At 46.8% G+C, this 136,786-nt stretch overlaps 1 protein-coding gene and 1 non-coding gene across 4 annotated transcripts; one reads left to right on the forward strand and one right to left on the reverse strand.

The window, feature by feature from the left end:
* Positions 1-19,784: 19,784 nt before the first annotated feature.
* Positions 19,785-115,985, reverse strand: TET3 (tet methylcytosine dioxygenase 3). 3 transcript variants are annotated; one of them, XM_069494553.1, is made up of 12 exons: positions 115,431-115,985; positions 112,719-113,450; positions 98,769-98,825; positions 59,309-61,490; positions 42,387-42,477; positions 35,853-35,946; positions 32,391-32,599; positions 31,038-31,188; positions 28,245-28,334; positions 27,609-27,746; positions 22,273-22,609; positions 19,785-21,602 (listed from the first exon to the last, which is right to left on the reverse strand). In XM_069494553.1, the coding sequence occupies exons 2-12, from the start codon at positions 113,019-113,021 to the stop codon at positions 19,816-19,818; spliced, it is 5,439 nt and encodes a 1,812-aa protein (XP_069350654.1). In that variant the 5' UTR covers positions 113,022-113,450; positions 115,431-115,985; the 3' UTR covers positions 19,785-19,815. The 3 variants fall into 3 exon arrangements, with proteins under 3 accessions (XP_069350654.1, XP_069350653.1, XP_069350655.1); XM_069494552.1 differs by lacking the exon at positions 115,431-115,985 and having other exon boundaries at positions 112,719-113,487; XM_069494554.1 differs by lacking the exons at positions 112,719-113,450; positions 115,431-115,985 and adding an exon at positions 99,125-99,148.
* LOC138400376 (U6 spliceosomal RNA) lies at positions 88,630-88,737 on the forward strand. The gene has a single exon (XR_011236272.1). It is a non-coding gene; the product is annotated as a U6 spliceosomal RNA (small nuclear RNA).
* Positions 115,986-136,786: the final 20,801 nt, after the last annotated feature.

A 136,786-nucleotide genomic window follows, 5' to 3' on the forward strand; every position in this document is an offset into this window, starting at 1 on the left:
CTGGCTTCCTAATGTGCTAGGATTACAGGCATGAGCCACTGAGCCTGGCCTCAGAACCCTTCCAAAATGAGTGTCTTGTGACCCACAATCAGAAAGACAAGGGACAGTTAATGTTCTGCCTTGGGCCGGTGAAAGGAGTGCTGGAGAAGGTCAGAGAGAGATTCTGTTTTCTGAAGCCTGCTTCTGAGGCCTAAAACACCCCAGCATTATAACAAAAGACTGTAACAAGGGCTATGGGAGTTATGAGCCAGGAACTATGGATGAAAACCTATATATGTGTGTGCATATATATAATATCACAATGTATGACATAAATTTTTTCAGAGACTAGAAAATGAAAAAAACCTGCCAAGTCCTTTTGTAAAGCAAATACAAAATTATTATCTAAATCTGATGCAGCTAACACAAAAATGAAAACTATAAATCAATCTCACTGAAGAATTAAACAAAATACTGCACACTTAATTCAACAGTCCCTTAAGAAGATGAATCATCATGATTAAGTGGGTTGTGCAAAGCAAAAAAGAGCAGAGATAGTTCATATTTGGAAATCCATGAGTATAATTCACCGTATTTCCTCCATGTATGCTGAAAAGGCCTTTCCACAAAATTTAACACCCATTCTTGATTAAAAAACACTCTGTGGTGGCTCAAGCCTGTAATCCCAGCACTTTGGGAGGCTAGGACGGGAGGAACACTTGAAGCCAGGAGTTCAAGACCAGCCTGAGCAATATCAAGATACTATCTCTACAAAAAAAAAAAAAACTTAAAAATTAGCCCAGTGTGGTGGTGCACACCTGTAGCCCCAAATACTCAGGAGGCTGAAGTCGAGGACCTCCAGAGCCCAAGAGTTCGAGGCTGCAGTGAGCTATGATGAGGCCACTGCACTTCAGCCTGGGAGACAGAACAAGACACTGTCTCAGAACAAAACAAAACTAGTAATTGCTGGATATTTGCTAACATGATAATATGTATATATACATTCTGGAGCCAGCATCTTATTAATAGTTAATGAGGATCAGGAACAAGGCAGGAATGCCCATTACCTCCACTACTATTTAGCACTGTACTGGAATTATTAGCCAATGCAATTAGATGAGAAAATAATTAGAGCATAAGAATTGAAAAAGAAGAGGTAGAACTATCTCTCTTTGCAACTGTCATAGTATATCTCAAGAGTCTATTTTAAAGCTAACTCAAACAATAAAAGAATTCAGTAAAGTAGTAATATATAAAATTAACATAAAAATCAATGGCCTTCATATATAAAATTAAAACCAGTTAGAAGAAATAAGAAAGCAAAAAACCCATTTACAATGCAAACTAAAGAGATAAATACTTAATTGGATGTTCAGTGCTGCTTTTAAAAAAGTTAAATACTTAAGAATAAATTTAACAGGAAATGTGCAAATCCCATATGGGGAAAACTTTAACACATCCTAAAATATACACAAGTAGACTTGAGAAAATGGAAAATGTAATCTTATCCTTGGATAGAATGACTCAACAGCATAAAAATGTCAGTTCTACCTAATTTATAAATTTAATGTGATTCAAATAAAACTATCAGCAGTGTTTTCTTTTTTCATGGCACTATACAAGTTCATTCTAAAAGTTAATATAGAAATATAAACATGCAAGAATAGCTAGGAAACTCCTGAAAAAGAAGAGCAACAAGTAGGCATTAGCCCTACTAGATGTGAAAATATACTATTAATATTAAATATAATCAATATGCAATATAAATATTAATATTAAGGTATACTGTAGTCTGAGGTTGCTGTGAGCTAGGCTGACGCCACGGCACTCACTCTAGTCTGGGCAACAGAGTGAGACTCTGTCTGAAATAATAATAATAATAATAGTTCCACATACAATGGCATAAAAAGAATATAATACTTAGGAATAAATTTAATGAAAGAAGTGCAAGACTTGTACCTTGAAAACTACAAAATGTTGTTGAAAGAAATTGAAGAAGACCTAAATAAATGAAAGACATTTCATGTTCATGGATTAGAATATTAGCAAGATGGTATTACTCCCCAAATTGACCTAAAGATGCAACACAATCTCTATCAGAATTCCATCTGCCCTTTTTGCACAAATTGACAAGCTGATCCTAAAATTCATATAGAAACGTGAGGGACCCAGACTAGCCAAAATAATCTTGAAAAAGAAGAAAGTTGGAGGATTCACATTTCTCAATTTCAAAAATTGAGGAAGCTACAGTAATCAAGACAGTGTGGTAATGGTATAAGGATAGAAATATAGACCAATGTAATAGACTTGAAAGTCAGAAATAAACCCTTACATTTATGGTTAATTGGTTTTCAACAAGGGTGCCAAGACAATTCAACGGAGAAAAAATAGTCTTTTCAACAAATGGTGCTGGGACAATTGGATAACCACACACACAAAAATAAAGTTGGACCCCTTCCTCACCCTATATACAAAAATTAACTCGAAGTATATCATAGACTTAAATATAAGAGCTAAAAATATAAAATTCTTAAAAGAAAATATAGGAGTAAATTTTCATGACTTTGGCTTAGACAAAGCCTTCTTAGATATGTCACCAAAAGCATAAGTGACAAAAAAAAATTGGATTTCATCAAAATGAATAACGTCTGTGCTTCAAAGGACATCATCAAGAAAAGTGAAAAAGACAACCCAGAGAATGGGAGAAAACATTTGCATCTCATGTATCTGATAAGGGACTTGGATCCATTTGTCACATCATATACAAGAAAATATGCAAATGATCAGAGATCTAAATGTTAAAAATGTAATTGCAGAAGTACTAGACGAAAGCATATATAAAGAATTTATACAACTCAACAATAAAAAGACAACCGAATTTAAAAATGGGGAAAAGATTTGAACACATATTTCTCAAAGATATACAAATAACCAAAAAATCCAAGAAAAATATCTCAACAAGATTAGCTATTAGGGAAAGGAATATCAAAACTATAATAAGATAGAACTTTATACCCATTAGGATGGGATGGTTATTATTAAAAAAAACAAGGACAGGCCGGGCGCGGTGGCTCACGCCTGTAATCCTAGCACTCTGGGAGGCCGAGGTGGGCGGATCGTTTGAGCTCAGGAGTTCGAGACCAGCCTGAGCAAGAGCGAGACCCCATCTCTACTAAAAATAGAAAGAAATTATATGGACAGCTAAAAATATATATAGAAAAAATTAGCCGGGCATGGTGGCTCATGCCTGTAGTCCCAGCTACTCGGGAGGCTGAGACAGGAGGATCCCTTGAGCTCAGGAGTTTGAGGTTGCTGTGAGCTAGGCTGACGCCACGGCACTCACTCTAGCCTGGGCAACAGAGTGAGACTCTGTCTCAAAAAAAAAAAAAAAAAAAAAACAAGGACAATTGGTAAAGATGTAGAGAAATCAGAACCCTTTGTACATTGCTGGTGGAAATGTAAAATGGTGCAGCTTCTTTGGAAAACAACCTGGCACATTCTCAAGTGGTGAAACATAGAGTCACCATATGATCCAGCTACTCCACTCTGAGATATTTAGCCAAGAGAAGTGAAAACGTCTATGCAAAAAATTGTACATGAATGCTCATATAAGCTTTGTTTATAATCACCAAAAAGTGGAAACAATCCAAATGTTCATAAAATGATGAATGGGTAAACAAAGTGTGGTATATCCATATAATGGAACATTATCAGGCTACAAAAAGGAATAAAGTACTGATACATGCTATGATGTGGATGAATCTTGAAAATATAATATTATGCTAGAGAAAGAAGCCAGATATAAATGGCTTCATACTATATGATTCCATTTATATGAAACATCCAGAAAAGGAAAAGCTATAGAAATAGAAAGTGACTGATAGGTATAGGGATAGGAAGTGACTGCTAATTGGTAGGGGGTTTCTTTGTGGGGGGTGAGGAAAATATTCTGGAATTAGTGGTGATCCATGCACAACTGTGTGAATATGCTAAAAGCCACTGAATTGTATACTTTAAAAGGGTGAACTTTAAGGTATGTGAATTATATCTCAGAAAAGCTATTTTTAAAAATCTATAAAAGGGGAGGGGAAGAGAGTAAAAAAGGACTCTATAAATTGATAACGAACTATTTCCAGGCTATATCATTAAGTTAAAAATGCAAAGTCAATCAACAGGAAGCAGCCCAAATGCCCGTGAACTGGCAGAGGGGCTAGCAAATGGCCATCAAGCTATACAATGGGCCAGAACTCAGCAAAAAAGAGAAATACATTTAACAACAATGGCTGAATCTCAAAAGTGGTATGCTAAGTATAAGAACAGGAATGACACAAAAGGCTAGATACTGTATGATTCCACTTCATTTTATTTATTTATTTATTTATTTTGAGGCATAGTCTCACTCTGTTGCCTGGGCAAGAGTGCCGTGGCGGCAGCCTGGCTCATAGCTACCTCCAACTCCTGGGCTCAAGCGATCCTCCTGCCTCAGCCTCCCGAGTAGCTGGGACTACAGGCATGCATCACCATGCCTGGCTAATTTTTCTAAATATATTTTTAGCTGTCCATATAATTTCTTTCTATTTTTAGTAGAGACAGGGTCTGGCTCTTGTTCAGGCTGGTCTTGAATTCCTGAGGTCAAACAATCCTCCCACCTCGGCCTCCCAGAGTGCTTAGGATTACAGGCATGAGCCTGTTTGTAAATTCTTAATAATTGTTTTTGTACAATTCAGAACTTTTATAATCATCAGTTACTGAGGCATATTACTCATGTTAACAAATATAAGTTATTTCAACCAACTGCTATAATTTCAACATATATAACATAGAGAGAGAGCTCTGCTATATTTGAAAGTGAATATAAAAAATCAAAATTACAGTACCAAAAAAAAAGGATTAATACTTTTTAATTACCTTAACATATATCTTTTTAAAAGGGTGGAGAAATCTGTACCTACATGTTGGTCTGCCATAGTAATAAATAATAGAATACAATTTCTTTTTTCAAGACTTACTTTCTGCAATTCATCAATGATTGTCAAAACTGATTTTCTTTGCACATTCATATTTGATGGACTGCACAGGCAGGTGTGTCTATCTGCAGCAAACCTATCTTCATTCATAGCTTATTGAAGAAGAAATATATAAATGGGAAGAGTGGCAAACAAAGGGACCACTTGTGCTACCATTGTTATTTCCAATGTATTGTTCAAAGCAGGAGGGACAGCACGGCTGCTGCTGGAGACCTGAACAGCACGTTATGCTGTGTGAAGTAAGCGAGTCACAAAAAGGCAAACACTGCATGATTCCACTTACATATGGTACCCAGAGTAGTCAGATTCATAGAGACAGACAATAGAACGGTGGTTGCCAGGGGCCGGGGAAGAGGAATGGGGAATTGTTGTCTAATGGGTACAGAGTTTCAGTTTGGAATGGAGAACAAGTTCTGGAGATGGTGGCGGCGATAACTGCACAACAGTGTGAATATAACTAATGCCACTGAATTGAACATTTAACTTGAATATGGCTAAAATGGTAAATTTTGTTGTGTATATTTTGCCACAATAAAAAATAAATTTAAAAACCAGTGACATGAACAAAGCTAAAGGCAAAATCCATTTTAAGCCAAATAACTTTTAAAGCATGCAGCTGGGTCTATGTGTGACAGAGGGTGAGTCCGGATTAATTTGGCTGTGGAATTTAACGTTTTTGAAAGGGTAAGTAATAAAAAGGTGTGCGAATTTAAAGGTTAGATATTGTTAAAACTAAACAGTAACCACGGCAATTGTCAGCTTGTCCTGGAGGTGGCCTCTGAGCACCCTGCTGAAAGCCGACACCCGCTTCAGGAGCCCAGACATTTTCCGACTGGACTTAACGTTTCAGGGCTAAAATGACGCTGTTAAAATACAAATCCCATCAGGGCATTCCTCTACCGACCGCACTCCCTCCTCTTCTCCTCGCCTTCCCGGCCCCATCTTCACCCAGTGCCCCGCTCCTGTCCCCGTGTCCCCTGGGGCTCACCTGGGCGGCTCAGGCTTTGCGCTTTGGTCCACACCAAACACTCTTCCCTAGACACCCACGGAAACCCTCTCTTGCTTCCCTTTTTCAAAACATACTTTAATGCAATTAGAAAGTGTTGATCCCAGTGATAAAAAGAAATGAACCATCCAACTATGACGGACACGGGGGAACCTTAGATGCACATTGATAAGTGAAAGAAGCCACTCTGAAGAGGCTACACGCTGTATGATTCCAACTACACGACACTCTGGAAAAGGCAAGACTATGGAGACAGTAAAAAAGGCCAGTGGTGGCGAGGGGCTGGGGACTGGGTTGCAGCCTTCATAGGTGGAGCACGGGGGATCTTAAGAGAAGTAAAACTGTTCTGCGTGACACGGTCACGGTGAAATGGAGGTCATTGACACATGTATCAGAGCCCATAAAATGTACGACACCAAGTGAACCCGAATGTAAATGATGGGCTGTGACTAATAATTTATCGATATTGGCTCATCAATCGTAACAGATATACACACTAACGCGAGATGTTAAACATGAGGGGACACTAGGGTGGGGGAGAGATGGTGTGTGGAAACTCTGTACTTCCTGCTCAATTTTTCTATAACCTAAAACTGCTCTAAAACTAAAGTCTATTGATTTAAAAACCAAAAAGGCGTTAATTCATTTTCCGTTTTGTTGTGCCATGGTATTTATTTATTTATTGCTGTGGCAGTGGCATTGTTGAGAATGGCCAGCGCAGGGGGAGGTCGAAAGCAGCCCGACCTCCGTCTCCGCTGCGGTGCCGCGCTCGGAACCGCCAGGTGGCCGGTCCGCGCCCAGACGCGCCCGCACGCTCAGCCCCGGCCGCTCCCCTCCCACCCTTGCCTTTCCCATAGTTTATTCTCGGTTAATGGTGAGCCTTTTCTTCCAGTTGTTCAGACCAAGATCTTGGCGTCATCCTTGATTCTTCCTTTTCTCTTGCGACCCACATTCGATTCAAAAACAAGTCCCGATTTATCTGCCTACCTTCAAAATGCACGCACAATCTGACCACTAAACCACCGCTACTGCTCCCAACCGCAGAGTACCCGCCTGTCCCGGCCCCGCGGAGGTGTTGCCTGCCCGTTCCCTGGCTGCTCACCTCCCTCCTGGCTTCTCCTCCCCATGGCCCCTCAGAGTCTGAGCTCCAGAGAGCCCCTCGCCAGCCCCCTTCTCCCTCCCTGGAGCACCCCGCGCACAGCGCACAGCCTGGGCTTTGATCGCCACCGACTGTCCCTGTGCCGGTCCTGGGCCCCAGACCTGGAATCTGTCTCCTGCTAGGTGCTTTATATTCCGAATGAAGGGATCCTCACAAGGTCTTCCCCTCCTCCCATGCTTCCCGGATTAAAGAATGATGCCACCATCCGCCATCCTGGTGCCCAACTCAGAAACCCGGGAGTCACCCTAACTCCTCCCTCTGTGCCCTCCATATCCAATCACTAAGTCCTGTCCCTTCCACCTCCATGTGATCTCTCCAGTCACTCTCCCACCCACCCTGCCACCTCCACCCAGGTGTCTGTCTCAGCCCTGTGGCCTCCAGCCTGGCCCCACCAATCCACCCTTCTCACTTGCCAAAGCTAACTCGGCTCTCCCTTGTGCACACCTGCTCGGGGGTTCCTGCTGCCGTATTCTCAGTATGGTTCACAAGCCCCTTCTCTGCCCGGCTCTGCCCACTCTCCTGTCTTTTCTTGCCTGGCGTCCTCTTCTCCAGCACCGAGCTTTTCTTGCATGGTCTGTACTGTCTCTTCTGGGCTTTTGCACATGCTACCCATTCTGCCCGGGGTGACCTCCTCTCGCTTCTGCTGGCTGTCCTCTTCGGCCACCCATGGTAGTCAAGGGCAGCAGATGTGACACTTAACAATAGCTATCATATTGAGCCCTGCAAGTCAGACACTGTACCAGGTGCTTTATAAATGTCAGCTCATCGAATTTTTACAACAATCCTAACAGTTAGGTATAATTACTCCCATTTCACAAATGTGAAAACTGAGGCTAAGAGAAGCCAGATGAAATACATTGACAGAGGTCACACAGCTTGTGGGGCAGAGCTGGGACATGGCTCCAGGTAAGCTGAGCTCTCTCCCCTGAGTTAGGAGACCTCAGCCTCGGCCTCAGGTTGTCTCCCCCAGGAGATCTTTCTGATCTTGCCTGGGCCTGGACTCCTCCCTGGGATCCCACCGCCCCACCACCTGTGGACTCACCTCATGGACTTTACCTGTTCCCACTCTGTCCCCAAAGGCAGCACAGCACCCAGCACAGCACCTGCTGAGAGCAGGGTGCTTGGGGCCAGTTGTAGAGTGTGTGGGTCTCAGGCCTCTGGACCGAGGGGCTGCAGCTTCTGCTCAGGTTCCAAATGAGAACGTGGCTGGAGTCAAGATGCCTTTGCAGAAATGCTTCCTCAGCTGATTAGCTGCAAGAAGTTCATTTCTGGGACTCTCACTTATTGATGGAATGGGCTACAGCCTACAATGCTTGGCAGGCTTCAGTTCTCATCTGGTCTCATTCAGAATATTTTTCTTCCCATAGATCTTTGATTACTGATTCTGAAACATTTATTCTGTGTCCCTTACTGGAACTCCGATATTCTCAAGAGGCATTTCCGTGCTGTTTTCTCATGATCTTTAATGTCATCGTGCACCTCCCTATATTTTCTTTCATGTTCTATAGCTGTTTCCTCATCTTCTACTTTGCTTATGCTGTGCTTTCGGCCAGATAGATAGATAGATAGATACTATTTGGTCTGTTATCTAGTAATCTTGCTTTTGGTGAGTAGGTAAACTGTTCTTTTTCACCTTTTTGAAAGTAGACTGCAGTCATAGTCTAACCTCTTGTACTTCTTGCAAAGCACTCATTGCTAGTCTTTGAATTCTTAATGTTTATTGTTCTTTAGTAAAACTTTTCATTTGGTTTTAGATAACTTGGTTTCCTGTTTATTCATATTTCCTTGAGTAGGGTCTTTCTGATCTTTTTGTTCTTGACAATTTTCTTTATTTGGAGTAGTTTTATAGTTTATGAAAACATTTTAACGGGTTTTAAAAGGAGTGAGTTCATGGTGTTATTACTGGCACTACCATCAGCCTGAAGCCCTTCATATTTGAGAGGCCACTTGGGGAGGTGCACCAAGGAAATAATTAAACACATCATGTGGCCTGCGGTGGCACTAAAGATGCAACCTGGGGCCCTGGGACAAAGTCAAAATATTGTACCTTATCCTGAGAGCTGTGTCAAATGGGGAGTATTGAGGAGTATCAATAATATCATCCAGTTGGTTTTTTTTTTTTTTTTTTTTCCGAGACAGAGTCTCACTCTGTTGCCTGGGCTAGAGTGCCGTGGCATCAGCCTAGCTCACAGCAACCTCAAACTCCTGGGCTCAAACAATCCTCCTGCCTCAGCCTCCCGAGCAGCTGGGGCTACAGGCATGTGCCATCATGCCCAGCTAAATTTTTTTCTATATATATTTTTAGCTGTCCATATAATTTCTTTCTATTTTTAGTAGAGATGGGGTCTCGCTCTTGCTCAGGCTGGTCTCAAACTCCTGAGCTCAAACAATCCGCCCGCCTCGGCTTCCCAGAGTGCTAGGATTACAGGCATGAGCTACCGCGCCCAGCCTCATCCAGTTGGTTTTTAAGAAGATTATCTGGGTAAGGAGATTGGCTTTGGTCAGCCGGGCAGGGTGATCAAATAGGGGCCAGAATCCAAGCCTTTCAAATAAAGATACCTGTTGGAAATGCTCTAAAGAACACAAGTCTCCCCGCAGAGCCAGCTCGCTGCAACCTGTGTCCTTTGCTCCCATAGTCTTTCAGGCTAAGCTCTACCCTAAGCTCTGCTTGTGGGTAGATTCTCATCAGTGAGGACAATGTTTGTCCCTTAAGTACATGGGTTTTAATGTATGGAAGAAACGGGTATATTTGGAGAGGGCACAGACATTGGCATCAGATGCACTTCGGTTTGAATCTAGGTTCTGCCACTTCCTAGCTGATGGTCTTGAGCAAGCCATTTAATTTTTCTGAAGGGTCTTACTTTTAGATCAAGATATGAGAGGCCTCTGCCCTGGGCCCCTGGCTTAGAGGGCTCTGCTGTGGTCCTCCTCCAGCATGCCCTTGTTCATGGGGGGAGGAGTCTATGTCATTGATCAAGCTTCACATGGTAGTCTATATGAATGTTGCCCCCCAGTGTTGTGCAGTGCACAGCCTGCACAACTGTACAGTGTAGATTGCTAATAACAGTGGCAAAGAGAAGCAGGATTGAGGATGGTAAGGGGCTAGAATCCAGACTTGGCAGGTGTCAGGATGTGACAAGGAGAATAATAGGAAATTTTGTGGAGGGTTGAGAGGTCAGTGTTAGTTGTGTTAAGACTTTGGCCCTGCCAAATAGCCACCAAGAGCTACCCAGCAGCCCAAACTCATGAGAGAGGTCAGGGCTAGACATGGTTTTGGAAATCATTGGCATTTAGGGTCATAGTTGAGGCCTGGTGGCTCAACAAGGAGGCCTCTGAGGGAAAGCCTATAGGCTGTAGAGAAGGCTGGGTTTATTTTCTTGGGGGCATTTGTGTTTAAAGGACACAAGGGCACAAAGGGGCCCACGAAAGGGGGCAGAAGGCGTCAGGGTTCTGGAACAATGGAATGTTACTGGCTGTGCAGCCCAGGAGCAGAGGGTTTCCAAGGCTTTAGGGAGATCAGTGAGGACAAGGATTCTTGTCCTAGAAGACAGCTCCTTCTGGAGAAACAAGGGACAAGCGAGTAAGTGGTGTGGACGTTAAAGCCAGGAGGCTGTCCACACCTGCAGGAATGTCGTGGGGATGGGGAGTGGGAAAGCTGTGAGCACGAGGGAGAGCAGGCTCGGGCGAGGTGGACCCGAGAGCAGATGAGGGGGACCAGACGCAGAAAGGAGTGATGGGTGAAGCGTGTCCCACAGGAGAAGCACATCCAGAGTGAAGTCGGTGCGGGTGGGGAGTACAAAGAAGTAAAACTTAGTGTGCAGAGAAAAGGGTGAACATACAAGAAGATAGTTTGAAGTGCAGGGAGAGTAACTGGGCAAGCTCAACAGGACTGAGGCTGGGCTTCTCAGGCAGAGGAGGGAAGCCGGGCTCTGCCAAGACTTCTGGAGGTGGAAGTGGGGCCAGGGCTGGAGGTATCTAGATTTTGGCAAAGTTTTGTCTTTCAGGTCTCTGTGGCATCCTTGAGGCTCTGACAAGAACATGCACTGGATGATGTGTTGATATGTTTTCAGGGCTTCATTTCCTCCCACAGGATGGTGAGCGCCTATTATTTTCAGAGTATGATGGGGTATAAAAGGTGACTAACAGCTCTCCAAGCTCAACAAGCCTACAAGAGCATCAGTGGGAGAACGAGGAACAAGGTTGTGGACCAAGTTGTGTAGCTGGGTAGGGCAAACGGATACTTCAACAAAATTGAGATTCAGAATAGGCAGGGAGGATGGGTTAAACAGTCCAATTAAGATAGCTACATGTCAAGTGCTGTGTGAAGTATTAAAAAAAAAATGTATAAAGACTGGAGTTGGCGGACCTGATTTGGCAGTTCATATAAGACATCACCGTGTGGTCTAAGACTAGTCAGAGACTCTTTAGTGACCTGAAGTTTTGTCTGTGTCCAGAGTAATGATAGCTTTTATTACCCGCCATGTCCTGAATGCCTGACACTTTCACTTCTATAGTATTTTTTGATCCTCCCATCAATCTTACGTGGTATCATTAGCCTGTTCTATAGACAAAATGACATGAGGAGATGGCCCATCTTAATCACACAACTGGGAAGTGAGGGAACCATGTTCTTTTCAGGCCACACAGCCTCAGTAAAATTCAACTACTTGAAAAGCTAATAAACCTTGGTGTGCATTTATTAAAATGGCGTGTCCAGATCGTGGGGCTCCTGGGTGTCTCCGTGTTTGGCTTGTATCAGCCAGATCCCACCCAGAACAAGCTGTTTATTTCTAGAGATCCCAATATGGATAATGACGCTCTCGTTGTGAACAGAGGCATGGTGGGGGTGGGGGTGGGGGTCGGTAGGGGCTGAACCTGTCACAGGAAGGTTCAGGGAGTTAAGGGTGTAGTCATGTGCTGGAGGGGGATTTACTGGGATGTTTCTTAGACTAGAAAGAAATTCAGTGGGTGGGACTTACATGGAGGCAGATTTAGATTAGTTCAATTTGTAATTGGAAAAAGTTGGCATCTTAAAGAGTTTGATAAATGCTTGTGTAGCTACACAATTAAATTTGAGGCAACTATTTAAAAAGATGTAGGTCTGTATTACTGATAAAGATCTTTTAAGTGGAAAAAGATCACAACATATCATTGTATTCTGTTTTAAAAATGTATAGACACATATGGCCATGTTTACACCCTCAGAAAATGTTTGCAACCAGTGTGTGGTTCTCTCATGGTGCGATTTCAGATAATTTTTAAAAACTTGTCTTCTAATTTTTCTATATATAACATGGAATTTGTATCAGAGATGAAAGTGTATTTATAGCTAACCGCTAATGTAATCAGCGCTGGCTGAAACAGGAATGTCCCCAGCCCTCCCCTAAGGCCCTGCAGATGGGGTCAGCACGACAGAGGCTGGAGAAGGGACAGAACTAAAACACAGTGTGACCCCACGTTTGTGAAATGTGTAAACATGTCTGAGGATCCCTGGACGGCCAGAAGTGCCAAGGCATTTCCAGAGGGCCCCTTTGCAAGCAAAGCAAAATGGTGGTGAAAACCTCCAAGCCTGTCACCTGGCACGAGTTAAGGTCATGGAGTTTTCAGTCAGATGCGCTCAGAGATGAGCTTTCCTGTCTGGAGCGACCTAATGGGATGTTGGGATATTGCTAAATCTTTCTCTTCCAAAAACACTGCATCAATTTCAGTCAGACGTTTCAAGCAGGAGGAAGGAGGAAGACAGAGCGGACGGCTCCCCGCCCATTTGCCCTTCTCTCTCCTTCAATTCATATTCCCTTTTCAAGAACAGCCACCACCAGAATTGTCAATCTGAGTGAGAGAAGGTAGCTTGAGGCACAGGACCTTATGGGAAACCTTTCCCGCAGGACAGAAGAATCTAGGGTTCCGTATCTGCCCCTCCCTACTAGACTCAGTGTTTAAGCTATCAGAACTAAGCAGGATTCGGTGACCTTTTAGCAAACATCAGAAATTAATTTTAGGCTGGGCGCGGTGGCTCACGCCTGTGATCCTAGAACTCTGGGAGGCCGAGGCGGGTGGATCGCTCGAGGTCAGGAGTTCGAGACCAGCCTGAGCAAGAGCGAGACCCCGTCTCTACTAAAAATAGAAAGACATTATATGGACAACTAAAAATCTATATAGAAAAAATTAGCCGGGCATAGTGGCGCTTTAGAGATGGGGTCTCGCTCTTGCTCAGGCTGGTCTCGAACTCCTGAGCTCAAACGATCCGCCCACCTCAGCCTCCCAGAGTACTAGGATTACAGGCGTGAGCCACCGCACCCGGCCGAAAGAAATTAATTTTAATGGGAGGGGAGTATCTCCAAGTGGAATGAAAAAAGGGACAAAAAGATGAGAAAGAAAACAACTGGAGAAACACAGATGACAAAAAGGCCATCTCTATTTTCCCCCTTTATACCTAGTTTTACCAGCCAGTAGTCTTCGAACACTCTGTTATCCAGGAAGCAGAAGAGACAAGGGCAGGTTCTGCCACTGCCATCAGCGAGGGCTTCATTCCCCCATCTACACCGGAGGTGAGAGGTGAGATTACAGGGTACCTGATGTGACACGCTCCAGTCCTGGTTCAAGCGGGGGGAGGAAAAAAAAGGACCCACACTGAATTTGAGTGCAAAAAATAAATATAAAATTTATTAAAACACCCACAATATTTTAAAGATACCAGGAGTAATACAGTTCACAAACCCAGTTGTTTGTGTAAATTATAATAAGATACAAATCAAAAAAGGATACATACTTGCAATTTCTAGGCACCCTAAATTAAATTTACTGAAACACTGGGGGAGAAGGGATGGTAAAGAGGGGTAAGCTCAGGAGGCAAACCAATAAAGTGGAAGGAAAAAATATTAACAAAAAGGTAAAAATTATACAAAATAAAATTATCAGCATAAATTTACTGTACTAAGAATATCTACAGTTTAATAATACACATCCTATTGCCTTGAGACATTGCAAAAATCTACCATTCATCCATCAACCCCAGATAAAACTTCATTTCAAGTAGCCACAGTTTACAAAGTCAAGACGGAATATTCAAGTATGGTTGTTAAGTTCACCTCCATTGGAAGCCAAGTAACCAAACAGGAATTCAAAGAGATAAGAAATAAAACACATCAAAAAGCTACAAGGGTTCTAGATTAAGTCTAATGTATTAATATGCCACTATACGACCTGCCCTTGTTTCTCTAATTGGAATACATGAAAAAGAAATGACATCACTCCTGTTTTTCTCCCCCTTTTTCCCCCTCAAAGAAAAAAAGAAAATATTAGAACCAAGAAAATTTGGACTGTTCAAATGACCCAATTAGTATTTTAAGCTTAAATCCCCACGTGAAGAGTGATGAGTTACCCCTGAATGACAGGTAGTGAAAATGGGAAGAGGGAGCAAACAATACCACTACAAAAAGCATCCCTGATATCAGAATAGAAGCAAAAGAGGAAGTAGGCCAAATTGCTTGCGGATTCTTAGGCAAAAAGCAACTTTAGACCTTGCATTTCTGTGCTGCGGTCTCTGCTCAGGGGAGAAGCCTATTGCTCTGCTCTCGCCAGCAGCTCTGCAGGAGGAAGGGCTGGGGACCCCCGAGGAGGGCCCCCACGCTTGCGGGAAAGGCTCTCTATGCACGCGTGGCGTGGGGCTGTATAACCCATGCTGGGGGTACGCACCTCAAAATCGTTATTTTGGTCCAGGGTAGACTGAAGTTGGCCATGTCCTATAGCAGATGCAGCTGGCTAATGAAACTAGGTTCTGAGGGAGTCACTTTAAATGACAGCAACGATGACTGACAAAGCTCAACGAGATGGGCGTAGGAAATTCACATTTTATCCAAAAGCAAGACTTAAAAAAGAAAACGAGAGAGTCAACCACGCTCCTTCCTTTAGGCGTTCTGCCATTTTAACTGCTGAAGAATGAAAAACAAAACCACCCCAGATGCTTCAAGGTCAAGTACGTTCATCAAATGGACAACCTACAGGTCTCAGACCCTCATGGAATCTATTTTACTGAAGTTGTCACAATGTCCTGTTTTTGAGGTATTTAAAAAAAATTATTGTGACAGTGGATGACACAAAATGGAGCTTCCTGTTAAGTTTTTAAAATAACTTCTGTGGACCCAAGAACTTTAGATTAGCACCAACTAAAAAGCAGCCTCAGTGGCATCGAGTGCGCAAAGAAAGCACCTTCCTTGCGTCTGAACACCAGGGGTTACCAACGAGAGGCAGAAGCCACGCTGGGTCACGGGCTGTGAGGAGCAAAGAAATGAGGCCCCTGGCCACCGTGGTCCTGGCTGGTGCCAGGCGAGGAAGGACACCCCCCTGGTCTCCTCTGGCGCGTCCTTGGGACTCCCAGAGACGTCTGCTTAGCACCCTAGGCCTCGGGGGGAAAGTGTGTGTCCCTGGCTATGAGAATGCCTGCCATGCTAGAAGAGGCAGGAGCACCCAACTCTCCCTCCTCAAAACAAAAAAACGAAACCCTCAAATCCCTCCACCGTTTCTTTCTCATCAGGCCTGAGGAGACAGGTATGACGCCAAAGCACCACAGCAAGAGAGCGAGCTGCCTTCTCAACTTGCCTTGCTTTGCTTGGCCACCGAGGGAAGAACAGTAACACAGAACAAAAAAACTGCTCAGAGCAGATTATAGCACGGTCAACAGGTCTAAAAAGACAGCACCAAAGGGGAGGGGGAGGGGAAAGCCAAGAGAGACTGGAGCCCACCTTGTTTTTGGTTGGTTGTGGTTTCAGAACGTGGATAGCACCTCAGCGAGACAGGACCAGGGACAGTCATATTAAAACACCATAGCACCATTTTATTTAGACGATTTCAATTCATAAAAATGCTTCCTAGTCCATAAAACACACTTCAGTAACAAAAGGAAAGAGATACTGGTTGAGGCACGTCAGGGATAGCGTATAGTTTTCCACCAGCTTTGCCTTGGTTTGAGATCTCGCGGTGTTTACACTTCAAGGAAGTCTGGCTGGATTTCTCTCAACGAAATCAGGTTACCAGCTACTCATCAACCATCCTCTCACACCTACTGCTGTTTGATACAAAGCAATTAAGCTCTGCTACTTCTTTCCTTGCTTGAGCGCTTTAAAAATTCCTTGCTCTGCAAACTACTGTTTCCAAAAGAGGCTGGTGGAAGGACCAAGAAGGGGCAGGGTATAATCTCTTTCCACACACACCATTGTCATCTTGGTGAGAAGGCAAAGCAGTACCCATGAAGCCAAGGTGTGGGAAACTTAGGCCCTGCTAAAAACCAGACCCAACAACAAAAACACAAGAACCCCAAAATCCATGCAACACCTTTAGTCAAGACTTCTGATGGTTAGATAACGGTTTCTTGAGCTAGCACCAGTTATTTTGTGAGAACCTGCTGCAAAGTGATTTTTATTTTAAAAATCTCTTAGCACAGAGCTTTGCAAGTACATCCCTTGCATGAAACAGGCAGGGAAAACAAAAAGCAAAAGAGGAACCAAATGTTTGCACTGTGTGTGGATGGTGTCCGTGGACAGGGCACACTGGGGAGATGACTCTTAAAACTCCATCGTTTTCCGTTGCTATAATATTACTCCTAAAACTTGGTCATGCTGTTAGGTTCTTTAGTTGCAATGGCTTTATTTTTCTTCCATGATAAAAATGTCTGTTAATCATCTTTAGGACTTAAAAAATGATAGTGCCAGTAAAAAATAAAAATTTGATTTTTCTCTTTAAGAAACCTTCAGCAGCAAGGGGGAATAAAGAGCTGTGCATAGTTACTTTTTAAATATAAGTCTAAAGCATGCTAATTTTAACGACTGAGATTTGAGGTAGGTTATACATGTAGTGTGTAAAAATCAGCATGGGCTTGAGCATGGCAACAGCACCACCTAACTCTTGGAACGCCATTCTGAGGGGTGTGGGGACATCCAATGGAGACTGCCTCTTGACTCGCCTCTCGGCAGCCTGCTTGCTAATCTAGAAATTTATGAACCAAGGCTGCTTGGGCCGGGGGGACACACATCACATGCTTTTAGCTTGTATTGGTTTCTCCTTTCATCTAATGGCTTTGCTACCAAAGGGTGATGAGGGGAAGAGTATATTTAACATACATCAGGAAGATTCACACATGCCAAGTATCAGAATCACCTGGGTTACACTCGGGACCTTCCAAACCAACAGCCAACCTGGGGCTTCCACGGGTCATACAGCCGGTCACATTCTCCAAATGTTTTGTAAAATATTGTATTTCTTGCTTAAGATCATTTAAAATGAAGTTTTCAAGGCACCCCCGCATCTACCTAAGCACGGAATCAAATGAGACCTGCATAAAAGTACTGATGCGATAAGCAAAATAGCATTTAAAGGACCCAATTTTCCTCAAAACTAGAAAATTAGCATGCTCATTAAAGACTCTGCTTCCTTTAGCTTGTCAAACTGAAGGTCAGAGGTTTTCCTATAAATCTGAGTTCTGAATAATTCTAAATCCTGATAAGCTCTTGGGTATTTATTTCAAAAGCAATAATATTTCATTTTTGTCCTGTAAAATAAATGCAACTTTACAGAATATGGTAAAAGTGGAGGATAGACAAAGCACGTTAAATATTCAGCTACTATTTACAATTTCTCCCACAATTACATGTTAAAACATACTTTTTTTCAAGTTGCTGTTTAAATCTAGGCAAAAGTGCTTAAAAACATCTTTCACTATTTACAGTTAAAACCAGACCACATAAATGCTCAGGACATCTCACAGCGACTCCCCGCCAGCGCTTCCAAACAGTTACAGTAGACACCCCGCGGGCCGGTTCTCAGCTCATACAAGGCACCTGGAAGCTCAGGAGCTTGCCTTTAGCACTGCCATCTGATTGTTAGACTCGACTTACGAAGACCCACCTCTGGATAAGACTGCTCAACAATTATCTGATGGAATCTTAGGGCTTGGTGGTCCTTCACTGTGTGGCCACATTCCCCTGTGTCCTGACGAAGCCCCCCGTTCACCACACACGACCACTCGGGTAGCTTGGTATCATTTCTGCTAACACCACAGGAAAAACCAACACTCCAAGAAGCTGGATTTCTGTAGATGAGTGTTGCTTCCACCTGTCTGGCCCAACCTCTCTCAACAATGTCACAAAAATTAAGCACCACATTCTCATTTCAAAGAACTGAATGAATGCACCAGAATTTTAGAACGAGTATGTTAAAGTGGGTGGAGAAGGGAGGAAGGAAAAAAGAAAATGATCAAATGGAGAAATAGAGAAATGGCACCAATTAGGGAGGAAAATCATAGCAACCTGCTGAAAAAGTTTGACTCTTGCACTTTAAAATTGTTAAGTGTAGGCCCCCTGCCCTCACATGATAGCATGGAGGGGTGGGCTCAGGTGTGAGGCATGCACCATTGTCCAATGTGGAAATCCAGGAATAAGGACAGATGTGTTAACTGCTGTTACACTGGTCTGCTGAGCTCCTGCAGGACGCGACCTGCCCAAGAGTCAAGAAAGTCCCAGCACAACACTACAGCACCAGGCTCCGCACAGCGCCATGCACAGAGCACCCATGCACAGAGCACCACTGGCTTTTCACAGCTTGGGTTCAACTTCCTGTTTTTAAAGATACAGTAGCCCTTTTTCAGTATCAGCATAGACTTTGGGGCATTTTAAAAAAAAAACTGCCACTAAGACAAATTCCTTCAGCCCAGGTTTCATTGACTTGGCAACGTGGTGGATGCGGCTTCTAAGAGCCTGGCAACTCCAGCTCCATCATGAGGTGCTGCCTAGAGAACCGTAACATCATGTGACTTGGTAAATAACGGACAGAGAGGATTCAGTGTGGAGACTAGCAAGCTTGAAGCTGTCTACTTCCAACCTGGTTTCTTGGGAAATCTACACCAGCATCTCCGGGGCCTGGTCTGGGGTACATCTGCCCCCTGACTCCAAGCCGGTGACTGGGAGAGGGACCCCAGATTTTTTTTTTTATTTTTTATTTTTTTTACAGATTCTCCCATCCTACTGGAGAGGACAGAGGCCGTCCTGAGGGCTCCCCTCCCCGAAGGGAAGGCGTATCTGTCGGGAGGGTTGGACTGGGTGGCTACAGTCTGCACTTGGCTCGTGAGGGGCAGATGGCTAAGACGACCTCGTCAGCGCCCGAGGCTGGGCAGGGATGAGCACTGATGGCCTTTCCTGCCGCTCCTTTACCATTACTATTGTCGCTTTAAAAAAATCCAATAAATACACATTTTAAATGGAATTTAAAACTACTCCTTTGTGAAAGGACACTATAAACTTTCTTTCCATTATTGTGATATACAAGGATAGAGTTTTAAAAACAAAGAGAAAATAAAAGCCCCCCAAACAAGGGGGAAAAAAACAACTTGGAGATATAAATATTAAGATCACGGAAAAATCACCCGACAGCCGTAGTTTCTTCTTCAAAGTGCTGGGGAAGTGGGGGGGAAGGGAGGGGCGGGTCAGTTCTGAGGTTTAGACCATAAATACATATATATGATATGCGTATCTATATATGTATATATAGATAAAAAGACTTCTGCACCCCCAACCCGCCCCCAGGTGTGAGGGCAAAAGCACCACAGAGGCAGCTCGGGCCGGGCCCGACGCTGAGGTACGCTGGCTCCCTGGCACCTAGATCCAGCGGTTGTAGGGGCCAGTGACCTTCGTGTAGGCGTAGGAGGACACGGTGACCGCCGAGTCTGTGGGCACGGCCAGCACCTGCCGGGTGGGGACAAACCCCCTCTTCTCCTTCTGCTGGGGCTCGGGGACCACGGCGCCGCCCCACTTGCGCTTCTTCCCGTAGAGCTTGGTCTCCTGCTGGCCCAGGCCCAGCCGCGCGGCCGCCTCCTGCCGCACCCGCGCCTTCTCTTCCAGCTGCTTCACCTTGGCTTCCCAGAGGGCCAGCCCGTGATTGGGCTGGTTGAGGTTCTTGTGCTGGTAGAAGACCAGCGAGATGCGGGTGGGGTGGCAGCGGTTGGGTTTCTTGAGCGGCGTGGTGGCATGCAGCTCCCGCCGGGCACACTCGATGAGGATGGAGCCGTGAGCAGGGGCCACAGCCACGCCGCCGATGTTCTCGTCCAGGAAGTTGTGTTCACTGTCCGACCACAGCTCCTCCTCCTCTTCCTCAGCACCAGCCCCACCTCCCTTCTCCTCCTTCACTGCACCCTTGCTGGGGGGCTCCTCATTCAGGCCCTCCTCCAGGCCAAAGGGATCCCACAGCTTTTCCTCGGACTTCAGGGCCCCAAACAGCTTCTCGTTGGAGCCCAGGGGCATGCCGAAGGACTGCCAGGCTTTGTCCAGCTGGCTCGCCCCTGGGGTTGGAATCCTTCCCTCCTCTCCTTTCATGGGGTTCCACAGCTTGTCTTGGAACCCAGGGCTGCTTTTCAGAGCAGAGTTGAAATCCCCTGCCCCCAACCCCCACGGCTTCTCAGTCAGGCCGGGCCCAGCCAAGGCCGAGGTGTTGTTCCCGAACTTGCAGGGGCTCCACGGTTTGCCTCGCAGCCGTCCTCCAGGATGGGGAGATGACTGCTGCCCCTCACCAGGGAACAGCCCCCACTGGCCATCTGAGAAGTGGGAAGGGGTCAGGCAGCCGGCCCCAAAGGAACTGAGCTTGTCAGGGACGATGGCAGGGCTCTCCCCAGAAGGGAACACACCCCAGCTGCCACTCACACTGTTAGTCCTTTTGGGGGACAGGCTTGGGCCTCCTGTGTACTGTCCCCATAGGTGACCGGGCCCCCCATTCTGAGAAGCTTCGGGCAGAGGTGTTTTGCCCATCTTACCAGGGTCTCTGGACACAGATTCGGCCTGGGTCAGTGGGTCTACTGGCTCTTGCTTGATGGACCTGTTGTAGCAGTTGGAGCTCTGAGCGAAGGGAGAGGGGTCCCTGGACACTGGGTGGATCTGGGGGGCCTTGGGAAGCAGATACTCCTTGGGGCCTGGGTAAGCAGGCTGCTGGTGGTGAGGAGTCGGGTGGTGGGTGTCTGCGGGAACAGCCTGGCTGGGCAGCTCGGCAAACTCAGCACCACCGTAGGCCGGGCTCAGGCTGTTGTGCAGAGTGTGGAGGTCTGGCTTCTTCTCAAAACTGCCATTGCTGCCACTGTGCCCCCAGGCACCAGGACCTAGGAACTGAGAGGGGAAGACGGGGTTGCTGGAGGGGAAGCCGTAGTAGCCAAACGAAGGGAGAGCGTACTTGGAGTGGAACCCGTTGACGGGGGCCAGGCTGGGCTGTGCATAGTAGGAGTGGTACGAGTACACGCTGTTCATGCTGTAGGGGTCGGAGGGCCGGCAGTTGCCCAGCACCGAGTAGCTCTCCACCACCGTGTTGCTGCTGTACTTGAAGGAGCTGAAGTGGTTCTGTGGCTCCATCTTGAGGGAAGGCTTCAGGCTTTGCTGGGGCAATCCACCCTTCAGAGACAGGCCTGGGGAAAAGAGAAGGCAAGATGGAGAAGGAGCAGCGAACCCCACAGCCTGGAAAGGCCCTGGCAGAGGACTGGGCTCAGAACTTCCTCTTTTCCTGAGGTTTCCTCTTTCGGGATAGGCAGGACAGGTGCAGTGCTGAGGTGTGCCCAAGCCCTGGCCTGGACTCGCTCCCCGGGTGCCGACGGCACAGGCCCGGCCCCACTTACGGGGCCCACAGCTCTCCTCATCCCCACCTTCCCCTGTGCCAGAGGTTCTCAGGGAAGGACCCCCCACAGCCGCCCAACCTGCCTTGTGCCTGGTCAGGATCACTGCAGGGATGGGCCAGGGGAATGGAAAATCAGACGCCTGACACAGCCGTCCCCAGTACACACCCACGTGCCCTGAGGTGATGCTACCTGCCTCCAGACTCCCGGAGAGGAGCGAACTAAACGGAGACCCAGCTCAGCTCCTTGCAGATAACAAGCCCTCTTTGTACCTGCTTCCCCATGCACCTGCCACCAGGTGTGGTGTCCTGGGGCTGCTGCAGATACCTTTCTGACTGACACAGTTAAGCAGAGGCCCTAATTCCTGGCATGATGCGGGAAGGGCAGGTTGGGTGGGGAGTGAGGGTCCCCTCGAGGACAGTGCCAGGGTTGCCCCTGGGGGGGCGGGTGCCCTCCCCCCACACACCTGGATCGGTTGGGACACCCGCCAGCTCCAAGGCCTCCTGCTTGATCTTGTCCGGAGTGCTCAGCTTCTCCTTCTGAAGCTTCTTCTTCTCAGCCGCTGCCTTCCTGGCTTCCAGCTGCCGCTGGCGGCAGGACTTGGCAGGCTCAGGCAGGCGCCGGACCTCGCGGGGGAAGGAGGTGAGCACCTGGATGGCTCCACTGCCCACCTTGGCGTTCTGGTTCTCCTCGCTGCCAAACTCGTCCGTGTTGGCCATCTTGTACAGGGGGAGGACGTGCAGCTGCTCATCCTCGGGAATCTTGCCCACACAGCGATTGTCCTCCTTGGTCAGGGTGCAGACCTGCCCCAAGCAGGGGGGAGAGGACACAGGGATTGGGGGACCGAGCCTGGGAGGAGGGCTGTGAGCACCCCAAATATATAACCTCGTCTTTCCCCACACAGTTCCAATGCCAGCCAGCCAGCCAGCCCTGACACTCTCCACTACTCCTAGAGCTTCTGTAAGCATACGCATCTTGGCTCACAGAGGAGCAGTACCACCAACTCTGAGAGTGCGCTACAGCTTTCAATGCACATTCTCACACGGTCCTCAGAAGGCCGAGAGGACCCCGAGGCCTGCTCCATCCTCTGCCATGGCACTGTTACCATTCACCACGACACCCAGTGGGGCCTCCATCCTCCCTGTCCTCAACACTCTGCCTCCTTTTGTTCTTAAAATATTTTTTCCTTTTATTAGAAACTCTATGTGATGGTTGTAGAAAATTTAGGCAAGCAAAAAGGAAATAAGAATTACCTCTATAATCCCACCACCTAGAAATTATCGCTATAAATACTAGGGCCACACATGCACACACAATTACTTTCTGGTAAACAGCATATTATGCATATGGTCATTTAGTAAATTCATTTTTTCTTAACGTAGTACGAATATTTTCTTGTAAATATTCTCCCCAATATGATTTAAAAGCTCTGCATATTCTTCTACTATATCAGTGTGTTTACTTAATCCATTTATTATCAAATATTTCAACTTATTTCCAATTTTTCCCTACCATAATACTTACTGAAATATCCTTTTAGCTAAATTTTTCTAAGATACTTAATTCCTTAGCATAAATTCTGTCAAGTAGAACTGCCACATGTTGCCCTCCAAAATGATTTAGCTTTTCACTCATACCAACAGAATGTGAGTTTCAACTTTCCTATATTTTTTGCCTATAGTTTTCCTGTAATTTCTTTTAAAATTTTTGGCTCATTATTAAAATCCATCTTGTTGGTATACATTTCTCAACCAGGTGTGCTTTTTTTCAAGTTTACTAGCCACTCTTGCATTGACTATTTTCCTTTTTTTTTTCCTATTTTTTGCAACAGGGTCTCACTCTGTCACCCACACCAGAGTGCAGCGGCATCATTATAGCTCCTGCAACCTCCAATTCCTGGCCTCAAGTGATCCTCCTGAAGTGCTAGAATTACAGGTGTGAGCCACTGTGCCCAGCCTTATTTTCTATTAATATATTCTTGATCCTCTGGCATATGGAGTCTTGACTGCCCCTCCCCAGGCTAGTTGATTCACAGAGAAAACGGTTTCCTGCAACTAAGCCTCTGTCTGATTCACTGCCCACACCCCCAGCCATCTCCTTACCACACACACACCCCAAACCAATATTCCTCCTTCCCTAAATCACCCCAGGGCCAGGTGCTGAGCAACCAGGAACCACCCACTGCCTCGCCCATCCTTCCTGCAAACTCAATAAAGACTCTGGGCCATGCTATCCTCTCTTCTTCTTGAGCCTCCTGACCCACCCACATACCTCCCACGTGGACCCCCAGTGTAGCACCCTGTGCCTCCTGTTTCTAGAGATCTGTGAGCATAAACTTCTTCCTTCATGATAATCATTTCTGGGTCTGCATGTCTTACCATACCTGATTAAAACAAATCCTTGGTACACTTTATCACAACTTTCTGCCTTCCTTCTTTTGTGAGTTTTATGCCTTTTGCCCATTTTTATACAAGACTTTTTTTTTTATCACTTATTTAAAGTAATCTTTGCATATTGTTACTATTCCTTTTTTTTTTTTTTTTTTTTTGAGACAGAGTCTTGCTTTGTTGCCCGGGCTAGAGTGAGTGCCGTGGCGTCAGCCTAGCTCACAGCAATCTCAAACTCCTGGGCTTAAGCGATCCTCCTGTCTCAGCCTCCCGAGTAGCTGGGACTACAGGCATGCGCCACCATGCCCAGCTAATTTTTTCTGTATATATTTTAGTTGTCCATATAATTTCTTTCTATTTTTAGTAGAGACGGGGTCTCGCTCTTGCTCAGGCTGGTCTCGAACTCCTGACCTCGAGCGATCCACCCGCCTCGGCCTCCCAGAGTGCTAGGATTACAGGCGTGAGCCACCGCGCCCGGCCTGTTACTATTCCTTTATCACTTGTTACAAATATCGCAGCAGTTGAAGCTCTGTACATTACTAGCCATTGTTAGCACCTTGATGACCATCTAGACATCTGAACGTATGTGTGTGCACATGTACGGCTATATAAAATTTCACACAAATGGGATCACATCCTATATACATGCTATTCTATGATCTGCTTTTCTTAACTCTTGCATACTTTCTGGGTTGGACTGGCCATCAACCCTGCTTCCTGCCATTCTCTAAGACCTAATGCTATAAACAACAGACTAAAAGTAAAATGTAAAGGATCAGAGATGGCAGAAATTGTATTTCTATCCCAAAAGATACCTAACAAATGTCAAAAGATATGGCCATCCAGCCTAATAAAAGAACAATTACCAAAAGACACCAATAAGATACTCACAAAGATGAAATTAAAACAGGCAAGAAAAATAGGAAAAGATGTTCAATTTCTTTTTGCCACTCAGGCAGGGCAAAGACTAAAAAGATTGACAAAATCCAGTATTTCCAAGTAAGCAGGAAATTTAGCACACTAAGCCTGTAAATGTAAGTGTAACCTGAAAGAGGCAGCTACACAAAGATGTAATCAGGGTGGCCCCTCCTCATGGTTTATAGACGGGAAACGTCTAAAAGCACTTACTGTCCATCAATACGGGACTGGTTAAATAAATGATGGCAGAGCCATATATATATATATTATATATATACAGTCTCAGAAAATTAAGTCTCTATCCACTGACACAGAAAGCCTCAGTTACCCTTGAGTTAAGAAAAGCAGGTCAGAGAACAGCATGTATACATGATGTGATCCCATTTGTGAAAAATTTCATATACTCAGACATGTGCACACACACATTTGGGTGTCTGAATGGATGGTCATCAAACTGCTGACAACGGTGGTGTTACCTCTACAAGATTCCAGGAAATCTTTTTAAATTTTATTTTATTTGAGACAGGGTCTCACTCTGTTCCTCAGGCTAGAGTGCTGTGGCATCATCATAGCTCACTGCAACTCCAACTCCTAGGCTCAAGTGATCCTCCTGTGTTAGCCTTCCAAGTAGCTGGGACTACAGGCGTGTGGCACCATACCCAGGTGTTTTTTTATTTTTTGTAGAGACAGAGTCTAGTTATGTTGCTCAGGTTAGTCTCACACTCCTAGACTCATACAATCCTCCTGTCTCGGCCTACCAGAGTGCTGGGAATATAGGCATGAATTACTGCCCTCGGCCTCTTTTTCATATTATTAAAAATTTTTTTTACAATGAGTAATGTTTAATTACAAAAAACAATACTTTTCAATTTCGGAAAAAAATTTTTTTCACCCTAAACTCTAGAACTCTGGAATCCACATAGCCTCACTGAGCCCCCTCATTCCCTGCCTCTCCAGCCCTGGAGGGCCTGCCCTTCCTGTATGTTTCAGCTAGAAGCCCTTATAACAGAGTGTAGGCAGGAGCCCACCCCGTCCTGCTTCTCAGCCTTGGGCATGGAGAGGGAAGACAGGTGAAGAAATGAAATCCTAGGGTGGGGCCAGCAATCCACAGGGTCAGGAGCTACAAGCAGAACTGGAAGCTCCCTTTCCAGATGAATGTGCTGCTGTCCTTGCCTCTTCCTCAGCCCCCAGGAGCCCGGTCTACCCAGAACCTAGCTAAAGAGCAGAGCACCATACCTTCAACAACATTCCCCCCTGAGCCCAGACCTCCTCTCTGCTCCATCCACGCCCACGCCCCTGGTGATGGCACCGGCCTCATGCTCTACTTGTACACTCCATGCTTTCCAGACCCTCCCTCACCCCTGCCTACTCCACATCTACACCCGCACCTCCAGCAGGCATCAACCCAAACCTGGCCCTTCCCTGTTATTCTACATCTCAGGAAATGCTCCCAACACTCGCTCAGTTGCTCAAGCAAAACACCTTGCAGTGGTCCCCCAGTCTTCTCTCTCACATCCTGTGTTCGGTCCGTGAGCAAGTCCTCTGACCCATCCATTCTACATCATGCAACATCTGACCCACTATACGCCCCGACTCTGCCTGAGCCCTGTCACTTCTGGCCTCGATGCCCACCCACTTCTTCCTATTCTCTCCCCTCTGCCCCACACCCACAGTCACCATCACATACTTCCTTCTCCACCTGCAGCAGTAAAAGCACACTCTTAACTCTGCAATGAGATCTTACCATTGCCCAGCCGAAAAGCCCTCCAGCGGCTTCCCACCGCACTCAGCAAAACCCACAGTGCCCCCCACCATGGGAGCTCTCCATGATCTGGCCCCTGCCCACCTCTCTGCTCTCGTTCCTCCACTTCCCCTTGCTTACTCTATCCCGCCTCACTGGCTTCCCGGCTGCTCCCGCTCCGGAGCCCCTGCCTGTGTCTCTGCCTGGAGCACCCTCCCCCACACTCTCTCACTCTGTGCATTTCTCTGCTCAAATGTCCCCTTCTCAGAGAGGCCTTCATCCCTCACCCTACTTCATTTCTTTCTCATGGCCTTCACTGCCATAGGACATTGCATCAGATACTTGGGCCAGGACTTTGTCCGTTTTGCTCCCCAGCACCAAGAGCAATGCCTGGGCACAGCTGGTACTCAATAAACATTTGTCCAGTGAATGAATTAAAGGTTTGTTTGTATTTAAATCCAAGTGTCCACTGGGACCTGGAACCACATTTTAGATGACAGGTGACTCCAGGTGCCCAAGGGGATGCATCCTGTGGCACCCACCTAAGACATGGACACAAAGCCAGCCTTGTCCGTTCACTGTGGTGAGGGATTTCTCTAGAATCAAGTAGGAGCAGGCAGTCTGCAGGGCACCTCCCAGAGTTCTGGGAGTCCTGTCTCCATGTCCGTCCCTACTCTGAGCCTGCCTTTCTGTGCAGGCGGGCTCCCTTGCAGGATGTCCTGCAGGTGGGCTGTGACAGGACCCAGGCTTCCTTACCACGGTGCACCCATTGTAGAGGTTATGCTGGTCCTTGTGGGCGTGGGCACAGAAGTCCATGCAGGCCGTGACCCCCGCGAAGGGCCGCCCTTCCTTCAGCCCCAGACGGCAGTCGATCGCTACTTCCTCATTGGTTACCTGTGGGGATGGCCAAGGAGAGCTGTTGCTGTGATCTGCAGTGAGTGGCCCTGATTCTGTACCTGGGGAGGCAGGTCTTGGAGGGAGGGAGGTTAAGGACCACAGCTGCCTTGCACTTGGACTGCAGGAGGGAGGTTTCTTGGCTAAGAGCTCCCAGCTCCAAAAAAGTTACTTTTAGACCCTTGTGGAAATTGTTCCCTTCTGGGTTGTCTTCCTCATCTGGAAGATGCAGGGGTTGTCAGGGGAGAGAAACTTAGCCTGACCCTTGGGAAACCAGACCTAAGAAGGTGGAGATTAGCAGAGGAAGCACAGAGAAGACCAGGGACAGAGGAGAGATGGCGTGAGATGCAGTCAGCTTGGTGTAAAAGGGGGTCTTATCAAAGAACTACATCATTGCTTTACTTCTGGGCTGGGCTCTTCCCCTCAGCGCACAAAGGAGCCCACTCTCCAGCTTCCCCACCCAGGGAGCCCGAGTGGAGAAAGGCCCGGGCCCAGTACCTGGTTCTGATAGGCCTGAGGAGCCAGCTGCTTGTACAGGGGAGCAACTTCGGTGGCCAGGTCCTGAAAACTCTTCCGGAGCACTTCTTCCTGCGGAGAGAAGAACAGTCAGTCACATACATCCAGAGTGGCCCTGCCTGGCAAACTCTGCACCCCGGAAATGAACCACCGTTCCAGAACCGTCGCAGAGGTTTCACCAGGAAGGCGGGAAGTGAAGTGTCATCCAGTGTCTTTATGCCATTCTCTCTGGGAGGGGTACGGGTACCATGTCCATTTGGGGACTGTGAAGCTCCCAGGAAAAGACACTGCCCGAAGGCCCAGCCATCTTGACTGCTAAGCTATCGCTTCTGCCAGCCCCTGGCCCAGCTCACCCCAGAACACATAAAACAGGTTCTTGCTTTTGAGTGCTGAACACCCTAGGTCAGAGACATAATACTGTGGGCATGAAGAATCCATGAGCATATGGATCCTTCCTCTATGATAGATACAGGAAAAGAGGCAAGACAGGGTCTGTGCTGGAAATTCCACAGCCAGTGTGGCCCTGAGCCAGGTACGAAAACAAACCTCAAGGCTCTCGCTGCCAGACTGGTACCACACAGTGTTAGTCACAAGCTATGTGTAGCTTTTGAAATACGGATTTTAATTAAAATTCAATCAAATTATAACTTCATTCTCTCATTTGTGTTAGCCACAATTCAAATGCTCAAAAGCTGCATGTGGCTTCTGTACAGACAGCAAGGAACGTTTCCATCTCACAGAAAGTTCCACTGGGCAGCACTGGTCCAGGCAAAGCAGCAGCCACCTGGTCACATCTGGCAGAGAGTTTCAGGCACCCACAGCCTCTCTCTGGCCTCCGAGGGTTGCAAGCAGGGCTTGTAGGGGCTCCCAGGAGGCCTTGAGCACAGGCACAAAGTATATGGAGAAGAAAGCAGGAGGACAGAACAGAGAAAAAGAACCAAGTACACAGAATTAGAAATGGAAGATGGAGAGGATGGCTGAGCTGTCCACCCAGCGGGGAGGCCAGGACTGCCAGCCACTCCTGACCAAACCAGCCAGGCCAGCAGGGCCAGGCCACCTGCCTGGCTGTTGTCTGGATGCTGCCATCAGCACAAGGGCCCGAAGCTGGCGCAGCATAGGGGTGAGGCTCGTGAGCTCCAGAGAAACACAGGCTTAGATTTAAATTCTGCCTTCACCTTTTTTTATTTATTTTTTGAGACAGAGTCTCGTCCTGTAGCCCAGGCTAGAGTGCCTTGGCATCAGCCTAGCTCACAGCAACCTCAAACTCCTGGGCTCAAGAGATCCTCCTGCCTCAGCCTTCCCAGTAGCTGGGACTACAGAGGTGGGCCATCACGCCCTGGCTAATTTTTTCTATCCGCCTTCAACTTTAACAAGCCATATGGCCTTGAGCAAGCCTCGCCTCATCTGTAAAGTGAGGCCAGAGATGCCTAGATCACGTGCGATACCTGTGAGGTGCTCAGCACAGGACCTAGCATATAGTAAGCACACTGGCTGATAGAACAGGGAAAGTATTTGTGAGAAGTTAAACCAATGTCTTTTCATTCCGGGGAGCTCTTAGGTCTTGGTGGTCCTGCGGCTCCTCCATTCATTGAAACAACTGCATTTGCGGCTTTGGGGTAGTGGTGGTAGACTCTACTGTAAATAAAAGTCTAGCATGAAATTAGACTATTTTAAGCTCACACATAGTCTAACTGCCAGGTTTGGGGGAATAAAGAGTTCTAAATTTCGTAATGCTTCCTTTTACTTATTACGAAGAGCAAAGTTTGGAAGTTGGAGCATAGAAGGTGACATGGGCTTTGGTGTGGAGAAGATGTTCCCAAGGGATGTCCCTGCCCCAGGGGCGAGGGGGAAGCTCTTCCAGGACTAGGAGCTTGGAGAGATTTGGAAGGTTGAGACCGGGATCAAGATGTCTGCCTGGATCCTAGCAAAGGGACTCAGTACCCCACCTCCTCCACTAAGGCGGGGAGAGAGGTGGAATGATGGAGAGCCCAACAGGCTCAGACGTTCTTTATGCTAGAACTCTGAGTGGAGACCACCTCTCGGGGGAGCCTTTGCAGCGTGAGCGAGGAGGACAAACAGCAGGGGGCAAGTGGCCTGAGCTGAGGCTCCGGCTCCCACAGCCCAAGCAGGGCCTTGTCCTGTCATCACGGGGAAGTGGGGAGGCTCTGTGGGCAGGGGTCCAGGTGAGGAGCCCGAGGGAGGGGGCCTCATGCCCAGTGGCCGTACTGTGTGGATGCCAGCCCAGAGCCCAAGGACCAGGCCGGGCCCACAGCATGGAGACGACTGCCCAGAGACATCCGCCCAGCAGCCAGGCAGAGTGAGAGGCACCTTGGGAAATCCAGCAAAACCCCAGAAGGTGGCCCACGGACTGGAGGCCCCTCTTCTTGCTGCACCTATCACCCCAGAAAGATGTCCTGGGAAGAATGAAGGGAAGAAACGACCCTTTGAGAGGGTCAAATTCTGAAGAGGAATTTGAGTATGTATCTTATTTAGAAATTTACCCTAAATAGATTGTTTAAACTGGAAGAATCTTAGGCACCATAACTGGTAAGCCTAATTTTTCATGCTTCATGCCTGTCCACACACCCCACGTTCCTCGTTTCATAGCAAGATACGGTCAGTTTAAAAAATGAAGTAAAGCAAGTTCCACTTTCCATGAATCTGAGTCCTGGTGAGCCGGTCCTGCCTCCCAACGAACTACTGAGGACCTACTGAGGACGACAGGCAGCAAAGATGGGGAGGGAGGGTCCCTGCGCTCCCTGCAGCTCTGCTCACCTCTTTGGGATTGTCCCCTGCTAGGCGGAACTTGCGAGGTGTCTTGCTTCGAGCGTATTTACAGCCATTGAAGTACATGCTCCAGGAACAACCAAAGGAGAAGGAGGCACCGCAGGTGTTGGGGTCTTTGCCTTGGCAAGCGCAGGTCCGGCTGCAACATACATCACAGGTTAGGCATGCAGATGCACCATCCCTTTGTTCTGGAATCTTCCTCCTCCCTCAAGGGGTGGGCCAGCTGAGACCTGGCATCCACTAGCCTCCCAGTGACTGGGACACACCTTTCCCTGCCCCCAACCCCTCTCTCAGATTTCCTTAAGGAGAAAAGTCAGCTCCAAGCCACCTGCTCTGTCCCCACCCTGAGCCTGAAGGTCTAACCCAGAGTCTGCTGTTGGGAGAAGCAAAGGGGTTGTTTGAGATGAGAGGGAAGAATCTGGTATAAACCCATTAAGGATCAAGGTTTATACTTTTCCTTAGGTCTAGTATCTTGACCAGCTCTGACACAGACAGGGAAATAATGTAAAGCCCAGGGGTTGAACATGCCTATTTCCTATAGCCTAGATGTTGACAGGCCTTTAAACAAATAAATACTGATATGAAAATTCAATGCCTAATAAAATTTGCAAACAGCCCTAATGCCCCTAACCGGGGAATGGATAAATCCCCGCAGTGGAATACTACTTAGTGATAAAAAGGAATGAGCTACTGACACAGGGGTCAACACAGATGAACCTCAAAAATGTTATGTTGGGTGGAGGAAAGGCTACACACTGCATGATCCCATTTATGTGACAATCGTGCAAACGCAAACCTACAGGGACAGGAAACAAGATTGGTGATTGCCAAGGGCTAAGGAAAGGGCTTGCCTGTAAAGGGCAAGGGGGAATTTGGGGGGATGATGGAACTGTTCCATATCTTGATTGTGATGGTGGTGGCTACGTGAGTGTACACATTTATCAAAACTCTCCACACTGTGTACCTACAGGATGAATTTTATTATAAATAAATATACTTTAACTTAAAAAAACAGGAAAACCTCAATAAGGGCAGGTTTTGTAAATACCATCAACACCTTATATTTGTGGGGCACACAGAGTTCCTCACACTTGTTGATGTCATTAGCATCTGGACACTGATCTGGGGTTTAACAGTGAAGCCAAGCCAAGTGAACAGCCTCTGGAGCCAGGGCCAGGACCCGGGTCAAGACCTGTGTGCAAGCCTTCTTCAGCCACAGTGCTAACTCTGCAGGACAAACAGCGTCCAGGAGAGCGCGAGAGCTCTCCCCAGAGCTGCCCTGGGTCCCGTTCATCCCTGACCCCGCCGCCCCCCACACACATACTGTGCCCCACCACGTACTCATCGTTGAGGCCGCATCTCCGGCTGGTGGGGTTCCCATATTTCCGGAGGGTGTCAGTGAGCTCCTGGTAGAGGGTGTCTCCGAGGCTACGGGGGATGCCCTCCCAGGCCAGGATGAGGATGACGATCACAGCGTTCTGGCAGTGGTGGCCCGCCCGGTGCCGCACCAGGCAGAGCAGCTTCTCTTCCAGTGTGTGCCTGCGGATCACCTGCAGGGACAAGGGGCCGTCCCGTTAGCCACAGGAGCCAAGTACCCACACTACTCTATGCGGGTGCCACACGCCCCTCCCTCTGCTGCGTGGACCTGGGGGTACAGGTCTTTAGGGCCGCGTCCTGGGGGTGTCACCTTGTGGCGACAGCAACCGCACAGGCTAAGAGACTACTGTAATTAGGGAATGAAAAACACAAAAGTTGTTTGAAAGAGCGAAATAAAAAATAATTACAAAGTCCAAGTTATTGATGACTGACATAGGCTTTAGCAGGAAAAAGACTTAGACAAAATTTTAAGTCAAAATACGGTCAGAGATTTTTATGTTGTCCTAAACGTTTGCAGAGAAGATGGTGAATACCTGTGTGTTTTTAGTTAAAAAGGGGGTCGGCCCCGTGGAAAAGAGTTTGGTGGTTTCTCAAAAAGCTAAACACAGAATTACCATATGATCCAGCAATTCCACATTCAGGAACATACCCTGGGGAACTGAGAGCAAGGACTGAGACAGATCCTTGTAGATCCGGGTTCATGGCAGGCTCATTCACAAGACCCAAAAGGCGGAAACAACCCAAGCGTCTCTCAACCCATGAAAGGGTAAAAGAGAGTATGTCTTAGTGTACTAGGATATTATTCAGCTTTAAAATGCAATGAAATCCTGACATGTTACAACATGAATAAACCTTGAAAACATGCTAAGTGAAATAAGCTAGACATAAAATGACAAATATTATATGACTCACCTATATGAGGTACCCAGAACAGTTGAATTTATAGAGACAGAAAGATTAGAGCTTATCAGGGGCTGCAGGAGGGGACGATGGGGAGTTATTAACAGGCACAGAGTTAGAGACGATGAAAAAGGTTGGAAATAGACTGTGCTGATGGCCGCACAACAATGAATGCACTTAAATGCCACTGACCTATATACTTAAAAAAATAGTTCAAATGCTAGATTTTATGTTTACATATTTTACCAGTTTTAAAATGTAATATATCAAAGCCATTGAATTGTACACTTCAAACGGGTGACATATATGTGAATTATATCTCAATAAAGCTGTTAATTTTTTAAAAAAAAAGCAAGGGCCCTGGCCACGAACTGCTGTATAGCTCCAGATCTGGCCATTCCCCGGTCCAGATCCTCATTCGACTCCCAAAACGCTGTCCTGGCTCACAGCAAGGATGTGTCAGGGCAAAGGGTCCTGGGGAGCGGGGTGGCTGAAACTTCCCAAAGGATCCCAAGTTAATTCTGGGACCAGGTAAGATGTGCGGGCCTGTGGCAGGGGAGCAGGAGGGCAGACTGGGGAGGGCTCAAGAGTCGAGCTAAGGGGCAAGGCCTTGAGGCGGGGGCTCCATAGAGGACTGTGAGCTGGGGGCTTCATGCTTCAGAAAGGGGTGGCAGAGAGTCAGGAGAAGGACGAGACAGGGAGACTAGCTGGGGTGCCACTGAAAGGAATGGACTCCTGAGACATTTAGGAGAAAAGCGGCTTTAGGGCCACCTGACTACAAGGGCTGTGGACAGACGCCCAGAGCACCGACGTACCAAGGACCCAGTTCCTCCCCCTCCATCGTGCTGCTGTCCTCTCCCTGCCCCACAAACTGGCCGCTGGTGCCAGGCAAACGTGCTCTTCCCAGCCCTCAGCAGAGCCACACAAGCCCTGGCTGGGGGCTAACACTTTACCACCTGTATCCAGGTCTGGAAAAGCATATTTTTTTCTTAAATGCCATCCACACAACCAGCTGTTCTTTCTTTAAGAAGCCAATTTTTTTGAAGCTGGCAAAGTTCCTAACTCTGCCTGTGCCCTAAGAATTTTCATTTTCATGCCCAAGACTTTGGAATTCAACAACTGCATAAATTAGCAGGAGAAGGGGGCAGCTGGCACTCTGTGGCTGATGCCATCTCTCTGGAGGGTCCTCTGGGGAGGTAACACCCCACCACGATCAGCCGGGTCAGACCTCCCCCTGCAGTGACCATCTCTCACCAGGGTGGGGCAACCTGCTTCTTCACACCTGTGAATGCACTAAGCAGTTCCAGATTCTTTGCTTGTGTATAATTCTGCAACGTTCACTGAAAATTGCTAAAAATAGATACGTGGTAGCTCAAGTTCAGACACCTTTTATTTTCATTAAACACAAAAAGATGCAAAGGCATGGGATATATACCAGATAAAAAAAGGCACAAGCACAGATGGACATATGCTGACAAAGGTCTTTTTACGAGCCTCCCTCATGCTAAGTCAGCCGTGTGTGTGCCCACCCAGCCATTCCACCCTTGCCCAGGTGACCCTCCTCACCAGCAATGCTTCTACTCTCTCCCCGGTCCATATAACATGGCCCAGTACTCATGGCCCCAGGGACATACCTCTTCTTGGGGAAACTGAGCCTGAACATTCCTCCCACCCTGAACTACAGCTCAAGACTGCCTCTCCCCTGCCATTTAATGGTAACCTAAATTATTCTAGTCTCCACAACTTTATTTCCCATGTCTCTAAGGCACAAACACCTTGAATGCAGGGACCGAGCCTTCCCTGAGCGTGTGCTCTCCCTATCAAGCACCAGCACAGTGCTGAGCCCCCAGCTGCTGATGACCCTCACTGTCACACCTGAGCACTATTCTGCAGAAGCACATGCTCTGCTATTTAAAGATCTCTCTGTGGCCTGGAAGGGCAAAGCCGGAGGGACTTTGTTTTGGTGACTTGGGGTCTGAGACATTGATGCTCTCCCTGCTCAGGCTGCCTGGTAGAAAACAGGGGCTTAGAGGCCAGGCAAGAGCAAGGCTGGTCCACATCCATGCCCAGAAGCCCAGCCTCTTCCCTATGGCTGGGTGTCAGCATGCCAGCCTTCAGTTTCGGCCCCGGCCTACAGGCACGAGGCAGGAGACAGGAGCACTGGCAGCTCTAAGGCCCAGGGAAGGGGAAGGGGAGTCAAACGGTCCACAGCGGGGCCCAGCATCAGGTAATGACAGCATCTCCAGCTTCCCCTTTTCCTACTCCTGCAGGCATGAACCATGGGGACAGTATGAGCTGGGTGTGATGACTAATGCAGTTCTGAGGCCAGCCCAGGACCCAGGGATTGGCATTTAAATAACATGAGGACAAACAGCTGAGGCTGGGGGAAAATGACTGTAACCAAGTCCCAGATACCAGCTTCAAAGTTCACCTGGACAGTAAACATGTCACCTCCAACATCCCCACCCCACCCCACCCCCAGTCCTGCTACACAAGGAGGTGAGGAGAGTGAGGCTTGACACTCACCCACTTTGCAATGGGGCAGCCGCGGGAGCTCTTCCCCTCCTTCCCGGTGTAGATGACCTTCTCAATCCGGATGGCTTTCCCCTTCTCTCCATACCTGCAAGGGGAGACAGAAGCCACCGTTAGCACAGGGGAACAGCATAAGAGAGAGCAGCTTCTGGGAAGAAGGCAGCCCCGGTGTGCTTCAGTTTGGGTTTCTAGTTACGGTGGGGGTAATAGACAAGAAAGAGAAAGGTTTAAATGTTTATTCTGTGCTTACAGGTTCGGCACCAGGCCCTGGTTCACCTGATCCTTCTCTGCTCCTGTCCATCTGGCCCATCTCTGTCCCAGGCAAAGAAGCAGTTAAGCAGAATGTCCCTGATTATTACCTCTGAGCTTCCAGGAAGGGAACTGAAACCAAAGGCCAATCACAGGCATTTGTATCTAAGCCCCGTTGGCTGAAGCACTCTGAGAGTTAGTTGTTTATAAATATAGTACATAAAAGAAAATAAATCAGGGAAACCCATGATGCTCTCTTTGAATAACTCCCAGTGACATCTGACCATGATGAGGTCATATAGCTAAAGCTGCGGGGAAGTGCCTCTACCAAGCACAAACGCCAGCTCCAAGCTTCGCCTGGACAGTAAACATGCCTGGTTCCTGCACACACCCGCTGCCCTGGCCCACACACATGTGCACACACAGTCAGGGCTTCAGAGCCTCAGATCTCTGAGACCATCTAATCAACCACAATATGCTCAGAGGGGATGAAACTATGGCCCCAGAGTTGAACTGACTTGCCCACGGCCACACAGCTATGTGGGGGCAATGGTGATTAAAGCACAGTCTTGGAGGTCAGGCAGACTGGGTTTGAGTGCCAGCCCAGCCATTTTCTTGCTAAGTAACTATGGCCACATTACTGAATTTTTCTAAACCTCAGTTTTCTCATCTGTAAAATGGAGATAAAAATGGGCCTGGGTGTGGTGGCTCACATCTGTAATCCCAGCTCTTTGGGAGGCCGAAGCAGGAGGATTGTTTGAAGCCAAGAGTTTGAGACCAGCCTGGGCAACATAGCAAGACCTCATCTCTACAAAAAATTTAAAAATTAGCCTGGTGTGGTGGCGCACACCTGTAGTCTTAATTATTTGGTTGGCTGAGGCAGAAGGATGACTTGAGCCCAGGAGAGTTTCAGGTTACAGTGAGCTATGATTGGGCCACTATACCCCAGCCTGGGTGACAGAGTGAGACCCTGTCTCTAAAAAAAGAAAAAAAAAAAATGTTTCCTACCTCTTAGGCTTGGTAAAAATCAAATGATAATCCACTGAGAGTACATTATTTGAAGTGCTTCAAAGTACTTGGCGTGAGGCAAGAGCCTAATAATTATTGTTCATAATGAAAAAGCTATATTACTGAATCATCTCATTTTTAATAGTTTTTTAGCTTCAGGTACAACATTGTATCATTTGCAGATAATGGTCATTTGCCACTGTCTCCTTTCTCCTCTTTATACCTCTGTTCCAGTCTCTTGTCTCTACTGGCCACGCACGTCTAAAGTGCAAGCATGCACCTTTGCTTACTTCCCGACTTTACTGAAAATGTCTCCAACAATTCACTACCAAGCACAAAGTTGGCTCTGGGGAAGAGACAGATTTCCTTACTTAGCAGGGTGCTACTGAGGGTCTCCTGTTCTAAGAATTCTTAATCAAGAATTGATCATTCTTATCAATACATGATTGGTTTTTCTTCTTTGACCAATAAACGTGGTGTGCGATTTTAACAGATTGTCTAAATCAAACTATCCTTGTATGTTCGTAATGAATCCGATTTGATCCCACTCCACTTCTAGAATTCTCTACCTCAGAAATAACTGTACAAATGCACCAAGATTTAGAAACAAGATATTCACTGTCGCATTGACAGAAAAATTATAAACTTATATGTCCAGTATGGGACTGGCTATCAACTATAAGATAATAAATTTTATAGTAAAATCAACTTCCATATAATGGCAAACTATGTCACTGCAAAAAAAATGATTAGATAGAATTATATGTACTGACATGGGAAGAAATTAAGTGGGAGAAAAACCACGCTGGACACAGTGGATATATTGTGATCGATCCCATTTGGTTCAAAATTTCTCTATATATGTATGTGTATCTTTGTAAATGTTTAGAACAGATTGAAAGGTAAGCAAACTTTAGAGCTTTATTCACACTTTACTTAGACTTAAAAAAAAATCCTTTTTGTTTCATTTCTGTAATTGACAAAAAGAACCAAGATTTTTAAAAAATGCTAAGTTTCTTGGAGTTCCAGGTTCTTTATTTCACTCAAGATCTTGGCAAAGTGATGAGAAGTGTTTCTAGTAATTACAACATGAAAATTCTAAGACTCTGTCAGTCCCTAATAGAAAGTATTTGGAGACAGGACTCTGTGGAGTTTCTACAGCACCGTCTGGATAAAGAGGAAGAGGTCAGGTAGTGCTGCTTTTGTTTAGTTCCTGGACAACTTTCATTTCAACAAGCACTTATTAGGAAGCCACCCACAAGTGCAGGGCCTGGGCCCTTGGTGTGTCCCGGGGATCCCTGTCGGGAAGAACAGCCCAAGGTGACCACACCACTCTGAGACAGAAGGACTCTCATGTTCCTTGCAGGAGGGTGAGCTGAGGACACGGACACTGGCTTTCCAACCAGGTCCTTCCCCACCATCTTGCCCTTGTGAGAAATGCATCCTGCAGTGAACTCCACATAAGAGAGCAAATAAAAGAGCAAAACACAGTCCGATCAGCTAGATGTAAAAAACAAACAAACAAACAAACAAAAAAACCTGACTCTCTGTTTAAAGATAACCAACCAACTCTCCCATTAGCTTTTTCTTCTTAAATGTCTTACTTTCTGGCCTATCATGAAGAGGCTCTAATAGTGTGTGTGTGTGTGTGTGTGTGTGTATAATATATATATATCTTTTTAGAGACAGGGTCTTGCTATGTTGCCCAGACTAGACTCGAACTCCTGGGCTCAAGTGATCTTCTTACCTCAGACTCCCAAACAGCTGGGACTACAAGTATGTGCCACCATTCCTGGCTCCTTCTAGGATAGAGGCTAACTTCTAGACTGTAAACTAAGTCAAAAGGCTAAAACCTTATTCTAAAAGGTAACTGATAATCTTAGCCAGTGGTTTTCCAAGGGTGGTGCCAGGGCCAGCAGCATCACCACCGCCTGGTGATTTGGCAGGAAGGGAACAAAGACTCTTGGGTCCCAACACAGACCTGCCATGTGAGAAGCTAGGGTGGGGCCCAAGCCACGTGTTCTTCCACAAGCTCTCAGGACATTCTGAGGCCTGTTGAACTTTGGCAACCCCTGCTATAAAGCTGTGCTCCTTCTTCAGGGTCATCTCTGTCACATAGTAATGAGACCAGCTTGCGCAAAGCTCATTGGTAGCACAATGTTGCTTCCTCGTCTCTAGAACAAGCATTTACTGCACTCCTAGGCTGCAGAGAATCCCCTTCCCAGATAGAACATGTGAGGCTCTGTGTGGTGCACCATTCTCAGGTACAGGTTTTGACAACTGACTCCAATTATCTATGACAATTAGTGTCTGGGTACCCAGGAGGTATGAATCCTAAACTGGGATATTTTATGATTTGCTTTCAACCTCCCTCTCCTTTCTCCAAATCTTAACCAGAGAAGCTAAAAGCACCGATGTCTCCTTAATTTCAATTTATTTCCCCCCCTGCCTTTGGCCAACTCCTGAAAACAGAGTGGTCCTGCAGAGAAAGGGCTGAGAGGAGAGGTTGAGGGAAAGAGACAGCCTGGATCATTCACAAACTATACCCCCCACCAGGGGATTTTCACTGATCATCATGCCCCTCCTTGTTCCAGAAAGGATTTTAAAAAGATGTCTATAAGATAAAAATAACAGGTCGTAAAATCAAAGTAAATGGGGGTGGGGGAGAGAAGATATGTTGGAACACAAAATGCAATCAGAGGGGTCTTGTGTGTGTTTTTGAGAGATAGCCTGGAACATCTGTCATATCAGAAATCAAAAAAGCTATTACAGGCCTGTTAGCGTCATGTCAAAAAAAACTCAGGAGTGAACCTGAATAGGCTCCATGGATCAAAGATGAGAAATTACCTTCCTCCTAATGGTGGTACACAAATCTGGCTCTAAGTTTACTAGCAGCCAACATAAAGATGGAAATGCAATCTGTTTCATGATTTACAAGGTCCTTAAGATAAAAATAAACCAGTTGCTAAGGAAAAACACAAGTATTCCTGGTCTTGAGAGGAATTCCTCCCTTGGATCAGTTTACAGTTGGCTGTTATTTTTTAAAGCAATGAGGGGGGGAAAAAGACAAATCTTAACTTTATAACTACCTCTTAATCCTTATTTCAAAATGTACTCTTCTATAACTAAGAGTTAAGAGAGTTGTCTGGAAAAAAATCTTATAAAATTGTTGCCCCCTAAAACCCCCCAAATCAAAAAACCTGCCCCAGATCAAACTTGTACATTTGACTCCCTGTAGCAAACGATTTTGCTTATAAAAATCACTGCCCAAAATGCTGCCCGGCCCAACCTGGGAACCAAAACACACATGATGTGGACACATGCAGGCAAACATAGACAATATGCACACAGTTTTAAATGTGTTTCACTCTCATGGACTCAGAAGTACCCTTTAAATCAGGCTTGAGTTTACTGATTGGGTCTTTGACCAAATACTTTTCTGAGGGGCTACCCTGAATATAAATGTTTCCACATGGGATAAGAAATTATGAGTGATTATTACAGATCACTGTCCTCCATACATCTCACCTTTTACTCATTCAGAGGAGCTGGTACAGCCATTCATTTAAAAATCATGTTCCCTGCTACACTGACAACTGGTTTGGTTTAGCTCCCCTGGTCAGACAAAATCTGGTTCCCAAATTTGTGGGATTTTTATAAGCCACTCTGCTCCCCACATATCTGCATGTATACATATGGGGAAACGTATGCTTATTGTCTACACAATCTTAGGCTTATATTATTAAAATACTAATGCTTGCTATAAAAAAGACAATCAGTGCATATGTATATGAGATAGACAATGACTGTCCACTCTTTCTGTAGTACTTATAACAAGCATTTTGCATTTTCCATACATCAATTCAGCTTATCCTCACAACACTCCTACAGCATATGTTGTACTTTTACCATAATCTCAATTTTGCTGATAAGAAAACTGAGTCACAGTGGAGTAGAGCAATTTACCAAAGGACTCAGCAGTAAGTGGCAAGGCCAAGATTGGACCTTACTTTAGCTCCAGAGTCCATGTTCTCAGCCACGGAGCTATTAACCTCTTCATACACTAGAACTCAGAGTATTTTACTATGTGCTGTGGGTGTGTACATAGTTTTGGGGGGCTTTTTGTTTTTGTTTTTTTTTTTTGTGGACAGGATCTCACTCTGTTGCCCAGGCTAGAGTACAGTGGTGTCATCATAGCTCACTGCAACCTCAAACTCTTGGGGCTCAAGTGAATCCTCCTGCCTCAGTCTCCTGAAGAGCTGGGACTCCCTACAGGCACATGCCACCATGCCTGGCTAATTTTTCTTTTTTCTTTTTTTTTTTTAATTTTTATAGAGATGGCATCTCCCTATGTTGCTCAGGTTGGTCTTAAACTCCTGGCCTCAAGCAATCCTCCTGCCTCAGCCTTCCAAAGTGCTGAGATTATAGGCATGAGGCATCATGCCCAGCCTGGTTTTAAAGTCTCCATCTGTATGAACTGCTTAAGAAAAACAGAACTATTACATAAAAACCCTATAGTCTTAAATTTGAACTTTGAGTGTCAATATAAGCACATGATCTATTTAATCACTAAACAATCACAAAAATAAAAAGTCCACAGACTCAACATAGTTCTACTGAAATGGCCTAAAAACAATGAACCCATTACAGTAATGAGTAACCCTACTCAGAGTCTGTTTTCCAAACACTTTCTCCTCCAATAAAAGGAATTAGGACTTCTTGGATAAACGCACATCGTGAGCCCAGAATATGTGGTCATATGAGAAATCAAGAAAGCTATGAAAGACTCTAGGATCATATCAAAAGGATTCAGACCACCTAGACAGGCTTCTCGTAGTGGAGGTACAAAAATACCACCTATGAAGTAGTTTTGGAAAAAAGAAAAAACCTAACTCCAATCAGGCCTTTAGATCTAACAACCAATTTATAGGCCATACAGAGGGTATGTTAAACAATACCACAATACCAGGGAAAGCCATCAGCAAAATTCAGACTGTGGAAAACTAACTCTATAGGATACAGCCATAGAACCACATTTCTTCAATAAAAACATTTCAAGAAGGTGGGGGCATATGTTGGATGGACCTATAGATTGAAAGAAAGCCAAAAGCAACAGAAGTGAGAATCCCACATTCAACCTTGCATGATCTGGATATCAGGGTGTCCTTTCTGTGTGCTGTCTAGTACAAGGCAATGAAAAATGAGGTGCTTAAAAATTCATATGCCATTAACAACATGCCCATTTCTCCTTGGACATCTGTCATCACTTACCGCTCCTCCATGAGTTCCCGTATAGAGGCTACCGTGGGGCCTGATCCCAGGTGAGTATAATATGGGCCTTCATCTTTCTCCACTATTTGTTCTGCAGAAACACAGAGTAAACATTATTTGGAGATATCAATTAGTCAACATTAATCTAGAAAGGCAAACCACCAACAGAAAAATTAATAGGCAGTCACAAAATAGGAAACCCCCATGGCTTATAAGCATGTGAAAATGTGTTCAACCTTATTAAGAATCAGGAAATACAGATTAAAAATCACAATGAAACACCATTATACACAGATCAAATTGGCAAAAATTTTAAAATCTGATAAAACCAAGTGTTGTCAAGACTGTGACCTAACCACTTTGGAATTTAGCTTATCATTACTCTGTAAAGCTAAACAGTTGCACCCAGCAATTCCATTTTTAGACATATACTCTAGACCAGGTGTCAGCAAGCTGCTCCATTCCTAGGTAAATAACCCCAAAAGATCTGAAAACAGAGACTCAAATGTATACTTTGCCAGTGTTCATAGCAGCATTTATTCACCACAAACAAAAGGTGAAAACAACACAAGTGTCCATCAACAGATGAATGGATAAATAAAATGTGGTATTCTCCATATGATGGAAAATTATTTGGCCATTAAAAAGAATGAAGTTCAGATACTTGCTAATACATGGATCAACCTTGAAAACATTATGCTACGTGAAACAAGTCAGACACAAAAGGACAAATACTGTATGATTCCACTGATTATGAAGTATCTAGAAGAGATTAATTCACAGAGACAGAAAGTAGATTAGAGGTTATCAGGGGCTGGGAGGAGTAGGAAATGCGGAGTTATTGCTTAACAGGTACAGAGTTTCTGTTTAGGGTCATGAAAGTTTTGGAAATAGTGGTAACAATTGCACAATATTGTGAATGTAATTAATGCCACATAACTGTAAATATTATTTAAATGGCAAATTTTATGTTATATATATTTAACTACAATTTTTTTAAAAAAGGAAATAAGTACTGATACATGCTACAATGTGGATGAACCTTGAAAACACTGTTAAGTGAAAGACATCAGATACAAAAAGGTCATGTTATGTCTCCATTCATATGTAATATCCAGAATAGGTAAATCTATAAAAATAGAAAGCATCGATGGTGGGAGACTGACATCACCAGGCTCCACCCCCAAACCTGACCATTGTTAAAAAATAATAATAATGAAAATAAATAAAAAGCTGATTGGTGGTTGCCAGAGGCTGGGGAGAGGGGAGGGGGAGGACGGAATGGGGAGTAATTGCTTATGAGTAAGCAGGGTTTTACTTAGAGTGATGAAAATGTTTTAGAACTAGAGAGATGGTTGTACAACATTGTGAATATACTAAATGCTACTGAATTGTTCACTTTAAAAGAACTGTTATGTAAAGTTCATATCAATTTTTTAAAAAGGAACAAGCCATTCATGTAATAAGATGGATGAATTTTAAATGAATTTTTCTAAGTGAAAGAAATCAGACCCCAAAGGGTATGTAATAGTAACTTTGGAAAATAATGTTTTGGCTGGATACTATCGGGCTAAAAGCAAAAAGAACTATACACACACAGTAGTATATCTACTGTACTACAGTTGGTAAGTTTGTTTCATGGCTAGGAGACATGACAATTAAATGTAATGTAGAATCCTACATTGGGTGCTATAACCAGCAGTCCCCAACCTTTTTAGTACCAGGGACCAGTTTCACGGAAGAAAATTTTTCCATGACCGGGAAGAGGGAGGTGGGGCAGAGCTCAGGCGGTGATGTGAGCAATGGTGGAGCAGAGCTCAGTGGCCCCGTCCCTAACAGGCCACAGACCAGCACCGGTCTGAGGCCTAGGGGGTGCGGACGGCAGCTATAACAAAAGGAGGATCATCACTGGAAAAACAGATGAAATCCAAAGTCTGTAATTAATAGCATTTTACCAACATTAATTTCTTAGTTTTAAATATGTCACAATTATGTAAGACATTTACATTAGGAGAAGGTATATAAAGGCTATACAGGAACTCTACACCAACTCTGCAACTCTCCTAAAAATGTAAAATTACTTCAAAATAAAAAATATTAAAAAAGTAAAAAACAAACACACACAAAAATCAAACAAACAAAAAACCAGGCAGCGAGTCATAATTTGTTGATCCTGTCCTAAAAATCTTGGTCACACACATACAAAAGTCAAGAGTCATTACCTCTGGGAGATGGGAGAGGAATGTGATTAGGAAGGGGTTACAGGGGACTCCTGGGCAGCTGGAAATGGCCTATTTCTTGATCCAGGTGACGGTTACAAAGGTGTGCATTTAATAAAATTTCATCAACTTGTACATGTTTTGGTACTTTCTTATGTATAGAAATCACAAATTTTAATATGTAAAAAAATTAATTTCATACCTATTATATGCAAATCATTATGCTCAGCTTTATGGGGGATACAAGACAGGATAATACCAGATTGTTGCCTTTAAATATTAATAGTATATGATCTAGCTGGGTAGACAAGTCCCACATGTTAAGAAGATATCTGATGACATTTCACATCACTGGGAAAAATTAAATCTTTAGTGCATGGTGTTAAGACAACTAGGGAAAAACCTTTGATCCATACTTAATATTTTACCCCCAAAATACATTCCAAATGGTTGAAAGATTTAAATACAAAAATTATACAAGTTATACAAAAATTATACAAATTAAATTATACAAGGAGAAAATGGAAGAGTTTTTAAAAATAATCATGGAGTAGGGAAGGTCTTCTCTAAGTATAACATGGAAATCAGAAGCTGCCTTCCACCCCAAAATAAAGAAAACTCTGGCCAGATATGGCAGCTCACGCCTATATTTCTAACACTTTGGAAGGCTAAGGCAAGAGGATTGTTTGAGCCCAGGAGTTTGAGACCAGCCTGGGCAATATGGTGAGACCCTATCTCTACAAAAAATTTAAAAAACTTAGCAGGGCTAGTGGTACACACCTGTAGTCTCAGCTACTCAGGAGGCTGAGGTGGGAGGATTGCCTGAGCACAGGATTTCAAGGCTGCAGTGAGCTATGACTGAGCCACTACACTCCAGCCTGGGTGACACAGTGAGACCATGTCTCTAAAAACAACAAAACAAAAAACAAAACCCTGATAAATTTAACTAAAGAAAACTTTGCAGTAGTAACTATCAAAAGTCAAGCTGAAAGACAAACACCACACTGGGGAGAGACATCTGGAACTCATAAGAGTCAAAAAAGGTATTAATACATTAAGAGTTACTATAGCTAAATAAGGTCAATAACACAAAAGAAAAATGAAAAAAGGATAAATCATTCTTAGAGAAATGCAAATGGCTCAAACATACATAAGGCTACAGTAATATGCCATTTTCCCCTTGTAAGAGGAGTTACCAGCAAAAAGTCTGATAACTCATCGTGTTGGTGAGGGGACAGGAAAAAGGGCTGTATAGAAAGCAATTTAGCAACATATTAAAATTACAAGTGCATAATTTGCTTCACTAGCAATTCCACAGAATTTCAAATTTTTCAAAGAATTTATTTCTAGGAATTTGGTTATATTTGCATACATATATAATATATAAAGAATACTCATTGCATCACTGTAATGAGAAAATATCAGAAATAACCTAAAGACCAGTTAAAAACATTATGGCACATTCATCTATATTATTAAGCAGCTGCCAAAATGAATTAAGCAGCTCCAGGTTTACTGACAGAAAATGACCTCTAAAATATTTTAAGTGGGGGAAACCCCCCATGCATAATATGCTATAGTTAGTGTACAGAACCATACACATTTGTATATACACACGCAAAAAAGGTGTCTATATACATCATTACCAACATAAAAATAGCAGAATAAGAGCAAGTTTAAACTGAGTTCAGTTGTGTTCTGGTTTAAAAAAAAAAAAAAAAAATGGCTAGCAATGGTGTTTGCAGTCCAGCAGAGGCATTGATCACAGCTGTTTACCACTCAGAGCTTCCATTCAGGGAGACTCCTCATCCTCCCTCCTGTCCTGGGTCAGCTTGCCTGAATTGTTACCGTGGTCTCCTGACGCTTGGTTTCCACCTTCCTAAGTCATCCTATCCAATGCCACCAGTACACTTCCCAAACCGAAATCCACTCACACCACTTCCCATTGATGATTCCACACCAGACAGAAGACAGAATCCAAATTCCAGAGCGGAGTCCACAGGCCCCCACCATGCCACCTCTGCACACCTCCCTGCCCGGCATCCTGCTCCAGCCACCACAGGCTGCTGCCGCCTAACCTCTCAGTACCCGTGTCTTTAAACACATTTTCTCTTTGACAACAGTGCATTCCTGTATTTCTCCCTTTGGAAAAACTCATCTCTTAAGGCCTAATTTAATGTCACCTTTTCTTTGAAGCCCTATTGGACATTCTCAGGCCCGTTTTCCCTCTGGACTCCTACAGCACACTGTACACAATAGCAACATAAAGGCATGTATCATAATAATTATTAATGTGACACAGAAGAACAAACACAGATCTTGCAGACAGAGACCCAGGCAACTACGCCTAGTTACCTTTGCAACCTCTCTAATTCTAACGCCTTTTTGTGTAAAATACGTAAAAAGAGCTTAAGGTCATATTTGGCACATAATAAGAACTCTATAGGCAGCTATTGTCCAGGCTCTGCCAAACACATTGCATGACTGTGGGCAAGTTACACAACCTTTATGAACCTTAACATAGTTAAAATAATGTTTATATATAATAGAATTGTTGAGGATTAGAGGAGATGTACCAGTGCTTAAACATTTCATGAATTAATGAATATTTTCAACCAAAGAGTTAAAAACTACTTGCTCCAAATATACATTATTTTGAACCATGAAAGAGACGATTACAGAAGGATATGTGTGAAGATGGGGGCGAGGAGGAAGCCGAGGGGGGGCAAGTGCAGTGGGGAGGGAGAGAATATGAGAATGTGGGTGTTGGAGGTAGGGTCTGAAGGCTCCTTATAGGTACACTAGGAGACCACGTGGCACACAGAAAATAGAACATAAGAATACGCCAGAAGTTCTGGGCTCTGTTCCAGTTTCTATTGTCTGGAGAAAATTTAAAGTAACAAATTGACTGCAGGGTCTTACAATGGAACTGGAACATAATGTAGCTCTCAGTGACCACCTTCTGTCCCAAATCAGAAAAACTCAAAACTGTACATGGCAGAGAAAGGGAAGAGAAAAGAGATTTTCAAGAAGATGCAAACTGAGTCTTAGCAACCCCATCCTGGCAGCTGGGAAAGAAGATATGAAGATCAAAACCAAGCCAACCTGGAAACTGGCTGGTCGGGTTTCTCAAGCAAGGCCACTAAAACACAAACAGCAGACACAGCTCTAAGCGCCAAACAAAACCAAAGCCACTATAAGCAGTTTACAAGGCAGCCCAAAGAGTTTCTTAAAAGCATTGTTTCTTTTCATTATAATACATCCCTTTCCCTGAGTATATGTCTACATGGGGGAGAAGATACTCAATGGGAAGAAATTTGACTTACAAAGTATGCTTAGTTATAAAACTACTATATAAGTACAAATTTAATTATTCTCATATAAATGTTTACATATATGATATATATTCTTATATGTTATACATAAATATACACACAATCATTCCCAGTTTCCTGTTATGTAAATGTCTCATTTTCATACAGTTTTTGCTTTATGTATTCAATGTTATTATATATAGCACTTAAAGGTTCCTGAGCTAGGAACTAAAACAGTAAGCCCAAGAGAAAGGACACACAAGTACAAAAATCAAAGTAGTAAAAACCTGTATTGTTACATTTTAATTATAAGTATCACTGTGTACTTGGGTTCTTCTGTTCACTGACAGAACATAAAAGCAATGACATTCTGGTAGCTGTAAGAACCCCTAGCTATCTGATTTTGATTTCTAAATACCATTACCCACTAAAAGGAACCAGGTGGTCTTGGAGTGAAATGATTAATTCAAGTTCTAAGGCAGGAAAAGTACAATGGGTGCCCTGGACATCTTGTACAAAAAGCAAAGGATGATTAGGGGTTGGGTTTGTCCAAAGAGCAAAGAAGCTAGTCCAAAGGGGCTTCCCACTAGCCAAATGTGGGACAATCTGAGCAAAAAGAATGACTGTAACTAAAACAAATTAAGTATAAAAATGTTCATGAGTCCATAAAGATATTTTAAAAAGAGAAAGAAGGGGAGGGAAAAAAGACAAACTCTCCTTTACCACCACTGGAGGTGACTGTTTCATTTGTTGTACTATGCAGGATTTTATTAGGTAGCATTAAAAGAAAAATCCTGTCACTTAAACCATGACAATGCTACACATATCACTTACATTTTTCATCTTATTGAAAAAACTTTCAGACTTGTTTAGACAGACTTATCATATATACATAAAAAGAAAACTATAAGTTGAACACAGTAGATGGGTTGTTGCTTTATAAGAATACCATTACCCTTGAACAACACAGGGGTTAGGAGTGCCAGTCGAAAATGTGCATATCACTTTTGACTTCCCCAAAGCTTAACTCCTAATATCCTGTTGATGGGATGCCTGATCAATAACCTAATCAATCAACACATGAATAGACTAATATCTACATATAGTTTATGCATTCACGATACATCTTTTTCTTAATTTTTGATATTTTTAGGCTATGTCATTCATCTTTGAGTTTTCTTAAATTGTTGCCAATCTCAAAAAAATGTTCCAATATATTTACCAAAAAAAATCTGCATGTAAATGGACCCACACAGTTGAAACTCCTGTTGCTCAAGGGCCAATGGTATATGGAATGTGTTCACTTCACCAACCACAAACTTTGGCTTTGCTAAAGTCAAATGCATGCCCAAAAGCTTAGTCTCCATGTTTTGCATACACAATAATTTTTTGTCTCAGTGCTGACTCATACTGTACTCCCCCCCACCCCCAACACGGGGTCTCGCTCTGTTACCCAGGTTAGAGTGCGGTGGTCTGATTACAGAGTTCTTTGTAGCCTCGAAGTCTTGGGCTCAACGAACGCTCCCCCCCAAGCTAGTACTACAGGCATATTTTTAAAATATGAAATATGAAAAGCTATGACAAAATTTATGTGTGTACAGGTGTCATAACAGCTGCCTGGCCACCAACTAGTTTAAGACACCACTGATTATAAGCCATACCCTGACTTCAGAGATCTGAAAAAAAATTTTTTTTTCTTTTTTTTCGAGACAGAGTCTCACCCGGGCTAGAATGCCATGGCATCAGCCTAGGTCACAGCAACCTCAAACTCCTGGGCTCAAGCGATCCTCCTGTCTTAGCCTCCCAACTACAGGCATGCACCACCATGCCTGGCTAATCTTTTCTATATATTTTTAGTTGTCCAGCTAATTTCTTTCTATTTTTAGTAGAGACGGGGTCTCGCTCTTGCTCAGGCCAGTCTGGAACTCCTGAGCTCAAACGATCCACCTGTCTTGGCCTCCCAGAGTGCTAGGATTACAGGCGTGAGCCACCGTGCCCAGCCTTGAAAGTTTTTTTTTTTTTTTTTTTAAACTACACAGACTGCCGGGGTGATCATTATTTGTCAAATTTTACTCATTTTTCCTGGGACACGATAATTTCTTTTTTCATTTCAGAAAAGTTTTCTGTCTTTGTTACCTTTGTTCAGTTAGTTCCATGCTCTTTGGTGGGAACACCAATGAATATTCCCAACAGAACAAATCCATGTATAGGATCCCTACTGTCTCTCTCCTGTGTCCCTCTCCGCCCCACCCCTGCCCATGCTCCACTCTGATTATGGTCATTTCTACATTTTTTTCCTGCTTCAGAGTGATCTTTTGAGCCTGTCCCTCTTTCCTCACTGATTTGCTTTTTCTGTAACTCTGATTCTGCTTTTTCCAGCTTCTAATGCACTTTTAAGTGCTTTGTGATGGCACAGTTCTTCTGGAATTTAATCTGGGAACTCTTGTGACTTCCTTATAACTTCAGCACCTCATCTTTCACTTCTGATGTCACAGTGAACATTTTCTTCAACTTCCCAGAAGGTATAAATCGTTTTTTAAACAATTCTTGTATTCTCTCGAGTAAATTTTCCTAGTAAATGTTATATTAATCCCTCCACTTCGTCCATAGAATTTAATGTGCACCATGTTGGATTTTTTGTTTGTTTGTTAATCATTCTTTTGATGCGGGAAGTTTATCTCTGGTTTCTCCCACTTGACATAACTGACATTTAGGACTGGATACTTCTGTTGTGGGGCTGTTGCATGTGTTGTAGGAGGATTAAGCAGCATCTCTGGCCTCTAGATGCCAGTAGTACCACACCTGTTATGACAGCCAAAAGTGTCCTCAGACATTGCCAAATATCCCCCAGGAGGAAAGGGACCAAATACCCTCCAGTCGAAAGCCACTGGTCTAGACTCACTTGCTCAAAAATAGAGGAGAATCTCCTTACTCCTGTTTACCTGGACACTGCTTAAATTCTACCCTTAGAAATTAAGCTAGAGAATTGGATGTTGCAAAGGTTTCAATTATTAGTTTAAAAAGTTCAGCAGTGTGTGAGGGGATAGGAGGAATCAGGGCTGGTTGTGGACAGTTGCAACTGGGAAATTTCATCTCCAAAAGCACTCTGTTTGTTGGGGCCAACATTTCTAAATTTGTGTGTTTGTGTGTTGAGAGTTGGGTTGTGCTCTGTCCTGATGGGGACAGACACTCTAGGATTTTGGTTCATTCCCTCAAAAGGGAGTTAGCTGGTCACTCTGATAAGACATCCAGTTAAAATAAAGCCCCACAGTTGGCAGGATTTTTGTTTGGTGGTTCAGCAAATATTTTTTCTCTGCACAATGGCCTTTGTTTGGTGCTGTTGGCCCTCAGCTACAAAGCTGGCTCCTAGGATATGGTTTCCCATCTCTCCAGCCAACCATCCCCATGAGAAGCTGGGGCGAAGGGGGACAGTGAGCTGCTTACACTCCCCACGCAAGGCTCCAGGGTGGTCTCCAGTCTATTTCTCCAAGTTGCGGGGTCCCTCTGGGCCTCCATTACTGTTTTTCTCAACACTGGGAGTTGTATTCCCTGGTGTGATCCTTTACTTTAATACAGCTTGATCTTAAGCTGGCAGACAGCCTTGGAATTCATGGTTTAAGATGGGGGCTAATCCCAAATTTCAGTTGATGAAACTTTCCCTTCTAGCTTGGTTTCTTTTGGTTCCTTTCACCAGGTTTCAGGAAAGGAGTATTTTGCTACATTGCTATTAAGTCACCATTTTTCCTTTTAGTCCCCAGGGTAACATGTCTTCCTTCTCCATAAAGAGAAAGTGGCATAGCAGGGAAACGGCTCAACTCCTCTTAAAGAAAAACCTGTTTTATGTCTCGCTTTGATCAGTGAGAGAAGCGGTGAAGTTTTTTTTCTAAAATACAAAGTAGAAAGCTCTAGGGGAGAACTCAGGAGAGCAAAATTCAATTTTTGAGAACGTGCTAGTTATATGGCTCTAGGTATTTTTCTTAACCCTGTGCACTTAATTTTATACTCATTAAAATACAAAAATATGCCCTGTTCCACTTCTATACTATGCTGGGGAGAGAGAATGAAATGTATCCTTTCTGTAATCAGAAAGAATACTCATTGCTACCTAACAGAAAGAGGGATCCTCAATTTCTTTTCTTTTCCTTTGAGACAGGGTCTCGCTCTGTCGCCCTGGGTAGAGGGCAGTGGCGTCATCATAGCTCACTGCAACCTCCATCTCCTGGGCTCCAGCCGGGATCCTTAATTTCTAAATGAACCCTCCACCTTTCCCTCTCTCTCCACACACAGACTAGGGTGTCCACACTTTCCCAGTGGGGAAGCGCGTGGCCGGGAATATACATGGAAGCACAACTGAGGCATTTCTTCTTTCTTGACACTGGTACAGAGAGACGGTTGATAACTGGCGCACAATTAATACACAGATGTCAAACCACACACGGTGTATCTGTCTTCTCTTCCCAAACAATCCTACACAGTGCCTCAGTGTTTAGTCCCTTTCCTGTTGTTATAACACCACCTGCAACTGGGTAATTTATAAAGGAAAGGAATTTATTTCTTTTACAGAGTTACAGAGACTGAGAAAGCCAAGGTTATGGGGCACATCTGGCAAGGGTCTTCTTGTTGGTGAGGACTCTGCAGAGTCCCTAAGTTGTACAGGGCATGACATGGTGAGGGGGCTGAGTGTGCTAGCTCAGATCTCTCTTCCTCTTCATATGAAGCTACCAGTTCTACTCCCGTGATAACCCATTAATCCACTCATGAGGGTGGAGCCATCATCGCCTAAGCACCTCTTAAAGGTCCCACACCTCTCAGTACTGCCACGTTGGGAATTAAGTTTGCACATGAGTTTCAGAAGGGACAAACATTCAAACTACAGCACTCATTTTCCTGATGTAATTTTAGTGGACGTAAAGCCGAGCAGTGTCAGACTGTATAGCTAATTAGATCCCACTTCCATGACAGTCAATAATTGACTGCTAGCACGATGCCTCCTGATAGTCACAAATCCACAGCAGTGGGCAGTAGATGGTTAGGCCCTTCCCCGGATCAGGTGTGCCAGATGAATTTTTTAACACTAAAATCTCAGGTCAGCTGCCTGTGAGCCCACGGGCAGCATGCTGGGCCTGCTGGTGATGGACATAAATACAACAGGCACCTTCACGGTCGACAAAGATTAAAGGTAAGGAGATCGTGCCTAAACCCATCCGACATCTTCATGGAGTTTGAATGTAGCGGTAGAATAAAGCTGACCAGCTAACCAAAAAGTATGTAGGGTACTTGCTATATGCTCAGCACCAGTCTAGATGCTTTAGAAATACAACATGCAGTCCCTGTTCTTAAGGAATCTGGGATTTAATTGCAAAGACTAGTGCACATAGAATAATTAAAGGGGAAAAAAACAGAATCCAGCTTTAAATCTTGACCCTTCTTCAGCACTGATGCTGTTAGGTCTCCCAACCCTGAGACTACTGGTTCTTTAACCTACCCCACCCTCAATTTCTTCCACATCTCCTTCATAGCTTCCTGGTGGAGCTCCTCTCCCATAAGCGTCGGCATCCTCCCTCGTGAGGCTGCTTCTCCACCTACATATTCAGCCTGGTGAAATGACGATGATTGAAAATCTCAACCTACCATCGGTTTGCCAAAGAACCTCCAATTCACAGATTTAACCAGACAGACGCCACCAGGTCCCACAGATGTCTCAAGGTCTAGATGTCCAGACTTGTTCCTCTCCTGGCATTTCTAATCCTGGTGAATGGCAGCACCACCCACCCAGCTGCCCAACCTGGAAGTCAGGACTTGCCTGTGACTGCTCCTTCTCCCTCACTCCTACATCCAGCTGGTCACTGAAGCAGGCAATTCTCTTTCCTATTCTTTCTCTTACCCACACCCCCTCTCCTTCCTACTCGAGGTCACTCTTAATTCAAGCACTTATTATTTCTTGCCTGAACTACACACCTGAGCCCGCAAACTGGTTTCTCTGGCTTTGGTATCATCCCCTCTTCCCCTGAAACTCTCCTCTCCAGCCACTCCCGATCTTTCACCTTACACAGCAGTCACATGTTAATCTATTAAACTTCTATTTATGCTTTAAAACTCAATCAGATGTCACCTCCTCCAGAAAGTTCTGACATCCTCCTACTCGGGGTCAGATTCCCCCACCTTTACATTGGTATCCAAATATTTTATTGTCTCCAAAATTTAAAAAATATGAAGGTTCTCTTTATTCAAACTGAATGAGGGGTGGAGTGTGATTTCTCATAAAAATAGCAACTGCAGGAAATAGACTTTCACATGATTATAAACGGAGATAAGTTTGCAACCCCATTCAGGACACTGGTCCCCATACAAGTTACCTGGTGGACACTGCTATCAGCCACATTCACTGGACAATGCCACTCCCTCGCCAAGACTTTCACCGTGCTGCACGCAAAGGAGGTATTTTCCTTGTGGCCACTTCTTTAGGGTAAGATCATCGACTGGTGAAAAACACAGCATTTCTATGGAGGCACCCTAATCTCTTGCCTTTGCTGTGATTTAGTCTCTGAAGCTTCCCGTGGGCTACTCCCCAGAGACATCAGGACAGCACTTAAAGACTAACACAGACTGCTTCCTCATCTGCAAAATGACTACATCTCAAAGGATGCTTCTTTTCCCACTAAAAAGTCATTTGGATTCTTTCTCTGTCCTAAACTGGCTCCCCTTGGGAATTTCCCCATTACCGAAAATAGACAAAATACACAAGGGCCCTAGCCAACAGCCGCTGCAGCTCATTGTCCTGTCTCTGACGACACTGTTATAGGACGGTTAGGTGCCATCTCCAAAGTGTGCTTCAAAATATTAGAAATATATCCACACCCACACATCCCCTGCAATAATTCAATAGATTAACAGAAATTCAACTTGTGTTAAAGTTTCTCAAACTGTAATATCATGCTGCCTTTTGGAGGAAGGCATTTCCTTTCTTCTACACTTACTTCCTTGAATCTTCAAGGGGTGCCCTTCATTCTAGTATTTCAAGATGCAGAGAACAAATCCATATGAATCCCAGCCAGACCTTCAGAAACCCATAATTTTTATATAAAGGTAAAACAATGCTCTCAGTGTTTGGGTTTTGGTTACCTAGTGATGCCTACATTGGCCAAAATTGCTCATTTGGCAAAAATTACCAAATAACTTGAATAGATTCCCTTTGCTATAAGAATGTTTTATGCTTTTATAAAGTTGTTCCTATAGTTTATTATCAGCTGCACTTAATGGAGTCTCCAAATTTCACTGTCACTTCTATGGAAAATTCTTCTTTATAGTAATCTGCAATCTGCCCCTCTCTACGCACCACTGGTGAGGGATGAGTTTCTGGAATATGGGATTGTCCCATCCGGCAATAATCCCACACTGAGCACCTTTATTTCTAAGCCTTGTTCTGAGGCCAAATCCACAAAGACAAATTCTACTATGCCAGCTGATGAAGACAATTCTGGAAAACAGGATGGCTTTTACTAACACGAACCCCAGGCCCTCCAGAAACTGCTGCAGAACAGATCCCTCGTTCTTTGGCTCTCTTCATCCTACTACCATTGTTTTAGTAAAGACTTGTTTCCCAACTAACCCGTTTCTATCACAATATGGCATGGTGGTTAAGAGTCAGACTGCCTAGGTTCAAATCTCACTCTCACTGTTTGTATGGCCTTGGTAAATTACCCAATCCAACTTCTGTTTCCTCACCATTAAAGTGGAGCCACTGACAGTGCTCGCCGAGCTGTTAAGAGGATTAAATGAGGTGGTGACTAAAGTACTTGGCACAATGCCCTGAACAGAGCAAGTGTTTCATAAATACCATTATTATTATTGTTCTCAACAGCTTCCTAACTGGTCTCCTGCCACAAGGTTATCACCTTCCATCATCCCTCTTCCATGCTACTTCTGGAGTGTATTTTCAAAAATCATTCTTGATTATAAAGTACATATTTCATTGTACAAAATTCAGAAAACATATAAAGGAAAAGTCCCCCATAGCCTGACTATAGAGACAACCACTGTTGGTATATTTCCTTCCAGTCTTTTTCTAATTTTTTAAACCTGAGATGATCATTTATATATACTATTTGTTTCTGCAGGTTTCACCTAAGTATTTTTCTATAATTTAACATCTAACAACACAATGTAGGTTTGGTTCTCCTTGTTTGAAATCAGAGACAAATATTTAATTCATTTATTTCTTTGAAGACGGTGTCTTGCTCTGTTGCCTGGGCTGGAGCGCAGTGGTGTGATCATAGCTCACAGCAACCTCAAACTCCTGGGCTCAAGTGATCCTCCTGCCTCAGCCTTCCAAGTAGCTGAGACTATAGGCGTGGGCCACCATGCCCACTTTTGGGTTTTGTAGAAATAGGGTCTCACTATGTTGCCCAGGCTGGCCTCAAGCAATCCTCCTGCCTCAGCCTCCCAAAGTGTTAAGGATTATAGGCATGAGCCTCCACACCCACCCCAAATATTTTATTTACATTAAATACAAATAAAATATAAACTGGAGCAATGAATGACTGGCAGCAACGGAAAACTCTGCTCCCCTTATCTCCTGCCCCGCCTCCTGTCTATCAAGGCAACAGCTGCCAACGTTACCATTGCTGGGTTTCTCTGATGCACAGTCTACTGCCTGCACTTTTGCTCACTGGCTTCAAGCTGAGATGTGTCCTCCCTGGTGGGGCTCCTCAGGTCCAAGGAATGCAGGAGAACCGTGCGGTTTCAGGCCCACCCCTGGGACACAAGCCTTCCATCCTGCAAACTTGCTCCTTGCTGCTGTGTTTACGTATTTCTTGGAGTGGCTGCTTTCTCGCCTCTCCCCATCTGTGTTTGCTGCATTTCCCAAAACACAGCAAACGCCTGTAATCCTAGCACTCTGGGAGGCCGAGGCGGGAGGATTGCTTGAGCTCTGGAGTTCCAGACCAGCCTGAGCAAGAGCGAGACCCCGTCTCTACTAAAATAGAAAGAAATTAGCTGGACAACTAAAAATACACAAAAAAAAATTAGCCGGGTGTGGTGGCGCATGCCTATAGTCCCAGCTACTTGGAAGGCTGAGGCAGAAGGATTGCTTGAGCCCAGGAGTTTGAGGTTGCTGTGAGCTAGGCTGATGCACAGCAAAGAACAAGAGTTTCCTAAATAAAACTTTACTCCCCTATGATGACAACCTAACCTGGTGTTGCCAAAGGGCATGCTTACAATTTAGCCACTTCACTTCCACACGACAGCACAGGCCTCAGAAGTGGAAGCACTCAGCAGACACTTGTGCCATGAACCTCTTAATTTTTATCCTTATTGATAGTTACACTGGCTAGGTAATCAATAAATGACTAACAAAGGAACAGTCAACATTTTTCCCTTTACAAAGCGTATGTTTTTCCTCCTTTTTTCTTGCCTTACTGGACTTGATAGGCTTGATACCAGCTAACACTCTCATAGTCCTTATTATGTGCCCAACATGGTTCCAAGTGCTTTACAGATATTAACTAATTTAATCCTCACAGCAGCCCTGGTCAGGTAGGTACTATTATCATTTGCATTTCACGCATGAGGAAATGGAGACATTCACAGGTTCCAACAAGTGCCCAAGTGCTCCCAGCTAGTAAGCAATAGAGTTGGAATGCAAATAGGAAAACTAGTGTGATCAAATGTAATACCCACATAACTGAATTCAATAATTGAAATAACGATCAACTATAACTTAAGCACCAAGTAAGACTATTTCCTACTTTGGAGAAGGAGAAACAACAAACAAGGCAATAAACACAGGTGGGTGGGACAAGCACACACACACACAGAGAAGAAGGCAAAGGCAGGGGGGCCCAATTCCTACTATCAGAACAAGTGTGCCCCATGTATGGGAGGATTAGGGGCCCTCAAGGGCATACCATCATTGGTCATATCTAAGAATGAACAGGGTGAGTGGGAGCCACAATCACAGAGCATGTCTTTGAGCGTTCAGTAGGACCGTCCGCACCTGCTCACCTCCAGATAGAAGCACAGGGGCCAATTTTTCCTTATTCCCCAAGTGACTCCTTGTCACCAACCCCTCTGCCTTTGGGTTTGGGATGGCTGTAGTGGGCAGAACAGCCCAGCTCCTTCCCACTGACTGGGATACAACATCCCAGCAAATCACACGATTTACGTGATTTTACATATTTTAACAAGTAGAGAAGACTTGTTAAGGAAATGGACCTTTTCCCAAGATCCATTTATGTATCATAAAATCACAAAAGTTCAATATGTTCATCACCAGCATCCATGTGCTTCCCCATCAGCATCTGAAATGCACCTGTCTTTCAGAATGCCCCATAGCCCCACAAACAGCAGGGCGCAGGGGCTGAGGGTGGGCCTGGGGTCACCGCTATATCAGCGACCTCCTCCGAGACAGGACACGCATGGAGTCCCCTGCCCTGCTCTCCTTCCAGAAGGCAAGGGTTAGACACTGACTGGGCTCCTCAGCACTCCTACCCACAACACAGCTCCCACCACTACCTGCCACTAACTATGTCACTATTACACTAACCTGTAATTCTGACCCCCATCCAGTCTCTCAGCCACTTCAAACTCAGGTCATCCAAAAGGAACTCACCATCTCTCCTCCAAGTCTGTGTTCTCAGGGGACACCATCACCCAAGCAGAGACCCAAGCGGTTCCCATTCCCTCCTCCACAGGCCCTCCCCCTAAGAGAACTTCCAACTTTCACTCTTCTAAGCCAGGCCCTTGTCACTTCTTGCCTGGCTCACAACACCTTTCAGACAGTTCCCCCACCAATTTTTCCTCCCTACCACAAGCCAGAAGAGTCTTTCAAAAGCACAAGGTGAGAGGGCATCACTTACTTTAAAACCCCCAGGAGCTCACTATTACACTTGTGGGCTCCAGTCAAACTCCTGACCTTGGCTGCCTGGGCCATCTGGTCCCTGCCTACCCCGTGACCTCAAGCCACCTTTTCTTCATCCCCACACATACCCATCTGCTTTTGCTCTTGCCAGACCAAGAACTGTCCAAATAAGTCCCACCCTCCCCCAGCCACAAAGCTGATGCCTGTGCTATTCCCTCTTTCTAGAATGTGCCCTTTCTACCTGAGGGTCTTACGGGACTCAGCACAAGCACCACCTCCTACAGGAGGTCCTCCACGATGCCTTCAACTCGAATGCACCAGTCCCCACCTCTACTGAGGTGCCACACACCACACGGTATCACATCAGTTTCCTTCAATGTCTTTTCCACTAGCCTATGAACTCATTTCTGTGTTCCTAGGACCCAGTGTGGTGGCTGACACACAGTAAATGGCTACCAAATGAAACAGCCTAGAAATCTAAGCCCACCAGGTCACAGCCCTTTGCCTTCCCTGACACCCAGGTGGACTTACCAACGCAATCGCAGGTGGGGAACTCGGCCTGGGCTCTCTTGGCAGGTGTGTCCAGCAGACTCTTGGTGGGTGTGTCCAGGTACTTAAGAGGTGACTCCAAGAAGCCACTGAGAGTGGGTGTGAGTGGGTTCTCGGCCTTGGTGGGTGTGGTCTCCTGGCCTCCCTCCTCTGAGTGGAAGCAGGTAGTTGAGAGCACAGTCACAGCCCCTGAAGACTCGATCTTGATTTGCTTGGGGGAGCGGGTAGCAAAAGGGCTCTCGGGAGCTGGGAGGCATGTTGGCTGGTTCTCAGGGTCCTGAATGGGTACAGAAGGGGGGCCAGGAAGCCCAAAGCTATCCCCGAATTCAGCCTCAAACTGCCGGATGAGCTCTTCCAGCTTGTCATCGGCAGGGGGGAGAGGACCAGTGGAGCCTGGCTGCAGGGTTGCCATGGGGCTGGGAGACCTCATTTCCTGAGTAGGGGGCAGCAGGCTGTCCCCGGAGGGACTAGGTGCAAATAGCGCAAGAGAAGGTTCTGGGGGCAGGGGGACAGCAGAGCCCTGTGAGGCGGGGAGAGGGGCAGGTGGAGGTGCCTGCACTTCCTCAGAGGCTGTGGACCTTAGCCCTTCCAGGTCGATCTGCCGGAGAGGCAGGAAGAGGGGCTGCGCTTCTCGTGGCCTAGACTTCTTGATCTGAATGGGCTTTCGGACACTGGGCTTCATCCCAGGGGCAGCTTTCTCCATTCCCATAGGCCCCCCAGTTGGTGCCAGGGGCTTCTTCTTCTTTTCCTTGGGTGGTCTGTCTGGAGGCCGTGGGGCAGCCGAGCTTGGGGGGGCCCACCAGCCAGGAGCGGGAGGCTCCAAGGGTCGGGGGAAGGAGGTGTCATGGGCCCGCTCTAGGAAGAGACTGCGCTTATGGTGGAGGTGCTGCTGCAGGGCGGTCTGGGCCTTCTGGTGGGTGTCAGGCTCTGGGGCCTCCCTCTGGAGAACAGGGGATGGAGCTGGGGCTGGGGCTGGGGCAGGGGCTGGAGCTGGGGCTGGGGCTGGGGCTGGGGCTGGGGTTGGGGCTGGGGAGGAAGAGGGCACCTCAACCTTGACCTTGGGCTTGGTGGGCAGGGCCTCAGGCCGCTTGAATACTGACTGGATGTAATCACTGGCGCTGCCCAACAACTGCTCCAGTTCAGCCATGGGGTCTGGGCTCGGGCGGGGCATGGGCCAGGAGTTCCGGGGGGTTGCTGGCCGGGTATCGGTGCCCCAGGCTTCAGGAAACTCAGTCCTAGGAGTGGCAGGAGGGAAGGCAGGGCTATCAGGAGCAAAAGATGCGTGCTCTTCAGGGGGAGCCACAGGCCACGAGGGCGCCCGGAGGTAAGACTGGGGAGATCTGAAAGGGGCGGGAGGGGACAAGGCCTCAGGAAGGGGACAAGAAGCCTGGGAGGTGGAATGAGAAGGCTGGGGGAGGGCGGAAGAGAGTTGTGTGAGGGCCTCAATGGCGATGGCTGTCTGCAGGCTGATGTTTTTTTCCTTGGCAATACTCAGGGCACTCTGGGACAGGGGCAGGCCCTCCGGGGGAGGTATCTGGGGGACCTCGGAGCTGCGGAGTGGCCCTGTGCTTGGTGCTGGGAGGCCAGCCTCACCAGGAGGCAGAGGCCCTGGGAGTCTGGGCCGTTCTTCCCCTCCTTCCATGACCACAGACTTGATCTTCCCCTCCAGCCACTCGAGGTAGTCAGGGCATTCTGGGCCATCACAGTTGCAGTTGGGTGGTTTCATGCCATGCCGCGCGAGGGCCAGGGCCGTCTGTAGTGTGTCAAGGTCTTCGCAGCCAGCAGAGCAGCCCTCGGGCCCTGACTGGGGTCCCCCGCTGTTGTTCCCAGCCTCACGACTCATCTCACGGTTGAAGGTTTCATAGAGCCGGGTGCTAAGGGCCCCGTAAGAGGACACAGCTTCGGCCACAGCCGAAAAGGCCACCAGATCGTGGGCATCTTCCAGGCGAGCAGTGTGAGCTGGGCCTGGGGCAGCCTCCCAGTCAGGCTTCTGGTCTACCCGCCAAGGACCCCCAGCCCCCAGCAGACTGGGTCCAGCGGGCTCTCTAGCACCATTGACCGGCGCCCCTGAGGCGCTTAGCTGCCGGGAGTCCCCATGGTACACTGGCCCTGAGTCCATCTGACCTGGAACAGGTCCATCAACTGGGCTGAGCTCTGAGCCTGTCTAAAGAGAGAGGGGGGAAAAAAAGGAAAAAAATGAACCACACTATTTGAAAAGCATTTCCCTGCTTCACACCACTCAGATGCACATCTAAACCTGGCTTTTCTCGTAAATCCTCTCTCTGGCACTTCTGGAACCTCAGTTCATCTTCCCATGCCTCTGCTCCCTAGCTAGCCTCACCAGCGGAAATGGAAGACGATCTTTAAGGTCTCCTTAAAGAGAAGATCCTCATGGGGAATTCTCAATGTTGCTCAGACCATTTCAGAGCCTCAGATCAATCACACCGATGAGGTTCCCCTGATACCAAGGACACAAATAAGATCCTTAACTCAAAATGACCAAAGTCACACTAGGACCATGTTTATTTCATTTTGTCAAAAGGGAAAGAAAGCTGACCAAGCTAATCATGTGCTGTAAGTGTGAAGTGTGTGTGCACAGGGGTAGGGGAAAGCAGCTTTGATTAACAAATTCAAGCCTGGACCAGGGGTCAGCCACAGCTTCCTGCTGGAAAGAACCCACAGTTCTTTCCTCTCTCTTAGTGTCCTCCTCACTTAAGCCCAGACTGAGCTCAGAGAGCTGCAAAAGACCACATCCCTGCACGACCCCAGGCCTGAGGGAGACACCGATGACCTGACACAGTGTGCATTTTGTCCCACGCTGAGCCAGTCCTGCCAATGACAAGTGAGTCACTGCTCAAAGAAAGACGAGGCCTCTCCCAAGCCAAGGAGCCACGATCATACACCATGTCCACAAGGAGGGAAGGCATGAGAGGAAGAGGGCCAGGAGGGCCCAGCCCAGCAAGTTAAAAACTAATACAAAGATGTGAAATTGAGTTTGCGAGTTCATCCCTCAAGAAAGGAAATCTCTGAGACCAGCCTGGGCAATAGCAAGACCCCGTCTCTACAAAAAATAGAAAAATTGGCTGGGCATGGTGGTGCACACCTGCAGTCCCAGCTACTCAGGAGACCCAGAAAGGAAAATCGCTTGAGCCTAGGAGTTTGCGGTTGCAGTGAGCTATGATGACACCACGGCACTCTAGCCTGGGCAACAGAGTGAGACCCTATCTCAAACAAACAAAAGAAAAGGAAAGAAAAGCTCTTCCTTACTGTGGAATGCCAAGAAAAAAAAACAGAAGGAATGACATATTTAGACAGTCATCAGTGGTAGCAGGTAAAAGCTGGATGAGGTACAGGATCTATGCCAGGTCTCAAAGCACCTCCTAGAAAATTACTTAATTATAACACAATAATAACTTTATAGTAGAGAAACCTGAGGGACACCACCTTAACCAAATGACCAAAGTTATCACCATCACCAATACTGGGACAAACCCACATCATGTACCTCTTGATACGAGACACTGAGGACTTGACACCACTCACAGAACTCCTGCCAAAATGTACAACCTGAATCTAATCGTGAGGAAACGTGAGATAAACCCAAATTGAAGGGCATTCTAGAAAGTATTTGGATTGTTCTTTTCAAATTTCAAAGTCAAGACAGACAAACAATCTCTTTCAGCTTACACAAGACCAAAAAGACAGAACAGCTAAACGCGTGTTCATGGGTTAGATCGTAAGCCTGGGAGAAAACAGCAATAAAGTACATTAGTGGGACATATACGAAATTTGAATATGGATGTGGATGAGATAAAATTCTGACTTGGATCATTACACTATGTAAGAAGATGTCCTTGTTCTTAGGACACACACGGAAGTATTTAGGGGTAAAAGGGCACAGTAAAGACAGTCCCTGACTTAGGATGGTTCAACTTAAGATTTTTGACTTTATGATGATGTGAAAACAATACACATTCAGTAGAAACAGTACTTGATTTTTAAGTTTTGGTCTTTTCCAAGGCCAGCCATACACGGTAGGATACTCTCGTGACGCAGGGCAGCGGAAGTGAGCCAGGGCTCCCAGGCAGCCACACGACCACAAAGGTAAACCACTGACACTCTACAGTGCACCGTGTTGCCAGTATTTTTTGGATATCATGTTTTGTGTTTTCACATCCCATCATGTCTATAAAATGCCCATTTTCAACTTACGATATTTGCAATTTATGATGGGTTTCTTGGGATGCAACTGCATAAGTAGAGAAGCATTTGTATTTCCAACTTTTCTATAAGTTTTAAAATTCTTTCAAAATAAAAGGCTAAAAAAGAAATTAGTCCTTCAGGTAGAACATAAAATGTTTTAAGCAGATGGCAACAATGATGCTAGTCCCAAGACTGTCAGACATGGCCATCAAAGGCTCCAAAGTAGGGTGGGGAAGCTAGGGTTTGGGGTCAGCCCTGTGCGAGGTGAGCAGAGGCCCCAGCCTGTAGTCCTTGCCTCATCCCTGTCACTGACCCCATTCTGGTCACAAAGGACCCTCACACTTTTCTAACAGACCATGTTCTCTGATGTCATGGACCTTTGTACATGTGGTCCTCATCGTCTGGAATGCCCTTCTCAGCCTCTTAGAAGGGCCTCTCTGGTGTATTCTTCAAGCATCAGCTCGTTGTCACCTCCCTCCCCTACCCTCATAGCAAATTACCTGTGGCTCCCTCCCCCAGGTTCCATGACACCTCTATTAGCACTTATCACATGCCACTACTATAATCTGTTCAAGCAGCTGCCTCCCCTACCAAAAGGGAGCTCCTGCCAGGCAAGGTCCAAACAGTAATGGCTTCTGTGCCTCCTGCCCATAGCTGGCTCACAGTAACATACTCTCAGGTGAATGAAAGGCCTCCCATCCCCCACTAGCCATGGACTATGCCAGCCTTTCCTTGACCTTGGTGGAAGACTACCTTTCAGAAGTCTAGGAATGTGGTCGATCACTTAACACTCCCTTCCTTCTTTCTTAGAAAACTAATGTAACAACCTTTCTGTAACAAAGGTTACAGATTCTGAAATGGTCAGATTTTACATGCTTATGTATAAAAGAAGGATCATGCACAATGAAGAAGAAACATGAGAGTAGCATAGATTTACAAAAACAGTGTCAGGAAGACTAATGCTACATGAGCTGAGGCTTCCCCAAAATGGTCAAGATAACTAAAAGGGATTTTTAAAGTTATTTTTGGTGCATGAATAAGAACAAAGAAGGGATAGGCTGGCTCTTGTATCTCTGAATTCCCTGGGAAGGAAAATAGTTTGGGGACCAAAAAGAGAAGAAAGGCAAAAGTAGACACAGGAGGTATGTGAAGCCAGCACTGGTGGGAGGATTTTAAGAAACTCTAAATTCCAGTTTCTCAACTAAGGGATCCCACTGCTACATTTCTCAACAACTGCCAGTGATCCTGGAGGAAACTTGCCAACAAGAAAAGGTGCCAACAGGCAAGAGAAGGGCAAGTGTGCTTCCCAATCTTGAGTCCACTGAGTTGAGGACTGCCCCAGGTACCGTTGCTGAATGGGGAACTAGAGGAACCACACGGAGTCAGGTTCCATAGACGGCCATCGACCAGTCAGCATCCAACCCATCCCACTGCTCTGTGTCATGTGGTCACTGGACCAGCCTATGGGGAGATACGATGGCCAACGGGTCACCAAGCCGACGGCTTTGGACCAAATCTGCCACAGATCTGTTTTAGTTGGTCTATACAGTATTCATGTTTTTATTTGTTTTGCCAACATTTAAAAATCAAATTCCACATGACACCCAGATTTGCTTGAAGGTACACGCTTCTACCTGACAAACTTGGAACTTGAGCAGTGGCTTCCACAGAATACAGCTGCTCCAGCTCAGCCCAGCTTCACCACTCCACACTGCCTTCCTGAAACCAAGGCCAGTGTCGGGGATTACTTATTAATTGTCTGAATTAATTATCACTTCATTCACTTGTGTTACCTGCCGAGCCCCTGTAGGCTTTTGGGTTTGCAACTAGGGCTGTAGATGTTCAAGTTTCACAAGGTCTGCCATGACCCCTTTGAGGCCAGCGACAGAAGTACAGGCTGGGAGGGCTGGCTCAGCAGGGTTGAATGACCAGGCCCAAAGGTGCAAGTGGTGTATCGGCTGGGGAAGGGTCTGTAGTGGTCTGCCACAGAACTGTCTTGTTCAACGTATTTATCAATAATGATGGAGAAGGCACACTTATTAAATAGGCATATTTTGAAAATAGCAGGGATAATATGTTGAGTGACAGGACCAGATGCCAAAAGGTCAACAGGCTGGAGAGGAAAAAAATCTAACAGGGTAGATAGGGTCTTAAGTCCATGCTACTTAGGCCCCGATCCACATCTGTGCAAATTAAAGATGGGAGAAGCACATAACAGCAGCAGCAGTTACACATAAAAATGTCTGGGGAATCAGGAGGGTAAAACACTGAGAGCTAAATGATAACATCATCAATGTGTGATATGGCAGCTTCAGGGGGTTTTATAACCCATAGGTTTTTCCAAATTTTTGACTACAATCCCCAGTAAGAAATACATTTTACACTGTGATCTATTATGTACTTATATATGACAAGTTTTGCAAAATAATACTTCCCCTTACTAGATGCACTAATGTGTCTTTCTTCTTTTCTTTCTTTTTTTAATGCAGGTTACAACTTTCATGGTCCACTAACAGATCCTGACCCACAGTGTGATACACACAGCTGTGATCTGGCCTGATCAGGCCCCATAGCATGGGCAATATCTGCCCCAGAGTCCCTACTTGGATGTCGTAGGTTTCCCTTTGGGGCCACACCTCTGGGGCCACAGAGGAGAGAGAGAGAGCAGGACAGTTCAAAACCATAAGAGGAACAGGTCCCTTCTCAAGAAGACAAAACCCAAGGTCTTTAAAACATCTGAAGGGAAAAGAATTAGACTTGTTCTGAGTGGCCTTGGGGGTGGAATTAGAAAATGGGTAACGCTGTAGAGAGAACTCAGGCTCCATTCAGGAAAGAGTTTTCTTAATACTTAGAGATAGGCCGGGCGCGGTGGCTCACGCCTGTAATCCTAGCACTCTGGGAGGCCGAGGCAGGTGGATTGCTCAAGGTCAGGAGTTCGAGACCAGCCTGAGCGAGACCCCGTCTCTACTAAAAATAGAAAGACATTATATGGACACCTAAAAATCTATACAGAAAAAATTAGCCGGGCATAGTGGCGCATGCCTGTAGTCCCAGCTACTCAGGAGGCTGAGGCAGTAGGATCGCTTAAGCCCAGGAGTTTGAGGTTGCTGTGAGCTAAGCTGACGCCACGGCACTCACTCTAGCCTGGGCAACAAAGTGAGACTCTGTCTCAACAAAAAAAAAAAAAAAAATACTTAGAGATAGAATCCAGTGCCCCTAACAATCAGGAGGTAACAAGTTCTTATCAATGGATATGCTAAAAAGGAAACCAAGAAGTTATTTGGCACTTATCGGCAGGGAGGCAGGAGGAGCTGGAGGAGGATGGAGGCCAGTTCAGGCCCTTTCAAAGTCCCAGCTAAGACAAGACCCGACTCTAAAACGTCCACACTTTCCCGTCAATTCTCGTTCCTCTCTGGGTTCCAGCAAACACCACTATGAGGATGCTCCTAAATGTCTGCATTCTACCTGGACTTCTCAACTGCCCTCCAGCTAGCTCCAAGCCCTGGACAGTGCTACAAGCCCACTGAGAGTCACTTGTCTTAAGACAGAACTGAACTCTCCCTCCCACCTCCAACAGCTCCTCTTCCAACTTTCCTGTTTCTGCACTCACCAACATTCCCAACCCAACATTACCCACCTTCTTCCAATATGCCCAGTCATCAGATCCAAACAATTCTAAATGTGAACTGTCTCCTCCTTTTCCATTCCTGCCCTCCCAATCAGGGTCTTTCTGTATTCGCATCCTTCTTAATTGTCCCACCAAGCAACTCTATACCCAGGCCTCGTTCCCCGCCACACACACACTCTTTTCTCCACCCTGCAATTCCTATTGTTGAACATATCCCACCCGCCCTTGAGACTTCCAGCCACCAACTTCGTAACTCTTCCTCATAGGCCACCCTGGCTTCAACTTTCAGATTTTACACATGCCATTGGTATGCATCAAGTGCTTAGTATGTGTGGTAGATTGTTTCCCAAATATCGTCACTACAATCCCTCCATCCCATGTGCTCTTCTTACTGTGGGACTCTGGTACTTCTCTCACAGAAAAAAGGAGGGGGGTCCATGTTCCCTCCCCTTCAATCTGGGTGGGCTTGTGACAACAGTGGAAGTGACACTTTCAAAGGCAAAACAGCTTCTGCCTGCTTCTCTCAGGACACTCACTCTTGGAGCCCAGCCACACCATTCTGTGAAGAAGCCCAGGGCACATGTAGGAGTGGCCGACATTCCCAGCTGAGGTCTCAGCCAATAGCTGCCATCAATTGCCAAATGTGAGGGTGAAGGAGCCCTTCGAGGATTCCAGCCCAGACATCAAGTTACCTCTAGCTTTTCTTTTCCCCCTTCCTCAACACAAGAAAACAAACCTCTAGCTTTTGAGTCTTCCCAGCTGAGACCCTAAACATGAAGAGTAGAGACAAGCTGCCCACGCTGTGTCATTCCTGACATCCTAATCCACAGAATCCATGAGCATGATAGAAAGATTGGTGTTTTTTTTTTGTTTTTTTTGTTTTTTTTTTATGCTATTAAGTTTTGGGGCAGTTTGTTACCCAACAATAGACCAGACTGTATTTTTCACAAAGAAACCTTTGAAATGGGGCTGGAAAGATGGGCAGGTATTTTGAAAGAAGGGGAAGGAGGAGGAATTCCAGAAGAAAGGAATGGCATATGCAAAGACACAGAATCATGATGAGGCCTGGCAGGCTTGGGAACGGGTAAGTTGTTGATTAATAAAGTAGGGGGAGACAGGATCACAGCCTAAACACAACAAAGGTAGATTTACATTTCAGGATGGGCATTTGGGTATGCAAGGGATGGGCTGCGGGTTCAAGGCTGGAGATCCAAAGACCAGTTAGGAGGCTAACGCAACTGTCCAGAGCTGTGACAGTAAGGTCCTGAACTAGGGCACAGCAGAGAGACAGGGATGAAATGTGGTTACGGTGGTAAAGGATTAAATGTGAGGGGTGGGACCAGGAACAGAATCAACTCCTTCCTGAAAAAGTCCTCCTTGACCAGTCCCCCCACCAAAGGTCTGTACCAGAGTCTCCCGTCACCATACACAGCCACATTCTGTTAGGGATCTTTTCATAAGAGTATATGACCAACTACACTATAAGTTCCTGGGAGACAAGGCTTCCATCACACCTTCAGAATCTAGCAGGGAGTTCCCAGGATGTGTTCAAAAAGATCTATCTGCTGTTTCCTCCTCCCGAGGGACCTAGCTGGTACAAGCCTCATCACCCTTGTACTTTGAAAGGACAATCCGCAAAAGTTCTAGGAAAAGTTAGTGATCTCTCTGCGACTATGAACCCATCCATGCATGGCAGAGGTCTTGAATGCCACTAGGAATGCCTTTGCCACAAAGCACTCAGGAACCTGGCAATGGGCCTCAGAACAGGCCCCCCCCAATCCACCCTCCACAGAGTGACCCCTCCAAGGATTCCAGAGCTGCCTTTTCTTACCACAGGCATCCAGGTACGAAACCCTCTCTGCCCTCACTGGGACCCTCATGCCCAACCCCTACCAGGTCTCTTCCTTGCCTCACAGAATCACTGAGAGGGCTCTCCTCTAGCCATTCCAGGCTAGGTCTTCCCCACATTGGGGGTGTACTCCCATCATACAAGGGCAGCAGGGACTTGTTACTGAAAGACTGAAGAGAGGTGATAAACATTACTGAGGCAGAGAAACATCTTTCTCAGATCCAAGAAGAGACCCAACCCCTCACTCTACTCCATGAAGTGGCAGGTGCATACAGCAGCACCACCCCCAGTCACAATTCTCACCTTCAGAAGGCTCCAGGTCTTCCTCCAGGGGTCCAGGAACCTTTGTTGGAATGTGACTCTGCCCCCGGTAACCTGGTCAGGACTCCCAAGGTCCCCCCTGCCTACTCCTCTACAGCCAACTCCCTGCTCAGGCTCCAAAGCTCCCACAGACATCTGCGGGTATTCGACAGCAGCAGCCTGCCCCCCCCACCCAAGAGGTTCCACAGCACCCCCGGATGCCAGGCAAGGCTGGGAAAGCATGAAACTCCACTCCCCAAACACCTCACTTGGCCAACACCACAGTGAGAGGTGCAGAAACCACACTAGGTCTGCCAGGTCTTTGCTCACTCTCGACACAGCAAAGCCAGATCAGCAGTTCTCTATGAAAGAGAACTAGAAGGGAAGAGGGAAGATAAAGAATATTATCTTGAAAGAGCAAAGTCCTTATTTGACCCTACCTTCTTAGGGCCTCTAAGAAAGAGGAAGTTCGAAGAGAAACAGAGTCCAGAGGGCTGTTCTGCTGACCGTCAGCAGTTACACACCATGTTAGAAGAAACACGTCTCAGGTGTTTTCAGCCAGAATGTACTAGTCTATAGTCAACCTTCACAGAGGACAGTGGCCCATCCTCTATGGTGGAATCTCCAAGAGTGAATTCTCACTCGACTCCAAGAAAGTGGTGGCTGCTCCCCACCCAGCTGGACAGTAAATCCCACCCACCATGTCCCCAACCGCACACACCACTGGCTCAGCTCCTCTGATCCCACAGCAGCTGTTCCAGGGGTTGAACTTTCCAGCCTCACCTCTGCCCTAGAGTTCAAGCATCCACCTCCACACAAGGCCAATTTGTTCTTCCCCTCTACCAAATGGATGGTCCCACTCCCTCTAATGGCAAATGGGTTATATTTATGGCAAATTGCTGTCTAGAGTTCATCAATTATTCATCTCTTAAGATGATTCTCCTCTCCCGAGATTTATTGATGAAACCAATCCATGAGTGTAGAGAGAGACTTTTAGGATGTGCATGCACATCTGCCTGTCTTTGCAGGAGTGTGCACGTGTGTGTACCCTGGCTAGCCCAGTCCTGTGTCTGCACCCTCCTCATCCAATCCAGCCCTCTCTGCAGAGAGCAAATCCAGGAGGGTTACATCTACCTTCTTGAGACCATCAATGTTACCAGAGGATGTTCTTATATGAGGTGGGGGGAGGTAGCTGTTCTTATGATTACTATGGACATACCAGCAAAACATTTTAAAATCTAAATTTTTCCTACTACAAAATGGATAGATACAGCAGATCTTTCAGTGGCTAAGGTGACACTTAAGAGAAAGCAGAAATGGGCCTAATTCACAGAGGTCTTCGTATCTGGCAGAAGTACAAGACTTTGACTATTCATGCCTCCTGACCTAGTAATAATTAATGTGGCTTTGAGGAAGAAAGGAAAAGAGGAGAAGGAACCAGGAAAAGTCTCTACATAACTCTCATGGAACACCCTATGACAGACTGAGTACCATGCTAATCACTTTACATTCATTTATCTCATTTAATCATCACAAACTCCTACCACAGATGAAGACACTAAACACAGAGGTTAAGTAACACTCCCAAGATTACACAATCCAGGAGAGCATAGCCATTTTTAACCACTAAGTACTCTTAATTTCAAAGTTTCTTTTGACAAAAGAAAAAAAATAAGGCACTAGAAGAAATTAAAATGCTACAATGTGCCAAAGATTATCCTTTAAGCATTACAAACAATTACAAACTAGCTGAGTGCCCCAATAGGGGAGTGGTATTAAAATATTATATTTCTTCTTCATGCAAAGAAAATAGAGAACATACAAAAAAAAAACTTCATGAGTAGTCAGAGAAACATAAAATTAAGACCATAGTGAGATTCCATTTTATACCCATCACACAAGATTTAAGAGAAACAATGTTTAGGTTGAATCTTGACCCCATCCACTCACTAACTATGTGACCTTAACCAAGTTAATCCATCTCTCTGGGCTTCCATTTCCTCATCTGTAGATGGGGATTAATAACTGTACCTACCTCACAAGGTTGTTATGAAGACTAAACAAATAAATACATGAAAAGCACTTACAACAGTACCAGACACATAGCACCACCATGAGAGAGTATTTTAGGTTAATACCAAGTGCAATGGGATTTTACAGTAATTTTTTTTTCATGTATCACTGGCAGGAAGGCAAAACAGAACCAGCATTTTTGGAAAGGTCTGTGGCACTATCTTTTAATGTTGAAAATACACAACGTGCCCTACGGCCCTGGAGTACCACTACTAGAGAAACTTCGTACAGATGCATCAGGAGACATGTACACCAATGTTCACAGCACCATTACTCATAAAAAATGGAACCATCTTAAGTGCCCATAAACCACAGAATGGACAATGGAATATTATACAGCAGTGTGAACGAATGAACCACAGGAACATGAATGAATCTCAGAAATTATACTGAGAAAAAAAAAAAAAAAAGCAAAACTCAGAAGACTACATGTGATTTACTGATTCTAAAATGCATCAACAAACAAATAAGCAAAATTAAATGTATAGGATTACAAACATATAACGAAAACTTTAAAAAGCAAGGAAGTGATAAAAGCAACATTCAAGGTAATGGTCACCTCTGGAGGTGAAGAAGGGGACAGGATTAGGGGAAAACATGCAGATAGTTTCAATGATGTTGCCAACATCCTAGCTAACTTGGGAAGGGGTTTGCATGTGTTTATTTTATTATTACTATGCTTTATCATTTAACATATATCTAATATTAGATTAAGTATGTCTCAAATAATACATAAAATAAGAAAAATTACAATACAACATGCCTCATTTTATTGCACTTCATATACAAGGGCTGTCCAGAAATGATCCAGCCACTGTTAATATAACAACAATTACATGGCTGGATACTTTCTGGACAGCCCTGGTACGTTACATTTTTTACAAATTGAAGGTTTGTGGCAATCCTGCATGGAGCAAGTATACCAGTGCCATTTTCCAATAGCATGTGATCACTTTGCTAGCGTGTTGTAGCAATATGGTATTTTTAAATTAAGGTATATATATATTTTTTGGGCATAATGCTATTACACACTTAATAGACTACAGTACGGTGTAAACATAACTTTTTTTTTTTTTTTTTTTGAGACAGAATCTTGCTCTGTTGCCCAGTAGAGTGCCGTGGCATCAGCCTAGCTCACAGCAACCTCAAACTCCTGGGCTCAAGCAATCTTTCGGCCTCAGCCTCCCAAGTAGCTGGGACTACAGGTGTGTACCACTACACCCGGCTTATTTTTTTTTATATGTTTTTTTTTAGTTGCCTGGCCAAATTTCTTTCTATTTTTTAGTAGATACGGGGTCTCACTCTTCCTCAGGCTGGTCTTTTTTTTTTTTTTTTTTTTTCTTTTGTGACAGAGTCTCGCTTTGTTGCCCGGGCTAGCGCGAATGTCCTGGCATCAGTCTAGCTCACAGCAATGTCAAACTCCTGGGCTCAAGCGATCCTCCTGCCTCAGCCTCCCAAGTAGCTGGGACTACAGGCATGTGCTACCATGCCCGGCTAACTTTTTGTTTCTATTTTTAGTTGACTGACTATTTTTTTTTTTTCTATTTTTAGTAGAGACGGGGTCTTTTAGTAGAGCTCAGGCTAGTCTTGAACTCCTGAGCTCAAGCAATCCTCCTGCCTCTACCTCCCAGAGTGCTAGGATTACAGGCATGAGCCACCGCACCCAGCCTAAACATAACTTTTGTATGCACTGGGAAACCAAAAAATTTTTGTGACCTGCTGTATTGCCATACTCACTTTATTGCAATGGTTTGGAACTAAACCTGCACTATCTCTGAGGTATGCATATATATAATATTTCATCAGTAGATGTACCAACTGCTTAAAATGATAAATAACAAATAAAAACACAGAAAATGTGTTAAATGAAAAAACTGATCTGAAGAATGTACTTGCACTCATTAAATGTTTTCAGAGAGTTTACATGATGGGGAAATCGAATACTATTTGCAGTGGGTGGGGGGAACAGGATTCAAAATGTTGCCCAATTTAACAACTCAATTCCATTAACAGCGCACGCAGCCTATGCACACACACAAAACACCAAGGGGTTTCCAGAGCCTTGTGTAAATTTCCAATGAACTCTTTTGCAAGCAACTTACAACCATGTATATAACAAACCTGAGTACACTTATGGCAACTATTTTTTTGTAACTCTTGTGTAGATTTTCTCTAAACAATGTGTGATCTTTATTTTGAAAAATACAGAACTTTGGAATCTGAAGAAAAAAAAAAACACCAAGGGGAAATATGCAGAAATGTTAATAGTGCTTATACCCTTGGTGGTTGAGAATGGGTATACTTTCTTGTTCATAGTCTCCAAAATGTAGGCATTTCATTTTTATTTTAGGGAAAAAAGGTTTAAGAATAGACCACCTACAACACACCTGAAACTTTGTACAAACTATGCATGTCTGTGAACAAGACTAGAAGGGAGCAGCGAGGGACAATTTCTGCGTAAGTATTCTTCATGCTATTTCTGTTGCTGGAGAGTTGTCTGCAGTTATAACACAGAGAGACAGATCACATATACCCGGAAAGAAAACTGGGAAAATTTCTCAAAGATGAGGAACAGTCTGGAAGGGGAAGACTGAGTCTAGTTGAGGTGGGGTGCTGAGACTAAAATTCCCCACCCCTTGAAAGTTCTCAGTAACTTGCTGTGCTCAGCCAAAGCCCTGCAACTCTGACCCATGCAGAACGGCCCCTCCTCAGCAGCGCAACCCCCTCCAGCACCCGCAGGAGGGCTGAGCACAGCTGCAGGCGCTCTGCTCTGCAGGCTCCCCCTCCGGCCTCTTGATCTGAGGCCAAAGAGCAGTATCCAGCTCTCCTCATGGAAGCCCCTGCCTCAAGCAGCCGGTGGCAGCCCGGCTAGAGGCCAGCGGGGAGGAAATCGAGCCGACCACATCTGAGGCCTGGCAAAAAGCAGCAGCAGCTGCTCAGAAGCAGCCAGCACACAAGAACCAGGTCATGACGCGGAGGCAGCTCCTCAGCCAGACCCAGCCAGAGCCCCAACTCCCTCAACAGACACACACACACACACACACACACACACACACAACGCCCCCCCAGCAGCCGCTGGGGCCATTGGCCAAGCCACACTGTGCACGTTCCACAGCCTGAAAAGCCCCCATCAGTTCCCAGCCAGGCGGGGCATTCCCACAGCTCCGCCCCCAGCTGCTCAGACCCACTTCTCACTACCCAACTCCTACTCTACAAGTCTAAAAGGCTAAGGAAATGAGAAAGCAAATATTGCTAACACTGCAGTCCCTTGACAGAGAGCCAGTCCTTGGCTACTGGCCCCATGCACTTTCTCTAAAGGGACCCCAAATCCCTCAAAACCCACTAACAGTTCAAGGTGTGTCAATGGGCCAGGGTTACAGGAGGAGGAGGAGGACAGCAGCTAACAGTTTGAGTGCTGGGTGTGAACTCTAGGTAAGAATGTATCTATCTATCTATTTATTTTGAGACAGGGTCTTACTCTGTCGCCCAGGCTAGAGTGCAGTGGTGTCGTCATAGCTCACTGCAACCTCCAGCTCCTGGGCTCAAGCAATCCCCCTGCCTCAGCTTTCCGAGTAGCTGGGACTACCGGCATACACCACTATGCCTGGCTAATTTTTCTATTTTTAGTAGAGACAGGTCTCACTTTTGCTCAGGCTGGTCTTGAACTCCTGGCCTCAAACAATCCTCCTGCCTCGGCCTCCCAAAGTGCTAAGATGATGGTGGTATGAGCCACTGCACCTGGCCACTTTTATGTTTAAATGTAACCTTTTGATTCTTCTAACAATTCCACATCCATTTTAGGGGATGAGGAAATGAGGGATAAAGTACCCCAAGGCTCAAAACTGGTGAGGGGCAAGGTCAAATCCAACACCAGCATCAATGGTGGATGCCTGTGGCTGCCCAGGTTCCAGGGTTCTAATGGTTCTTTTGGAGAGTGAGCTCCCACATTTGCAGCAGGGCTCGATAATCATTCATGGATTTCAGCCTCTCAGTGGAACCCCTGTCAAGTGAGTTTGTCTCCACTCATTCCTTTCCCGAGGACTCAAGAAGACTTAATTTATTTATTCAAAGAAAAAAAATCTTTAAGCAACCACCCAAAAATCTAGAGGAAAATTAATTTTTGGCAAAGGGGCATCCACTTATTGGGCATAAGACCAACTTCACACAGTAGGCTAGGAAATGGCAAGGGGGTGGGGGAGGACACCACCTGCCATTTGGGGAAGTCTGCTGCTGTCCGGAAGGCAGGAAGTTAGGGAGCACAAAGAAATTCTCTTTATCCTAAACCTTAACTCCCGGAAAAAATCACACAACACATCTCAGTGTAAAGCCACCTTATCCGCAGTCACTGCTGGTTTGTTAAGCCCAGCTAACTGAAAGATGCCAGTAACTTGAGTCTTGTACAAGTTCATCTGAAAGTCCTGTCTGCAATGCTGGAGAAAAAGGGAACAGGAACTTTGGCCCCTCTACATTCATTATCTGTTCCCTGAGAGTCCTTGACCCTCTGGCCTCTCTATAGCAGACAATGAACCCTCCTGCCCACCTTCACACTTCCGCGCCCCCCCCCATCCCCAGGTTTTTGTAACCTTGCTGGATCCTCCATTCTCCTTTTCGTCCTTTGTGCCCTCAACAGAGCTGTCCCTCCTCCACTCTCCCATCCTCACCACTCTCCAGGCTCCCCTTGGAGACCTCCCCTTCACCCACAGCCCCACCAGTCAGCCTGCACCAGTCACCCCAAAGGTTCCTTCTTCCTGACTGCACTCCAGCTACCAGACACCTTTCCACTTGGAAACAACTTAAGCCCAACACATTTAAAACCTAACTCAGAACCCTGTCCCCTTGTGCCAGCAACTCCTCCTCTGGACATCCCATTTTTCAAAATCACATTAGCCAGGCTGGTAATCCTAGTACTCTGGGAGGCCGAGGCAGGCGGATTGTTTGAGTTCAGGAGTTCGAGACCAGCCTGAGCAAGAGCGAGACCTCACCTCTAATAAAAATAGAAAGAAATTATATGGACAGCTAAAAATATATATACAAAAATTAGCCGGGCATGGTGGCGCATGCCTGTAGTCCCAGCTACTCGGGAGGCTGAGGCAGGAGGATCGCTTGACCCCAGGAGTTTGAGGTTGCTGTGAGCCAGGCTGATGCCATGGCACTCTAGCCTGGGCAACAGAGCAAGAGACTCTGACTCAGAAAAAAAAAAAAAAAAAATCACATTAGCCATTCTCCTGGGCTGCCTGGGGCTCAAACCTTTCACCACCATTGATGTCCTCCTTGATGTTTCCATAGGCAAACAAACCCTTCTCTTGTCAACTGCTCCTCTGAGAGCATTTCAGATCTGCCTTCTTTCAGTTTTCTCCTCACTTCTCTCTCTCACAAAGGACAAACACAGTAGGGGGCTCCTTGACCACCCCCCAGCCGCCTCAGCTCACCACCACCGCTGGGCTCATATTCAACCCACTGAGCCCATTCGCCAACTCCCAGGCCAGAGTGCCCTGTAATTCATAATTTCAATCTTCTCTTTTGGTTCAAACAGATATGGATCTATAGATAAGCAAACGAATGAATCAATCACAATCAAGGGCAATGAAGACCCTTCCATCAAGTAGTGCTGTTCCTAGAAACTTGTTTATAAATTTACTTTTTAAAAAATAATTTCTACACATTAGTGAAAACTGAAAACTCAGTATGAGGGGAATGGTTTGGTAAACTATGACACGACACGATTCAACAGAATATTATATACTCATCTAAAACCTTAATTATAAACACCAAGGAAAAAAGTTGGATGAAACAGGAAGTAAAAATAGCAGAATACCATACTGTATGAAGGTTATGATTGCAACTATGCAAAATCATGCATGCAAATGAGAAAAGGTAGTTTTTTTAAAAAAGTAAAAATAGCTGTGATAGCCCCACAGAATTATGAATGTCACCTACTGATGCTATCAGCACATTATAACAATCATACCTTTCATATATGCACATATAATTATGCATTCATCCATGTATTCCTTGCACAAATATGTATTGAGCATCACTTCTGGGCACTAGGGATACCGTAATGAACAAGTATAGTCCATACCACATGGACAGGGACATTTTGGAGGTTTAAATTTGTCTTAGATTGAATTTACACTTACCATCATCACTAACATGTGCACGGCAGCATAAAACTACGTTATATACGCCATAATTTTGAATATGTGATGAAAGCAATGAAAACTAGTATTAACTGAATTTATCACCAAGTGAAAGCTGCCATTTGTGTAGTTACTGATAGGATATCAAAGGCATACTATAAACTCATTATAGAGCCAGGGAAGACCCTGGTGGATGACCCAGGAGAATGAAGAGATGTCATAAGAACAGAAAGATAAGGAAGAAAAAGAAAAGCTTCAGTAGCATCTGATGAGGGAGATGAGAGAATAAGAGGTTCTTCTCACTATCAAGTAGAAAGTAAAGAGGTAAAAATAATTCCTACTGCCCAGAGATGACCATGGTTTATATTTGGTACTTCTTTTTTTACCACCATGCAACACACACTTAATTTACAAAATTGGGATCACCGAGTATATTCAGTGGCTTTTTTGTTATATGCTAATTTCTTCCCTATCATAAGCATTTTCCCATATTGTTAACTATTCTTCAAGAATTTCATCTTTAACAGCTTCACTGTCTTCCCTGGTATATGCATAGCATACATAGAGCCCCTAAAGTTGAATCTCCAGGTTCTCTCATGTTTTGCTACATCCCCATGGCACATTTTGACTGTTGAGGGTAGTTTCTGTCCATCTCCTCCCTTGTCTGTTTTGGCTTATTAACACCCGGAGGTCGATATGACAACTTGGCACTAAGACAGGGCTGAATGGATGGATTCTACTCACCCCAAAGGCTGTAGATAACCACCTTGATAACAACAGAGAGGGGTAGGATTTTACTTACATTAGCTTCAGAGTTTCATCTTATTAGGGTGACAATTTAGAAAGTATATCTTAAATAAGCCTTTGGGGACAACCACCCTGTGGGGGGGGAGGGGGGAGGAGCAGCAGCACCAGTATCAGCTGCTCTTCCAGTGCATCAGGTGACACTGGTGAGGCCCCCAAGGCCCACAGTTTGAGAAACACTGGTCTTCAACATGCCCAACAAGAGATAAGCAGACTGAGCACAGCAGGGTCTTAGCCAGCATTACTCAAGTGTGGTCCACGGACCAGCACTGTTCTGCAATCTGTCAACCCCTGACAAGATTAAGTACGAAAACAGAGTAAGCATTAACTTCAGAAACTTGTATCACAATTTGACATTGACATGCCATCTAAGCACATGATCATTTTTCTAGTAATTCATTTTTAGTGTACTTTACAAAACTATCAGTCCATCACGGATTTGATATTTTAAAAACCTAGTCCTTCACCTGAAATTTTGAAGAGCACTAATTTACGTCATTTAAATGTTAACCAATTCATACAAGTAACCAATTAAAAAGCTATAATGACCAATCGATCTATCTCGTTTGGTATACACATCACAGAAATCTTTAGAGTGCACCAAGACAATTCAAAAGGGAAAGAATAGTCTTTCTGACAAAAGATATTGGGACAACTAGATAGCCACAAGCAACAGAACGAATTTGAACCTCTGCCTCATACCATATACAAAAATTCATTCAAAATGGAAAGAAAACATAGACATAAATCTTCAGTACCTTGAATTAGGAAATGGTTTCCTAGATGTGACAGCAAAAGAAGAAGTAACAAAGGAACAAAAGATAAACTGGACTTCATCAAAATTGAAAGCTTTTGAGATCCAAAGGATACCATCAAGAAAGTAAAAAACAAACACACTATGAGAAAAAATATTTGCAAAGCACGTATCTGATGAGGGACTCATCTGCATTAAAAAACTCTTACAACTCAATAACAAAAAGACAAATTACCCAACTTAAAAATGGGCACATTTACACAAAAACTTTGTACACGATTATTCATAACGAAGTAGAAATAATTTGCAAGTCTATCAACTGATGAACAGGTATACAAAATGTGGTCTATCCCTACAATGGAGTATTACGCAGCCATAAAAAGGAATGAAGTATTGACACATGCTAACCTTGAAAACACTGTGCTAAGTGAAATAAGTCAGACACAAAAAAGATCACACACTGTATGATACCATTGATGAGAAATGTACAGATTAGGCAAATCCAGAGAGACAAAAAATAGATTAGTGGTTGTCAGGGGCTAAGGAGATTGGGAGGAGGAGGAGGATTAGTGCTATTTCTGCATGGTTTCTTTTGGGGGTGATGAAAATTTCATGAAATAAATAATGGTGTTGGTCGCACAATTCTGAATATACTAAAAACCACTGAATTGTACACTTTTTTTTCCCCCTCAGACAGAGTCTCACTCTGTTGCCCAGGCTTGCCATGGGGTCATCATAGCTCACAGCAACCTCAGACTCCTGGGCTCAAGCTATCCTCCTGCCTCAGCCTCCCGAGTAGCTGGGACTACAGGCATGTGCCACCATGCCCGGCTAATTTTTTCTATATATATTTTTAGCTGTCCAGATCATTTCTTTCTATTTTTAGTAGAGACGGGGGTCTCGCTCTTGCTCAGGCTGGTCTTGAACTCCTGACCTCGAGCCATCCTCCCGCCTCAGCCTCCCAGAGTGCTAGGATTACAGGCGTGAGCCACCACGCCCAGCCGAACTGTACACTTTTAATTGGTGACTTGTATGTTACATGAATTATATTTCAATAAAACTAATTTTTAAAAATTAGAGAAAACCTTCATCTCTGTCTCTGTAGGAAGCTTTAAGATAGAAGCAGAAACCGAACACTAGCTCAAGGAGGGGAGGGCTGAGCTGGTGAGCTCACCCTCAAAGGTGGAAGGAAAGGGACAGTGGAAAGACAGGAACATCAGCAAAAGTGTTCTATGCAACTCTTTCTCAAGCCTTTCTCTCTCCTTTTATCCTCACTGGGTTACAAGTGAAAGTGAAAACAGAAGTCTTATCTCAGGGAAAGTGGTGGTGGTTCCTTTTCCACAAATGAAAGACAGGGAGAACCCTCCCATTTCACTGCTAGGCTCTCTAGCCCCTGGGGACAGCAGGGGTGGTGGCCACCCCTGAAAGGAAAGGGTGGCCCTGAGCTCTGGAAATGCATGGGTAGGGGGCCCCAAAACCATTGTCTTAAAAGCAGCTAATCTGCTGGGTAGAGTCACAGAATGCAGCTTGGTTCAAAGGCCCTTATTATTTAAAAAAAAAAAAAAAAGTTGGAGCGAAAGAGTTCGCAAGAAATTCAGTAAACTAAAAGTGAGACAAAGAATATATTAAGCAATAAACATGCCCTTAAAATGCTAAACGCAAATATGTTGGAAAAAAACCAAATCATGTTTTTAAGACCTACAATGCCAGAGGTTCTGCTACAGCAAGATAACCTAATAGTCAATTATCTGTTAAGCATTGCCCTTGTGATGTAAATGACCACTCCGGAACCTTGCTGGCTATGCCACTGCAAGGGAGGACCAGGAGTAGGTGACCTGCTCACTCTGGCTTCAGGGCACATATCTCAGGCCCCCACCTGGGGCTGTGACAAGTTGGGGGGTGGGGGATAAGGGGGAGTGGAGAGGGGGGTGTTGATGGGAGTGGTTAAAACCCACACCCCCAACCCGAGGGTGTTACGCCCCTGAAAGCAGCAGCTGTGCCCCACTCAAGGGGGTGATCCTCATTCCTCAGCCCTGTTCTCAGGGAGAGGCAGTGGCTGGACCAGTTTTAAAGTCCCTCTCTGCCCAGCTATGGCCTTGATCCCAGGCCAACACCAAACCAGCCAGGGGCATGATGCTGGGGCCTGGCATTGCAAACAGAGGGCAAAGGGGACAACAAGAGAAGACAGCTCCCTTGGGAGCTGGGCCCTGCTCCACCTCTCCACCTGAGGACTTGGCTGATGATACACACCCAGGAACTTAGTGTTCACCTGGGGGCTATGAGGACAGGGAGTCAGCTGTAGCAGAAAGACCAGATTCCCGCCCAGCTCTTCCTAAAACTGTCTTGTAAGCCCAAGGAAAGTCATTTTACCTATCTGGGCCACAAATTCCTCATATGCCTAAAAACAATTCTTTCAAAATATCAGAAAAAACTGAGAATGTGCTCCAGACTAAAGGAGACTTTTAAAAAAAAAAACAAAAACTGACCACTGAATGTGTGTGATGGGGGTGGGGGTTACTCCCATGAAAGAGGTTGTGACAATTGGAAAAATTTGAGTAAAGTCAGTAGATTAGCTGGTACAGTAATGCTATATCCACGTTAACGTCCTGATTTTGTTCATTATTCTGTGGTTATAGATGTGATTTTAGAAAATCTGCATTCAAGTACTTAGAAGTAAAGGATATCATGTTTGCCACTTATTTTTAAATGGCTCAAATAAAAACTACAGAGAAAGAAAAGAACAAAGTAAAAATGTAGTAAAATGTTAACATTTGGGAATCTGGGTGAGGAGAATTCTCTGTACTATTCCTGCAACTTTTCTGAAACTCTGAAATTATGCCAAAATAAAAAATATTTTTTCGCAGGGCACAGTGGCTCACGCCTGTAATCCCAGCACTTTGGGAGGCCGAAACAGGAGGATCATTTGAGGCCAAGAGTTGGAGGGTGCAGTGAGCTCTGAACAAGCTACTGCACTCCACACCGGCATGGGTGACAGAGCAAAACATTGTCTCAAAATAAATATTTTTTAAAAGAGGAATGTTAATCTAAGGCTCTTCCAGTTTGTGTGAAAATTTAACACTCTCTGCATCTTACAGAGAATGAACAGGAAACAGGATGAAGCAAGTGGTCACTGTCAAATCACTAGTCAGTGGCAGCAGGAAGGCTCTAGAACTCAGGTTCTCTGACTTAAGTCTGTCCCCTCTCCATCAGACTCATTCAGCACTAAGGGACAGTGAGCCCTAAACACCAGCCCAAGCACTAGACAAGAACCACAGAGCAAAGGGCAAGGAAGAAGGCGGCCACCTGGACAGTCTCCAGGCTGGGCAGCAGGAGGCAAGGCTGTCAGGAGAAGCAGAGAGAACCCTTCCCTGCACACATACACACAGGGGACCCCAGAGGGCTAACTTGAAGCTTCAGCAATATGAATGCGTAAGTTCCAACCACAAACACACAGGCCCAGGTATAGCACAGACCCACTGCCAAGTGGCAGAGCCCTGGGAGGGTAGCTCCAAGCCGTCTCTAAACAAAAGGAACCCAAGGCTGAGCGCAGTGGCTCACATCAGTAATCCTAGCATTCTGGGAGGCCCAGGACGGAGGATCAGTTGAGCTCAGGAGTTTGAGACCAGCTCTGAGCAAGAGCTAGACACTGTTCTCTACTAAAAATAGAAAAAAACTAGCCAGCCATGGTGGTGCACACCTGTACTCCCAGCTACTTGGGAGGCTGAGGCAGGAGGACTGCTGAGCCCAGGAGTTTGAGGTTGCAGTGAGCTATGATGACACCACTGCACTTTAGCCGGGGTGACAGAGCAGGTGAAAGAGTGAACCCTGTCTCAAAAAAAAAAGACAGAGGAACCCCAACATCTGGAAATCCTAAGCAAGTCTCCTAAACAACTCTAAGGTCAATGGAAAAACAAAAAATCAAAATCACAACTACATTATCTGAAGATTAACTAATATTAATGAGAACAATATATTAACAGAAAAATTCATGTTTCCATAAATATTAATACTTTTGCTAAATAAGACAGAAAATAAACTAAGGTGTCAATCCAAGAAGGTAGAAAATAAAAACAAAGAAAGGAAAAAAATGAATCAGCAGGGATAAAGACAGAAAAAGGTGATTAGAAAAAAAAACTAGTGGTTTTTATACATGAACCGAAGAGACAGCTCTCCAAAAAAACCAATAAAATAAACAAACCCCTAAATAGGACTGGTTATTTGAAAAAGAAAAAAACAAATATTGGAAATATGAAAAGGAATATAACCACCATCCATGAATGTGAAATGCTTTACTAAAAACTTTGAAAATATGAATGAAAACAATTTTCCAGAAAAACTTACTTGAGAAAAGGTAGAAATATTGAAAATAACAATCACGAGAGCCACTGGAGAGTCACTGTGTCTAAGTCACCCAGCCAGATGTGACCAAGCTGGACTCAGTCTCACAGTCTGACATCTCCAGGATTGAGCCCAGAAAACTCTGAGTTCCAAAATTCTCCTTAGGTACCTCTGACTTTGGAAACTTCTGGCCCCTTGCTACTCGAAAGTGCGGACCAAGGAACTGCAGCATCAACATTACCTGAGAAAATGTTATAACTGCAGAATTTCAGGCCTTACCCCAGACCTACTGAATTAGAAAATGCATGATAGTAAGATCCCCAGGTTAACTGGATGAACATTAAAACGTAGAAGCACTGGTCTGGCCTATACCTGCCCAAGGGTGAGGGGGGCAAGTACAGGCCAGCTCAGCGCAAAGGACAGGTTTCACAGGTCCCTTCAATTCCTCTTCACACTTGCAAAAGCAGTGCCTATTCTGCATTCTGTCTGGCACAACCAAGAAAAAAGAAAAAAAAAAAAATCAACTGATAAATTAACAACAGGGGCTAGATCTGATCATAAGAACATGTTTTAAAAAAAAGTTTGGCCAAATAAAACAAAACCAAACATTAAAACCTTAGAAGAAATTTATAGTATTTGCCAGAGTATGATAAAGAGTTAATGCCACTAATATATGATGCTCTCTTACGAATGCAAAAGAAAGCCACACAAAAGAAAAGCAGGCAAAGGAAATCAAAATATATTCACAAAGAAAAATGCAGGTCACAACTAAACACAGCAATAAGAGATTTGCAAATCAAAACATTTTTATACCAATTAGAAAAGAAATAGTTTTTGTAATAAACATGTACTATTTTGACAGAGGGAAAAGTCAATAAAGACATTTAGAATGAAAAAAAATGACTATTCTAGAAAGACCATAATAGTAACAGGAATTTTCTCTGAATAGAAAAATTATGGATTTTTAAAACTTTATCTGCTTACCCGAACTTTATGATTTTTCTGCAGCGAATGTGCATTTTTGTAACAAACAGCAAAAAAGTTTTAACCATTTCCTACAGTTTGATCATATCTGAAATGCAGCAGCTTTTATACTTAGTCTGCCTTGCGTTTTCATGTGTTTGTATAACACCCGACCTTTTCACAAACCACCACAGCACTTAAAGGCATGTCTCTTCAGTTCTCATCAAGTGCTGGGAGCCCCAGATAAGCACAGCTCCTTTAGTTACTTCAGTCCACAGACCAGCAGTTCTCCAACTCCAGTGGGTGTAGGAATTGCCTGTAGGAAGCTGGCTACAGACACAGATCCCCAGTCTCCCAAAGATCAACCCTGTCTAGACAGGGGATTCCAACACAAGTAGTCCCAGAACTACCCTCCGAGAAGCCCTCTCCAATAACACTAACGGGGGTGAGGGTGAGCGGGGTAGGAACACGCTCTATCCAGCAGGCGAGCTGAAGCCCTGAGCATCCTCACTGCCGGAATGTGCTCTGCTCCGGGAGAAGGCATTTGGAACAACTCCACTGGTTCACGGAGGTCCATCTGTCAGAGTTTCTGCTCGGCACCCTGAGAAGGCGGCTCCCCCAGAGCTGGCAGAGATACAGCTGTGGCTGCCAAGAGGGGCCCGTCTCTCAGCCCTGGGGCCACCTGGCACAAAGAGACTCCCGCAGACTCACATGCCCCCCAGGTGGGCACCGGCAGGTGAAGATACCAACGGGAGAGGGTGGGGACCCAGAGCAGTACTTCCACATCCCTCCCCAATCCCCAGCACTTCCTAGGTGTGCCACTGTTTCCCAGGGATTCAAACAAACCGGTAAAGGAGCCAGAGAAGCATTTCTAGCTCCTCTGCCAAACGGTAGATGAGTGAGCAAGAAGGGGAGGGCAAGCACAGACCCCGGCTAAATGAGTAACTGTTAAATGAATAACAGTTCACTGCCACGGTCAGAGGAGGAGCCCGGTGACACACTGAACCAGATGCACAACCCTTACAGAGGGACTGGGAATCAGCTCCCTCCCCCTCCCCCACCTTCCTTTTATGCAGGTCAAGAGGCAGAAATCCTGACCTCAGCTTAACAGCAGCAGGGATTCCCATGTCTCCAAGTTCATAACCTCATGCCTGGGGGGAGGGGATCCCTTATTTATGAGTCCCTGTGAACCTGGCCCTCCTAGGCAGGTAGACATTGCCATCCTGGCTCTGGGGGCAGCAGAGACAGGGGACCTGAGGATCTGGAGCCATAACCAAGGGTGCAGGGCGGAGCAGCACACCCCAGACAGCTTCATTCCCCTATTACAAATGAAGGCTTAAGATGCAAACACCATGGGCAAGATGAGCACATCGCTAGGAATAAACCTAGCCTAAGAAGCTACAGGTTCTGGAGGAGAGCAGTACAGGGCAGAAGAAAGGCGTTACCATGAGAAAGGAGCGCTGGGTGCTGACTGGGCATACATGTGTGGGGCAGGTTCCACCACCGGTCTCTACAAGCTTTGCTTCCAGCCTTGATGAGCCCTTAACCCCTAAGAGAAGTCGCAGCAAGGTTTGTCCTGTGCTACCTTCAGGTGCTTGGGAATCAAGAAAGCAGCTCTCCCCACTGGTTAGCATAATGAGGGTTAATGACAGCAGGCTGGCTGTCCCAGGGCAATTATGAGGTGTGGGCTCAGAGGGCTCCTCCCCAATGTCTGCGTGGGAAAATGGCCCAGGACCTTCTTTTCCTGTGGGGACAAGGCAGGTACCCCATCTGTTGTCCAGATCACAGCCTGCAGGCTTGGAACCAGGGCTGCTTCAGATTCTGCTCTTCACACGGGCCCAGGCTGTCACTTTGAAGAGGTGAAGCTCACTTTCTCTCATAACTCTGACTCCACAGCACTTATCAAAAGGATTTACTACATGCTAGGCTTTGTGCCAGGTACTAGGGACAAGAAACTGAGTAAGAGGAGCACCCCACCACTAGGAACTCATACCCAGGCCCTGCCAGAGAGGTACAGACAATGTGCTAGGGGACTTGGGGTGGGGGAGGGTATCAGAAATGGCACAGAGCAGCTGACAAACTGAAGCATTTCTAATACATCCATGCATTAAAAAGTGTAACAGAAAAGACCACATTTTACAACAGCAACAACAAAAGCTACAACACACCTATGAATAAACTTAAGAAATGTGTAAGACGCATATACAAGAAAACTTTAAAACTTTGCTAAACACACAAAAAGACTAGAATAAATAGAAAGATAAACTTCCCTTTCTCATTATAAAGCTGCCTATTCTTCCCAAAATAACCTGTAAGTTCCATGTGATTCCAACTGAAAAATCCCAATATTTTTCACAGAACACGACAAGTCGTTTTTTAAGCTTATTTGGAGAAAGAAGTGCAAAAAGAAAGGCAGAAAAATGTTGTGGACAAAGTATTTTCTTAAACCAACTGTTACATAAAACTGTGGTAATTGAAACAATAAAATACTGAGACAGAATCAGACAAACAATTCAATGGAAGTGAAGAGAGGCCTTAAACACCCCTGAATATAAAAGTATTTATAAAATGCTCAAGGTGGAATTATAAACCACAGGGGAAGCTATAAATACTCAATAAATGTACAGGCTTTCTATTTGGGAAAGGTTCAAGCCCTATCCTATACTATATACAAAAATAAACCTCACCTTAGACATCTGAATATCTAAAATAAACTATTAAGCAAAACCCTAGGAGCAAGACTATTGATGGATTCTGACTGTATAAAAAATCTCTATATGACAAATCTCCCTATGACAGACTTTACAATGAAAGACAAATAAAGATGTCAAAATTTCTTGCAAAACATAACAGAATATGAAAATATTGATGACGATGTGCCTGAGCCTTCAGGAGAAAGCTATGTTTTCTCATTTAAGAAGACAGGAGAGATATCACCCCAGTTAAAATGGCTATTACCAAAAAGACAAAAAATAACAAATGCTGGCAAGGATGCAGAGAAAGTGGTAATTAAATGTTGGTGGGAATGTAAATTAGTACAGCCATTATGGAAAACAGTAAGAAGTTTCCTCAGAAAACAAAAATAGAACTACCAAATGATCCAACCATCCCACTAGTGCGTTTATATCCAAAGAAACTATAATCAGTATGTTAAAGAGATATCTGCACTCCCATGTTTATTGCAGCACCATTCACAACAGCCAAGATATAGAATCAACCTAAGTGTTTTATGAACAGATGAATGGACAAAGAAAATGTGGTACATACACACAGTGGAATACTATTTAGCCACAAAAATGAACAAAATTCTTTCACTTGTGACAACATGAGTGAGCTTGGAGGATGTGTTAAATGAAATAAGCCAGGCACAGAAAGATAAACACTGAATGTTCTCAACTCATATGTGGGAACTAAAAAAGTTGAGCTCAGAGTAGAATAGTTACTGGAGATGGGGAAGGGTAGGGAGGTAGGGAATAGCCAAAGATTAGTTAACAGATAAAAAAAAAGTACAGCTAGATAGGAGGAATAAGGCTGACTATAATTAACAATTTATCATATATTTTCAAGTAGCTAGCAGAGCAGATTTTCAGTGTTCCCAGCACAGAGAAATGATAAATGGTTGAGGTGATGCATATGCTAATTGCCCTGATTTGATCATTACCCACTGTATACATATATCAAAATATCACACTGGGCCAGGAGGTGGCTCACACCCGTAATCCTAGCACTTTGGGAAACCAAGGTTGGGGGATCACTTGAGGTTAGGAGTTTAAGACCAGCCTAGGCAACAAAGCAAGCCCCTTGTCTCTACAAAAAAAAAAAAAGAAGAAAGAAAAGAAAAATTAGCCAGGTGTGGTGGTACATGCTTGTAGTCTCAGCTGAGGGAGGAGCCCAGGAGTTCAAGGCTGCAGTGAGCTATGATTGTGCCACTGCACTCAAGCCTGTGGGACAGAGTGAGACCCTGTTTCTAGAAAGAAAGAAAAGAAAGAGAAAGAAAAGAAAGGAAGAAGGAAAAAAAAAATCACATTGTACCCCGTAAATGTACAGTTAATATGTGTCAACTAAAAATGATAATAAAAGCAAAAAAAGAATATGGGAGAACTTACACATTTTTTGGATAATGTTTATCTTAATACATGTAAGAACCATGTCACAGTTTTGTCTATATCCCTACCTAACAGCACAGTGCCTGGCACACATGAGTTAGTCAATAAAAGTTTATGGAATATTTTTTAAAAAGAAATTAATATTGTGCTCGCTTCGGCAGCACATATACTAAAATTGGAACGATACAGAGAAGATTAGCATGGCCCCTGCACAAGGATCACACACACACACACACAAAAGGAAGTTAATATTGATAATATTAGAATTTTTACGGATCAATAAAAAGATCTAATTAAGAGTAATTTGGATATAACAGATAATGGATATAACAGGCAAGACACAGAATAAATGCAAAATGGCTAACCATTTTAAAACATTCTCAACTTCACTAATGAAAGAAATTAAAGTGAGATTTTCTACCTATCAAATTGGCAAAAATTAAAGACTGATAATTCCTCATTCAGTGTTGGTGGGAAAGTAAATTTGTTTTTTGTTTTTTTTTTTTTTGAGACAGAGTCTCACTCTGTTGCCCAGGCTAGAGTGAGTGCCGTGGCGTCAGCCTAGCTCACAGCAACCTCAAACTCCTGAGCTCAAGTGATCCTCCTGTCTCAGCCTCCCGAGTAGCTGGGACTACAGGCATGCACCACCATGCCCGGCTAATTTTTTCTATATATATTTTTAGCTGTCCATATAATTTCTTTCTATTTTTAGTAGAGATGGGGTCTCGCTCTTGCTCAGGCTGGTCTCGAACTCCTGAGCTCAAACGATCCGCCCACCTCGGCCTCCCAGAGTGCTAGGATTACAGGCGTGAGCCACCGCGCCCGGCCGGAAAGTAAATTTGATAGATATCAAATTACCTTTTGGGAGGGTAACTTGGTAATGTCAATTAAAATTTCACTTGTACGATTGTGTCCTACACAAACACTTAACAAGAAAATTATGTATAATACGAATAAGTTCATTACCTCATCATTTATAATTACAAAAAAATTGGAACTGTAGATGTCCATTAATAAGAAACAAGTTAAATTATGATAGACCTGTAAAATGAAACACTCAATAGCCATTTAAAAGGTTAATTTAGCCCCAGGAGCAGTGGCTCATGCCTGTAATCCCAGCACTCTGGGAGACCAAGATGGTAAGATCCCTTGAGGCCAGGAGTTCGAGACCAGCCTGGGCAACATAAAAGACCCCTGTCTCTACAACAAAAAAATTTTTAAATTAGCCAGATGTAGTGGTAACTCCTAGGTGAAAGAGCAAGATCCTGTCTTTGGAGTAGGGGGCGGGGTGAAGAGGGTAAAACACTAGAGTCATGATGCACATTAAAGTGAAAAGAAAAAAAAAATCACGGAAGGCATGGAAGGACAGTCTTAGAAGGACAGTCTACAGACAAAAGCATCAGCTACAAAGTCAGACATCCCCTGGCCTTGATTCCAGCTTCATCCTTTGTAAAACACCAGCCCTTGGTCAAGCTCCTGGCTTAAATCTCAGTTTCCTCATCCAAAAGGTGGGGCTACTACCACCTACCTCTGAGTTGTCATGAGAACTACGGGAAAGAACTATGAAAACCTTACCCCACGTGCCTACCCTGCACATGGTACATGCTCAGTAAATGACATGACTGTGGTTATTATGCAGGGTACAGTGGGCTGTAATGCAGCATGATTCCATTTCCATAAACAACACTAAACAGGTAGATAGTCTGCACAGAATGACGTCCGGAGGGATACTCCAGTTAACAGTGATTAACTGGACTGTGAAATTATGGACAAATTTTTCCCCTTCCCACCCCTTCTATATATTTCTATTTTCTAATTTATCCAAAGAGCATATATTACCTACATAATCAAAAAAGAATAAGGCCAGGCGCAGTGGCTCACGGCTGTAATCCTAGCACTCTGGGAGGCCGAGGCGGGAGGATCGCTCGAGGTCAGCAGTTGAGACCAGCCTGAGCAAGAGCGAGACCCTGTCTCTACTAAAAATAGAAAGAAATTAGCCAGACAACTAAAAAAAATATATAGAAAACATTAGCCGGGCATGGTGGCGTATGCCTGTAGTCCCAGCTACTCCTGAGGCTGAGGCAGTAGGATCACTTGAGCCCAGGAGTTTGAGGTTGCTGTGAGCTAGGCTGACGCCAGAGCACTCTAGCCCCAGCAAGAGTGAGACTCTGTCTCAAAAAAAAAAAAAAGAAAATAAATAAATAAATAAATAAAATAAAAAATAAAAAAAAGAATAAAAGCCCAAAAAAGATATAGATTCTTGAATTTACACAAGATTGGAGAGTTATATTACTTTTTATTATGCCTAAAGGCCCACGTGGGAAAGGAAAAGATGATAGGGAAGCAGGTAACACCGGGGAGGGACTAGAAGGGTTCCCCTACACAGTGAAATGCACTCAGTTTCAGGAGCACCTGGCACAAGGTGTGTAAAGTATTTAAAGGCTCAGCGAAGGTCAAGCTGAAGCCCTCCAGGCCCAAAGCCAGCACACACTGCTGCCCTAGGCCTGACCAGACTTTGTCTAAATGCCAAAGAAATTATGGGCAATGGGGCAAGGGTACTCATTTCTCAACCCAGGTGCTGGGTACACAGGTGTTTACTCTGTGAAAACTCACCAAGCTACACGATATGTGCTTTTCTTCTGTGTGTGCTATACTTCAGTAACAAAAAAAAAAAAAAAGTTTTTAAAAACTAAAAACTGAGAGGAGGAAACTCAGTTTCTATCATTTCCTATGAAGTTTCCCTCTTAAATTAATGGTTTTAATAACTGTGAACTCACGGATCAGTCTCATCAATGAAAGAAAAAAATTCTGGAAGTAACCCAGGGATGGGGAGACACAGGGAGACCCAACTAGACAAGGCAGCTGCTCTCACTCGCAGCCCTGACTACAGATTTGAATCACGTTGGGGGTGGGGCGGTTGCCGATATGGGATGATCACACATCACCTGGGGAGCTGTGAAAAATGCTGGGGCCGGGGTTCCACTCCAGACAAATGACATCAGACTCCCTGGAGCCCAGGCATTGATATTTTCTTTTCTAAAAGGTCCTCAGATGATTCTAATATACAGTAGAGATTAAGAACCACTAAACTAGTTGAACCAGAGGGACCGCAGCTGGGAACTCTCTAGGCAAGTTGAAGCATGGGCCCTGCCTGTCCCTGCTGTGGGGGTGGAAGCGTTTAGGTGTGGAGTGTTTGGGCGGCACCCACCCAGTCCTCCTCCATATCCGGCTTCCCTCAGTCTCGGGCAGAGAACCAATGGGGAGCAATGCCCTCCACATGGAGTGGGCAGCATCCACGAAGAGGGGAAGGGGTTTTCCAGGCTTCCCAAGGGATGCACACAGAACCCTGGTTCTGGCTCCTAGCCGGGGTGTGCAAACTGTCCTGGACCACTTGCCAGCACAGCCCTAAGACACACACCACTCCAACCACACAACCCCAGAGCTAAGCCCTAACTACTACCCAGGGTCCAAATGACACTTCTAGGAACCCACAGCCAGAAAACCAAGGAGTAACAGTAGTGGGAGGAAGGGCCACAGGGCAGAGGTCAGCACATAGCTCAACCATCAGGTAGGACCCAGCTCAGGGGCAAATGGCAGGGCCAGTGAGGAGGGGGCTAGCACACGGCCCACCTGCCCAGAGCTTCCAGCACTAATACGGGAGCCCCCATGCCACCTTCATCCCGTGTCCATCCTGCCTAACTGTGCAACAGAAGCCATGGGTTGGACCCCAGCAGACAGCCATCTTAACCAGGCAGCCGTTAGCACTTTACAAGCTTCCCTAGGTGATTCTGACACAGTCCTTGGGCCACACTTCACCAAGCATGCCCTCAGAGGCCTTCTCTGCTCAGTCTAGGACTTACAGCTGAGCTCAAAGCACAAGGTGCAGGACTGGGGATGGGCTGAGGCCATGAATAGCATCCTAGGATAGAGAGAACAGTAGCAAAGAGAAGGATCCACAATGCCAGGAAAAACAGGATGGGCATCTCTTGGGCACTGCCTCCAGTGCACCACTGAAAATCTGTTTCTGTATTCCCTCCCCAGAGCTCAGGAGGTAGGGCAACAACAATCCACGTTGTAAAGGCACAGTCTCCCCTCTCTGGGTCCAGCGGGGTCTGGTGCAGTAGGAGGAACCCTCTTGTGTCACCACCTGAACTCGTTCAAGCCCGCAGAGAAATGACTTGGCCCAAGGGTCACACACCCAAGAGAGAACGTGTTGCAGACGGAGTTGGTCTGGGGATCCAGAGAGGATTCTTAGGCCAGATCCTCCCAGGGGCTCTCTCTGCCTCTATGGCTCTTCCCTTTTCTGCAGAGTGGCCAGCAAGAGTCAGAGATGGAACCTCCCTGAGGTTCCTGAAGGTGGACTGGTAGGAAACAGCTCCTTCTGAAAACTCCATCTGCTTAGCAGGGCTGGGCACCAAGGCCCGCAAAAGCTAGAAAACCAGACTCCTGAAGATGGGGGTTTCGGGGAGGCAGTGAATGCTGCAGAGGAGGCAAAGCAGGAGAACTCAGTCCACAGGGCACAGAGCTCAGGAGCAAGCTGCAAACCCTTGCAATGCCTTTGTTTCCTTTGCAAAGCCCATGAGGTTAGGATTACACAGGAAAAATGCTGGGAGGCGGGGTTGAGAAATCCAATTACTTAAGCACCAAGGGCACAAGAGTTCCAGGCCACAGAGGTAACCAGGATTTGCTTAGACCCTAATCTTCCTATCCTTGGAATGTTTGCCTCTTAAGGAACATCTTTGTAGCAAGACACTTTTACCTACTCACCTCCCTCTCCACTTTCCTCTAGGATGAAGTGGCCAGGATAGAAGGAAATTTGTATTTTTACTTTTTTGCCTAATCTTTAGCATCTCAAACAAAAAGGCCAAAGATCCTCAGCAGGAGGAAGTAGAGGAAAGATGGCCAAACTCATGCAGTCAAAAATATTTGGATGTCTATCCTTATAGAAGTCAGAGCAGAGTTTGTAATCAGCCACCAGAGGAAAAAGCCTACACCTCTAGGTTATTAAGAGCCACTGAACGGAAAAAGCTCAAAAGTCAAGGTGCCCTGACTGTGGCAATGAAGCTTTTGTCTCTTGCAGGGGCTTCAGGGGCCTCACACTCCCCCATTAGACTCCCAGAGGTGAAGGGGAAGACAGGGGACATCCTTGTCTACAGAAGCCGAGATGCAAGTAAACCTTTCAGGGCACTCCGAGAGAATCTCTGGGACAGAAAGATCTCTACTCTTTCAAGTGTTGGCTCTGTCATAAAGACAGAGGGTACAGAAGAGCGGAAAAGTGATGTCCGGAAAGAATGGAGAGGCATCAAAACAGAGACCCTATACTCTCTGAGAAGCAAAGTTCCAAAGTAGTGCTTAGATCTTACTTTTTGTCCAAACTAAATAAATAAATAAAGCAGTGCTGTTCAGGGTATGGCCCATAAACTTTATCACCAGTCCACCGAAACATAAATACAGGAAAAAGAGGAAGGCGTTAGAAACCGTTAGAGCAATTTAAAGCTACCATGCCATCCAAAGGCATGGTCACTAGACTGGCCTCACTGAATGGCTCAGAGACCAGTCAGTCGGAATGGTGCTGAATCCCCGAAGTGAGCTGCATGTGCTGCAAGCCGCAAACTAGCTGTACAAAGCAGGACTGTGTTTCAGTTTTGCATATCAAGGAAAAAAACCCACACACATCCCAAGAAACAAAAACTGGTCCTTCCCCAGATTTAGTTTGAGAAACACTCACTTGGAAGGCAACACCTTCAATTTACAGAGAAAACTGAAGTCCCACAAGTCCACAGACACTAAGTGATCTCCCCACTGCTAATGACAGAACCAAGAGTAGGACCAGAGTAGGAAACAGAGAGGAGAGAAACTAACAGCCACACTTTTCACCCTCCTCCTTTTAGCCAGTGAATCTCACTGGAACCCCCTGAAGAAGTCAGGGCTGCAGGAACCATGAAGCCAATTTAGGGTTCAAGGTGAACTGCCCAGGAACAGTATTTCTTTCCAGAAATACTGTTATCTGAATCTCAAACCCAACATGTCTAAAGCCAATACTTTCCATTCAAAACTAAGCTCCCTTCCCCATTAGTCAATTTCTGACCCCACTATACTAGCCTGTCATCGCTAGATCCCAGAAACACTAACTTACTTAAAACAAAGTTGGCATATTGATTCTTCCTTCAAAGTTCCTTGAGGTTTGCTGAGCCAGTGAGAAAGCAAATGTGAAGAGCTGGGAGCACGTGGGTGAGGAGTTTTGTCCGCCACGTGCAAGTTCACAGCCCCAAACACAAAGTTAAGGTCAAAAGTGGCTTCAACACATAAGAAACAAAAACTGGCAATGATGGTTTTCCCATTTACTGTTATAACTTTATAGGTAATTTAGTCAGTGTCTTTTACTTCCAATGGTTTTGTAAGAATCAAATAATAACTCTAGCCCAGGCAACAGATCGAGACTCTGTCTCAAAAAATAAAAATAAAAAAAGATTCAAATAACAGTGATTTCTCCATTTTGCAGACCTAATACTGTACCTGGAATATGGCAAATGCTCAATGTAGAAAGAGGAAGAAAGGGAGATAAAGTGAATGGAGATGCGGTCACAGTCCTGGATAGCAGATAATCTACGCATTTTAATCGTCCAAGCCATCCCTGCCCCCTGTTTGCCTAAAGGCTTCCCAAACTAATCCAGATCTTTCTCAGAAGCTGCAGAGATGCTGAGACCTCAGCTCGCTGCCAGATGCCGGGTGTGAGAGGAAACGAGGCCAAAAGCCTAAGAGGTCAGGGGTAGGAAAGGAAGGACTTAAGAGGATTAGGAGACCCAAAAGCTGAGCCAATCCAAAGCCCCTCCCCACAGTCCCTATCCCCAGCTAGGCAAACCATTTGCTGCTACAGCTTCCAGGTATGGGAGGGAGTTTGGCAAGACCACAGAGCCCACTTCCCAGCACCCAGCCCCTCCTCACTGAGCCCAGCAAGAGGGTGGTCCCTGAGAGCAGGAAGGCTTTCCCCTGGGCTCACCCACATGTGTATCTTGCAAAGCTCTCTCCCTCTCTCTCCTATGACATTGGGTGGGGGGTGGGGGTCGCCAAGGAGGCAGAGCTGAGATTCAGTCAAGATCTGGGATTCAATCCTGTCTTATTATGGACAGGGGGAGCCCCTTCTTTCCCTCCATCCCCAAACTCAACTCTGGAAACCCTTGGCTGGGTTCCTTTCCTGCTCTAGCTTGACACGCTCATCTGCTTCCATATCTCCCAAGTTCACTGCTGCTTACAGACACACCTAAGAGAGAAGGGATTCCCCCTGAACCCCCATAAAGAGCTGGAGAGTGGGAACAGCAGGCAAGAAAGAACTAGTGGGAGTGACCAACAGTGTTTAGAAAGTAGAGGATCATAGATCCTTGACAACAGGGCACTTCTGCAGTGGCCAAAAGGAGAGACAGAAGGCAGAGATCCTGGGCACAGTCCCAAAATAGTTTCCCATCATCCTCAGCCAGTTGAGGGTTCCCATGGGGCAGAGCGTGGGAGCCGCGTGGGAGCCCGAAAGCAGGGCGGCCTGGTGCTCTTGGCACTGAGCACTCACTCAGGTCTAGGCTGCCAAGGAGGAGGAGGCAGCAGCAGTGTCTGCTTTAGCATTTCCTTGGGATATCATGGGGTCGACATGGAACACACTAGACATTAAAGCGTCAACTTGCATTTATCAAGCTCAACTCTGCCTGGGCTAGGCACTATGGACACGCAGACATCAAAGATATTCTTGAAACCCTGGCAGGACTCAACACATGGTAGATGTGCACATTCCCCCTGCCTACTGGATACCATTCACCCATAGGGCATACTCATCCTGCACCCATCTTTGTGAGACTACAGACTATGACACCCTCTTTATCCTGTGTCCCAGAGTGTTGGCCTGATCTCAGAACAAGCTCACACACCAGACACATCTTCTTACACCACAACCTGATAATGAAAGAGGATCTGGCAAAATTGCCTCATCCGGGGTATGTGGGACACTGCAGCCATCTGGCCACCCAAGAAAACCCAAAGTGGGGGGATGGTGACACCAGGAACAGGAGACTGAGACTAGAGTGTTTGCCGGCAGTGCCTAACCCAGGCTGAGAGGAAGCTATGATTCTCAGACAACTGAACAATAAAAACAAGCACAGACACAACCTCAGAGCTTTAAAAACTCAGCCAGCTCAGGCCCTACTCTTGAGAAAGGGGTAGGCGGAAGACTTGTTAGGAGAGCTCCATCCGGATTTTCAAAGCGCCCCTGCCACATGTCTCCAACACTAAGGGCTAGGCTAGGGTATCAGGCTGGAAGCCTCCAGCAGGACTGCAGAAAACTGGCCTGCATCCTGGGCCAGCAGAATGCAGGCAGGGAGACGCAGAGAACACACTTGGAAAGAGCTGAAGAGAAGCAGGTCTGCCAGGGAAAGCCATCACTACAGCAGGAGGGGGTGCTTTCGGGAGTAAACAAACCTGCCAGCCGTCCTTTCTCCCGGCAGAGAGGGAAGCTCTGGCTGACAAGGCTGCAGATACAGAGGAGGGAGGGGACTGCCCCCTTCCTGAGCCCATCTGTCCTCATCCCCTTGGCCTTCTTTCCCCAGGCTGGGGGGCGGAACAGGTCTACCCCGCAACACCACACTTCTAGTGTGATTACAACTTCTCTAGTCAGCAGTGGGAGGCCAGGGGAGGAAGTGGAGGTGGAACCTGGGGGTTCTGCTCCAGAGAGGAGCATGGAAAAGAGCGTGGAGTGAGAGCTGGCGTGCGGTGAGCTCACTGCTCTCTCCTCCCCACCCACAGCGTCGCCAGCATCAACCATCCTCTGCTTGCCTCCGGGCCTCCCGCAGCCTCCTCCCAGGTGATTACCCACCACTCCCAGTCTCACGGAAGCGCGCCCAGCGCTCCAGGGGAGTTGATACCACCTGGCTCTTCTCCTTCCAGGAAGCTGCTCCAAAAGCAAAATTCACATCCTCCCCCAAGCACTTCCTTGCCTCAAGTTCTTGGGACAAGGTCAGGGAACTACCCAGGCCTCCTCCTGATCCACCCTGCATCCCACATGGGAAAGAAGAGCCCTCCCTGCCGGCGTCCCCGCCCAGTCAGTGAGGTGGCAGGATGCCACTTCCAGCACCTCCACAGAGCTTCCCACAGCTTTCCCAGGAGGCGGGAGGAGGATTTCCAGGGAGAAGAGACTAAGAGCATCTGGGGACACTAGCACCTCACCCACTGCTACCCAGCAACCAGGCTCCCCAGCTCCCCAAAGACTCCTGGGGCTGAGGGGGCAGGTGGGGCTGAGGCAGGGGTAGGAACAGGCTTCCTCCTTGCTAGGAAATGTCCCACATGGCCTGCCCCTGCCCACCTGTCCCTACACTCCCTCCCAGCCTCTCTGCTCTTGGACTTGAGAGGCAGCCACACAGAGCCACCTCCCACTCTGTTTTCTCCACCCTGGGCCAGCAGAGGATACTGCTGAGTAATCTCAAACTCACAGCAGGTCCCCAGCCCTGAAAAGAGGGGCAAAGCCCAAGGAAACCTACTGATCAGGTCCTTGCCAACCTAGAAGGAATATCTGTGGTTTCCTAGTAATAGCCAATACTCCACCAGACTCTCCCCTACCCTGCCCCAAATAACCCAAACCCCGCCCGCAGACAACCACACGGAGCAGCACAGTGCCCCTTCCTCTGCTTCCCACGCACCTGGGAACACTCCCTTCCCAGTCCCCCAGACACCAAGCTGCACAGAGTAACAGCAGACACCCAGCGGATTCCCAGTCACGATGTTGCATCAGCCCCCACCCTACCCAAAATATCCTCACCCCCACCACCTCCTCTCCTCTCCAGCCATCTCCATGGTGACAGCAGCATGACTAATGACACCCTATCAGCTTCAGACTCAGGAGCACAATTCTCCCTCCCCCTTACACCCCCCCAAGGATTTCTGCAGATTGGATGCAAACCAACAGTGCCAGGCACATTCTCGAGAGATTTCCAGAGGCAGGGTGGGGAGTGGGTTGCATGTCTTTTAAAAAAAAAGAAAACCAGTTCAACAAACCAAACCCCAACTGCACCCAAACCATCCAGCTGAGAAAGCAAAAAGAATCCAAACAAAACCCACACAGGCCTGAGAATTCATTGGCCGCCCACACCCCCGCCGCCCCTCCCCCTCAGCTGCTGCTATACACACAGTGGGAGATTAAGGGATCACCAGAGGAGACCCTTTATTTTTATCCAATCCAGTCAAACACTTCACCGCCGCCACTACCACTACACACACACACACACACATACACACACACACACAGGGTACCTTGACAGCAGCTCCTTGTCCCCAAGGCCCGGCTCCTTCACCAGCCTTTATTTCCACCTGCAAAAGAAGCCAGAGAGACGGATGAGCTAGACTGGTACCAGGAAAGAAGCAAAGTCCTTCTGCTGCACCCCCCAGCACCACCGAAGGGGCAGGAGGAGCGCGGGAGGGGAGGGGGCCTGGGAAAGAAAGGCTAGCAGGGACCATCTTCCTGCCTCCAGCTGCCTCCTTCGCCTTCCACTGTGTTTTTGTTTTCCTTTCGAACCCTCCTGACATCCAAGAGGACACTGCCCCTCCTGCCAGCGTCCGGTCTGCCCGGCGCTCCTCGCCTGCACCGCTACCTCGCCCTGCGCCCCTACCTCGGCCGGCCTCCTCTGGTGCATCGGCCGGCGGGCCTCCCATTATCCCCGCCGGAGGGAGCGCACGGAGGGAGGCACTGCAGAGGAGGCGGCGGCCAGCTGCCGGCTGCGCTCCCCTCCCCGCCCGCCCGAGCGGCTGGTGTGCGAGGGGCGGCGCGCTCGCCAGCCAATCCCCGCCAGTCCCCGCGGCCGGCCCTGCCCCCGCCCGCGGACCTGCCCAGCCGGGAGGCGGGGGCCACCGCCGAGGGTGCTGCCGAACCGCGCTGGCTGCTTCCCAGGCCCGCCTCCCCTCCCAGGCCCGCCGCCGCTCCCTGGCAGACTGGGGGATCCCGGGGCACCCCCGCCTCCTCCCGCGAGGACCCAGAGGGAAATGCCCAGAAGGCGTCCTCTGCACCTCCAGGGTCAAAGATGACAGACTGCGCCTCCGGGAGGGCAGACGCCGGTGGGATTCCAGCTCCGCCACTCTCTAACCCCAGCATCATCCTAGCTGCCGCTGTGACAACAGCAGGAGGCTCAAGAGCCCCTTCAATTCCGAAAGAAGAAAAAAGAAAAAGCCCAGGCGACGAGAACGTTCACCCCATTTTGCAGATGAGGAGACAAGTGAAGCGAATTACCCAAGATGACTGGGACTCCAAGCCAGGTCTGTCTGGCTCTCAAAACCATACTCTTAACCATTATGCAGTTCTAGTACTCCCTCCCTCCTCTTAGGAGCCCACATCTCCTGTGGCTCAAAGCCTCACCAGGTCGGCTTTGCCCTCCCCAGACACGCAAACACTCAGCCTAGCTCTAGGATCATTACCCTTGGTGCCCGAACATACCCCACCCAAGACAGCCTCCCCACACCCCCCCCCCAATGGCTTCTCCTCTCTTGGAGAGGCTACCGGAGGTACCCCCACATCCCAAGGGCCCCCCAGACCTCAGGGCTTCCCATCTCCAGGAAAGGCAGAGGAGGAGGGGTGGCCCAGACCCCAAGAGCTCTGGTCTTCCGCTTTCCAGACTCTGAGCCTTTGAAGGCTGCAACACCCAGGAAGGAAGGGTAGGATGAGAAAGAACAGAGGGGGAAAGGAAGGCCCTGCAATCCACTCCTGGACTGAACTCCTGGCCTACCTGGGCACATCCTTCTCTCCCCTAATCCCTCCCTATAGCTGAACACCCACAGCTTCCACCTCCCAGGAAGGAGACTTCCACACACCCACCAATTCCAGATCCCAGCACTGCCTGGCTGGTTGTAACTTACCTCTGTTAGCCTCTCTTTGCTCATCTGTAAAATTGAACTACACATAGCAGCTACTTCATACGGTTGTGAGGATTCCTGTGAAGAAAGGCAGCACAGTGTCTGCCACACTGTGGGTGCTGCTAGCTACTACCACTCTTAATTTTGGGGAGAGCTCACTGGGTGCTACTTCTCATTCTCACAGATGAATAAGCTGAGGCCAGAGAGGAGACATGACTCATATGAGTAATTAGGATGTGATAGAGCCCCTGAGCCTGTGAGTCCTTCCACTGCCCACTCCTCCCCGGGGCCCCAAGAGGTTACTCAACAGGATGAGCTGCTTTCAGAGAGACTCCAGGAGGCACCAGGGCCCGCACCTGCCTCTCCCTGGGGACACAGGATAGCCCTATTGGGCTCCTCCCAGGGCATTGAGGGGAGGCAGGTGACAAAGCATGGCAAGGAACAGTGCCCTAAGCCGTGGCTCAAGGTGAACAACTGGGCTTTTGCATCCCTCTACTCCTACCTTGACCCAGCCCCTCCTTTATCCTGGTTCCCAAAACCCCACCCCACCCAGCTACCCCACACACAGTCTGCTGCTGGATGAGAGAGATGAACACTGCACTAAAAATTAGTCCTGTTGCTGCTGGGCTGCCACAGTCTAGCAAGCCCCTGCTAGGACCAGGCCCTGTGCCAACCACATCATAGGATCATCTCATTTGACTTACTCCACACACAACCTCATCCCTCACAGGGAAACAGAAGGACTTAGAGATGTTACTTGTCTGTCAACACAACTAGTGAGTGATAGACTGGAATTCAAATCTAGGCCCTTCTCATTCTAATTCTCTAAACTCTCTCTCTGCTAACCCCAGGAAGATACAAAGAAGACTGAAGTCACTCGAACTTGACCACTTCCCTTTAAGCCTGTGGATCTGAGGACACTAATGCTTTCCTGCCTCAGAGACTTCCTGATGCTCCTCCTCCTGCCTGGATCCCTATCCACCTCCCCCACCTGGCAAGCTAATGTGGTGCAAGGCTTAATCCAAACATTGCCTCCCCTCTGCATTTCTCAGATCACCAACACCAAGCATCACCCACTCCTCCCGGGTCCTCACAGAGCAGGCACCAGTCACAGTGAAGTACAGTTATTTATTTATATGGCAGTCCTCCCCACATGGGCAGGGGCCCTGTCTTCCCCACTTTACTAGGCTCTGCAGAGCTGGAATGTGCTGAGCTGAGTTTCTACATAAGGAGGGTGGAGAAGCAGGGGGCCAGACACTGAGATGTGGAGGCCACTCTCTTGGTCAGCCTTCTCTCTGAGGTCCCCAAGGATCTGGGGTATACCTGCTCCTGGAAGGGCAGGACCTGCCATGTCTGAACTGTAGCCAAGTCTCAGACTTGTTCAGCCAGCACACATCTTCCTTACCAGCCCGCAGGAGCCACAGAGCCAAGTTCCCACCCCCCATCCCTGCTCAACCCATCTCACCATGCTAACTCAGCCCTGCCAACCCCACCCTGCCCTCCGGCAGCCTCAGCTACCACAGTCCCCAAAGCAGTCCACCGGCTTCTGTCCCCATCTCATCCTGGCCTTGTTCCCTCTTCTGAGGCACCTGGAACACCAGGGCTTGAAGGAGTCACAGAGGCACATGCCAGGGCCACTCTGCCTCCTGCCAGGACACTCTCCCCCACTTGAGCTTCTTGCCATCTCTATCTGTCCCTTTTTCTACATTTCAGGCTTCACAGTGATCAACTCAAAGGTACCTGGGACCCCTCTGCATGGGGGCCAAGGGTGCCCCACCACCTTCCATCATGACCCCCAGTCTCCACTGCACTCCCAGCAGGAGGAATGGGACCACAGCCCTCCCGACTAAGAGGTGAATGGATTCACCCATTTTTCGGACACACAAAATGCCCCAACACCAAGAACCTCAGGAACACAGATACCCACAGGCGAGACGCCACACAGTTATACAAAGACCAGGGAATGCAGACACATCCAGATACATATCCAGGGGGATTTGCAAGAGCATCAACCAAGCACCAACCCCATGTCAAGCCCCACACCTGCAGCATGATATACGGTACCTTATTTAGTTCTCAGAACAAACCAGTAAGACAGGAACTATTCATGCCCATTTTACAGGTGGAGAAATTGGGATACAGAGAGACTAAGCACCTTGTCCAAGGTCATACAGCCAGAAAATGACTAGACAGAGTTCTCACCACCCCCTCCCTTGCACGGTGCAGTCAGGTCTGCTCTGTATAGTTCTACAATTTTCACATCCACCTACCTCTTCTAGAGCAGGCAGAGGGTAGAGGGAGACAGGCTTCTCATCCTCCCTCACCATGGCTGTGTCCTGAATGAGGTCACTCTCCACAGGGCTTTACTTCAAAGCTCAGTTCAAGCCCTGCTTCCTCCAGGAAGCCTTCTCCAGTTACCCCAGTCCCCTGCCAGCCTGCAGCACTTCTAACATTTCTCATTTGATACTTGATACTGCTATTTGTCTCTCTGTATGTGTGTCCTGCATCCCCAACCAGAATGACTGGAGTTGTGCTTCTCCGAAGCCCTTGTGGGGTTTTGCCCAACGTTCACGTGCTGAAGGCACTTGCAATCAACTATGAGGGAAGTCTGTGACCTCCTTCCCTCTCTATCACACAAAGGATCCTGCCAAAAAAAAACCCAACACCCCCTCCACCTTCAGAGCCTATGTTTGAAGTCCCTGGTGTCCACGCATCAATTTCCACCCAAGTAATTGCCGCCCATCACACACATCATCCCCTATATTTGAAACTCTTTGCGGTTGTCATGGGAACTGCCTTTGCCTTCATTCACTGATCAGGCCTCACAATTAGCTTTGGCAGCGGAAGTCTGTGTCAACGGCAATCGGCAATCGTGGGGAGGGGGAAGCCGAGGAGGAGCAGCAGCAGCAGAAGAAAAGATGCTCCTCCTTGCAGATGGAGCAGAACCTGACTGAACCAAGGCACCCAGCGAAGTCCAAGGGAAATGAGTCAGAGCCAGCCAACAACTCCATCCTCATGCTTCCACACCAAAAAGCCGAATGCACCCGGGGCATCCCATGCTGACAGGAAGCAGTCGACACTCTGCCTATAACCCGCATCCTCTCCTAGATGCTCCTGAGAAGGTCTTATATTCTGTGAACCTCATCAGGGTCTCCTTTCCCCCAATTCAACAGCCTTGGACCACCACATGTTCCAGGATCCAAGCAAATGACAAGGGACTGTATGCTCTTGAGAAGGTGGGACACGGATGCTAAGCAGTTCAGGAACCTGAGGGCAGCCTCTGCATAAGACTTCCAAGAGGAATTAACACAAAGCATTCAACCTTCCACCTCAAGGATCCTCAGGTGGCACTCAGCAGTCTATCTGGGTCTTTCCACACCCCTGCCACCAGCCACAAGCATTCAAACAGCATTTCTACACACCGCAGGTTTGGGGAGACACTTCCCTCCTCCTGGAAGTCCCTCCCATCCTTCACGTCTCATTACAGTGAAATTCTCAACACATGTTCCTTGCCTTCCCTGTTAAAAGGTGACCAGTCTCTGCCCTCAAGGCAGCACTCCCTCATAGCCCTACCAGACTGTACTGTAATTATTTGTTTCCACGCTTGCCTCCTTCCCCATGCAGTGAGCTCATTAAGGACAGAGTTAATGCTTTCCCCCTTTACCAGCAGCTCAGGCTCAGCGTGGCACCTTGCAAACAGCCAGTCCCAGGCAAAGTGTGCTGAATGGGGCCAGGAAGGCAACTTGTTCACAGGTCAAAGCAGATGGTGTTCTTCCTCTGGAAACTGAAGCAGCACCAAAGAGAGGAGTTGCCCTCCTCCAGTACCAGGGACTTTGTAGGTCCTGGGACCCAGGAAACATACCAGGAGGATCTCTCTCCCCTTGGTCCTCCTAGCACCAGCTCTTCTCCCACTGCCCCTCAACACCCCCATACACACTGCACCCAGCCCATCCTGCAGCGTGAACACAATACAGACAGGACCCAGCCCTCACATAAGAGGCTGCCATCCCACGCTCCTCTGGGGTTCCAGGGTCATTCCCAGCATCCTTAAGGGAACTGGGGCACCCAGAGCTTACCCTTAAAGGGAAGATCAATAAAAGTAAGACCAGAGGAAAGAAATAAGACAGGAGATAGCCTCCCCACAAGAATGGCTGGGAAGCGGAACAAACTCTAGTCTAGTACTTTGTTACTTGTTTCTGACCCAGCATCTCCATACCTCCTTCCTCAGGCTTTCCCCGCACTAATTACGAGGGCAGAGGGTTATGAGGACACCCAAAGTCTAGCCAATTCCCTCAAATGACTCCATCCAATGCAACTCCCCTTCCATTCTAAGAAGCTAAATTGCTGCTCTAACAGCAGTGGGAAGTGCATTGTTTTATCCACTAACTTCCCAGTTAGGTGTGGGGGAGGTAGAACACAGCAGCGGTGGAATTTGTACAAGTCAGAGCCAGCGGTGCAGTAATAGAGCCACCCAAGAGCACCCTGATGCTTGTGCTACCTGAAGGAAGCAAGCAATCCCCAGACCTGTGGTCACCTGAAAGCCAGCCAGTTATCCACACCGGGCTGCTGGCTTTCTCCCTCCACACCCCTCAGTGATTAATAAGTACTCAGGTTATCAGATTTCTTATGCAAATGGCAGGAGACAAGGCCACCAAAGGGTTTCTCCACTCCAGGTGTGACAGCAGCCTCCGGCAGAGGCCCACAGCAACCCTAAAGGACTCTCCCAGAAACAGCCCCCCAGGCTCAGAAGGAAGATCAAGGGGTCTCAATCCAGAATGCTCTCTCTTCCTGAGCATTCTATCTTCACAAGGGAGCGGTAAAGAAGTGATGGGGAATGGGGCAGAGACCCGGGATGTGGTCTTCCAATCCACCCAGTCGCCACACTACCTTCTCCAGAACAAGACAACCCAAGACAGAGAGGGGATGGCTCTGGGTGGGGCCCGTGAAGTAAGTCTGGGGCTAGAAATCAACATGAACAAGGTTCTCCAGGGCTGCTACTCGAGGCTGCAGGTGGGGAGGAGTCATTCCCCCCCAGACTAAAGATCCCCAGAGAGCCTGTGGGTGGAGGGCCACACCTCACTCTGTTGCTATTCTTTCCCCCACACCAGGTAAGTAAAACCCAGCCTGTGCCTTCAAGGAGAAGCAATGAGCTTCACAACGGGTCAGAGCCCAGGAAAGTATTGTCCCCTTCCACAGACCTCACCACTTACCCTGGTGTAGGGGCCAGGATCCTAAACCAAAAAATCCTAGATAGCAGCCAACCTAGCAGCTATTTCCCCAACCTAGAGAGAGGCCTAGGTGAGGGTTCAGGGACCACACAGGGACACTCTGCAGCTTGCAGCACTGTCCAACAGCACTTCCTGCAGCAGTAGCAGTGTTGTCTATCTGCACTGCACTGTCCAGTACACAAGTCACTAAACCACACGTGGCTGGGAATCACTCGAAAGGTGACCAGTGTGACTGAGTTACTGAATGTAATTTAAATTAATTTAAATTTAAATAGCCATCTGTGGCTGACAGCTATCATATTAGACAGCTCAGGTAGAGCATGCTTCTTAAATACGGGGAAGTCATGAATACTCCTGACAATACTCCTGAGAATTAGGTCTAACACTAAGTCTAGAACTTGACCAAAATGTTGCAGCCTAAGAAAGATGTTTCTTCTGCAGTGTAGTCATCTAAGGAATACGAAAATAGACCTGATATTACACTTTACATATTCTTAGCAAGGGACCACCAAATATGGCCCCTGCCCCTTACAGAGGGCATCCTCATAACCTCCCTGCCGGTCAGCACCCAGGCATGTGCAGGCACAGGGAGCACAGGACCTCCCAGAGCTAACGCGTCAGCGCTGGAACAGCTGTAAATGTTAAGACAATTGACTTCAGTCGCCCTACTACTAACTTTCGCTTGCTAGTAAAACTTCTGCGTACTCCTGCTCATGAAGGAACTGGCCTCCTCTTGCACACAAGATTTGCCTTAGCTTGTGTTCCTCTACTCATTAGCAAGCTGAACAGCCCTGTTTCCTTCAATTGTCCTACATGTGACCACTCCAGCAGATTTCAAGATAGGCTGTCAATATTCTTTTTAGAGTTTTCAGTTCTTTCTACCTGCTAGGAAGCCAGGATTCATACATTTCTTTTATAAAACAAGTACAGGACTTTGCATTTACCCTGATTAAATCCCACTGAGTCTTGCTAGGGCTCACTGTAACCCCTTGTTCTATCATTCAACTTAGAAGCTGTACCACCACCACCACCACCCACTGCTCTGACACACCTACTACCTACATCTCACACAAAAGGGCACACATATCCCCTTTTTAAAGTAAAGGGATAGAGAAAGAACACACATCCCTTCTGCTCCATAAACCTCCAGAACCTTCCATGAGACCCAAGATTCCACGGACACACCCCTCTGCATAACCAGCACCATCTACTACTCTCATGGGGCTCCAACCTCCTGAATCAGGTGCCAGTGGCCAACATCTCCTAAGAGCCCTCTCCTCACTGTCCTCAGAACAAACACACAAGTTCCCAAAAGGTTTTATTGATAACTCACTGGACTAGAGGGAAACAAATTCCAGAAGAATAAACATGGAATAAGTCTCAAGAGGGTCTTGTCTCCCTGGCATACAGGGTAAAAAAAAAAGGGTTGGGTCATCCTCTTTACCCTCGAAGGCAATTGGAATTCTCTGTCTTTCATCATGACTGATTTCTGTCCCCTTCTCTAGTCACAGAAATGCTATAGACCAGATCCTCAAACTCTCATGGACATACAAATCACCTGGGGATCTGGTTCAAGTGCAAATTCTGATTCAGCAGGCCTGGGGTAGGGCCGGAGATTCTGCACTTCTAACAAGCTCCCAGGTGGTGCCGATGCTGCTGGGCCCTGAGTAGCCAGGTGGAAGTGAGGCTGTGAACCATTCAGGTGCCCCAAGATTCAGGTGAGCGATTTGCAACAGGAGAGTCCAGTAGATGCCCATCACCTCAGACTCTCATCTGCACCAGAGGTCTCCATGCTAACTGCACATTAGATACACCTGGGGAGCCCCAGGCCAATTTGGTCCACCTAAGATCAATTAAATCAGAATAGGGATTCAGGATCCAGACACTGGTTTGTTGCTTTTTTAAGTTTTCCAAGTGATCCCAATGTGGAACCCCGATTTACACAGTGGATAAAAAGATTGAACAGGGTAGTTACCGATGCTCTCCTTTCAGGATGACTTTAAGTCAAAACCTGGACCTCTGATCTGTATGGCAGGAGATATCATCATTTATTTGCAGAAGTCTAGATATGTCACACTGACTGTGCTGCTCTGTAAAAAACCACAGGTACCCCCAAAGTTTACCACTTGCCTTTCTAAAGTCTCACAAACCACCTTCTTCACCACCACAATCATCACATAAGGAAGATTGTTAATCTGTTCCAGAACTGTCAAAAACTAACATCAAACTTATGTGCTTATAATTTCCAAAATCTTTCTGAAGTGGGACTTTTTGCCCATCTCTGGTCTTTTGACCCTCTCTGACAGCACGTCGAAGGTGTTCTATTGGGAACAAAAAACTCAGACTCAGGTAGGGTAGCTGGCTGGCTCTTGGTTCCCAACTTATACCTTCTAACACGACAGCGACCCAATGGCTGCTCACTCTCTCTGTCCCTAGTTATCTCCCCAAAGTTGCAAGCCTGCCTCTTCCTTCTGGTTCTTGCTGGGAATATGTAAAAGACACTGCCATGAGCAGTTTCCACCAGCTTCAGCACATTCTGGCCACTGGACTTCCTTATGCTGCTCTCAGGGGCTCAGACCACTCCTGAATCTGCCTTCTGTGCCACGCACCCCTTCACATAGGGAGCATGGCCTTTTACCACCTGCACTCATGATACAGCAGCCCACGCAGCCAAGCAGACGGTTCAGTCCTTCCACTACCTTCCTCCCGAGGCCACCATTCATGACTGTTCTATCAGCACTTTCTTTTTAAAAAGCAAACTTATTCCCCCAGCTAACTTCCCTTTTAGTCTTTGGCTATGGGCTTAAAAACTGCTTGCATTTGAAAGACAATTTTCTAAGATCTACAGTAAACACTTCCCCTTGCCCAGCCTTCTCTCAGGCTTCACAAAATGCAAAGGCGGGGTCCCTTCCTTTCTCTGAAGGCTCTCATCACTCTACTTCCCCAGGCAATTCTCTCTTCATTGCTGGGCCCTGGGGCCGGCCTGCAAGCATCCCTCCCTTGCAGCCTCTCTCTTCAGCAAGACAACTCCCAGCAGGCTGGGCAAGGATTCATCAGGTGTTCTGATGCTGTTGAAAGACCCCAAATTCCAAAGAAGCTTGTCTCAAATCTGGCAAAGAAATCTCTTTCCGTGATTAAGTCCACTTGGCCAAGAGCTAGAAAGTGTTCTCACACCGTGTAGCTTTTCATATCTCTCATTTTCACCCATAACGTTCTCAGCCATGCTTCCAACCTTAGGTGTACATTTTTCTAAAGTTTTTCTTCATAAAGGGTTCTCCTCCTCTATCATTTATTTAGTTCCCTCACCCACGGGCAACTTTTCAGTCAGGCCCAGGGCCATGGTGGCTCCTTGCTCCTCAGGGTCCAGCCTCCTCCCCTGCAAAGAGGTGGCAAACTCCTCCCTCCACCTGGCCCTGCGGTTCTGTCCCACAGTTCTTCCACAAGCAAGCCAGAGGATGTCTTGAGATAAACGTTTAATTTGTATCCCATCTTTACAACACAGAGACTGACACTAATGCACAGTCGTTATGCACAAAGATCAATTCTTTTCTTAATATTCTAGAAATGTTTTGTCACCATGCATTGATTACCTACTATGTGCTATATTTTATCTCATTTAATCCTCACAACAACCCTACAAAGAAGGGTTACCCTATCTTACAATTGAAAACCAAAGCTGAAGAGACTGAGCACCAGTTGCCCAAGATAGTAAAGACACAGCACTCGGTTTCAGTTCTGAGCCCTACTGTGCCTCCACACTCACCAAATCCTACTTTTCTAATCAGCCATCTTCATCGTGCTACCAAGCCACCACTCAGCTAAAAACAATGTGAAATCCAATAACCTCGACATCAGCCTAGGATCTAAATCCTCCCTGGAACTGAGAAGTAAGACCACAGTATCGGAGCGAACTCCTTCAGGTGTGTCACCTACAGATGCTGCCAACCTGCCCCAACCTCACATCGGGACCCAGAGAAGCAGTCACCAGCCCCGATGGGGACCTGTCTTTAATCTTAAAATGCTACCCTTCTCTGAGTAGCTGTATTTCCTGCACACTGCCCCAAGCCCACTGGGAAAGAGTGAGGAGCAGGGAAGATGGAAAGCCCAAGATAATGTTCCCCCCCTTACAAAGCAGCTGTCAGCAGAGAGCTCAAAGGAAGCTCCAAAGGCAGCTGGGAGAGATGAAGAAAGGATGGAAGTAAGGAAAGGGTGCTCACAGCAGCAGCACCACTCTCACAAAGAAGAAATGTCAGTGAGCAGAGATGCAAGTACATAGTCTTACTTCCAAGAGGCTCCTAGGATGCCGCATCCTGCCCTACCTGAAGAGTCAGGGCCAAAACAATTTCCACAGTAGAGGGACATGTTCCCTCTACTACATGGTTGCTAAGATCTAATGGTCAAGTCCTGGCAGCTAGCAGTCCCCAGCAGCTGCTAAATACTAGGCTGGTCCTTGGGGTGCATCCACTCAGGTAGTCAGCTTTGCGACTACGCAGAGATATGCCCATTAAATGTAGTGTAGCCTGGACAGTGGCTTCCAGGCTTTCAACCTTCATGGATCAATAAAAAAAAATTGTGGAGACAGACACTAGTTAACATTTTGTATTTTATCAAGACTTTTTTTTTTGAGATGGGGTCTTGCTCTGTCGCCCGGGCAAGAGTGTCATGGCACAATAATAGCTCACTGCAGCCTCCAACTCCTGGGCTCAAGCAATCCTCCTGCCTCAGCTTCCTGAGTAGCTGGGACTACAGGCATACACGACCATGCCTGGCTAATTTTTCCTATTTTTTTGTAGAGACCGGGTCTCACTATGTTTGCCCAGGCTGGTCTTGAACTCCTGGCCTCTAGTTATCCTCCCACCTTGGCCTCCCAAAGGGCTGGGATTACAGGCATGAGTCACCATGCCCCGCCTTAAAAAGAAAAAAAATAGATCTACTTTCTATCAACACGTCCACATCATAAAAGAAAACACATTTTAAACATCTAGAAGTAGAAAGGACCTATCCTTAAAAGAAAGTACTACTCTGTAAGTCAAAGAAAGTTAACTTTATGAAAAAACTCACCCCATTGTCTCCTTTTCACTGCTTCTCCAAAAACGGGAGAACTCCACCGTGGGCCAGCACTATCCACAGTACAGATCAGCGTGTGCACCCTGACAGGCCATCCAGCTACATCTTACCTGACCCTGGGGGCCTAGACAGGGCAGCTGGCCACGGCAAGGTCCACAGGGATGCAGACATCTCTCAGCGGGATTGTCTCTAAGCGTCAGCCAACCCAGACCCACAGTATCTTAACCAAGACCACCCGGCAGCACACACACAAGGATGACAGGGCCCTGGCCTCACTCCCAGCCCCTTTCACACAGGTATGCCCTGCTCTTGCCAACAGAGGCACTTAAACACTGTACACAAGGGCCACTGGTTCCAAGAACATCTAGCCCAGAAAACTCAACATCCTCATCCCTCAGTTTTCATTATAAGAGGAACTGAGATGAAGGGGGTGGGGGGAAAAAGGAACACTAGAAAGAAGGAAGCAACGGAATCAAGCTTTATGAAATAGACTAGGCAGGTCCCTCCTTACACCAACACACCAGATCTCATGCCCAGAAGTAAAGCCTACCCCTGGTCCCACCTCCTTTCAATAGTGACCCACAGGGCACAGAGCCAGCAGGATGCTAACTCCCCCAACACCAGCAACATAAATAGGCTGGACACCGCCTCCCGGGCTGGGGTGGGGAGATGCAGATGTGATCCAGATGTCTGCTTTAATCACAGACAGGGAAAACAGGGCTCCCAGTCTGCGGGGTCATGACATACAGCTTCCACAGGGAGTGGACAAGAGAAGGTGAGAAGGGGCAGAAACATCCAGCAACCCCACTTCCCTACCCCCAACACCTGGATCTTTCTTCCTAGCCACGGGACCACAGGCCCACCAGCGCGCGGCACAGCTCTGCAACTCAGCGGTCAGGGAAACCCTGAGCGCAAGCCGCCAGCCCATTGCAGCCACAGGTGCCCCAGCCCTCAGAAGCACAGCAGTTCCCAGCCCAGCTAGAAGGGGCTTCAAAAGCCATCAAGTACAACTCCCAAGGGGAAGACAGGCACAGAGAGGGGACTGAGTTGTCTGGGCCCTTGGACAAATGAGTGGCAGAGCCAGTGGAGCCCTGCAAACAGCGCAGGCCTCCGTCTCTGTCCAGCGCCAATTCTGCTGCCTGGAGCAACCTCAGCCGCTACACCACTCCTCCTAAGCTGCTCAACTTCGCTAGTCCCTACTCCTGCCAACTCTGCGCTGTCGCGGCTGCCACCAACCTCAAGTCAGCAGTCCACCACCAGAATGGAAGGGAAAGTCGGCCAATGCAGGGTCACCATCTCTTCCTTTCCCTCCCACCCCAACTCCGGTTGCTCTCATCCCAACTCCTCCCTCCTTCTACCCTGAGACCCCCCAAATAAAGGGCGTACTCCTCCCTGAGGTTGACAGCATCTCAAAAGTACATCCTTCATTCGTGCAATTAGCATCTGAGTGCCCACTATCTGCCAAGGAACTGTGCCAGGTCCTTAGAACACACATAAAAAGTCTTTGACTACAAGAAGTACTGAGTACATTAGGGAACCCAAATCATGGGTTTCTCACTAAATTACCAGTTTCAACTGGCTCCCTTGCCATCTGAGGAAAATGATGGTACCCAAGAAAAGATTTAGGGAAACGTCCCACTCCATCAGGGGAGCATAAAACCACCCTGTCACTCTAGGGCTCTCTCCACATCCATTAGCCTCCGTCCCTTATCTGACACCATCACTGCCCAAGTCACCCAAGCATTAGTGTGACCTTGAAATACAACATCCAAGGCTTCAAACAGTAGGACAAGAAAGTTCTAGAGATAAAGCTAGACATCAAAAGCAAACATCAGAGATGAGAGTGCTAGCTCAGAGCCCTCCGCGACCCAGTTACTCTCATACAATGGTTAGCCCTGCAAAGGAACCCAAACCACTTCCAATGTCAGTTACACTCCTATTCAAAGCTGTACCAAAATGATCAAAAATGGGAGAATGGGCTTAACCGGACAAGCCTTTAACCAGACTCCAGTGATTACAGCGCCCTCAAGGAAGGCAAAGGGTAGCCTAGCAAGGGCCAGCTTACCTCCTTGAGAAGCCCCACTTTTTTCTTCAGCACCTCACACTTGCGCAGTTTGCAGATCTGGTGTGTGCGACGGTTGGTACAGCTAGTGCAAGCCCCGCAGTTTTCCAGACGCCGGCAGGGCTCACAAGTACCACACCGTTTCCGTTTCTTTCGCCCATCTCCGCCCCCTCGCAGTTGGGGGTCACTCCCGGCCATGGGGAGCCCAGGCCCCGCGAAGCCCCCTACCATCACCTGGCCCTGAGGAAAGTCATAAAGGCCAGGCAGGTCTGGCTGGACCGCCAGGGGCACCTGAAACTGGCTCATGATGCTGCCAGAGGTGAGGGCATAGGTGCCGGGGCAGAACCACAGTCCAATATCCTGCTGCCGGCAAAGGCCACCAACAGGTCCTTCTCTCCTAAAACAGTCAAGAGTCTACAGGAATGAAGAATGAAGTAGCTTCAGTCTCCCAGATGGGTGCCTCTTCTCCACCCCTCTTCACCTCCTCTGCAGCAGTCTGATAGGGCTCCGTTGGGGGCCACTCTCCCACCTGCTGGGGCCCAGGATCTGGAGGAAGACACCAGCAGCAGCCCCCAGAGAAAGGATCATCTTGGCTGGGTGGGTTCTTCACCCTCACCCACCCTGAACCCAGGCATGAGGTGAGCAGGTGGGTGTGTGGCTGGGGCAGGGTAGGACGAGGAGTTTCTCCTCCTGTATTTTCCTCCAGGGTCAGGACGATGGAGGAGGCAGCGCTGCCTGAAAGAGAGACAGAAAGGGGAAGCGCATCACTCAGTGCTCAGGGACAACTTTCACGTGTTACCTCTTCCTGCTTCTGGGAAGAGGAAATGGGGGAAAAGAAGGGGCTTGCTCAAATGAAGTCCTACCCAGCACCCACTCCATGAGGGAGGCGGCCTAAGGCCTGATGGGTTGCCGAGGGGCCTGCACGACGAACTCACGGGGGTGGTCAAGGTGCGATTTCTAAGAAAGTTGCCCTCTGCCCCACCACCACCGGCTTGTGAAACTTTCACCAAAATTCCCCCACACACCCCTCACTGGAGGCCGCTGGGCCCTCCCCGAGGGAGCAGAGCTTTCAAAATAAAGTTTGCCGAGAGCCTCGCTCGGCGGGGCTGCCCCAGCGCCCCCGGCACGGAAGCGGCCTGGAGGTGGGGGCGCGCCCGGGGGCAGCCCCCGCCCGCCGCCCTGCCGCGCCCGCGGCCGGAGCGCGGACAGCCGGCCCGACGGGGGAGGGCTGCCCGCGCGGCCGAGGGGGCGCGGGGAGGGGGGCGCGCTCGAGCCGCGGGCCGGGCCGTGCGCGCGCCGCCGCTCGGGCTCCTTTGTTCTGGGGCCTCCGCTGCTCGGCTTCGGCGGCTCCGCAGCCCCCGCCCCGCCCCGCCGCCCCCGCCTGGCTCCGCCACACTGTGACCCGTAGCACCCTCGCCCGGTCCCTCGCAACAAAGTAGCTGCCCCCCCGGCGGCCCCGGGCCCCCGCACGCCTCCCCTCCCCCACCCCGGAGCCGGAAAGGCACCGACTGCACCGACCTGCCCGCCGCCTCCGGGGCGGAGCGCACAAAGGGGCAAAGTTTCCCGGCCCGCGCCGCCGCCGCCACCACCGTCGCGGCCGCCGCCGCCACCTGGGGCGCCCGCCTCCCGGAGCGCCCGGCCCGGCCGAGCTCGGCGCGCGGAGCCCCCAGCCCGGGCCGAGGAGGGGACGGCGCAGGAGGAAGGAAGAGGCAGCGGCGGCCGCGGCGGCAGCAGCAGCAATGAAAGCGTCCGCGGGACTCCCCGCCCCCCGCGCGCCGCGGCACGTGCTCGCCCGGGGACTCCCCCGCCCGGGAGGGCGCGCACGTGCGGTCCGGCCGAGCCGTGAGGGCCCCGCCGCCGCCCCCTCCTCCGGCCCCGGGCCGCACTAGGTGGGAGTTCCCGTGGAGGGGGAGGGGTCGGAGCGGGCGGCCTGGGAGGGGGTGGGGGCAGGGTCCGGCCGGGCCGCTCGTCTTTGCACCTGCAGTACCTCCCCACCCCCCGGTGGGACCTCCCGGGACGCAGCTACCGCCTTCGGGCTGGCCGCCCCGGCCCCCGGGCGGTGCTGCAGCAGGCGCCCGGCAAGGCAGGGTGGGCACGCGGACCTCCCAGCCTAGGCCCTCCGCCGCGCCACCCTCGGTGTCCCCACTTCCTGCCACTCCCAGCGGGCCCGAGCAGTTCGGGACGGCCCCGGCGCTCCCGGGAGCCTTGAGCTCCGGGCCCGACTGACCCCCCTGCCCAGGCAGCTGCTCGCTCATTACAAGGCAGGACAATGGGGGACATCGCGCGTTTGCGTACCGAGTCAGCCCGGCTGGCAAGAAGGGGGTGTTCGGGGGCAGAGGCTGTGGGCACCCTCGCAGGGATCACGGCCGAGTGCCCTGCCCAGGGGACCCCAGGGCCCTGCCATCGAAAGCCTCCCCCACGCCGCGCTCGGCTCTTTCGCGTCGAAAACAAAGACTAATCCGATACCGCCGCCCTGCCTCCCAGAGGAGGGGAACGGGCGCGTCGCGGAGGGTAACCGAGCAGGACAGCGTTCAGGAGAGAGGCTCGGACAGCCTCCGAGGGGGCCGTGGCGTGACCGAGCCCTAGAACCTGGCGCAGACACTTTGAAAAGTCACCCTGGGCTATGTTCCAGGCAGGGGGTAAGGAGCAAGGCGCAAAATTTTTTTCAAGTTGCTAAACTGCCCGTTCTCTCGCTGCTTTTTTTTCCCCCCTCACCTGTTGTGCAGGCCAAGTTGAAATTCCAGGTTAGATTAATTCAGCTCCACCCATCTGGCCTGACTGCCAGGCTGGTGCCTGCAGCTGCCTTCCACCTACCTGGGTTGCAGGGGAGAAGGGTGGGTCTCTGACACACACGCGCACACACATGGGCAAGTCCTGGCAGAAACAGCCACAGGGCGGACTGGCCTGACCAGTTTGGGCAGTGCTCACGGAGCCAGGTACCTGGCAGGCGTCCCCGCCCGGCTGAAGCTGACAACTCAGCCAGAACTGGAAAAAGAGCATTCGGTCGGCTAGTTAGAAGGGGGGAAAAAAAAGTAACTGATCTGAAGTAGCGCTGTCCAGAAAGCCCTAGGCGGTAGAAGCTCTGCCTGGAACTTCCCTCTCGCAGGCCTGATTTTGACAGCCGGCTCCAGTGGCCAGGTTGTCAGCTGTGGGGTGGGTGGTGAACATGGCTGCAGTATCCACTTCCTACTGTGGCCTTTGGGAAGACTGAAGAGTTTCTGTTCAGGAAAGTAAGACTACAACGAAGGAGAAATACCAGTAGAGCGTAATTTTCAATCAAACAGGAGAACAGGCAGTGGACTTGCAACGTTGTTTTTAATGTAATAAATTTTTAATGTTTTAAATAAATAGTTTTAATAAAAACATATTTTTTTAAATGTGGAAAATACAGATAATTAGAAGAAAAAATGACCCAGATACAACCATAGTTAACTATTTGCCATATTTCCTTCTAGCCTTTTCTGTTTGTGGATTAGTTTCCTTTTTAAAAAGCATGGTTATAGGTAGGGCCGGATGTGGTGGCTCATGCCTAGCACTTTGGGAGGTCAAAGTGGGAGGATGGCTTGAGGCCAGGAGTTGGAGGCTGCAGTAAACTATGATGATGCCACTGCACTCCAGCCTGCATGACAGAACGAGACACTAAAAAAAAAAAAAAATTGTATTCACACCGATTATGCAATTTGCCATCCATTTTACCCTTAACATTATACCATACACATTTCCTATTTGTTACACAATCTCCAGAAAGCATGGCAAAAGGTGAAGAAGATAGCTCAGGAGCAAGAGAACTCTGGTTTCCAGACCTGGCTCTGCCACTTGCTGGCAGTGTGACCTTGGATTAGGTACTCCTCAACTCAGAGAATCCAAGCAAAGTGCCTAACACAGGGCTCAATAAATGGCAACCATTATTATTGTTTAGCTCATACGACAATCCTGTGAGTAGGTACTATCATCAAACGCATTTTACAGATAAGAAAACAGAGATTAAGTGACTTGCCGAAGGTCACTCAGCAAGTTGTGGACTCAAAAATGCACCCAGAAGCCCTCCTCCCGTATACTATCTTGGTAAATGGCACCAGCAATTTACCGTGCCAATTTACTCTTTGCCAGCAATCAGTGAGAGGGTCATTTAAAAAAACTCTCTGGCTTAGATAATTAGGCAGATGCTGATGCCATTCATGAGGACAGAATATCCGGGGAAAGATGCCTGGGGGCTCCATGTGGAGGTGAGTGTGGCACTGAGGGGAAACAGACCCCATCAGCTGGCAGGGAGTGAGGCCTCAGGTGTGGAGGAGCTTGTTGGGAGTGGACATGGAGACTGAGAAGAAAAGGCTGCTGGGACCAGCCCGGGGCACACCAGCTCAGGAGGGACAGCATCCGACAAGGGGCTGGTAGAGAGGTAGAAGGGAACTAGGCCCGGCTGGAGAGGTGCCTGGCAAGTCTTCCCAACCACTCCTCCCTCTGGAACCTTACACTTAGGCAATCCTGTTGCTCATTCCTTCTGCCTGGGGAAAACCCTTCCTCCCACCCCCACCCCAGCTGCCCCTTTCACCTGCCAAATTCCCAATAGTCCTGCAAGTAGGCAAAAGTGAAGGTTCTTCCATGAAACGTTTTCCAGCTCCTCAGACAGATTCTAGAGCCTCATTCACCCTCCACAGAAGTTTGAGGCTCCCTCCATAGCAACAGTTATCTCGTAGGCATTGTGATTGTTTGCATGTTTCCTTTCTAGTTACTATGAACTCCCAGAGGGCTAAAACACTGCCTTTTCACCTTTGTAACCCTAGACCTGGCACCCAATCACTGTGTTGAATGAAGAAACAAGGTCAGTGAAAGACCCCAGTAACACCAAGGACCTATAGGCTTCCAAGTTTCTTTCCTGCCTGCTATCCCAGTTGCACACACCCTTCAGGGGTGCCCAAGATAAAGCCCAGACTCCTCAGGTCCTGCCTTCCGGGTCTCCAGCCTCCTGTACTGCTGCAGCTATTCCCTGTTAACACAGTGCTCAGGGCAGGAGAGTAGCTAGGTGGGAGTGGGGAGGGGAGCCTCTCTATCTGGAAGCAGCATTGCCCTAGATGCAGTGGTTCCCTCTAAGTGAGTCCCTGGACCAGCAGCATCACCATTACCTGAGAAAGTGCAAGCTCTCAGCCCCACCCTAATCCTACGGCATCAGAAACTCTGGGAGTGGGGCTCCAGCAATCTGTTTTAACAAGCCCTTCAGGTGATGTCAAGTTTGAGAAGCACTGGGCTACAGGAAATAGGAGAGAGTCAAGTTCAGCACCCAGGTGGAGGCCAGGGTCAGAACAGAGGCGCTTAAAGGAGATAGAACCAGAAAGAGGCTCCTTTTAGAAGCCAGCTTGGCAGGCCCCATCCCCAGCGGACGAGGGCGGAGCCTCTTTTAGGCAACTGGTCTTGTGAGGTCAGAGCCCGGCTGCGCTGCTGCCCAAGGGCTAGAAAGGGAACTCTCCCCACCAGGGGGGAAGCCTAAAAGAACTGAGGGACGACTGCAGGTGTTTCCTTGGATGAGAATGAAGATGGAGGTGGGGCTGGGCATTGATGAGCTGAAGTTGATTCAGCTCCCGGGGCAAAGGAAAGGGACAGGAAGCATAATTGGATGTGCGTGCCTGTGGCTCTTCAGGAAGTTAACTCTGTTGGGTTCTTGCTGAACCTGCCAATGACTGAGTGCAACTTGACCCCGATCCTGCTCTTCAGCTAAAGTCATTTGTCCCATTTAAGACTGGGATTTGTGATAAGAGATCTTTGGCAAAAATATAAATATATACCGATGTTCATACCTGGGCTTGTGGGGTTTTTTGTTTTGTTTTGTTTCTTTAGAGACAAGGTCTTGCTTTGTCACCCAGGCTGGAGTGCAGTGACACAATCATAGCTCACTAGAGCCTCAAACTCACTGGCTCAAGTGATCTCCCCGCTTAGCCTCCTGAGTAGCCGAGACTACAAGCAAGTGCCACCACACCCCACTACTGGGCTTGGTTTTGAGGATTGAAGGCATTGGGAGGTTTGATTTTCGATGTGTTACTTCTTTGGTCATGTATTGGTTAAAAATATTATGAGCTAACATTTGCATAGAGCTTTCTCTTTTCAAAGCACTTCACACACATTATCATTCTGTCTGTACAGAGTGGCTAATACAACAAATGTGCAAATGTTACTTTCCTTTTCTATGACAGTTTTTATTGTTATCATCATTTTATAGATAAGGCAACTGGGGCTCAGAGAGGTAATTTGTCCAAGGTCACTCACTGCTAAGTGTCAGAATCAGGCCTACAATCCAGGACCTCTGAAATTAGCCACCAATGCTAGGGCTGATACCAGGCAGAAGCTGGCATCTTGCTCTTGGGGAAAGGGAGATTCATTAGTGGATTGCTTCTGGACATGCGCTGGCGAGTGTGACATATGGAGGGTATCTAGATGACATTTTTGAATAGCTCAGCAAATGCCTGCATGTTTTATAACTAGTTTTGTGACTGCCTTTTGGGTTGTTACTCTGTTGCCTGCCCCAGCTAGAGTGCAGTGGCATCATCATAGCTCACTGTAACCTAAAACTCCTGGGCTCAAGTGATCATCCTGCCTCTGCCTCCTAACTAACTGAGACTACAGGCACACACCACCACACCCAGCTAACTTTTCTATTGTTTGTAGAGACAGGGTCTTGCTCTTGCTCAGGCTGGCCTCAAACTCCTGGCCTCAAGCAATCCTCCCACCCTGGCCTCCCAAATTGCTGGGATTACAGGTGTGAGCCACCGAACCTGGCCTGCATTTTGAATTAAGGTTGAATCAAATAGGCTATTAATATATTACTTGCAAGGGGAATACAAGGGTACCCATCATAATGGGAAAAAATGAAATAACCTAGAAATCATCCAACTTAAGAGGGCTGGGCAGAAGCATAGGAGCTTTGATTGGCTCAGAGACCCAAGTTGCTGAATACTAACAGGAATAAAGGCCTTAGTGCCCCTAAACCTTGGTTGACAGGGTTTATCAGTCAGGATTACTTAGGTTGTACAGCCATCAAACAATGACAAATAATCCCCAAATCTCAGAGTTTTTACATAACGAAAGTGTACTTCTCAATCTCAAAACATGTCCACTGTGGGTCAGTAGGAGCTCTGTTCTCCATAGTCACTCAATGACCCAGGCTGCTACAACTGGGCATGAGTCTCCTCAACCCTGAAATCAGGAACTAAGGATGGATGGGGCAAACCAAGCACTGACTCTTAAAGCTTTTACCTGGAAGTGATACACATCACCTGTGCTCTCATCTCGCCGGCCAAACCAAGTTATAAGGGAGAAAGGAAGTGCAATAAATACAATCCTGCCATGTGCCTGGAAGGAGACATGAATAGCACCAATAACTAACACACAGGGAATGTGTGTGCACGAGTGTGCTTGGTGGATGTGTATGCTTTCATTTGAGGTATATGTAAGTGCAATTAGTTCTGCTCCTTTCCAGAGTATTTCTCCCTCCTAGGAAAAAATCTATTAGAGATTCCCACTCTAATGGACTGTCATTCTTTGCACTACAGCAGATTCAGAAATTTAGACTACGGCAAAAAAAAAAAAAAAAAAATGTGGCCAGGTGCATCAGCTTACACCTGTAATCCTAGCACTCTGGGAGGCTGAGACAGGAGGATTGCTTGAGGTCAGGAGTTTGAGACCAGCCTGAGCAAGAGCAAGAGCAAGATCCTCTCTCTACTAAAAATAGAAAAATTAGCCAGACGTGGTAGCAAGCACCTGTAGTCCCAGCTACTCGGGAGGCTGAGGCAGAAGGATCACTTGAGTCCAGGAGTTTGAGGTTGCTGTGAGCTAGGCTGACATCATGGCACTCTAGCCTGGGCAACAGAGTGAGACTCTGTCTCAAAAAAAAAAAAAAAAAGAGAGAGAGAGAGTCGTCAAGGCTGAAAAAAACCAAGAAAAGTAAGGAAGAGGAGATAGATGAAGAAGATGAAGAGGAGGAAGAGGATGAAGAAGAAGATGATGATGAATAAGTTGGTTCTAGTGCAGGTTTTTTTTTTTCTTATCTATAAAGCAATTAACGCCCCTGTACACAATTGATTCCTTTTTGAGAAAAAAATTGAAGTGTGAGCCTGTGTAAGATTTGTCTTTAAACTATACAGTGTCTTTTTTTGTACAGTTAACACACTACCAAATGTCTTTAGCTAGCCCTGTCCTGGTGGTACTTTCAATAGCCCCTAACCTTGCCTGGTACAGTATGGAGGTTGTAATTGGCATGGAAATTTAATTTTTTTTTTTTTCTTGAGACAGAGTCTCGCTTTGTTGCCCAGGCTACAGTGAGTGCCATGGCGTCAGCCTAGCTCACAGCAACCTCAAACTCCTGGGCGTAAGCGATCCTACTGCCTCAGCCTCCCGAGTAGCTGGGACTATAGGCATGCACCACCATGCCCGGCTAATGTTTTGTATATATATATTTTAGTTGGCCAGATAATTTCTTTCTATTTTTAGTAGAGACGGGGGTCTCACTCTTGCTCAGGCTGGTCTCTAACTCCTGACCTTGAGCGATCCACCCGCCTCGGCCTCCCAGAGTGCTAGGATTACAGGCGTGAGCCACCGTGCCCGGCCCGGCATGGAAATTTAAAGCAGGTTCTTGTGGGTGCACAGCACAAATTAGTTCTATATGGGAAGGGTAGTTTTTTCAACTTCAGTGTCTCTGATACAGCTTACATGAAATAATTGTTCTGTTGACTGAATACCACCTTGTAATTGCAAAAAAAAAAATTTGCAGCTATTTTGTTGACATTCTGAATACCTCTAAGTAAATATGATTTTTTTAATTAAAATAAAAAGATGAAAAGAAATCCAGCAAAGGAGAGCACTCAGGGTATACATGATACCAGGAGCCTGCCTGCCAAAGGAAACTTCTCAAACAGCAGCTTTGGCAGTGGTGTTTCCTGTCTTCTTGCCATCAACTCCCACTCATCCTTCCTGGTTAAACTCAGGTGACACTTCAGGAAGCCTTTGATGATCTCTTGAGACTAAGTGGCCCACCAATCACATTGTAGGTGTGGCTGGCTCTGTCCCATGCACCGGGCTGTGCAGAGGGACCACATCTTGTTCAGTGCTGGCTGCTGTATGGGGAAGGTATTAGAGTAGGGTGTCAGAATGGAGGCAGAGAGACCAGCTAGAAGGCTGTGGCAGAAAGCTAGGTGAGAAAAAAATAATGGTCTTCATTGGGGTAGTGAAGGTGGGGATGGAGAGAAGTATGGAGAAAGGTTTAGGGAGTCAAATCAACAGGATGGGGGTTGATTGGATGAGGGGACAGGGAGGAATGTTTTTGGAAGAGCAGCAGCATGGATAATGGCACCAAGGAGCCCAGAGGAAGAGCAAGTTGGTGCATGAGGTCATCAAGGACATGTACCATTTGAGGTGCATGTGGGACATGCCCCCAGAGAGACCCAGGAAGCAGCCCCTAGAGGGGCCTGAGGTTCAGGTGGGGAAAACTGGCTGGGACCAGATCCTATGATCTGCCTCTTGATTAAACTTCAACATCAGACCTCCAAAAGGTCAGCATTTCTTTTTTTCACCAGTGTATCTTGACCTGTAAGGTCAGCATTTTTTTAAAGGAACTTGTAAATAAAATTTTTTGGTGTGTGGGGAGGGGGACACAGAAAATATGTAAGGTACAAAAATGGTGAAATTCCTGAACTACAACTCCTAGGAATCTATTCAGAACAGTGCTTTATAGAAAGAGCTGAGTGAGCCTAAAAGATTGGTTCAACTTCATCAGTTTGTCCCATGACCTTGTTTCCATATGCCGCTTCTGTCCCATCGCCTGCTGAGCAAGAGCCTGCTTGTCCCATCTGAGACCTGAACATGGTAACAACTCCTTTCATGCTGGAGGCCCCCCTCCCCATATCCTTTTATGGATGAGGGTTGAGTCCCGTATGCAGGAACTTCACAGTGCAGGGCACCAGACCGCAGAGACCCTATTCTTCCCACTTGGGCACTGTGTCCCCACCCCACCTCGACATCTTCCCCGTCCTCCATAAACTGAGACGCTCCCTCTGGTTGCCCAAGTTCCATCTTCAGCTCCTCTGCGTGCCAGTTTGTGACTGTGGGTGATGCAATTCCCCCCTCCTGGCCTCCTTCCCATATGTACAGATGGAGCTAATGGTACCTCCTATGCAGACTCCTTTGCAGAGGATCAAATGAACCAACCTATGGCAAAGTCCTGTCATAGACCTTGGTGTACAGTAGGCACTCAAACTGTCCCATTCTTCCATCTTCATCCAGTCCCTTGATTCCTCTTCCCACTTATTAGAGAAATATTTTAACCATATGTAACTAAGACAACCAGGGTTAAAATATATACGATAATCAATGAGGACATTATGTATTACATAAGGTAACCAGATATAATGGTGTCCAGATGCCCAGGATGAGGCTTGGCACTGAGTAGGAGCCCCTATTCAGCCTCCCAGTTGAAGATAGCAGTTCACACAATGCCTCCCTCCCTCCTTCCATATTCTGCCAGCTCTATTCTAAACTGTCCAGTACTGGTCCCTGTCTCAGGCTTCCTGCTCTCCCCATTCCAGCCTGCCTCCCTTCTCCTCACTCTATGGTCTCCTCTCTCGCAGACGTAGACTACGTTGCCTTTGATTCAGACCTCCTGGGCATGAGCAATCCCCTCCAGAGTGCTGGAATTGAGATGATGAGGTGCTGGGCCACCTGCAGCCAATCAGGAATAAAACTTTCAAACTCTTGCTACTCAAACTGTGGTCTGCGGACTTGCAGCTATAGCACCACTGAGAGTTTACAGAAATGCACTATCTCAGCAGACTCCAGGGCGACTGAGTCAGAATCTGCATTTTAACAAGACCTCCAGGAGATTTACAGGCACCCTAATAATTAAGAAGCTCTTCTTTAGAAGCCCTCGGAGGTTGGGTTAGTTAAGGTGGGGTCAAAAGGACACAGGCATCCCTCATAGAGCTGGGAGATGCCTTCTTGGAAACGCCTGCACTAATGGATCGAGTCATATGGGGGTACACTAGCATCCTTCCTGGGGAGATACACTGTATTCCCAACATTGTACTGGGAATTTTATCTGCTAAACCAGGGAGGGAGGTTATTAGCTGACACCCCAGGCTTCTTGCCGTTCTTCAGGGCTGTCCTAATGGAGACATGACTAGGCTATGACCCACACCCACATGACACTCAGCCATCTCAAACTGCAGTACAACTTGAGTTTTAACATCTAGCCTCTGGACAACAATCTAATTATTTATAGTGAATCAAAAATCTGTAGGACAGAAAATAGTGTGTTAAAGGCAGAAAGAGGCCACAGGGGAACTAAGAGATTGGCCACTCAAACAGGAGCATGCAGTGGACAGAGGGCACCTGAGCAAGGCAGTGCTGGGCACTCGACAGCACTTGCCCAAATCCGCAGGCCCAAGAGCAGCCTTGTGGCTGCTAGAAAAAGGAAGGACAATGAAGTGCAGGAAGCCTGGAAGCAACCCATGAGTCCTGGGTGAAGAGCTGAGGTTTATAATCTTTTGGGTGGTCTGTGTAGAAAAGGTAAATGCAGTGAGCTTTTTCAAAAATGTCTCTGGGGCACAAGGAGACAGCTGTACCTTGACCATGAGAGTCCTCTTTAGAAATAAACAGGTGTATTCCTTTTATGCAGTATTCCAGAGGTGCCAAGTCTGTCTGCTGTTCCATGTGGGTACTCCTGGGACGGGGGCACCAACATTAACACTGAGAAAACCTCAGGATTAGGGTTGCCAGATTTAGCAAATAAAAATAAAGAACTTGGGGTTGAACTTGAAGTTAGAAAAACAATAAACAATTTTTTAGTATACATATGTCCCAAATCCTACATGCCAGAGTAACCCTACTTAGGATCAGAGTATGTCCCCAACATATTGGACCAGCGAAAGTTTGGGTTGAAGGAAAGTCCCTACCTGGAGCTAGGAGAACCCAGTGGTACCATCCTAAGGCCCACTGTATTTTTGAATACAGGATGGAAATGGGTTTTGTTGGTTTGGGGGCGGGTGGGCTTTTGTGTGAGGCTATGCCACATCATTTGCTTTGTAAAATGTTTTGCCCTACAAAGGTGAGAACTGCCAATATGTTTTTTATATTATCCTGTATCAGGTATAAAGAATATATGCTATAAAAGTAATGTAGTTTTGATAATTCCAAGTCAGGGTCCTATATATATATATATATATATATATATATATATATATATGCACACATACACACACACTTTTTTTTGAGACATGGTCTTGCTGTGTCACCAAGCTAGGGTGCAGTGGCCTCATCATAGCTCACTGAAACCTCAAACTTCTGGGCTCAAGCTATCCTCCTGCCTCAGCCTCCCGAGTAGCTGGGACTACAGGCATGCACCACTGCACCCAGGCTAATTTTTTGTATTTTTGTTAGGGACGGGGGTCTCGCTCTTGCTCAGGCTGGTCTTAAACTCCTGACCTCAAGCAATCCTCCCACCTCAGCCTCCCAGAGTGCTAGGATTACAGGCCTGAGCCACTGTGCCCAGCCAAGTTGCGTCTATATAAATATGCATTTATTCATCGAGACCTATAGAAGAAAATGTTGGTAATTATTTCCCTGATCAAGGAATATTTCTAAGCATAAAGTTAATAAGCCCCTCTGTTTGTCAAAAAAACAAATTAAATGATAAACCCAGGGAAAATATTTACAAAACAAATGAACAGGAAAGGTGTTATATACTTAGTATTAATATGTAAATGAAAAAAGATGAACACCCAAAAGGAAAAAAAAAAAAAAAGGCCGTGAACAGTCACAAAAGAAGAAATATAAATGGCCAATAAAGACATAAAAAGGGCTGGTAGGAAGCAGCTGGCCACCGAGCCCAGGCGTGTGGTGTGTCGAGTGGAGCTGCTGAGGGCCCCGCCACTGCGAACCGGGAACCGAACCGACGGAGAACACAGTCTGGACGGAGGGGGCGGACCATCAGCCAACCTGGCTGTGTTTCCAGGTGAATAAATGTAGCGCCCGCCACCCAGTAGGTGCTGAGAGGGGCGAGATTAATTGGGCACCTACTGTGTGTGCTAGGCACTTGCCCACATCACCTCGTGTCCTCCCACCAGCCATGAAAGGCAGGAGTGACCATCCTGTTTCCATGCGGGGGAAACTGAGGCTGGAAGAGTCATTTGGCTGTCAAGTAGTGGGCCTGGGACTGGAACCCCGATTTGCTAAGGAACCAGGTTCTTTCCTCCAGTCCGCACGGGCGCACTTTAACCAGCACTTAAGCAAATAAACCTTATTTCTAGGTATTTTTTTTAAAAAAGACATAAAAAGTCCTACCTCAATAATGATAATGAACTGACAGGTCACAAAATAACAACACTTTTCTTTCCCAAGATGTGCCACTGAAGGGGCCATAAATTTCTATACCTTTCTGGGAAGCAATTTAGCAATGTTTACCAATAGCCTTCAAAATATTTATACCCATTGATTCAGTAATTGCAGTTCTAGGAAAAGGGTGCACAAAAATCTAGGTACAAGGATCTTCGTGGAAGACTTATTATAATAGCAAAAAAAGGCCGGGCGAGGTGGCTCACGCCTGTAATCCTAGCACTCTGGGAGGCCGAGGTGGGCGGATCGTTTGAGCTCAGGAATTCAAGACCAGCCTGAGCAAGAGCGAGACCCCATCTCTACTAAAAATAGAAAGAAATTATATGGACAGCTAAAATATATATATAGAAAAAATTAGCTGGGCATGGTGGTGCATGCCTGTAGTCCCAGCTACTTGGGAGGCTGAGACAGGAGGATCGCTTGAGCCCAGGAGTTTGAGGTTACTGTGAGCTAGGCTGACGCCACGGCACTCACTCTAGCCTGGGCAACAGAGTGAGACTCTGTCTCAAAAAAAAAAAAAAGAAAAGAAAAGAAAAAAGAATTATAATAGCAAAAAAAAAGAAAAAAGAAACCTGCATGTTTAGCATTAAAGAATGATTAAATAATTTATGGAACACGAGCATATTGGAACATCATGCAGCCATTATAATAATTTTATTAATTTAAAAATTAAACAAATACAGATTAATTTTTTTAAAAATGTACAAATGAGCAAAAGAAAAATCCAAAAAGAATCTGCAGTCCAGTAATAATCATTGTTAATGTCATGGACCATATATTTAAAACATTTTTTATATTTTAATATGAAAATAAGATTTTTGAAAAACATTCGGTAACATCAGTGAGAAATGTTCTGCAAAATAGAAAAAATAAAGAACAAAAACATTTGGTAACATTGGAAAATGTTTCCCATATGAAGTCAAATGGAAAAAAATCACTATATATTATATTATCGAAAAGTAAATGAAATACGCACTAAGATTGGAAGAAAATAAATCAAAATATAAACAATAAGTCTGGATGATTTTTGTTCTCCTTTTTATGCCTTTTTTCTAAAATTTCTACAATAAATAGGTACTAGTATTTCTATAATTGAAAACTGGAAAATCATTTTTGAAAAAGAAGACAAGTAGAACATCAACGGCTTTAAGTAGGCACTTGAGAGAGATGAAAGCACATTTTGATAACTTCCAGAAGAATTTGAGAAATACTGATGTCCAGGCCCCACTTCCGGAGATTCTGGTCCTATGGATCCAGTGCCCTCCCTGTGGTACCCTTGGCAACAGGCAGGTCATCCCACAGTGGGTGGGGATGACCACATGCAGGCAGCAAGGGAACCACAGCCTGCAGGAGCCACTGAGACTTTGGTGAGGGGTGGGGAACCTGTGGCTTCAAGGCCACATGTGGCCCTCCAGGTACCCGTGTGTGTGCAGCCCCTCGGCTGAATGCAAACTTCACAGAACAAACTCCTTTATTAAGAGGATTTGTTCTGGAAAATTTGGATTCAGTCAAAAGTCTGCACTCAAAGATCCAGAAGGCCACATGTGGCCCCAAGGCCACAGGTTCCTCACCCCCCACAGAGGAGCACTGGAGAAGGGACTGCAAGGCCTGGTTTCAAGTCCCATAAATGGTCCTCTCTAGCTGTGCGCTTTAGGTGAGTCGCTTAACTGAACCTTAGTTTGTCTGTCTGTAAAACGGGAATATTTAATGTCTACCACAGAGTTGTGGCTTCAAGGAGAGGATAAATGAGGAAGTGCTATGTGAAATAGAAGGCATATACAGAGCCCGGCGCGGTGGCTCACGCCTGTAATCCCAGCACTCTGGGAGGCCGAGGCGGGAGGATCGCTTGAGCTCAGGAGTTTGAGACCAGCCTGAGCAAGAGAGAGACTTGGTTTCTACCAAACATAGAAAAAATTAGCTGGGCGTGATCACACACACCTGTAGTCCAAGCTACTCAAGAGACTGAGGCAGGAGGATGGCTTGAGCCCAGGACTTACTTTGAGGTTGCTGTGAGCCGTGATGACCCCCCTGCACTCTAAACTGAGCTACAGAGCAAGAGACTCTGTCTCAAAAAAAAAAAAAAAAAAAGCACACAGAAATGTGTTCTTGTTAGAACCTGGAAACTCAGAAGATAGCAATTTTATATATATATATATACATATATATATATTTTTATTTATTTATTTATTTATTTATTTATTTTCTTTTTCTTGAGACAGAGTCTCACTCTGTTGCCCAGGCTAGAGTGCCGTGGCGTCAGCCTAGCTCACAGCAACCTCAAACTCCTGGGCTCAAGCGATCCTCCTGCCTCAGCCTCCCGAGTAGCTGGGACTACAGGATGCACCACCATGCCAGGCTAATTTTTTCTGTATATATTTTTAGCTGTCCATATAATTTCTTTCTATTTTTAGTAGAGATAGGATCTCGCTCTTGCTCAGGCTGGTCTCGAACTCCTGAGCTCAAACGATTCACCTGCCTTGGCCTCTCAGAGTGCTAGGATTACAGGCGTGAGCCACCGCACCCAGCCAGCAGTTATATTTGATCAACGGAATATCCCTGGCAACGTGGGAACCCATACAAATAAGCACGTTTGTTTCTAAACTGTGTCAGTCTTGTAATTTGATTTGATCTGGAGATCCTGTAGGTAGGTGCTGTCAAATGTGGCTGCCTGGGGCAGTCCTGGCCAGAGGGCTTATGAGCAGTGGACAGCAGCCAATAGATCTGGGTTGATTCAGGCCATTTGGTCATTTCTGCATTGAGAGTTGGCTGGCCTCCAGGAGCCAAAACCATGTTCTCATGAAAATGTACCTTTGCATTTTTAACAAACACCCCAGAATATCTACTCCTAAATAAATATTCTTATCTAAATTTCTCCTTGTGAGGTTATGTTACCATAGCTTAAAATGTCACGGGAATTCCTCTTTTGAGGTCTTTGTCTAAGCTATATTTTTTCTGAGTATTTTCAATCAGTGAATTCATTCCCCATCCTTTGAAGAGGTGCTTAATTTTAGAAAGCCACCAAAAATATCTTTTAAAACCAAACCTGTTGATTAAGGCGGCAGTCAAACCAGGTAAGACATTTTGTTTTTTAAGTAAATAGGTCACTTGTAAGGTACATGTGTGTCTGTCTTGCTACCTACTGTACTCCCAGTGTCTGGCACACAGACGCTCACTGTGTTCTTGTTGAATGGTGAACAGAGCCTGGCTCTGCTGGGACCCATAAACTGGCTCCAAAGGTAACTCTGAAGAGGTTTTTGAGCAACAGCAGCCGACTTGGGACTAACAAATTCTAGCTTGTATGTTGATTAGAAGTCAATCCCTTTCCTTGATAAATATGCTATGTCTATAACTTACGAATTTGACCAAGGAGAAACGGCTGTCGTTCCTTCCACCCTACTGAGGCTAATGCTGGATTTAGTCTCTCCTAAAGGAACCACTAATCAGTGACACTGGACAAATCCAGGCATTTTTCAAATTATTTTTTATGCCAACCCAATCCACAGAACATCCAAGCGTGGTGTTGATAATAAAGACAATGCTTTAAATATAACTCACTTTTTTGTGCAAAGATTTCAAGACATTGACATTAATTCTGATGTGCAAATTAGCTGAGGTCCACGTGTCCATGCCTGAATGAATTTGACGTGTACAGGGTTAAGCAGTTCACAGCCAGGACTTCCAGCACCAGCCAGAGAGTCAAATCACTTGGGTTGGTCCTGCTCTGCTGTTAACTAGCTGTGCCACCTGGGGACATCTCTCTCTCTCTCTCTCTCTCTCTCTGACACACACACACACACACACACACACACTTGCTCTTTACTTCCTTATCTATACAATGATCTAGCACCATTAAAGTCATCCATTCTAAACTGAGCAGAGGAAAACAACAGCAGACACCCAGCTGGCAAAGTCTTGCCGAGGTAATGCTGAGATTTTGGAGCAGGGAGGCCAGCCTGAGCAGAGGCAAAGTCCCTGCTCTGAAGGAGAAAAAAAGCCAAAGATGAAGCTTAACTGCTCCTGGCAGTGGAACCGGAGGGAACACACAGGTCATCTGAGGTCAAGTTCAGGGCGTGCAGCCAGGCACCAGGCGGGAAGGAAGTGCAGTGAATGCCTGCCTGCTCTCCCAGCCCTCCACCTTCTGAGCACAAGTCCTGCACTGGCCCCTTTGCCCATCGCTCAAGGGACCTCAAAGGTTCCTTCCAGACCCCAGCATTTTAACTCTGGCCTCAAAGACACAGCCCACACAGAGGTGCTGAAAGAAGCTGGTAAGAGAACAGAGAGCAACAGCGGCCTGGCCGGCTTGTCTTGTCTTTGCCTAGCACTCTATTTAAAACATTGAGCACTTCTCATCTGCTGTTGCCCACTCCTCCAGCTTCTCAGCCTCCCTGCCCCCAGACACACGGCCCTATCTCAGCCCCCTGCTTTTGATCATGGCATTTACTCAAAACCACTCTCAACCCAACTATTGCTCTAAAAATCCTACTTCACTTAGTGCCCGGTTAGAATGCCCTGTGATCCAGGAAGCTCTTTAGCTGGAAGCGGCTTTTTACAGTCTGTGTGCATCCCACTTAGGGGCGCCCACCTTCACCATCACACCATGCAGATTTCTTCCTTTGCCCATGCTGCTCACCTGTTTGGAACATCCTTCCACTCTGCCTGCCAAAACATTGCCCACCTCATCTTTCAAGGCTCAGCTCAGCTAGACTTTGTGAAGGTCTGTCCAGCTTTCTCTGCCTGTCCGCTCACACACACTTAGTAGCTCCATTTATTGAGTGGCTACTCTGTGCCCAGAAGTTTGTCTACAGTATTTCTAATTCTTGGAGTGCAACCCTGCAAAGTAGTTGCAAAGTTAATTTCTGTTTCGGATTTAAGGAAAACAGAAGCCTGGAGAAGTTAAGGAACTTGTCCAAGTTGTACTGCTGGCTAGTGGCCCAACCAGGGTTTGAACCCAAGTTTGTCTGATGCCTAAACCCAAGCCCTCCATCTATTCCAAGCTATTTATTCATTCATAAGGCAAGTATTTTGAGCACGAGACTGTCAGGACCTTGAAGATCATCTTTCTTGTTTCCAAAGCAAGGAACCTAAGGTATAGAGAGGCCTGGTGATTTTCCCAAAGTGATACAGCTTCTCCCAGTCCCCTTCCCTGGTCCTCCCACATGCCAGCGCTGGTGGCTCAGGAACCACCGATCTTCTGAAGAGGCTCTCCAGTACCAGGTAACATTTGCCTGGGGTCTCCGGCTGTGAGCCACCTGACACATACCTGCACTGCAAGCAGGGCCCCCAATTAGGCAAGAGAGAGTGTTGCAGCTCAGAGCCACAGGCTATATTAGCTCAGCTCTATACAGGATAAAATTCTAAACAACAGTGGCTTACAGTGTCTAGCTTTTTGTTGTTGTTGTTGTTTTTCTTTTTTTTGAGACAGAGTCTTGCTCTGTTGCCCAAGCTAGAGTGCCGTGGCGTCAGCCTAGCTCACAGAAACCTCAAACTCCTAGGCTTAAGCAATCCTCCTGCCTCAGCCTCCTAAGCAGCTGGGGCTACAGGCATGTGCCACCATGCCTGGCTAATTTTTTTTTTCTATATATATTTTTAGCTGTCCAGGCCATTTCTTTCTATTTTTAGTAGAGACGGGTCTCTCTCTTGCTCAGGCTGGTCTTGAACTCCTGACCTAGGGCAATCCTCCCACCTCGGCCTCCCAGAGTGCTAGGATTACAGGTGTGAGCTACCGCACCTGCCCAGTATATAGCTTTCTCATGAAAAAGAAGTCTGAGGAGGGCAGTCCAGGCTGAAGCTGCAGTTCTACTGGGGGAGGGGATGGCGGTGGGGGTGTGTGTGCTTCTTCAGTCTTTTCCAATTCCTTCCTTAGGAGACACTTCTCTCCTAAGTGGCCTCCGGGAATGACCTATCGGGAGGCTCTGAGAGCAGATTCAAAGGACTCAGACACATCATCTCTTGTTTCTACCATTCGTTCTAAGGATCTCATAGTCACATAATCCAGGCCAGAGGCAAAGAGGCTGCTCAGAGCCCAAGTATGTGGCACGTTGCTGGCAGCATAAGGGAGTAAGGTCAGGGGAGGGGGGAGGCACTTCATTGCTTAGTACAAGAGGCCCTTCTCAGGCTCAGCCTACTTCCCTTCTCTCCTTCCTTGCTCCCATTTGTCTAGTATTTACTGAACACTCCACTGTGCCAGGTGCTGGAGATACAAAGTGGGATAAGACATATTCCGAGCTCCAATAAAGACACAAGGAAAGAGACCATTTCAATGCTCCGTGGTAAATGCAACAGTCAGATAAATGCAAAAGGCACTTAATGGGCACACAGGTAAGGCACCTGACAGGGCTGGCATGGGGGTCAGCCGAAGCTTCCCGAAAATGGCAATTGCTGAAGAACAGGGGCTTAGATGAAGGGCACTCTAGGGAGAGTGAGCAACATGAGCAAAAGCAATGAGAGTAGCGAGGAGTGTAGGCGGCAAAGACAGTTTGATATAAACTCGAACAGAGGAGGGTTTGGAAGGACATGTGCCTGCTCAGGGCCCCGGGCACCCAAAGGCATATTCTGGAGTCACCAAGTGTCACTTGAAGACCCTCTGGCTGCTGACGGCTGCTAGAGTAGGGATTTGGAAGAGCCACAGCAAGAAGCAGAAACATGGGGCTGGACCCCTCTGTGGGACCCGCCACGCCCAAACCCCCACGCCTGCCCTCACCTCCCCCACCCCCAAGCAGGGAAATAAAGGAAAATCTTTATTTCCTTTAGGGAAGTTCCAGACACCTGGCTAGACTTAAAAAGTGAATGGGCAACCGGATGAGAACAATGGCCCTCCAAGGGAGCAGAGTCAGGAGGTATTTTTGTTCCCTAAAGGAAGGCATCTTAAAGTGCATTCTTGAGTTGTTTTTCAGAAACCCCCACTGAATGGAAAATGCAGATAAGGGGGAGATTGAGGAATTGGACTCTGACCTTCATTCTTTGTTCTACATTCCTCCCCCCCAGGGCCTGTCACACCCATCTTAAGGTTCCCTTGCGATAATCCAGGAATCTCTGAATCCACCTAAACCCAACCCAATTCAAAATATTTTGCCTTTTGGGGCCATACCAATGTATAACCTCCATGTATTGTTTTGCAATTTTGCCTGCCAGAAATGTATCCCTGCCTTTGAAAACCACCACTTGTACGCCTTTGAGGAGTTCGAGTTTTAAGAGTTAGCCGCTCATTCTTCTTGCATGGCACCCTGCAAATAAAAATACCGCACTAGGTGAAGGGACCCTGGTTTGGTTTGATAAAAAGAGCCTGCATGGGAGGCTGATCCGGGAGAGGAGCAGACAGATCTGAGAAATGTTAGGGGGGAAATTGGTAGCACCAGATAATTGCCTGGATGGTGGGGATGAGTGAGGGGGGGAGTCAGAGGCTCCCAGTTTCCTAGCTGGGGTGCCTGAGGAATGATGGGGTTACCACTGGTACAGAGAATACGGGGCTTTCTCCCAGCGACTTTCTTTTTCTAGCCTTGGGAGTAGATATACCCTCCCCTACATTGTCTTTTTTTTTTTTTTTAGTCAGGCTCTCACTCTGTCACCTGGGCTAGAGTGCAGTGATACCAAGATAGCTCACTGCAATTGTTACAGCAAGTGTTACAGCGGGTGGTTCCGAGGACAAACCGAGCGGCACACGGAGAGTCGGAGAATCAGGGTTTACTCGCTGGCGGGCTCAGAGGGGTCTCGCCACCAAATTCTGAGCCCCCTCTACCCAATTTTTCCCATTTTATTAAATTGGGGTAATCCAAGGGGTGGGGTCTCAGGTGACTAATGCCCGCCAGGTAATAGGTTAGGTTAGTTACTGCACCAGATAATAGGTTTAGTGTTATGCTGATGTCCCAGGTAATAGATTAGTTGATGGGCCAGGTGTTAGGTTAGTATTATGCTGATGGCGGGTGCTAATAGATGGGGGTTTTCCTTATCACAACCTCACACTCCTGGGCTCAAGGGATCTTCTTGCCTCAGCCTCCTGAGTAGCTGGACTACAGGTATGAGCCACCACACCCGGCTAATTTTTCTATTTTTTTTTTTTTTTTAGAGAGGGTTTCTCACTCTTGCTCAGGCTGGCTCCAACCTGTGGCCTCAAGCGATCCTCCCGCCTCAGTCTCCCAAAGTGCTAAGATTACAGGCACCAGCCAGCAAGCTCAGCCTCTTCATGTTGTCCTTTTGCATAACTGATCTTTTTTCTTTTTTTTTTTTTTTTTGAGACAGAGTCTCACTTTGTTGCCCAGGCTAGAGTGCCGTGGCGTCAGCCTCCCTCACAGCAACCTCAGACTCCTGGGCTCAAGCAATCCTCCTGCCTCAGCGTCCTGAGTAGCTGGGACTATAGGCATGCACCACCATGCCAGGCTAATTTTTTCTCTATATATTTTTAGCTGTCCATATAATTTCTTTCTAATTTTAGTAGAGAGGGGGGGTCTGGTTCTTGCTCAGGCTGGTCTCGAACTCCTGACCTTGAGCCATCCACCCACCTCGGCCTCCCAGAGTGCTAGGATTACAGGTGTGAGCCACCACACCCAGCCATGATCTCTCTCTCTCTTTTTTTAACCTTTTTTCTTTTCTTTTTTCTTTTCTTTTTTTTTTTTTCTTTTTTTTTTTTTTGAGACAGAGTCTCACTCTGTTGCCCAGGCTAGAGTGAGTGCCGTGGCGTCAGCCTAGCTCACAGCAACCTCAAACTCCTGAGCTCAAGGGATCCTCCTGTCTCAGCCTCCCGAGTAGCTGGGACTACAGGCATGTGCCACCATGCCCAGCTAATTTTTTCCATATATATTTTTTTTTAACTGTCCATATAATTTCTTTCTATTTTTAGTAGAGATGGGGTCTCGCTCTTGCTCAGGCTGGTCTCGAACTCCTGAGCTCCAACGATCCGCCCACCTCAGCCTCCCAGAGTGCTAGGATTACAGGCGTGAGCCACCGCGCCTGGCCTTTTTTTTTTTTTTTGAGACAGAGTCTCACTCTGTTGCCCAGGCTAGAGTGAGTGCCGTGGCATCAGCCTAGCTCACAGCAACCTCAAACTCCTGGGCTCAAGTGATCCTCCTGCCTCAGCCTCCCGAGTAGCTGGGACTACAGGCATGCGCCACTATGCCCGGCTAATTTATCTATATATATATTTTTAGTTGTCCATATAATTTCTTTCTATTTTTAGTAGAAAGACGGGGTCTTGCTCTTGCTCAGGCTTGTCTCGAACTCCTGACCTTGAGCGATCCACCCACCTCGGCCTCCCAGAGTGTTAGGATTACAGGCGTGAGCCACCGCGCCCGGCCTCTTTTTTCTTCTTTTGAGAGAAAGTCTCGCTGTTGCCCAAGCTAGAGTGTTGTGGTATCACCCTAGCTCACAGCAACCTCGAACTCCTAGGCTCAAGCAATCCTCCTGTCTCAGCCTCCTGAATAGCTGGGACTATAGGCACCCCCACCACGCCCAGTTATTTTTTTCTATTTTTAGTTGTCCAGCTAATTTTTTTTTTTTTCTACTTTTTTAGTAGAGACTGGGTCTTGCTCTTGCTCAGGCTGGTCTCAAACTCCTGAGCTCAACCAAACTCCCCTGCCTCGGCTTCCCAGAGTGCTAGAATAAAAAGGTACGAGCCACCATGTCCGGCCTGCACAATTGGTCTTAAAGACACGCACATGGGCCCTTTTCATTTTAAGGTTTAATTCAAGTGCCCTCAGGAGATGAAGTTCCCTTGACCTTGGTCTAGGGAATCAAATATGGGAACACAGTCTGTACCATGCAACCTCCAGGCCAAACTAAGCTGGAGTTTCACAAATGTCACCTAAGCCCGATGGTTCCTAGTGTAAGTTTTAGCTCTAGAAAACCCTCCTGTAGTGAACATCTGCCATTCTTTGTGGAGAATCAATAAATGAGTCCCCTTCCTATGTTTGGGGACTTTTTCACCTTGGTTGGGGGTGGAGCCCACCTCTCACAATGAAAATGGAAAGTCAGATGCCATCTTTGCCAGACTCCCTTGCAGCCACTTGGCATGTCAAGGGCAGGTAGCTGTGAACTAAAATAAAATCTTAAGGCTCCCCCCACCCCTGTCCCCCCAGCCACCGGCTGACTGAATGGACCCCCTCCTGGCCAAAGGGATACCCTAAAACTAAATTGCCTATACAAGGAGGGAGGTCAGACATACATCATCATGTCCCCTCCCTTCTTGAAGATATCCTTTGTAACTTATTAACAGGCCTAAGCCTATGCAAGACAAACCTTCAAGTTCTCAATTTACACAACAAATATGTCCAGTAGCCTGTCTCTGATTAACAGACTTACTTATCTTAAAATATTCCAAGCCTTTAGACAAAAGCTTCATGTCTTTGTTTGTTTGTTTGTTTGTTTGTCTGTTTATTTTTTGAGACAGAGTCTCACTCTGTTGCCCGGACTAGAGTGCTGTGGTGTCAGCCTCGCTCACAGCAACCTCAAACTCCTGGGCTCAAGCAATCCTCCTGCCTCAGCCTCCCGAGTAGCTAGGACTACAGCCATGCACCACCATGCCTGGCTGATTCTTTTCTATATATTTTTAGTTGTCCAGCTAATTTCCTTGTATTTTTAGTAGAGATGGGGGTCTCGCTCTTGCTTAGGCTGGTCTCGAACTCCTGAGCTCAAACGATCCTCCCACCTCAGCCTCCCAGAGTGCTAGGATTACAGGCGTGAGCCACCACGTCTGGCCCAGCTTCATGTCT

Source organism: Eulemur rufifrons, chromosome 19 (assembly GCF_041146395.1).
Source record: "Eulemur rufifrons isolate Redbay chromosome 19, OSU_ERuf_1, whole genome shotgun sequence".
NCBI classification, from domain to species: Eukaryota; Metazoa; Chordata; class Mammalia; order Primates; family Lemuridae; genus Eulemur; species Eulemur rufifrons.

Coding starts and splice junctions, on each gene's coding strand:
- TET3 (XM_069494553.1), bottom strand. CDS start 113,021: ATGAGCCAGTTTCAGGTGCCCCTGGCGGTCCAGCCAGACCTGCCTGGC. Junction 61,491..98,768: donor GACAAGGAGCTGCTGTCAAG/GTACCCTGTGTG, acceptor CTCTCTCTTTAG/ACAGGCTCAGAGCTCAGCCC. Junction 32,600..35,852: donor GCTGCCCCATTGCAAAGTGG/GTGAGTGTCAAG, acceptor TTGTCCCTGCAG/GTGATCCGCAGGCACACACT.